We start from the raw sequence: 143056 nt of genomic DNA, 5'->3' as shown, positions 1-143056 counted from the left end.
AAGTCTCTCTATTTGCACTATCAAAGATTTTTCCTCGGAAATCTGAAACTTCAGTTGCTTTTTATGTTTTCTGCTGAATGTGAAATCTATGTTCAAGATTGCTTTTAAGATGACCTCCCTGCGAGGTATTGGATAATTTGATTATATAATAAAGCTATCTGTTGTTAGATGCTTTTTGTTGATAAGACACGTGCTGTTGCATTTTTGGCGTTGAATGTGATCTCCTGTTAGCGATCTGCCAATTTTCAAATTCCAGAAGATCATCTTGCAATGAATTTACATAATCTGTGTTTCCTTGATGTAAAAAATACAGTCATATGCAAACAGAACACCTTTTTAAAAAACTTATTTGGACATCTTTTCTGTATCCAGAATAGTAAAGGTCCCAACACGTTTTCTGAGGCTGTCCGGAACAAAAAGTCTCTAAGAGAGAGTGACTCTTACACACCACTCTGTCTTTTTCTGTTTATGAGTTGTTGAAACCAATTTGATATCCCCTATTCCATTGTTAAGTTTGAACAAGAACTTTGTCATAGCCTTTTAAGAAATGCAGTATTATTCTGTGAAAGTTTAATTTTGTTCCAGACTTTAAGCTAGGTCATCAACAATCTGGAAATACTATTTCAATAAAGCCTCTTGAGTGGTGGGCCACTGCATCTGTTATCAATAAGCAGAGTACTGTCAGTATGAAAGCAGCCAATGCTTGAAAAACTCAGAATTTAAGTTCCAATATTATATGTAATTTCATGATTTTCAACTCCTGCTGAACAGTCCTGAACATGCCATGCATGCTAACAAGCAATTTACTGTTATCATTCAGACTCACTGATGCTTACAACAAGCTACATTTTTTCATGTGCTGGTAGTTTATGTCGGGAATTGTGCCTTCGTTCTATTAAGCAAATGCCTGGGAGACAATAATTCTCAATATACTTTCCATAGCAGTGCCTCAATCAATCAGCATCCTTTTCTCATACAGTATAAATTGCTGCTTCCTTTGAAATTTGACATTCTTGTGTCTCTCCTGACGAGTACAACATGAAAAGCTAGGGCTTTTCTTTTTCATAAGTACAGTCCAAACTGTGAGAAGATTTGTAGCTCGGGTGCTCGTTGTTGTGGTTCTGTTAGCCGAGCTGGGAATTTGTGTAGCAGACGTTTCGTCCCCTGTCTAGGTGACATCCTCAGTGCTTGGCAGCCTCCTGTGAAGCGCTTCTGTGATCTTTCCTCCGGCATTTATAGTGATTTGTATCTGCCACCAACTAGCCACGAAACAACACAACCAGCTATCCTTAGTAGCCACACACGCAGATGACAAGCAACATGAATTCGACTGGGACAACACTACTATTATAGGACAAGCCAAACAGAGAACAGCCAGGGAATTCCTAGAGGCATGGCACTCATCCACAGATTCAATCAATGAGCACATCAATCTGGACCCAATATACCGGCCACTGCAACGGACAGCTGGAACTGACAACCGGAAACGACAGATTCAAACCACTACAAATGCCGGAGGAAAGATCACACAAGTGCTTTACAGAAGGCCCATGCACTGAGGATGTCACCTAGACAGGGGATGAAACGTCTGCAGCACAAATTCCCAGCTCAGCGAACAGAACCACAACACGGAATGTTCCTGATTAGTAAAGCTCAGGACTACATCTGAACTATCAAGGAAGCAAGACTTTTGTCAGTGGGCCCTAAAAATTTGACATATTAACACAAGTAATGGAATGAAAAATGGAGAATGAACTCTTATTTGGGAGCTATGTCCCCATGCCACTGTCTCCTGTCACTTTCCTCAGTAGTGAACGTCTGGTACCCTTTTCTGAAATGAGATATCTTCATCAACTGGAGCAAGTGCTCCTCCAGAAACCATGACCTGTCTTCTATTAAATAAAACATTTCGATGAAAAGGTGGATAAAAGTACACTGTAGCATTAGGAGTGCCTTTTCTCTTTGCATTCAAAAGTAGTTGCAATTACTGTGAACATTATGTTGCTTACTGATCCTTCCATCATCACAGGTACTTGTGTGACTTGAGTATGACTTGTTGAGCAGAAGTGTACCATATTTGCAGGGTACCATTTTAGCTAACTGATAATGTTGAGTGATTGCCGCATAGGTCACAGAACATTTTAATATTTGTTTCCCTCCCAGTGAAATCATAAAGCTTATTTTGCCATTATTCCCATGTCCTTGGAAAAGTTGATAACTTTAGCCATCTCATGCCTCATGGAAATATGTCTTGCATGTGTGCAGCAGACTGGAATAGTATTGGAAATTACTTATCTTTGCCCTAATAGGTTTTTACTGAAATGCCAATACATTACATAGCATTTTGGAACTCTTGTCACAAACTCTTGTTTCTTTACATTGTACTTTAGCAGTTATTCTCTGGCAGAAATCACTCTTCTTATGCAGTCAGATATTTGTCTTCAAGTTATAGACTTCCACAGCATTTCCCCAGGTATAGGCTTCCCTGTTTCTTCCTCAGAATTCGTGAGGCATCATTATTGTGTAAATACAAAATCAATGAATTCTTATAACACAAAAGTAGACTATTCATGTCTGTGTGGCTCTCCATAGGACTAATTGACCTACGGTGCTTCTATTCTCCAATTTCTCCTTGAAGTCTTGCGCATTCTTCCTTTTCAGATAACTATCCAGTTCCATCTTGAGTGCATTGATTGAATCTGCCTTCACCACACTCTCAGGCAATATATTCCAGACCTTAACAACTCACTGCATGAAAATGTTTTTCCTCATATCGCTATTGATTCTTTTGTTAATTGTTTTAAATCTGCGTCCTCTGGTTCTCAGTCCTTCCACTTTTTTTTCCTGTTTGCTTTGTTTAGATGCTCCATGATTTGAATACCTCCAGCAAGTCTCCAACATGTCCAATCCATTTATGTAACTCATGTTCCTTGCCTATCTTGTGAATCTTCTCCTCACTCCTTCACAGCTTTCCATAAAGTGTAGCATTTTGAACTGAAACCATTGAAGGCAAACTAGTACATTTACAATTATTCACATATTTTGCTTGTGTACACCATGCCCGTATTGATAAAGCTTAGGATGCTGCATGTTTTATTAACCAATCTCTCAACCTATCCTATCACCTTCAATGATTTCTGCGCAGGCCCCTGTGCTCCTTCAGTGCCTTTAAAATAGTATTCATTACTTTATGGCTGTGTTTATTTTCATTGTGAGGTATAGTATCCGGCATGCTCAGAAATATCCTGAAGTGATGATCATCAGAAAGGTGGGAGAGGGGTTGCAATCAGAGCAATAATGGAAAGGGAGGTGCAGCCAGCAGCAGGGATGAGGATAGTAGCCCCACACCCCAGAAAAGATAGTGGGTAGGGGATGGTGTCAGTTATATGATTGAGACATATAAGATTATGAAAGGATTGGACACTCTGGCAGCAGGAAACATGTTTCCGCTGATGGGTGAGTGCCGAACCAGAGGACACAGCTTAAAAATACGGGGTAGACCATTTAGGACAAAGATGAGGAGAAACTTCTTCACCCAGAGAGTGGTGGCTGTGTGGAATGCTCTGCCCCAGAGGGCAGTGGAGGCCCAGTCTCTGGATTCATTTAAGAAAGAGTTGGATAGAGCTCTCAAAGATAGTGAAATCAAGGGTTATGGAGATAAGGCAGGAGAGGATACTGATTAGGAATGATCAGCCATGATCATATTGAATGGCGGTGCAGGCTCAAAGGGCTAAATGGCCTACTCCTGCACCTATTGTCTATTGTCTATTATCTCCCAGCTAGCAGTCACCAGAAGTGAGGGGTAGGACAGAGGTTTGCAGGACAGTCAGGGGACAGCCAGGAAGCTCTGTTGTAGTGTTGTGACACCATCACCACAGGTGTCTGCTGGACACCTTTGCCAACCATTTTGATGTTCAAACCAAATCTGTTATTTTATATCTTCGCTCTGTACATTTCCTACCAAAATGAGTCATTTTATATTTCTCTGCATTAACTTTTACCTTAACTGTCCTCTGGGCAATTAAGGATGGTCAATAAATGTTGGCCAACGACATCCAGATCCCTTGAACAAATTTTTAAAAATCTTAATTTATTAGGAGGTTGCAAAACAACAGTCTGGCTTGTAAATTATCATTACTGAACTTGCCTTAAAATGGATGCCCACACTGTGTATGCTTCACGGTAGAGGTCACATATTGTAGCCAGCCAGGACACACATTTGTTTACTTATGAATTGAGGTCTATTGTCAGTCATCGTAAATGCCTGAAATGCTGTAACAACCAAAGGGTACTTTTAGGCATTCCATGCTGAAACTAGAAGCTGTGGAAGTCAGCTGGTCTTCCTTTCAGTTGTCAGAGTAGAAGTCTCTGGTGACAAAATAACCAGCTCACATACAAATGAAGTGGTCTACTCCCACTTTCAACCATAGTCTGTCTATGATTTGGAGATGCCGGTGTTGGACTAGGGTGTACAAAGTTAAAAATCACACAACACCAGGTTATAGTCCAACAGGTTTAATTGGAAGCACTAACTTTCAGAGTGCTGCTCCTTCACCAGGTGGTTGCCGTCCTCCACAACCACCTGATGAAGGAGCAGTGTTCTGAAAGCTAGTGCTTCCAATTAAACCTGTTGGACTATAACCTGGTGTTGTATGATTTTTAAAATAGTCTGTCGAGGATGTTATGTGTTGTTGCTGGCTCTCTAACTAGTCTGATTTGGTTGTTATTACACATACTTCACTGGTTAATATAGTCCTTGATTTCATTGTTCATGTTTGGGCAGGAGAGCATTTCTTTTGCCTTCCTCAGATCAAATTAATTCCTTTGTGGCTTGTACGATTGTGCTTTTGTATTTTTCCTCTCAATTCCTGAGGGATAATGGATAATTTCCTTTGCGTAATACACCATATTCAGCAGTCAGCTCAGCTCTGTATACCCACTATGTTCTTGGGACCACAGAAGTATCCTTGATTCTTTCAGGGTTCTCATTTCATCATGACCTCTGATAACTGTGGAGTTGCACTTTGTCAGGTAGTTCATTTGATTTGAGCAAGGCACTTATCCATAAGGTTTAATGTTTCAGATGGATTGATGATTTCTAGAGCATATTTATCTGCAGCTTCATGGATCTAAAAAATGTCACTCTATTGTAACATCCTCTACTTTTTTCAAAGAGACCACTGCTTTAGTCAGCAAGTAAGTGATGTACTTCTATTTTCCTTGCTTACAGGTCACATCCAGATTATATCTCTTCCATCAGAGTAATATTATTTGCAGACATTTTGGAGCAGATAGAAATGGCTGGAGGAAAATACCTTAAATGGTTTGTCGTTGAACTTGACTACGATGGGAAGATCATTAACAAACTCATGCTATCTGTGTGGATACTTTGCTCAATTCATGTAGATGCACAAAAAACTTCCAAACAGCATGCAGAATGTAGTTAGGTCATTGCTGCTTTCATCAGCTTCATTTGCCAGTAACCATCATTCACATCTTGGTTAGTGAAGATTTTTTGCCTTTGTAAGTGTGGCAAACTTCCATGCATACCTGGCTTGGAGTAGTGAAATCACTTCAGATCTTTAGTTAGATTTTCTGCATAGATGCATACTCTCAACTTTCCATATTATTCCAATGTATCCAAGTTGCTTATCCATTCTGTAGGAGTTGTCACTTTTTTGATTACTCCCTTCTTTTCCAACTCTTCTATCTGTCTATCAGGTTAGTCTTGAGGACAGCTAGAACTTTTCAGCAAATGTTTTCATCTACTTTTCAATAGAAAAATATCTTAAACATGTTGTTGTACTCCTCGATAATCTGTTCCATGATTTGGAGGTTTTGGTATTGGACTGGGATGGACAAAGTTAAAAATCACCAGGTTATAGTCCAACAGGTTTATTTGGAAGCACTCACTTCCAAGGTGCTGTTTCTTCATCAGGGGCTTGAAAACCTGTTGGACTATAGCCTGGTGTTGTGTGATTTTTAACTCTGTTCCATGATCATTAATATCATTTGCTGTGACATATTGCAAATTCCTTTTGACATATTAGTGGTACCAATATAGGTTTTAGGCCTGCTGTGGCTGAGATAAGTTACATTTTATTGTCATTTGCGATCTGCAACTCTGGATCTTCATTCTTCTCATTGCATTGGATTTTCAGAGTAATTTATACTTGCAACATGAGTATAGTTCCATCAACGGCTTTATTTTGATTACCATTTTGCACAGATTTGTGCATAGATCTGTTGCACTATACATCAGTGTCCATCTGACACTTTCCATTGACTTGATGTTCTCATCATGGAATAATAATTCCAAAAGTCACAAACCTGTAACATCTATTGACTTGACTGAACCAACCTATTGTATGGTGTTGTGCACACCAGTTCTTTTTTTTTATTGCTTTTGAACTGTGGATGAAAAGAGGAAAATATTGCTTTAAACCAAGGTAACTATGTAAAGAGTTGACTGCAGTTTTAAAAATCATGTTTACTGGAACATATTGTGAGTTGTTTTTTATTCATGCATTCACAGGATGAGGGTATCACTGGTCAGGTCATTATTTACTGCCCATCCCTAAATACCCATAGGTTAAAGTCAACCATTTTGTTGTGGATCTGGAGTGATGTGTAGGCCAGACCAGGTAAGGATGGCAGTTTCCTTCCCTAAAGGATATTATTGAACTGGATGAGTTTTTTTGATAATTGACAATGGATTTGTGGCGATCATTAGACTGCTTAATTCCAGATATTCATTGAATTCAAATCAAATTCCGCCATCTGTCATGGTGGGATTCGAGCCTGGGTCCCCAAAACATTACATGGGTCTCTGGATTAACAGTCCACTGATTATACCTCCAGGCCATCCCCTCTTCCAGTGTTGTGTACGATATTACATTCTACTACAATAGTGAGAGCAAAGTCAAACACCATGGGGAAAATGTGTTCTGAACTAAGGGACAATTGCTTAGCAACAAACTTCTGATTGGTTCCTAATGAGTGACCATGGCTTGTATGGGGCCAGTGCAAAAAAGGATCTCTCAGTCTGTAAGGGAAAACATTAAAAAATCTTCCTTCCTCTCCTGCATGGAGGTATGAAAATCTCCAGTAACAAATATCTGCCTTCATAGAAAATGGGACCAGGAATAGGCCATTCTGTTCTTTGAACCTGCTCCACTATTCAATATGATCGACTGATCATCCCTCAGTGCCTCTTTCCACTTTCTCCCCATATCCTTTGATCTCTTAGTCCTAAGAACTTTATCTATCCCCTTTTTGATAGCATTTAATGAAACAGCCTCAACCACTTGCTGTAGCAGAAAATTTTACAGGCTCACCAGATTCTAGGTGAAGACATTTTTTCTTCATCTCAGTCCTACAAAGCCTATCCCATACCCTTAAACTGTGACCCCAGATTCTGGACTCCATAGTCAGCAGGAACATCCTTCCTGCGTTTACCTGACTACTCCTGTTAGAAGTTTACAGGTTTCTATTAGACCTACCTACCACCGCCGTAGGATAGTGTGGGAAGTGGAATTGAGATGGATGACCAACCATGATCTAACTGAATAACGGAGCAGCTTTGACAGGCTGAATGGCCTATTCCTAATACAGTATTCCTGTAACACTTGCAGTAGAGGCTTGTGTGACGAACTTCTCCAGTATGAATGGCATCATCAGGAAAATTTTTAAAAAACACAAATTGAGTCTTATTGAAGACAAAATCAGTTTCCCTCTCCAGGTTGGGCCTTTGAAGATTTCATTAGCAATATGAGGATTAATATAAGTAAAATGAGTTTGTCTGAAAAACTTTGATCTAATAACATGTTTTGAATTGTTATTTAAGATTAGTTGTATGTCATAACATTAAGCTTTACTCATTTTCTTACCTCCCTGAAATCTTCCCCTAACCAGCACATTGACTGTTCTACTGTATGACAATACAACATTCTGCTGCAGTGATTCATGCACTTCACACAACAGGGTGGTGAGTATAGATTTTTTTTAATTCACTGCACTAACCAGCCTGTTTTTATTTCATGAGTAAATCCTCTCTGAGTCACAGCAACAATCAGCATTTTGGTGCTTCTTTGTGTTTTCTTTCCCACCATGTGAGTTATCATTTGCTAACATATACTCTTTCTGGTCTGGATAAAGAATTCTGAAAGGTGCTTTGTGTTTCTGTTGAAATTTTTCAATTAGTATTGGTGTTATTGTGAGAAATGGACATTTTCACAATAAGCTTTATATTAATAGAAGGAACCTTACAGAGAGCAATGGTAAACAGCTGATATACAGCTATGGACTATGTTATTACAGAGTACAAAGCAATGCACCATTCATTTGTATAAAGCTAGATAACAAAACCTTTAGGTGCCTATTTGATACTGAATTAAAAAAAATACACACTTTTACATTGAAATTATTTTTGTCAAATGTATTTTCGAAGGGATAAACCAACCTGACCTTTTCTTCACTAATCTCCCCATTGCAGATGCATCTATCTATGGCAGTTTTGATATATTGTGCAGATGAAGTGTTGTCTTTACATTGAATATAGTATCCATCGTGTTGTGTGGCACTACAGTTCTGTAAAATAGGATAGATTTGAAACAGAAACAGCAGTTCAAAACTGGGCATCTACAAAGTGCTCTGGGCCTTCAGCAGCATAATTGAATTAAAACAACGTGTAATTTCGTGGCTCATTTATGCCGCATTCTAGCATTATCATCAAACTGGGAGATCAACCCTTGTACAAGGAAGAGTGCAAGAGAGGAACACTATTATGCTACCTAAAATTTAGATGTCAGTCTGGTGAAGCTACAACATAGGATTTGCAGGCCAAGTAGAATTAGTAGGTGACAGGCAAAAATAAGTAATCACACAACCAATAGATCAGATCGGAGGTGTGCTGTCCTTCTACTTCTAGTCATGAATGTTGGTGGACGATTAAATAATTAATATGAGAAGGTTCCACAAGTATTCCCATCCTCAATGATAGGGGACTCAGCATATCAGTTCAAAAAAACAAGGCCGAAGTACTTACAACTATCTTATGCTGGCAGTGCTGAGTTTAAAGAAAATTTCAAGAGAAAGCATATAATTATGCTAAGATGAGTGGTAGGTCAGATCATTGATCAGAATATAACAAACAGCAGATGAGGAGGGAAACAAAATTTAAATATGAGAGGAAGCTAACTAGGTGTGTAGATATGGATAGCAAAGAGCTTTTACAGATTTTTAAAAAGGAAAAATGTAAGTGAAGTGAATGTGGGTTCTCCAGGGAGTTTGAAAAGAAAGTTAACAGGAGATAGTAAGGGAATAGGCAGATAAAATGAACAAATATTTTACTTTTACTTCACTATAAATGATACAACAAACAATTCAGTGACAGTTGTAAATCTGAAAGTGGACGGGCCAGTGGAACTTCATGAGATTACTATCATGAGGGCAGTGATACAAGTCAAATTGATGGAGCTGAAACAAACAAAAACAGAAAGTACTGGAGAAACTAAGCTGATCTGGTAGTATTTGTGGAGAGAAAAAGAAAATTAATGTTTTGAGTCTAGTGACCTTTTGTTAGAGCTGAAAGCAGCTAAGAATGATGATATTTATGCAGATGGTGGCTGGGGTTAGGGAAGGAGTGGAATGGATAGATGAAGATGGTGCCTAGTGAAAGAGAGAAAAAAGGAAAGCAGACAAAGGGATGTTGATATTGATCAGGCTGATGAGGTGATAGTGTTGACTGAATAGTTGAAAGTAGGTTAGCTGAGCTGAAAGCATGTAGAATAGAACCTGATGGTGTGTGTTGATGGATAACAAACATGGAAGGAGGTGTTCATGTTCTGAAGTAGTCAAACTCCGCGTTGAGTCCTGAAAGCTGTACATTGCCTAGTTTGAAGAGGAGGTGTTTTTCCTTCAGCTTGCATTGAGCTTTGCTGGAACACCACAGCGGGCCTGAGACCTAAATGTTGGCATGTGAACACGGTGGTATATTAAAGAGGCAGGTAACTAGAAGCTTGGGACCATTTTTACATGTAGAATGGAGGTGTTCAGCAAAGCACTTAATCAGTTTGTGTTTCATCTCCCCAATATACAGGAGGTAGCATTTTGAGCAGCATATACAGTAGATTAGATTGAATGGAGTACAGGTAAATTGCTCCTTCATGTGGAAGTTGTCTCTGGGGCCTTAGATTATGAGGAGGGAGGTTGTAAATGAGCAAGTGTCATACCTTCTGCAATTGCAAGGGAAGGTGCCATGGGAGTTGAGGAGGAGTGGTCCAGGGTGTCCCAAAAAGTTGTCTTTGTGGAATACTGGCAAGAGAGGGGAAGGGAATATGGTGGTGGCATCCCACTAGAAGTGGCGTAAGTAGTGGCTATGATCCTTGTGGAAGCTGTGGGAGTGGAAGGTGAGGACAAAAAAGGACCCTACCATTGTTGTGGAAGGGAAGGGATGAGGACAAAAGTGTGGGAAATGGGTTGGACATGGCTGCGGACTCTGTCAACCAGTATAGCAATATTCCTTGATTGATTTAAAGGTGGACATCACTGAGGCCCTGCTGTGGCAGGTAACATAATCAGAACAGATGCGATACAGACAGATGTGTAGTCAAAGTAACTGTGGGAGTTGGTGGATATTTAGTGGATGGAACTGTGGCCTGACAAGTCTCCAGTTACAGATAGACTTCATCCTAAAGTCATAAAAAAGTGCTTATTGAGGTAATAGATGTATTGTTATTAACTTTACAAAATTTCTTAGAGTCAGGAATAGTTCCATTGGACTGGAAGATGGCAAATAGAATCTTTCTTTTCAAGAAGGAAGAAAGGCAGAGAATAGTAAATTGTAGGCCAGTTAGCTTGATGACTGATGTTGGGTAAGTATAGGGATTGATTAATAAAGAGCTTAGAGCTTGGCACTGCAAAAAAACCCAAGGAGGGTATGCATTATTGGGGTTTTGTCTTATTTGCAAGTTGTTACAAGTGGAGTCTGGGGATATATGTTGGGACCTTGACTTTTTATAATTTACATCAATAATTTTGATGAGGGGAACACCAACAGGACAGCAGATTGTTAGGAAGGTGTAACGACCCAAAAATGTGAGACAAATTATAACCTAATTTAACACCTGTGAAAGTACAGAACTAATACCCTGAATCATTCGCACTGAAACTCTGATTCCTCTCTCAATCATCAAACTAGGCTCCTCAAACACCAATGCCCCTTCTAACCCTGTGGCTTTGCAAATATCTGGGCTAAGTCCGTTCCTAAGCGCACCTATGGTGTATCTTCATCACGTTAACAGCAGTGGTTCAAGAAATACCTGTGTGCCTGCTGTACCTACAGGAAAGACAATTTAATTGAAGCAGTTGCTCCCACAACCGAGCCTTTGTGAATTCCTTTGATTAGGACATTCCAATGGTATTAAACACCTACATGGATGACACAGGCTACATATGGTGTGAAGAATATTGGATGCTGCCGTCGCTTTATTAACAATCAAATGCTTCCACTTTCCTGGTCTTCCATAACAAGCTGCCTTGCCATTACGTACTCAATCTTTATTGTCATGTCCTAAATTGGTGTCAAAATTGTGATGCAAGATCCTCAATTGCAGGATCTCTGGTTTTCTGATTTTGTTTCTCCAGTGAGCACAGTTGTTTATATTGTCATGCCTGTTGCATGTCCCATTTGTGCTGGTCACTTTGAGGAATTGTAACTATGCTATACCACGGCACTATAAGTGGCCATTCAATAACTCAATGCATCTTTCCCTCATCACTGACAGTGAGATGCAGGTATATATGAATTAAGTACCTCAATATAAATATTTGTATCTGTTTTTGCTTCATGTCCTGGGTCTCCATTCTGGCACAATCAAATTGTGTTGTGTCTTTTAATTCATGCTCAGATTCGAACTGTGACCCACTCCAACCTTGGAAGTAGAGAAAAGCAAGTGAATTGTCTGCCTCATGCCATTAGACAAAAGAGGGGAGAATAAAGGAGGGAAGACATTGACCTTTGAAAATATCATTGTTTTGGTTACAACACAATGATTTAGAACAGGTAACTCCAGTCTAATCTTCTAGTTGAATGCGCTTTGGAGTTATGGAGTTGTTCCCTTACTGACCCAACCAAGTTGACCTGAGATTGCTGGAAAGTTGGTATCTGCCTTTTTCTGATGGGTTCTGTCAGATCCTCTGCTGGATTGGCAGGAGCGTAGTGCAATCCTCAATTAAATTGGTGCTTTTCTGCTTAATCAACGATGGAATGAATGCTACAATATTTTAGCAAAGTACGATTCTTTTGGGTTTTTTGGAAGGTTTCTCTCTGTGAGGCCTCATGAGTTTTCTCTCGCTCTCATCCCAAACTAACCTCGTCAACTATCTATTCAACCCCCAAGATGCCTCTCTTGTCCAATGCTAGCTGGAATCATACAATTCACTATAGCCAGAAGAACTCGAGACTGGCATTTCTGGCATGGTTCTTTAAACATTGTTGTAAAGCAGCCTTGCGCTGCTGCACACACTCCCAGAGGACATAGCAAATAAGGTGAAATAGGTGCCATGATTTTCCGTCAGGGACATCAATGTCTTGGGGGATAGTGCAAAAGAGTACTTTCCCCTTTCGACAGGACCACCAGAGGAAACCATGGCACTAGACTGAGGTTGTGACTTGAATCATTTGTGGTGTCAACCATTCATCAAACCATTCAACCATGCAGAAAGAAGGTTAAAGACCTTCGGCCCTCTACCAATGTTTGTGCCATCATCTTCCCTCTGCTACCTCATAGTCACTATATTTCATGCAACAGCACCCACTTCCCACCAAGGCTCATGCTGCACATCTGTCACTTTCACATGCACTCATTCTTCACATCCACTCATTCTTCACTCACTCTAATGCACCCTAACAAACACGTCTCCAAGCACCCAACAACCAAACCAACTCTGCATGTCCTCTGCACTGCCCTGCATTGCCTACTCACTCAATTAGGTCGCTTCACTATCTTTCTCCCACATGCATCAGCACCAATAGATGTGCCAAACACTTCCATCTCGTTCAATACCTCCCATTCTCAGAAATCACCCTATAACATGGCCAAATGAGCCAAGACAGGTTGTGGGGTACCCAGCATCTGTCTCTTCACTTTTTACAAGGACAGGATTCTGGCACTGGCTGGGGAGGATTGGAACCATTTCTGCGGTGATGCCAAAAGTTCATGTTGTACCAAGCATGTAAGAAGCCAGGTTCCTTGCAGTTCAGACTTCACATTAACCCCGCTGTCAATATAGCTTTCACCTGATACAACTCAACTTCTGGCCGTGACATCTCTGTTTTATGTCTTGCAGGTGCCATTGGCATGTTCAAAGGCTTGGCAAGGAAGAGGATGTTACCTCCGCACATGTCCTACGGTATGCCGAAGGAGGAAGCCACAGAGGATACACTGGCAAGGCTGCCACTTGCACCTTCCACCACCTCAAATACTGACTCAGTAGGTATTCTAGCTAGATTTGATTTGATTTATTATTGCCACATGTACTGAGATACAGTGAAAAGTATTATTTTTCAAACTATCCAGACAAATTATGTTTTACATAAGTACATCAAGGTAATAGTATGGAATGCAGAATATAGTGTTACAGTTATAGAGAAGGTGCAGAGAAAGATTAACTCTAATAATTGAGAGGTCCATTCAAAAGTCTGATAACAGCAAGGAAGAAGCTGTGCTTGAACCTGCTGAGTCGTGTTTTCAAACTTTTGTATTTTCTACCCAATGGAACAAGGTGGAAGAGAGTTTAACTGGGGTGGAGAGGTCTTTGATTATGTTGGCTGCTTTCTCAAGGCAGCGGGAAGTATAGATAGAGTCAATGGGAGGGCAAAAATAGAGATTTTTTGAGGGCATATTAGTGATGCAGATAACACTTGATTGTTTAGTGTGTTCTCATAATTCTAAATAAATGTTCACCTCTGACTATCATCTGTTTGTGTGACTATCTTTATAGCTGAAAATGCAAACTTAATGATACTAAAGTCACTGATCTTTATCCTAGATGATGTTCCACGTACTGAGATATGAAATGAATAGCTTCTGCCCCATGAGTAGGCAATGGATGAAGTGCAGGTACTTGGGACTTTGGCAACTAAGCTCCATCTTTCCAGGTGCATAAACATTGCTATTGCATCACTAGCATTAGTGAAGTTTAGCTATTATCCTGCATGAAATGGTTCAGGAGTGCTTATATCGAACAGTTGGACTGCACACATTAGGTTAATGTCAAAGGGTGACAAGGCGAACCAAGCTTGCAAGAATGTTTAATCTTTACTGTAAAGACGTGTGCCTATTGATGTTCTGTTTTGAAGAGGCCTATACAGCTATAACTCATAGACTCTCTTCTTCACAGATGGCAGCACCTACCGTGTAGACTTTGTATGTGGTCACAGCCACTTTCATTTCCACTGCACGTTAGTGAGTTATGATGGAAGACAACAGAGGCCTTTCCTTGACTTCACCTTGGGATTTGGTTGATAGGTTTAGGATGAGAGGAGAAAGATACAAAAGAGACCTAAGGGGCAACTTTTTAATGCAGAGGGTGGTACGTGTATGGAATAAGTTGCCAGAGGAAGGGATGGAGACTAGTACGATTGCAACATTTAGAAGGCATCTGAATGGGTGTATGACTAAGAAGGGTTTGGAGGGATATGGGCTGAGTGCTGGGAGGTGGGACTAGATTGGGTTGGAAGAGCTGGTCGGCATGGATGAGTTGGAGAAAAGGGTCTGTTTCTGTGATGTACATCTTTACGACTCTATGGTCTAGCTTTGGTTGGTGGAGAAGGTGAGGAAGGGTATGACAGTTTGGACTTCTACAGATCTGATGGTGGCCGACAGGGTGGAGGTGTAAGGCCCAGCTATCTCCAGAGTGAAGCCCCAAACATGAACATCCCCTTCTAGGTAGCCCTCTCTGTCAATCCCAAAAGCATCACACCTCTTCAAGCCCCTACTCAACCCATGTATCTGAGTCTACATCTGCACACCTTTCACCCCCAGGTCTAGGCAAAAGAGGTGAACATGTTAGGTCTTGTAGTTCATTTTCCTCTCAACAGACACCCCAGGGTGCTGATCACCATCAACAAAAACTTATTTCCCTACATGATCCATTACCCTCTCATGCTCTGTCATTTCCCCGTCACCCCTCCCCCCCCCCCCCCACCCCCCCCCATATGTTGAATTGATGCTGTCTGTCTGCACTCACACTATTACATTCTCCAGCCTCTATAATGCAACATCAGACACTTGTTAATTCCCTGGGTTTAGATCAGAGTGGTGCTGGAAAAGCACAGCACGCCAGGCAGCAGGAATGAAGGCAGGGCTTTTGCCCAAAACGTCGATTTTCCTGCTCCTCGGATGCTGCCTGGCCTGCTGTACTTTTCCAGCACCACTCTGATCTAAACTCTGGTTTCCAGCATCTGCAGTCCTCAATTTTGCCTACTTATTAATTCCTTGTTCCCTTGACGATTAGTGAACAGAGCCCCCAAGTTTCTCACCCCCTTGAAAAATGACCAAACGTTGACCTGATAAATATATAGTTCCTTAACTGTGTTAATGTGATTTCTCGAGCTGGCTGCACTGGACCCGCATGACTGATTGTGATCCACTCAGTAGATTGAAGGGTTATGGATCCCCTGACTGTAAAGGTGTGAAACTGATGTAGCAATGTGCACATATTTGCTCCTCTTCTGCTGATTGCTAACAATCATGACAAGCTTCTTGGCTTTATATCAGTACTGAATAGCAAGATATTACAGCAATACCATGAGCCTTTAAGCTCAGACATAAAAAGGCAAGGCAAGGCAGGGAATCTCCGAGTATCCCGATGGATGCTAATTGAGTGAATGCTGGAAAGCAAACAAGCAGCCCTGAGATGCTCCCTAGTCCAATCTGTGACTTGGCTGTTTGTCCTGCACAACACTGTCCTTGGTACACACTATAGTTCAGCCTTGAAATGCAATGGTGTTATGCAAGGGCATTGGGAGATGTGCCATGATAACATGGAAAGGCTGGCATATGTCAGATGCCTGGGTTCATTGGCATGGAGAGTGCATGACTGCTGCCTGGGAGCACGTTCTGAGATGTTGGTGACATTTGTGTGAGATGCTGGCCCAGAAGGGCTAGCCGTCAGCTGGAATTGCCAGTTACCTGCTTAAACTTCCATGTCAGAAATTCTCTGCATGTAGTTTCTATTTATCCCACTCCTTAAGAAAGGAGGTCGACAAAACACGGGTAAGGATAGGCCTGTTAGCTTAACTTCTGTAGAGGGGAAGATTTATAATGTAGGAAGAAATAGCAAAAGATTTCAATAGAAATTGTCCCATCAAGCATACACAGCATGGTTTCATGAAAGGCAGGTCATGTTTAACTAATTTACTGGGGGAACCGGTGGATGTGGCATATCTGGATTTTCAGAAAGCATTTGACACAGTGCTGCACAAAAAGCTGCTACATGAGGTAAAGGTACATGGTGATACAGGTAAAGCATTAGCATGGATAGAAGATTGGTTAACTAACAGAAAGCAAAGAGTGGAGATAAATGGGTGTTTTTCTAGTTGGCGGTCAGTGACAAGTGGTCTGGGATCAACGTTGGGACCACAATTGTTTACAATTTACATCGATGATTTGGAGTTGGGGACCAAGTGTAGTGTGTCAAAGTTTGCAAGTGACACAAAAATTAGTGGGAGAGCAAAGTGTGCAGAGGACACTGAAAGTCTGCAGAACGATATGGATAGGTTAAGTGAGTGGGCACGAGTGTGGCAGATGGAGTACAATGTTGGTAAAGTTGAGGTCATCCATTTTGGTAGGAATAACAGCAAAATATGCTATTATTTAAATAGTGAAAAGTTGCAGCATACTGGTGGAGGGACTTAGGTGTTTTTGTGCATGAATCACAAGAAGTTGGTTTGCTGGTACAGCAGGTTATTAAGAACCTTGTCCTTCATTGTTATTAAAAACAGGGAGGTTATGCTGAAGCTGTATAGGGTGCTGATGAGGCCATACATGGAGTACTTTGTGCAGTTCTGGTCTCCTTACTTTTGGGAAAGGATGCACAGGCACTGAAGGGGGTGCAGAGGAGTTCACTAGGTTGCTTCCAGAATTGAGAGGGTTGCCTAATGAGGAAAGATTTAGGAGACTGGGGTTATACTCATGGGATTTTGAACAATGAGGGGGGATTTTATAGAAACATCTGTTTCTGTCATAATTTTATATAAGATAAAGGCAGGGAGGTTGTTTCCACTGGCAGGTGAAACTAGAACTAGGGGGCATTGCCATAAAATAATGGGGAGCAGATTAAGGACAGATTTAAGGAGGAACTTCTTCACCCAAAGGGTTGTGAATCTGTGGAATCCTCTGCCCATTGAAGCAGTTGAGGCTTCCTCGTTGAATGTTTTTAAGGTGAAGATAGATTTTTGAAAAGTAAAGGAATTAATGGTTATGGTAAGTGGATGGGTGAGTAGAGTTGAGACCACAAGAAGTTCAGCCACGATCTTATTGAATGGCAGAGCAGGCTCAATGCACCAAATAGTCTGCTCCTGCTCCTATTTCTTATGTCCTTATGGTAAGAAGCTGCACATTAATGAGGTGAGATTTTTATTTAATGAGAGCAGGAACAAGTAATACTCCCCATTAATAGACCACTCTGGTCTGACTCTCGTCATGATGTCTGGATCTCTGTTTGGAAATGCGACTTGTTACTCCTGACATTGAGAAAGGCCTCACTCAATTTCTCATGTGGTTCTGCCATATCTCTCACCACAGCCCACATCATTCAGGGTCCAGTAACATTCCACCGTAAGAAATTATTAACTGGCACCTAATATGATGGCACATTAGAAAAGACCTATTAATGCCTTTTGAAGACTGTGGGCCACAACCAAAGAAAGTGATTGTTTAAACCTCAAGCATGCTGCCAAGCAAAAGTTGTTTTCACATGTCATGGCACTAAGCTGAAATATTTCAGCAACACAGCAGGAAGCAAAGCCTGTGGAAAGGGTAAATGGTAGATTAAATGAACAGAGCAATCACAATACAGAAGAAATGAATTAGCCAAAGTACTATTTTAAAAGTCAAGTACCATAATACAAATGACTTGATTTGGAAGAAAAACAATTATGTTCTTTAAACAGCAGCTCCAGCAAGGCTTGTGAATGCATAAGTACTAAAATAATAGGATGTGTGGGAGACAGAGATTTCATTTTTTATGCTGGTCATCCATTATTTTAGTCTCACATTGATTACAATGATTCCGCAGGGAAGGTGCTGCGAAATGACACATTCAAGCAAAGTGCTGAAATGTGGGATTACACGCACATTTCCCATAATATCACTCAATTACTCATCTCTACCACATAACCATGAGGTCACAGTGATCCAGAAATTTGTTCGTGCTGCAGTTGAGCACTATGATTGATCCCGGTGCCTAGATGGTTGGACCTGAAGACTATTCAATATTACTGTTCAGTCCTGAGGACTTGAGACTGTTGAGCTGCAGGGACAACTGAGGGCAGGGAAGTTGGGAGAGAAAGTTCAATTAGGTATGAGCAATCAAAAACAAAGGTGAGGCCACAAGGAACGGGAGAGATATTGGGACAGGGGAAGCAACTGTGTCATTCAGAAGGAGAAAGTGAGACAACTGGGATGAAGGGCTTTTGCCCGAAACATCGATTTGCCTGCTCCTCGGATGCTGCCTGACAAACTGTGCTTTTCCAGCACCACTCTAATCTAGACGACTGGGATAAAAGGCTGTCCTGATGGCTTGAGATTAAAGTTTGGGGGGAAGGGAGTGTGGGGTGGCAGGATGGAGTCATTGAGATGAGAAAGATGCTCAAGTTTGAAGACAGACACTTTATTTCCTTTTCACAGTTTCTGTAAGCGGACACTTTTATTGATAAGTCAAAGTCCCTTGTCAGTGTGAACTAGTTACTCTGTGCCTCATATAAACAAGTGAAAGTATCTGGAGAAAGAAGAAGAAGAAGTTACGTTCTGATCAGCAGAAGGATCATCTCTGTGGGCAGAGACCATTGAATTGCCTTCCCAGACTTTCCCTTCACCCAAGATACCTTGTTTTGCTTCTCTGTGTCCAACTGTGTATGTGTATAGAGGGGGAGTTTATAAAGGGGCTTTAGAGTTTAACTACTAAAGTTATATGTCAAATTTTCATAATTGTTTACCTTAGTTAGAATTTGTTTATTACAATAAATAGTCATTTATGTTAAGGACAGAAATCTCCTCTGTATTTTCTGTCAATCTGGGCCTGAAAGACAGGTAAATTGGGGAATTCTGCATACTTTATAAAATCTTCAACTTTTGCAGTGACTCTAAGAACAGAGGTGCGTGATTTCCAGTGCACTATCCCAGTGAGGCATAACATTCACCAATCTACCTGTTACAGGTATGCCTGCTCATGACAATATCAATAAGAGTGGACATTGCACAGTTTTTCTTGAAATCAGATACCATTTTCACATTGAAAATAGCTTTCATTATGTTAGGCAAAACTATCACTTGCTAAACAGAACAGACTTTGAACTACTAACTCATGACTGGGCATCCATGAGGCACTGTGAGATATCAGACGCGGCCAAATTGCACACCAACACAATCCGTAACCTCATAGCCAACATATTCCCCAATCTGTCATTGCCATTAAGTAAGGGAACAAGTACTGATTGAATGAAGGGTGCAGGAGGGATGTCAGGAGAACATCAGATATAACTAAAAATGAGGTTTACAAAGAAAGGACTGCTTGTGTGCCAAACAACGTATGGAGTAAGTGCTAGACAGAGCAAAACTATTCTACATTGGATCAGATCTACTATCTGCAGTTCTGATACATGCAGTCATGAATTGTGGAGAAGGCAACATTACAAACATCCCAATCCTCAACAATGGGGAAGTCCTGCACATTAGTGCAAAAGATAAGACTGAAGCATCCACAACAGACCTCAGCCAGAAGTGGCGAGCAGATAATCCATCTTGGCCTCTACCAGAGGTCCCCAAAATCAAATATGCCAGTCTTCAGCCAATTTGATCCACTCTATGTGATATCAAAAACCGACTGAAGTCATTGGATACTGCAAAGATTATTGGTTATGGCATCATTCTGGCAATATTAGTGAAGACATCGCTCCAGATATCAGTATGTTGCTAGCTAAGTTGTTCCAGCCAACTTGGGATCCAGCCAACAATTGCCATATATGTCCTGTAAACAAAAAGCAGGATATCCAACCTGGCCAATTACGGCCCTAACAATCTATTTGTAATCAACAGTAAAAGTATGGAGGATGTCATCATTCAGGTTATCAAGCAGCACCTGCTTATCAATAAGCTCAACAACTGCTCATTGATACCCAGTTTGGGTTCTGCCAATGCCACTCAGCTTCTAACCTCATAATAGCCTTAGTTTAAACATGGACTGAATTCTCACAGAATTCAAGGGGTCGTGTCAGACTGACTGCTCTTAACATCAAGACCACATTTGATTGAGTTTGGCATCAAAGAGACCTGGGAGAAAGTGAGGACTGCAAATGCTGGAGATCAGAGCTGAAAATGTGTTGCTGGAAAAGCGCAGCGGATCAGACAGCATCCAAGGAGCAGGAGAAGCAACGTTTCGGGCATGAGCCCTTCTTCAGGAAAGGGCTGAAGAAGGGCTCATGCCCGAAACGTTGATTCTCCTGCTCCTTGGATGCTCCTTGGATGCTGCCTGACCTGCTGCACTTTTCCAGCAACACATTTTCATCAAAGATACCTGGCAAAACTGGAGTCAATTCAAATCAGGAGTACTTGCCCTTGGTTAAAGTTATAGCCAGCACAAAGGAAGAGTACTGTTGATATTAGAGTCAGTCACGTCAGTTCCAATATAACTCTGCTGAAGTTCTTTGAGGTAATATCCTCATTTGAATCATCTTCAGCTGTTTTGTTAATGACTTTCCCTCCGTCGTAAGGTCAAAATTGGAGATGTTCACTAGGGAGTACAGAATCTTCAGCACCAGTTGTGACTCTTGAGATACTGAAGCTGTCCATGTCCAAATGCATCAAATCTCAACAATACACCAACAAACTAGTATCTGACCATCATCCCATGATATACAATGGCCTTGCCATCCAGAAACCCCCACTATTAACATCCCAGAGGTTACCATTGACCAGAAGTTGAACTGGGCTAGCCATACATCCAAAAGCAGGCTATAGACTAGGAATGCTGTAATTAGCTCACGTCCTAACTCCTTAAAGCCTGTCCACCCTCTACAAGTCTAAAAGTGTGGTACTGGAAAAGCACAACCAGTCAGGCAGCATCCAAGGAACAGAAGAGTCAACATTTTGAGCATAAGCTCTTCATCAAGAATGACATTCTGCTCAAAATGTCAACTCTGCTGCCTGATGGCTGTGCTTTTCCAGCACCACACTTTCAGACCCTGATTTCTAGCAGCCCTCACTTTCTCCACCCTCTACAAGTTGCGAGCCAGAAGTGTAATGGAATACTCCCCACTTGACTGGATGAATATAGGCCCCCCAACCCACTCAATCTCATCTCATAAGAAAATCCCTTCATGCCCGGGATCAGCCTAATGCACCTTACCTAGATTGCCTTCAATTCTAGTATATCTTTCCCTAGATAAGGAGACCAAAATCATTTATAATATTCCAGGTGTAGTCTAACTGGGACCTCATACAGTTTTAGGGAGACTTCTCTTTGAAGTAAAGAACTTAGGAAATATGACGAGAGATGTTGGAAATCATGAGGATAACAAAATTAGCATTAAGGCTCTTTACCTGAATGCTCGTAAAAGCAGATGAATTAATGGCACAAATCATCGTGAATGATTATGATGTGGTAGGCATCACAGAGACTTGGTTTCAGGGGGTTCAGGACTGGCAATTAAACATTCAAGGGTTTACAATTTATCGAAAAGACAGGGAGGTTGGCAGAGGGGGCGGGGTTGCCTTGTTAGTTAAGAATGAAATTAAATCTATGGCACTGAATGACACAGGGTCAGATAATGTGGAGTGTGTGTGGGTGGAGTTGAGGAACTACAAAGGCAAAAAAAACCATAATGGAGGTTATGTACAGACCTCCTAACAGTGGTCAGGACCAGGAGCGCAAGATGTACCAGGAAATAGATAGGGCATGTAAGAAAGGCAGGGTCATGGTGATCTTGGGGGACTTCAGTATGCAAATGGACTGGGTGAATAATGTTGCCAGTGGATCCAAAAAAAGGGAATTCATGGAATGCTTACAGGATGGCTTTTTGGAACAGCTTGTGATGGAGCCCACAAGAGAGCAGCCTATCCAGGACTTAGTGCTATGTAATGAGCCAGACTTTATAAAAGATCTTAAAGTAAGTGAACACTTAGAAGGCAGCGATCATAATATGGTAGAGTTCAGTCTGCAGTTTGAAAGAGAGAAGGCAAAATCAGTTGTAGTGGTGTTACAGTTAAATAAAGGTAATCACAGGGGCATGAGAGAGCAACTGATGAAAATCGACTGAAAGCAGAGCCTAGTGGGGAAAACAGTAGAGCAACAATGGCAGGAGTTTTTGTGTGTAATTGAGGACACAGTACAGAGGTTTATCGCAAATAAAAGAAAGATTATCCAGTTGGTGGGGGGGGGGGGGGGGGTGGGCGGTGGTCGGATTAGACAGCTATGGCTGACAAAGGGAGTCAGGAAATGTATCAAAGAAAAAGAAAGAGCCTATAAAGTGGCCAAGAGTACTGGGAAATCAGAAGATTGGGAAGACTACAAAAATAAGCAGGATGGTAAAGAGAGAATTAAGGAAGGAGAGGATCAAATATAAAAGTAAGCTGGCCGGTAATATTAGTAATGATAATCAAATTTCCTTTCAATACGTAAGAAACAAACAAGAGGCGAAAGTAGAAATTGGGCCATTCCAAATTGATGCAGGAAGGCTAGTGCTCTGAGATAAGGAAATAGCTGAAGAACTTAATAAGTACTTTGTGTCAGTCTTCACAGTGGAAGACATGAGTAATATCCCAACAATTAAGGAAAGTTAGGGGGCAGAATTGAGTATGGTAGCCATTACAAAAGAGAAAGTGCTAGAAAAGTTAAAAGGTCTAAATATTGATAAATCTCCTGGCCCCAATGGACTACATCCTAGAGTTCTGAGGGACGTGGCTGAGGAAATAGTGGATGTGTTGGTTGTGATATTTCAAAAGTCACTGGAGTCAGGGAAAGTCCCAGATGATTGGAAGATCACTGTTGTAACCCCCTTGTTCAAGAAAGGATCAAGACAAAAGATGGAAAATTATAGGCCAATTAGCCTAACCTCGGTTGTTGGTAAAATTCTAGAATCCATCGTTAAGGATGAGATTTCTAAATTCGTGGAAGTGCGGGGTCAGATTGGAACAAGTCAACATGGATTTAGTAAGGGGAGGTTGTGCCTGAAAAACCTGTTAGAATCTTTTGAAGAGGTAACATGTAGATTAGACCAGGGAAACCCAGTGGATGTTATCTATCTAGACTTCCAAAAGGCCTTTGATAAGGTGCCTCACAGGAGGCTGCTGAGTAAGGTGAGGGCCCATGGTGTTCGAGGTGAGCTACTGGCATGGATTGAGGATTGGCTGTCTGACAGAAGGCAGAGAGTTGGGATAAAAGATTCTTTTTCGGAAGCTGGTGACAAGTGGTGTCCCACAGTATTGGGGTCGCAGCTGTTCACTTTATATATTAATGATCTGGATGAAGGGACTAAGGGCATTATAGCAAAGTTTCCCAATGATACGAAGTTAGGCAGACAGGCAGGTAGTTCTGAGGAGGTGGGGAAGCTGCAGAAAGATTTAGACAGTTTAGGAGAGTGGTCCAGGAAATGGCTGATGAAATTCAACATGAGCAAATGCAAGGTCTTGCACTTTCGAAAAAGAATACAGGCATGGACTATTTTCTAAACGGTGAGAAAATTCATAAAGCCAAAGCACAAAGGGATCTGGGAGTGCTAGAACAGGATTCTCTAAAGGTTGACTTGCAAGTTGAGTTCGTGATTAAGAAAACAAATTTAATGTTGTCATTTTATCTCAAGAGGGTTGGAATATAAAAGCTGCGATGTGCTACTGAGGCTTTATAAAGCTCTAGTTAGACCCCATTTAGAAAACTGTGTCCAATTTTGGGCCCCACCCCTCAGGAAGGACATATTGGCACTGGAACGTGTCCAGTGGAGATTCACACGGATGATCCCTGGACTGATAGGCCTAACATACGATGAACGGTTGAGGATCTTAGCATTATATTCATTAGAATTTAGAAGGTTATGGGGTGATCTAATAGAAACTTACAAGATAATGCATGGCTTAGAAAGGGAGGATGCTGGGAATTTGTTTCCGTTAGGTGGGGATACTAAGATCCGTGGGCACAGCCTTCGAATTAGAGGGGGTCAATTTAAAACAGAAATGAGGAGACATTTCTTCAGTCAAAGAGTGGTGGGACTTTGGAATTCATTGCCACAGAGCGCAATGGAGGCTGGGACGTTAAATGTCTTCAAGGCAGAGATTGACAAATTCTTGATCTTGCAAGGAATTAAGGGCTACGGGGAGAGTACAGGTAAGTGGAGTTTAAATGCCCATCAGCCATGATTGAATGGCGGAGTGGACTCAATGGGCCGAATGGCCTTACTTCCAGTCCTATGTCTTATGGTCTGAAAGGCCAACAGTTCATTTGTCTTCTGTTATGATCTCAGTTGATGTTATTAATGTATAAGTCTAGATCCCATACTGAAATCTGGCTTGATAAATCATATTTTGTTTTGTTTTGAGTTGATCTTTCATTAAGTCATAAGCATACAATGTTGCAGATTTGAATAGAAGTTTATTTTGCAAAAGTATTGAAAATAAAAAATAAATCAGTCCACCTACTTATGACACAAACTTAAAGCTTTTGAAAATCATGGTGAAATATAATCCTATTGAAACTTAAAACACTCCTTTCAAATCCCAAAATAACCTTTTAAGGTGCCAATAAGTACCCCTTGTTTTGCACTCACCCTGGAAAAATCCTTTTCTCTAACACCTCAATTTGTTTAATTTGACTTCAGCTTCCAGACTGTAGCTATCTTGCAGCTGTGTTTAAATGCTCTCAGCTTCAAATACCCTCTTCAGTGTTTTATCCAAAAAAACTTCCGGTCTGGATAGTCACTCAGTCCTTATTCTAAGATAATCTTGGGTTAATAAATCTAATTATCTTCTAGCTTTCTCAGGAGTAACATAGAACATAGAAAAGTACAGCACAGAACAGGCCCTTTGGCCCATGATGTTGTGCCAAGGTTTAACCCTAATGTAAAATATAATAACTTAACCTACGCACCCCTCAACTCACTGCTATCCATGTGCAACATGAGTAACATGAAAGCTTCTGCAGAACTGCTCAAAATTGAAAGTAACATTGAAAAGGTCTTGCTCTCTAAGCTATGGGTGTTATTTCTATGCTTGAAAAAATATCCAGAAATTTCTGACAGATACCTTAAGGCACCATTGTTTACCTTATGAAGCTGTAAACCCTCCAAAGGTAAATCAAAACCCATTAGTAGTGAAACTATCCCTCACAAACTGTTTTTAAAAATCTCATCATGGCTACAGAAATTCTTAAGTCCATCAGATACGGAGAAAACCCGCTACTTCAAAGTCCAAAATCCAAACCCACACAAATGATATTTCAAATATATAAAAGAATCCCCCTTCCCTACGTATTTGTATGCTAGCTTTACATATTTATGCACAAGGATCCCCAAATCCCTTAGCTTTCTGCCATCTTTCCCTACTTAAATAATTTCAGTTCTTATACCCTTCCCACCAAAATGCACAACTTCACATTTTCCCACATTATATTCTGCCTGTCAAGTTTTTGAACATCAGTTAACCTCTTCATATCTGTTTGCAGACTGTGTGTGCCATCCTCACCATTTGCCTTGCAACCTATTTTTCTGTCATCCACAAACTTGATGATAGTACAATCACTTCCCTCATCCAAACCCATTAATATATATTGTAAATAATTGTTGCCTCAGCACATTAGTTAAAGTTTGCCATCCTGAAAATGCCATTCTTAATGCTCTCTGTCTTCTAAATGTCAGTCAGAACTCCATCAATGCTAATATTCTACCTCAACATCGTGGGCTCTTGTCTTCCTAAGGATGGTTCCTTATCAAATTCTTTTGAAAATCCAAATATATTACATTGCCTAGTTTCCCATTATCTATCTTGCTTGTTGTCCCCCCCAAAGAATTCTGATATATTGTCATGCATGCTTTCCCCTTCATGAAACTATGTTGACTCAGCTTAATTATTTTTGTATAGCTAAATGTTCTGCTATTAAATACTTTACAACATATGTTAACACTTTTCCAATGACAAATAGTGAGTTTACTGGACTATAGTTACCTGGTTTTTCTCTTCTTTTTGGATAAGGCCATTACATTAGATGTTTTCACATTAGTTATGTTTACAATTTTTTAAACATAAATTTGGTGATGTTTAATAAACTCTTCTTCACTCTATGTGAATTGTATGGTTGGTTTAAGAAATTTTTTAACAGGTATTCTTTTAAGAAAGATTCTTCACAACTTTTTCTGACAACTTTAAATGATTATAACAATGCTTGTGTAATGAAACAACAACTTAAGCTTTTTTAGGCTACACGATCTAATTGTTTTTCTAATTCAAAGCCCCTTCTTGTGTAAGTTCAGTGCAAAGAATATAAGTGTAATTGGGGCTCAGAGCAAGAAGTAAGTGTCGCTAGAATGAAATGACTAGAGATGCCAGTGTTATAATAGTTCAATATGTATTACAAAGTTAGTTTGCAGTGTGACACTGGTAGGGTGGGACTTGGAGCACTGTATGCAGCAATGACAGCCAGTTGCATTTAACTTCAGGGCATTAAGTCAAACTGAACAAAGTGAAGCTCAGATATAGAAAAAGATGGGTGTTATCTTTGTTTGTGATAATTTTAGTCTACCTGTTTGAGACAGACAAAGTGACAGTGTAGCAAAATGGTAAATTATGGACTATCAATTTTCAAATTCCATCATCTGATTTTAATGTTTTTCCATAGTTTCCTAGTAATAGAAGGAGGAGTAGGCCATTTGGCCCATTGAGCCTGTGCCGCCATTCGTTAAGATCATGGCTGAACTATCCATCATCTCAGCTCCAGCTACCTGCATTATCCCCAAAACCCTTAATTCCCTTACCATGCAAAAATCAATCCAACTCTGTCTTGAATATATTTAATGAAACAACCTGCATTACTTCCTTGGGGAGAGAATTCCATAGATTCACGACTCTCTCGGAAAAGCAGTTCCTCCTCATCTCTACCCTAAATCTACTTCCCCTAATCTTGAGACCAAGTCTGCTAGTCCTGGTCTCCCCATCAGCAGAAACAACTTGCCTGCCTCTGTCTTATCTATTCCTCTCATATTTTTATATGTTTCTATAAGATCCCCTCTCATACTTCTGAATTCTAATGAGTACAGTTCCAGGTGGCTCAAACTCTCCTCATAGGGTAACCCCTATATGTCTGGAATCAATGTGATGAATCTCCTCTGCATTGTCTCCAAAGCCAGTATATCCTTCCTCAAGTAAGGAGACCAGAACTAGGCACAGTACTCCAGGTGCAGCCTCAGCAACACCTTGTACAATTGCAGCAGGACTTCCCTGCTCCTGAATTCAATTCCTCTAGCAATGAAAGCCAATATTCCGTTTTCCTTCCTGCTTGCCTATTGCATCTGCAAATCAACTTTTAGTGATTCATGTATGAGCACTCCTAAGTCCATCTGCACAACAGCATGCTGCAATCTGTCACAATTTAAATAATACTCTGACCTACTATTCTTACTTCCAAAGTGGATAGCCTCACATTTACCAGCATTGTACCCCATCTGCCAGACCCTTACTCACTCACTTAACCTATCTAAATATCTTTGCAGATCCTCTACATCCTCTGCACAGTTTGCCTTTCCACTCAATTTAGTGTCATCAGCAAACTTGTAATTGTTACCCTCCATCTCCTCTTCCAAATCATTTATATATATTATGAACAATTGCAGCCCCAACACCAACCCCTGTGGCACCCGGCTCACCACTAATCTCCAACCATAGAAACACCCATTTATCTCAACTCTCTGTTTTCTATTGGTTAACCAGTCTACTATCCATGCTAGTAAATTCCCTGCAATTTTGGACTGGTATAATTTTTAAAAAGGAAGAAACATGGATCAAGAATGGCTGCAGCAACTAGCTGACCACAGATTGAGATAAGTTAAAGAAACTAATAAATAAATGAAATCATGTGAACTGAAGCTACCATTTTATCTCAAGACAATGAAACCAGTCAATTAAGTCAGTCATGAAGAAATTTGCACCTCCTGTTTCAATTTCCATTTGTCCGAGAAGTTTCAGAGATTGGATGTGAATGGCTGTTTGCAACTATTCAGCTTGAAAAGACAGTGAAGCCAAAATGAATGATATTTCATAAGCTGCTTGGCAGAGCAGCAAACAGAGAGGAAGAAAGTGATCTGATAAGAGCAAGGACTGGAAGACTGTCTATCTCACTGTTTCTCATTTCAACATCTCAAAGCTAGTATTAGTGATTAAGCAAGTCATGGAAATACCCCTTTGCTGAGATCTCAAGAATTTTACAAATTTTGTTACTGCTGAAGAAACAAGACATCAACTGAATAACTATCATCTTAGCTTTATCTATAAGGACACAGGATTGTAAGAACTTGTACATTGATTATTCTTTATCTTCCTATAATAATAGATACTCTTCCTTTTTAAAACTTTATACCATTGTTCGTGGATGTTTGAAGAATGTGTATTTTTCTTGTGGTTATTGAACAACAAAATTCCTTTTTCTTACACTTAAGTAGTTTTCTAAATTTTGATGGTACTATATTCCAATTGGTGTACTATAACTATGTTAAAAATAATTAAGATTCTTTGTTGCTGCCAACTGAGTGTATTAAAGGAGGGATAGTAATTCATCCCTCCTTATCTGATCATAACACAGTGGAGTCGACTGCAAACCAATTCATATTATCTTCTTCAGACCACTTCTTTCTGCTACCAAATGCCTGCAAATACTATTTTGTTTGCAGCATCATTATCCATAAGCAGATGAGAAAATAGATGCTGAAGCACATCCATTAAGAAATTGAGTCTAGTCTGAAGAAGGCAGACAAAGTGTTTGACTGGTCAAACATGAGCAATGAAATTAAAGAAAAATCAGCCAGTGCAGTACTTAGAATGAATAAGAAGCTAAGCAAACTAAAGAGCTACATATGTCACATGACATCTCAGACCACTGTTTAAGCTTCGAGTACACCTCTTCACTCATGCAGAAACTTATTCTGTTGTCACCATTGATTAACATTCGAATGATTCAGGTTGGTGTCACAGTGGTAATGTTCCTCCCTCTGGGTCATCAAATTCTGGTACAAGTTCCACTCACAGAAGTCAGTCATAACACATCCAAACAGCTGGTTTTAAAAGTCTGACTGCTGAGATATAGACCAGCTAGCATCAACAACTAGTGAGGTTGTAGAGTGCCTGAAAATACTCTTCAGTCAGCGCAGCACTTCAGACATTGTGATGAGTAACAATGACCCTCAATTCATGAGTGAATAACTCAACTAATTCATAAAGGATTGGAAAATTCAACACCCCAAATCATCTGCACACCATCCCCAGTCAAATGAAAGACTAAGACAACAATGAAAATTGTCAAGGATTCAGAAATAAGTTGAGCAAATCCACTACATACTTGTTCAAGGCAATCATGGAATGAAGAAATACACTGACTCAAGGCATAGAAAGTAGTCCAATTAAATGATTAATGTATGTTATGCATGAAATATTCTTCCGAGTATGAGCTGACAACAGGTTATAGTCCAACGGATTTATTTGGAGGCACTAGCTTTCGGAGCACTGCTCCTTCATCAGGTGTTTGTGAAGCAGGATCATAAGACACAGAATTTATAACAAAAGATTACAATGTCATGCAGCTGAAATGATAGATTGAACAAACCAAGATTCAGTCTGTCATCTTTTAGAATGGATTTGCTAGTTTTGGTTCTTTAACATGTAAATCCCAGAACTTGTTTTAAGTCACATTCTCAAGATAACTTCAGGATTTAGAACACAAGGTGCTCAGACAATGCATTAAAGGTGTGAGGTTAAAGTCTGTATCCCAATCTTTAGTCAGACTGGTTCTATTTCTAAAGTGGAATTTACAAGATACTACGTGGATTGACTGGCTGTAGGTTATGCATTTTTTGAGCAAAATAGAATGTATATGCAAATATAATTATGCAATTGTAAATTCACCCCATAAAGTTACATGTGTGTGTGCATGCAGGAGAGAGAGAGACAGAGTGAGTGTGTGTACATGAGTGCATGTGAGAGAGTGTGTGCTTGCATGTGTGCAATCTTGGTAAAGTATGTCTGTGAGTGTGATGGAGTATAAGCCTACGAGAGGGTGCATGCATGGGTGTGTGTGTGTCGGGGGGGGGTAATTTGTCATGAATCCAAGCTACCAAACTTGGCTGATAGTGAATAACATTTGTTTTAGCATAAATAAGAACCAATGCAAATGAAATATTAATTAAAAGGAAAAAATGCAACAGTTAAAAGATAAATTTCATCCAAGCATTCTTCTTTAGCATCTGTTGCATTACATATCTATGCTGTTCCACAGTATGTTGTCCTTTATTCACAGAGAATAAAGTAATAACACCATTCTGCTAGTTTGTTTTTGTCCACACAGACCTCTGAGGTCTAATAGTTAAGTACCACAATATCATGCCCTTCATGCCAAGTGTGAGTGATAAAATAAAGTGACAGAAAGCCAACTTCACTTTCCAAAACTGCCAAGTTATTGCCAGAGCTGGCCATTGAAGAGTCAGTCAGGGTATGGACGTTCAATGTTTTCAACAAAAGTCAGACTAAGTGGTAACATCAACAACTTGGGAGCAATTGTCACCTTAATTATGTGGTGAATGTGAACAATCAGCTCTATCCCTACAATTGAAAGCATCTACATAAAAGTAGAGAAGCTATTCCTTCAGTGTAGACAGCTGATCAAGAAGATATGAACTTACATCAGCATGGTGTACAAAAAGACCAGTCGCAAAGGTCTGTCATTCCTCAGAAAAGGAAATGGATCAGCACCAATAATTGCAATGGTAATAGCACTTGCCATGGGAACAATATTACCCTGAGAAGGAACATTACCCTAAGAATAAACAGATGCCAAATGAACAACCAAAGACAACATTTATGCATACCATTAGATGACTTACAGGATTGATATACCAGAGGCTTAATCTTATGTTTTTCTGATGAAGTGTACATTTTTAGTTTAGATTAGATTCCCTATAGTATGGAAACAGCCTCTTCGGCCCAACAAGTCCACACTGACCCTCCGAAGAGTAAACCATCAGACCTATTGCCCCATCCTATATTTACCCCTGACTAATGCACCTAACACTATGGGCAATTTAGAATGGCCAATTCACCTGACCTGCACATCTGTGGGAGGAAACCAGAGCAACCGGAAGAAACCCAAGCAGACACGGGGAGAATGTGTAAACTCCACACAGACAGTCGCCCATGTGGGAGTCGAACCCAGGTCCCTGGTGCTGTGAGGCAACAGTGCTAGCCACTGAGCCACTGTGTTGCGTTTTATGGAGGACTTTTCTGTTACAAAACCTATCATATCATTCCAAACTCACCTGATTAACTGCCTACCCCATTCCTAAGGCATCCTTCTTGATTCTGGCCCAATCAATCATGTATTAATCCTACAACAACTGGCCACTGCAAGGATATCCCAAAATTGACCAGTGTCTTAGGATTTGGATGTTCTGCCTGACAGGGTGGTGCACAGGCATAAAGTCCTTTTCCTCAATCCTCAAGGACCAGGAGTAGAGGCCATGATGCCAGATCATGTTCTTTCAGGTGGTGAGTGGGGTTTCAGATTGCTGGAGGAGGTTGAATGGAAATTAATGGTGTGTATGTCAGAGCATTATGCAGAGTACTTTCTCCTTGAGCAGACTGGGTTGAGGGGATTGCAGGGGAGGTGCAGAGTGGGAATGGTTAGAGGGGAAGCATACCTATACCTCCTTACTCATAGTTCCAGCAATTAAGTGCCTTTACTGGCTATAGTGACCTTTAGCTGCCAGGTATTCTAAATCTATCCAACAGATAGTAAATCTAAATGCATATCATAATTTTAGGCACACATTCTCACAGGCATTATTTAAATAACTGACACACCTCTCGAGCAGTTCAATAGCCTGCATTCCCAAAGAACATCTCTTAAACTTGGGAATTGACCATGTTCCTGGTGGGTTGGTATTGGCCTTCAGATTTTTGTAATTTCAATTTATATCCAGACTCCTCTGTTGCCTGTTGTGGAGCTGGGGAAGGGGTTAAAACATTCAAAATGCTTCATTTCAACATTACTAAAGCATTTAAGGGAAGTAGTGGGCAGATATGTTGGGTGGTGCCAACAAGCAAACCTCATACCTGCAGAATATGCCAACAAGGAGAAACAGGTAGGTTAAGAAGTTAAGCATGAGATCTTGAGGAATTTCAGAAGAATAAGTTTTTGCTATAGATTTGCTAACCATGTGAGAGATCCCATTGTATCTTAATCTGAAAGAGGTGATGGATAAGATTCGCATGTAGGCAGTCCAGAGAGCTGACACAGGGGACAGATGTTTTGAATACACTGTTTCTCATGTTGTTTAGCTAATACTGAAATAAGTAGTAGCATGTGTAATTATCTCACATAAACCTTAAATCATCCTGACACTCCTAAACAAAAATGAATATCTTTTCAAACACTAAATGAATAGAAAAGTGTCTGGATTTTACACTGTCAACTAGGCAATGAGCTGTTTCCATGGCAACTCTCTTTTTTTGGAACAATTTATATAAAAAAGATCTAATAGCACTTAGAGGTACTTATATGGAATGTCTTCTCTCAGTTTCTTTCTGTGAAGTAGAATTGCAAGATTTATGCATCACATTTATAGACAACACAGCTGGTAAAACTTGATTATTTTTTGCTCTTTTACTCTCTTTCATTTCTCAAGGTGCTACTTCCTGGAGCAAACATGAATGGGTTTGACTTTTTTTTTGTCCAATTTATCATTTTAGAAAGTGAGTATTAATACATGATATAGCACTGGAAGACTCTACATCTGGAAAAAAGAAGGCTTGTATTTATATAGCACTTCCCATGACAAGGGGACATCTTAAAGCACTTCATAGCCAATGATGTAATTTTGAAATGTAGTTACAATTGTAATGTCAGAAACACAAAATCCAATGTGCACATGAACAGCAATGTGATAATGACTAGATAATCGTTCTTATCATTTGGTTGAGGGATAAGAATTAGCCAGGACCTCCACTGCTGTTCTTCGAGATAGTACTCAGGGATCTTTTACATCATCCCAGTCAGCCAATGGGGCCTCACTTTAAATCCAAATGACGGCATCTATGGCAGGGCAACAGTCCTTCAGTACTATCCTGGACTATTAACTTTGATTTTTGTGCTCAAGTCCTGTTGTAGAGTTTAAACCCAGAAACAATTGATTCAGTACCAAGAATGTTACCAACTGGATCATTGCTGGTTTTGATGCTCAGTAGTGTCCATGCATACATATTTCCCAGCTGAGATTACAAATAGCACTCAGAAAGAAGAACAAGATCTACTTGAAGAGAAACATGGACTTTTACAGTTCACATACTGGATTGGAAGCATTTTTATCAGGTCATAGTAAAAGATTGAAGCTTTTTTTGCATCTTTGTTTCTCTTTAAAACCAACATACAATTGTAATAAAGAGAGGTCATTCTCCTTTATCTACATTCCAGGACCAAACAGCTGAGTGTGCAAATTGAAAATGTGTTCTTCGACAAGGGAAAAAAAAATTGACTGCTTGTTGGCAAATAACTTGAATTCTGTGAATGTTCTTAAGAAGGCTGGAAAAATGTGAATTAAGCAACTTCTAACATTGGCCGATTGCTTAAAAATGGATATCTGTGTGATTATAGACCTGTTCAAATGCTGTATTAGGCTTGAAATTTCTTTTCTTAGCTGGCTTGTACATGTTAGGTTGAATATCTTCTTACTGTGCCATAAATCTGTCTGTATTTTTTTCTCTTCAGTAAAAACCACAAAGGCATACTTTACAAATAAACACCTTCAGACAAATGAAATTTGAACAGTATTTTGATCACCTTGGAGAAACCATAAACCAAAGTAGCCAATTTTATCGAATGATTCCCAAATGAAGAAATGACGAACAAGATTTTGTACTTTGTATCTTTTAAAGGTTGTAAGGTTTCTGGCCTCCACTAGCTTCCCAGGCAGTTCATTATCACTCTCTGAGTGAAAAACTTCTTTCTTAAATCACCTCTAAATCTCCTGCCTCTTACCCTCATGATTGACCCCTTATCTAAAATTGAAAAAGTTCAGATTAATTTCAGATTAGGCTTCTTAAGAATTTAGCAACACCGCAGTTGATCAAATACGTTATAACCAAGATGCTTTTATTTAGCAATGAATTCAGAATGTACACTATCAGTTATGAATTGTTGTGGTTCCCTGGTTTGCTTTATTTCCTTTATTTGCACATGCCATTAGCCTTGTCGTGTCAGATTGATGAGCCTTAGTCTGTGAAGAAGTTGCCAGGAACTTCTGGCTCCTCAGTTCAGGAAGATTCAGATTCAATGCTGGACTGCCTGGCATAAATCTTAATTCTCTTGATTTCAAAGCAACTTAACATTGCATGTAAACGACTAAATATCTGAACATCATGAAAATCTTCAACTTCTCACCAAGTCATAGAGATAGACTGCAGAGAAACCTTAGTCCAACTCCTCACACTTTTCACCAGCGATGGACTTCTGAATTGATATACACTGCACTGGCTACAAAGTCAAGTAAGAAAGGACACCAAATGCTACAAAATTAAGTTTAGAACAAGGATTAGGATGAAAGCATCAGGGCCAAAACATCGGTAAAGTGTTAACTTGCTCAGACGTAAAACTGACATGACAGATTAGTCATCTTTCATGAAATGATGCTTAATTTTCATTGCCACTGGTATGAACAGATATAACATTTAGGCAGGTTCAATAAAAGTGACCAATTTATATTTCTGGGTGTACACATACCCTTCCCCATTACTACTGTCGACCAATCGGATCAGCTGTGGCTTAGTTAAAATGAAGTTACTCTCATTCATGCCAAGCTATTCAAATCAATAAAGCCCCAGCACCTAAACAAGTTTGATTCCTGTTTACTTGATTACTTAAGACATATCTGGTAAAATTAACAAGCAGTGAAATTCACAACTGATCTTGGAGGAACTGTTGGGCAAAGTCCACAGCACAGAATCAGATAAGTTAATTATTGTTTTAAGTGTGGCTGATATAGAAAGTCTGCAGGAGTGAGTAGAGTGGATTTTTTCTTGATTATATGTTTTTGGAGATATGTCTCTTGATTAAACTTAAAATGCAAGCCATAACTATTGATTTAACCTGGGCAGTGTTTGTAGAGGAATAAGACAGTGTTAATTTCTGGGTCTGTAGATTGTGAAGGAGCAAAAATGGCCTTTAGTAGAGTGATATGTACTTCTTGTCAGATGTGTGAGTTTAAAGAGAGTTTAAGGGTTACTGCAGATTATGTCTGCCATAAGTGCTATTGGTTGCGAATCTTATCAGATCGAATGAATCGGTTGGAGAGACAGTTAGAAGCAATGAGGAATTTGCAACAGCAACAGTATGTGATATATGGCAGTTATAGAAAGGGGAGAAAGTCTCAGATACAGTCACAGCGATGGGTAAACTCCAGGAAAAGTAAGAGAGGTAGGCAGCTAGTGCAGGAGTCTTTTGTGGATATACCCATTTCAAACAGGTATGCTATTTTGGAAAATGTAGGGGGTGATGGATTCTCAGGGGAATGTTGCTCAAACAGCCAAGTTTCTGGTATTGAGACTGGCTCTAATGCAATGAGGGGTACGTTGGGTTCCAAGAGATCAATTGTGTTAGGGGATTCTCTAGTTCGAGGTACAGACAGATGTTTCTGTGGCCAGCAGCGAAAAACCAGAATGGTGTGTTGCTTCCCTGGTGCTGGGATCAAGGATGTATCATAGAGGGTGCAGAATGTTCTCACAGGGGAGAGGGGCCAGCAAGAGGTCATTGTCCACATTGGAGCCATCAACATAGGAAGGGGAAAGGTTGAGATTCTGAAGGGAGATTACAGAGAGCTAAGCAGGAATTCAAAAAGGAGGTCCTCGAGAGTAGTAATATCTGGATTACTCCCGGTCCTATAAGCTAGTGAGGGCAGGAATAGGAGGATAGAGCAGATGAATGCATGGCTGAGGAGCTGGTGTATGGGAGAAGGATTCACATTTTTGGATCATTGCAATCTCTTTTGGGGTAGAAGTGACCTGTACAAGAAGGACAGATTGCAACGAAAGTGAAAGGGGACTAATATACTGGCAGGGAGATTTGCTAGAGCTGCTCGGGAGAATTTAAACTAGTAAGGTTGGGGGTGGGACCCAGGGAGATAGTGAAGAAAGAGATCAATCTGAGAACAGAAGCGAGTCAAGCAGTCAGGGCAGGCAGGGACAAGGTAGGACTAATAAATTAAACTGCATTTATTTCAATGCAATTGGCCCAACAGGGAAGGCAGATGAACTCAGGGCATGGTTAGAAACATGGGACTGGGATATCATAACAATTACAGAAACTTGGCTCAGGGATGGGCATAACTGGCAAAACTGGCAACTTAATATTCCAGAATACAAATGCTACAGGAAGGATAGAAAGGGAGGCAAGAGAGGAGGGGGAGTGTGTTTTTGATAAGGGATAGTATTACAGCTGTGCTGAGGGAGGATATTCCTGGAAATACATACAGGGAAGTTATTTGGGTGGAACTGAGAAATAGGAAAGGGATGATCACCTTATTGGGTTGTATTATAGACCCCCTAACAGTCAGAGGGAAATTGAGAAATAAACTTGTAAGGAGATCTCAGCTATCTGTAAGAATAATAGGGTGGTTATGGTAGGGGATATTAACTTTCCAAACATAGACTGGGACTGCCATAGTGTTAAGGGTTTAGATGGAGAGGAATTTGTTAAGTGTGTACAAGACAATTTTCTGATTCAGTATGTGGATATACCTATTAGAGAAGATGCAAAACTTGACCTACTCTTGGGAAATAAGGCAGGGCAGGTGATTGAGGTGTCAGTGGGGGAGCACTTTGGGGCCAGCGACCATAATTCTATTAGATTTAAAATAATGATGGAAAAGGATAGATCAGATCTAAAAGTTGAAGTTCTAAATTGGAGAAATTCCATTTTTGACGGTATTAGGCAAGAACTTTCGAAAACTAACTGGGGCAGATGTTTGCAGGTAAAGGGATAGCTGGAAAATGGGAAGCCTTCAGAAACGAGATAACGAGAATCAAGAGAAAGTATATTCCTGTTAGGGTGAAAGGGAAGGCTGGTATAGGGAATGCTGGATGACTAAAGAAATTGCGGGTTTGGTTAAGAAAAAGAAGGAAGCATATGTAAGGTATAGACAGGATAGATCGAGTGAATACTTAGAAGAGTATAAAGGCAGTAGGAGTATACTTAAGAGGGAAATCAGGAGGGCAAAAAGGGGACATGAGATAGCTTTGGCAAATAGAATTAAGGAGAATCCAAAGGGATTTTACAAATACATTAAGGACAAGAGGGTAACTAGGGAGAGAATAGGGCCCCTCAAAGATCAGCAACGCAGCCTTTGTGTGGAGCCGTAGAAAATGGAGGAGATACTAAACGAATATTTTGTATCAGTATTTACTTTCTAAAAGGATATGGAAGATATCAACTGTAGGGAAATAGATGATGACATCTCGCAAAATGTCCATATTACAGAGGAGGAAGTGCTAGATGTCTTAAAATGTATAAAGGTGTATAATTCCCCAGACCTGATCAGGTGTACCCTAGAATTCTGTGGGAAGCTAAGGAAGTGATTGCTTGGCCTTTTGCTGAGATATTTGTATCATCGATAGTCACAGGTGAGGTGCCGGAAGACTGGAGGTTGGCTAACATAGTGCCACTGTTTAAGAAGGGTGGTAAGGACAAGCCAGGGAACTATAGACCAGTGAGCCTGACCTCGGTAGTGGGCAAGTTGTTGGAGGGAATCCTGAGGGACAGGGTGTACATGTATTTAGAAAGACAAGGACTGATTAGGGATAGTCAACATGGCTTTGTGCGTGGGAAATTGTGTCTCACAACTTGATTCAGTTTTTTGAAGAAGTAACAAAGAGGATTGATGAGGGCAGATCTGTAGATGTGATCTATATGGACTTCAGTAAGGCGTTCGACAAGGTTCCCCATGGGAGACTGATTAGCAAGGTTAGATCTCATGGGATACAGGGAGAACTAGCCATTTGGACACAGAACTGGCTCAAAGGTAGAAGACAGAGGGTGGTGGTGGAGGGTTGTTTTTCAGACTGGAGGCCTGTGACCAGTGGAGTGGCACAAGGATCGGTGCTGGGCCCTCTACTTTTTGTCATTTACATAAATGATTTGGATGCGAGCATAAGAGGTGCAGTTAGTAAGTTTGCAGATGACACCAAAATTGGAGGTGTGGTGGACAGCGAAGAGGGTTACCTCAGATTACAACAAGATCTGGACCAGTTGGGCCAATGGGCCGAGAGGTGGCAGATGGAGTTTAATTCAGATAAATGCGAGGTGCTGTATTTTGGGAAAGCAAATCTTAGCAGGACTTATACACTTAATGGTAAGGTATGTTGCTGAACAAAGAGACCTTGGAGTGCAGGTTCATAGCTCCTTGAAAGTGGAGTTGCAGGTAGATAGGATAGTGAAGAAGGCGTTTGGTATGCTTTCCTTTATTGTTCAGCGTATTGAGTACAGGAGTTGGGAGGTCATGTTGTGGCTGTACAGGATATTGGTTAGGCCACTGTTGGAATATTGCATGCTGTTCTGGTCTCCTTCCTATCGTAAAGATGTTGTGAAACTTGAAAGGGTTCAGAAAAGATTTACAAGGATGTTGCCAGGGTTGGAGGATCTGAGCTACAGGGAGAGGCTGAACAGGCTGTAGCTGTTTTCCCTGGAGCATCGGAGGCTGAGGGGTGACCTTATAGAGGTTTACAAAATTATGAGGGACATAGATAGGGTAAATAGACAAAGTCTTTTCCCTGGGGTCAGGGAGTCTAGAGGGCAAAAGTTTAGGGTGAGAGGAGAACGATATAAAAGGGACCTCAGGCGCAACATTTTCACACAGAGGGTGGTACGAGTAAGGAATGAGCTACCAGAGGAAGTGGTGGAGGCTGGTACAATTGCAACATTTAAGAGGCATTTGGATGGGTATATGAATAGGAAGGGTTTGGAGGGATATGGGCCGGGTGCTGGCAGGTAGGACTAGATTGGGTTGGGATATCTGGTCGGCATTGATGGGTTGGACCGAAGGGTCTGTTTCCGTGCTGTACATCTCTATGACTCTATGACTTTACTAAAAATAAGGTCACATGGAAAATTGGATAGAATAGAATACCTCGTATTCTCCTTGATGAACCAACTTTGATCTTGATCATTTGTTTTCTATCAGTTGAAAATCATGTTTTTGTATAAGTATCCATGGTTGAATTAGCATGAACCCTTTCCTAATATTCAGTTGACTATTGGCTTCAATTTGAAGATAAATTTAAGGTAATTTTTAGGGCATTTTCTTACACTGTGATCAGGCTGGTCCTCATCTGTTGTAACAGACATCTGCCAAAGTGTAACATAAAGTTTGAACACACAGACTGCCTAAAAATCTTGAAGCAGGATTCCATACTCCACCGATATTTAGTCATTACAAAATGAAGGGAAATTGAATTTAAACATAAAAGACACAGTATTTACAAAGAATCAAGAAACCATGCCCTTTGTTCACATCTGCTTGAAAATGTCCTTTATCGTTGGGGTTCTGTTCGCTGAGCTGGGAACTTGTGTTGCAGACGTTTCGTCCCCTGTCTAGGTGACATCCTTATTGCTTGGAAGCCTCCTGTGAAGTGCTTCACAGGAGGCTCCCAAGCACTGAGGATGTCACCTAGACAGGGGACGAAACGTCTGCAACACAAATTCCCAGCTCAGCGAACAGAATCACAACAACGAGCACCCAAGCTACAAATCTTCTCACAAACTTTGATGTCCTTTATCTGTCCTATCCTTCTCCATCTGGCTTCCTTCCCCAGATATACTTTTCTCCATGAACAGTCTGTGTACCTGCTACAGCTGGCCTGCACGGTGAGCTCCCTTACCATCACTAACTATTCTTGAAAGTACTAATACAATTGCTGTAGCTGTCCCGCTCAGTGCCCTCCATCACTATTATAGCCTGCTGCTGGAAGTCCTGGCACACTTTGTTATAATATTCTCCAATTTACCATAGTTAGCTCAAACCTCATACCATCATAGTTTCCTCTATTTAGATTCAGGACCCTTGTCTCAGAATCAACTACGTCACTCCCTTGTTCAAGAAAGAGCAAAGAACAAAAAACAAATGTGAAGTGATACATTTCGGCAAGTCTAATTCTCGAGCGAATTATACTGTGGACGGAAGAACCTTGGGAAAAGTTAATGAGCAGAGAGATCTGGGAGTGCAGGTCCATTGTACCCTAAAGGTTGCTGCACAGGTGGATAGAGTGGTCAAGAAGGCATATGGTATGGTTGCCTTCATTGGACAGGGTATTAAGTATAAGAGCTGAGAGGGTGATCAAACAGGTAGATGAGAGTAAACCGGGGGTTGATGTGGTGTATATGGATTTCAGCAAGGCGTTCGATAAGGTTCCTCACAATAGGCTATTGTACAAAATGCGGAAGAATGGGATTGTGGGAGATATAGCAGTTTGGATCAGTAATTGGCTTGCTGAAAGAAGACAGAGGTTGGTGGTTGATGGGAAATGTTCATCCTGGAGTCCAGTTACCAGTGGTGTACCACAAGGATCGGTGTTGGGTCCACTGCTGTTCATCATTTTTATAAATGACCTGGATGAGGGCATAGAAGGGTGAGTTAGTAAATTTGCAGACGACACTAAGGTCCGTGGAGTTGTGGATCGTGATGAAGGATGTTGTAGGTTACAGAGAGACATAGATAAGCTGCAGAGCTGGGCTGAGAGGTGGCAAATGGAGTTTAATGCGGACAAGTGTGAGGTGATTCACTTTGGTCGGAGTAACCAGAATGCAAAGTACTGAGCTAATGGTAAGATTCTTGGTAGAGTAGATGAGCAGAGAGATCTCGGTTGTCAGGTAAACAGATCCTTGAAAGCTGCCACCCAGGTTGACAGGGTTGTTAAGAAGTTGAAAAGTGTTGTGCTGGAAAAGTGCAGCAGGCCAGGCAGCATGCTAGGAGCAGGAAAATCGACATTTCGGGCATAAGCCCTTCTTCAGGAATGAGGCTGGTGTGCCAAGCGGGCTGAGATAAAAGGTGTGGGGGCAGGGGGGGGTGTAATTAGTGGGAGGGGCGCTGGGAATACGATAGGTAGAAGGAGGTGAGGGTGATAGGCCGGAGAGGGGGTGTGGGTGGAAAGGTTGGGAAGAAGATTGCAGGTCAAAAGGGCGGTGCTGAATCTGGGGGTTGGGACTGAGATAAGATGGAGGGAGGGGAAATGAGGAAGCTGGAGAAATCTACATTCATCCCGTGTGGTTGGAGGGTTCCTAGGCGGAAGATGAGGCTCTCTTCCTCCAGGCGTCGTGTGGCCAGGGTCTGGCGATGGAGGAGGTCAAGGACCTGCATGTCCTTGATGGAGTGGGAGGGGGAGTTAAAGTGTTCAGCAACGGGGCGGTTGGGTTGGTTGGTGCGGGTGTCCCAGAGGTGTTCCCTGAAACGCTCCGCAATTAGGCAGCCTGTCTCCCCAATGTAGAGGAGACCACATCGGGTGCAGCGGATACAGTAAATGATGTGTGTGGAGGTGCAGGTGAATTTGTGATGGATATGGAAGGATCCATTGGGGCCTTGGAGGGAGGTGAGGGGGGAGGTGTGGGCGCAAGTTTTGCACTTCTTGCGGTTGCAGGGGAATGTGCCGGGAGTGGAGGTTGGGTTGGTGGGGGGTGTGGACCTGACGAGGGAGTCGCGGAGGGAGTGGTCTCTCCAGATCGCTGATAGGGGTGGAAAGGGAAATATATCCCTGGTGGTGGGGTCTGTTTGGAGGTGGCGGAAATGATAGAGGATGATACGATGTATTCGGGGTGGAAGGTGAGGACCAGTGGGGCTCTGTCCTGGTGGCGATTGGAGGGGCGGGGTTCAAGGGCAGAGGTGCAGGAAGTGGAGGAGAAGTGGTGGAGAGCATCGTCGACCATGTCGGAGAGGAAATTGCGGTCATCAAAGACAGAGGCCATTTAGGCTGCTCGGTAGTGGAATTGGTCCTCCTGGGAGCAGATGCGGCAGAGGCGAAGGAATTGGGAATATGGGATGGCATTTTTACAGGGGGCAGGGTGGGAGGAGGTGTAATCTAGGTAGCTGTGGGAGTCGGTCGGTTTGCAGCAAATTCTGTGTTGAGTCGGTCGCCAAAGATAGAAATGGAGAGGTCTAGGAAGGGGAGGGAGGAGTCTGAGACGGTCCAGGTAAATTTGAGGTCGGGGTGGAAGGTGTTAGTAAAGTGGGTGAACTGTTCAACCTCCTCGTGGGAGCACGAGGTAGCGCCAATACAATCATCGATGTAGCTGAGGAAAAGTTGGGGGGTGGTGTCAGTGTAGCTATGGAAGATGGACTGTTCCACATATCCGACGAAGAGGCAGGTATAGCTGGGGCACATGTGGGTGCCCATGGCTACTCCTTTGGTTTGGAGGAAGTGGGAGGATTGGAAGGAGAAGTTGTTCAGAGTGAGGACCAGTTCAGTCAGTCGAAGGAGGGTGTCAGTGGAAGGGTACTGGTTGGGTCAGCAGGAGAGGAAGAAGCGGAGGGCTTGGAGGCCTTCGTGACGGCGGATGGAAGTGTATAGGGACTGGATGTCCATGTTTCTATATCCCGCCAAAATCCACAAACAGAACTGCTCTGGCCGCCCCATTGTCTCAGCCTGCTCCTGCCCCACCGAACTCATCTCTGCATGTTTCGATACTGTCCTGTCCCCCTTAGTCCAAGAACTCCCCACCTACGTTCGAGACACCACCCACGCCCTCCACCTCCTCCGTGATTTTTGCTTCCCTGGTCCCCAACGCCTTATCTTCACGATGGACATCCAGTCCCTATACACTTCCATCCGTCATCATGAAGGCCTCAAAGCCCTCCGCTTCTTCCTCTCCCACCGACCCAACCAGTACCCTTCCACTGACACCCTCCTTCGACTGACTGAACTGATCCTCACCCTGAACAACTTCTCTTTCCAATCCTCCCACTTCCTCCAAACCAAAGAAGTAGCCATGGGCACCCGCATGGGCCCCAGCTATGCCTGCCTCTTCGTAGGATATGTGGAACAGTCCATCTTCCGCAGCTACACTGGCACTACCCCCCACCTTTTCCTCAGCTACATCGATAATTGAATTGGCGCTACCTCGTGCTCCCACAAGGAGGTTGAACACTTCATCCACTTTATTAACACCTTCCACCCCGACTTCAAATTTACCTGGACCGTCTCAAACACCTCCCTCCTCTTCCTAGACCTCTCCATTTCTATCTCGGGTGACCGACTCAACACAGACATTTACTACAAACTGACCGACTCCCACAGCTACCTCCCACCTCTTCCCACCCTGCCCCCTGTAAAAACGTCATCCCATATTCCCAATTCCTTCGCCTCTGCCGCATCAGCTCCCAGGAGAACCAATTGGGTGGCACGGTGGCACAGTGGTTAGCACTGCTGCCTCACAGCCCCAGAGACCTGGGTTCAATTCCCACCTCAGGCGACTGTGTGGAGTTGCACATTCTCCCTGTGTCTGCGTGGGTTTCCTCCGGGTGCTCCGGTTTCCTCCCACAGTCCAAAGCTGTGCAGGTTAGGTGAATTGGCCATGCTAAATTGCCTGTCATGTTAGGTGAAGGGGTAAATGTAAGGGAATGGGTCTGGGTGGGTTGCGCGTCGGTGTGGACTTGTTGGGCCGAAGGGTCTGTTTCCACACTGTAAGTAATCTAATTCCACGACCGAGCAGCCCAAATGGCTTCCTTCTTCAAAGACCGCAATTTCCCCTCCGACGTGGTCGATGATGCTCTCCACCGCATCTCCTCCACTTCCTGCTCCTCCGCCCTTGAACCCTGCCCTTCTAATCGTCACCAGGACAGAACCCCACTGGTCCTCATCTTCCACCCCATCAACCTCCATATACATCGTATCATCCTCCGTCATTTCTGCCACCTCCAAACAGACCCCACTACCAGGGATATACTTCCCTCCCCACCCCTATCAGCGTTCCGGAGAGACCACTCCCTCCGTGACTCCCTCATCAGTTCCACACCCCCCACCAAACCAACCTCCACTCCCGGCACCTTCCCCTGCAACTGCAAGAAATGCAAAACTTGCGCCCACACCTCCCTCCAAGGCCCCAATGGGTCTTTCCATATCCGTCGCAAATTCACCTGCACCTCCACACACATCATTTACTGTATCCGCTGCACCCGATGTGGCCTGCTCTATATTGGGGAGATAGGCCGCCTACTTGCAGAACGTTTCAGGGAACACCTCTGGGACACCCGCACCAACCAACCCAACCGCCCCGTGGCTGAACACTTTAACTCCCCCTCCTACTCTGACAAAGACATGCAGGTCCTTGGCCTCCTCCATCGCCAGACCCTGGCCACACGATGCCTGGAGGAAGAGCACCTCATCTTCTGCCTAGGAACCCTCCAACCACACGGGATGAATGTAGATTTCTCCAGCTTCCTCATTTCCCCTTCCCCAACCTTATCTCAGTCCCAACCCCCGGATTCAGCACCGGCCTCTTGACCTGAAATCTTCTTTCTGACCTCTCCACCCCACCCCTTCTCCGGCCTATCACCCTCACCCTCACCTCCTTCCACCTACTGTATTCCCAGTGTCTCTCCCCCAAATCCCTCTCTCCTTTTATCTCAGCCCGCTTGGCACACCAGCCTCATTCCTGAAGAAGAGCATATGCCCGAAATGTCGATTCTCCTGCTCCTTGAATGATGCCTGGCCTGCTGTGCTTTCCCTGCACCACACTTTTCAACTCTGGTCTCCAGCATCTGCAGTCCTCACTTCTTCCAGGATTGTTAAGAAAGCATATAGTGTTTTAACTTTTATTAATAGAGAGATCGAGTTCCGGAACCATGAGGTTATGCTACAGCTGTACAAAACTCTCGTGCGGCTGCACTTGGAGTATTGTGTACAGTTCTGGTCACCGCATTATAAGAAGGATGTGGAAGCTTTGGAAAGGGTGCAGAAGGGATTTACGAGGATGTTGCCTGGTATGGAGGGAAGGTCTTATGAAGAAAGGCTGAGGGATTTGAGGCTGTTTTCGTTAGAGAGAAGAAGGTTGAGAGGTGACTTAATAGAGACATATAGAGGGTTAGATAGGGTGGACAGGGAGATCATTTTTCCAAGTATGGTGATGGTGAGCATGAGGGGGCATAACTTTAAATTGAGGGGTGATCAATATAGGACAGATGTCAGAGGTAGTTTCTTTACTCAGAGAGTAGTAAGGGTATGGAATGCCTTGCCTGCAACGGTAGTAGTTTCGCCAACTTTAAGTACAGTTAAGTCGTCATTGGACAAGCAATTGAATGTACATGGAATAGTGTAGGTTAGATGGGCTTCAGATTGGTATGACAGGTCGGCGCAACCTCGAGGGCCGAAGGGCCTGTACTGCGCTGTAATGTTCTATGCTCTATGTCATGTTAAAATTGTGCAATACATCGGTTCGTATGCATTTCGAATACTGTGTACAGTTCTGGTTGCCACATTATCAAAATGATGTGGACACTTTGGAGAGGGTGCAAAGAAGGTTTACGAGGATGTAACCTGGTATGGAAGGTGCTAGCTATGAAGAGAGATTAAGTAGGTTAGGTTTGTTTTCATTAGAAAAAAAGAGATTGAGGGGGACCTGATTGAGGTTTTCAAGATCATGAAGGGCATAGACAGGGTAGATAGAGACAAGCTTTTTCCCAGGTTGAAGGATCCAATAACGAGAGGTCATGCTTTCAAGGTGAGAAGTGGAAAGTTTAAGGGGGATACACACGGCAAGTACTTTATGCAGAGGTGGTGGGTGTCTGGAACGTGTTGCCAGCAGTGGTGGTAGAGGCAGGCACAGTAGATTCATTTAAGATGCCTCTGGACAGTTGCATGAGTCGGTGGGGAGCAGAGGGATACAGATGCTTAGGAATTGGGTGACAGGTTTAGACGGTACATTTGGATCGGCTCAGGCTGAGAGGGTAAAAGGGCTTGTTCCTGGGCTGTAAATTTTCTTTGTTCTTTGTACTTAATCTCTCCCTTTGCCTCATTGCACCACACTGAACCACTTACAATCCCTGGACTGCTTTACTTGACCTGCAGGACTGAGTGTGGCCAGTTTCCTGTTGTGTAATCTGATAAGCCCTACGACGGACTATGGTGGTATCCACTGACTGACTATAGACCCCTTTCACTCCTGTAAGAGACTTGTCCCCTTATATTTTACAAATAACCATTTTCTTGAAGTACAGGAAAAAAACCATAAGCAATAGGAACATGAGTAGGCCATTCAGCCACTTGGCCTATTCAGCCTCATTCCCGATGAAGGGCTAATGTCTGAAACATCGATTCTCCTGCTCCTCGGATGCTACCTGACTGGCTGTGCTTTTCCAGCACCACACTCTGACTCTGATCTCTAGCATCTGCAGTCCTCACTTTCTGCTATTCAGCCCCTTGAGCCTGCTCTGCCAATCAGAAGGGTCATTGCTGATTTGACATTTCTCATATCTACTTTCCTGCCTTTTCCCTGTAAGCCTTGAGTCCCCTACTGATCAAGAATCTATCTATCTCAGCCTCAAATATGCACAAGGACTCTGCTGACACAGCTCTATGTGGCAAGGATTTCTAAAGACTCATAACTCAGAAAAATTCTTCCTCATCCCAGTTCTGAACATTTTGCTATTAGACTCAAGGCCTCAAGAACTTAGGTGACATTTATCTCAATGTGTTTTGTGTCTTTCCTGGTTCCCTGCCACATCTATACTGCCCTCTTTGCTGTTCAGCATTCCACATGAATTGGATGATTTTGAGAAACAAATGCCTATAATTGATCTACATGCTCCAAACATATTGATTCATAATGTTAAGGTTACATGCCGTTATTAGCTGATATACAGCCAGTAGAATAATTTCATTTAAAAATGATCCACTGTATACTTAAGCATCTGAGATTGGAACTGTTATGCCCCAGTGCAGAGGACAATCTCTGATCATTTGTGGAATTATTTGTGCCAAGATTTCTGCTCTTGTGGGGGCAGGAAGATCGGGAGACCTCCATTGGGTTGACTTCTTGATGTATTCCCAATACAAAGGAACTTTACCAAGGATGGACTAGAAAATAATTAGGATTTTGTTTTCACATAAGCAGCAGCCAATTATACTGGTTAAGATCTCCATTCAAGAGTTTTTTATGGCCTTAGTGACATCTTGCTATTCTGGAGCAGGCACCTCACTACTTGCAAAGGTTAGTTGAGGCAGCCTCCATTAGAAGCAGACATAAGAAGACGACAAAGTAGTATGGATAGGTCATGAGAGTGAGTAAAGATCTAGTAAATGGAGAATAATGTGGGAAAGTGTGAAGTTATCCATTTTGCACAAAAATTAAGAAAAAAAATAAACATACTATCTAATTGGTGAGAGATCACAGAGTTCTGAGATGCCAGAAGGATCTGTGTATCTTAGTACATGAATCACTAAATGCTATGAACAAACAGTAAATGATTAGGAAAACTAGTGAGATGTTATAATTTATTATGAGGGGAGTTGAATATAAAAACAGGGAGGTTGTATTTCAGCTGTCCAGGCAGTGGTGAGACCACTGTGTACACTAGTATTGTGTACACTATTGGTCTCCTTATTTAGAGCAGAATGTAAATGCATTGGAAGTATTTCAGAGAAACTAACCTAACACCTGGAATGGGTAGGTTGTCTGATGAGGAATAGTGGACAGCTTAAGCTTGTATCTGCCAGAGTTTAGAAGAGACAACATAATTAATACATATAAGATCCTGAGGGTTATTGATTAGATTAGATTACTTACAGTGTGGAAATAGGCCCTTCGGCCCAACAAGTCCACACCGACCCTCCAAAGAGCAACCCACCCCGACCTATTCCCCTACATTTACCCCTTCACCTAATACTACGGGCAATTTAGCATGGCCAATTCACCTAACCTGCACATTTTTGGACTGTGGGAGGAAATCGGAGCACCCGGAGGAAACACACACAGACACTGGGAGAATGTGCAAACTCCACACAGAGAGTTGCCTGAGACAGGAATTGAACCTGGGTCTCTGGCGCTGTGAGGCAGCAGTGCTAACCACTGTTAGGGTTGATGTGAAGAGGATGTTTAAAAATTAACAGTCGCCCATTTAAGTTAGAGATAATGATTTTATTTTTCTTGAGAACCTGTGAATCCTTGGAACTCTCTTCCCCACAAGATGGTGGAATCACAACCCTTGAGTATTTTTGAGGCAACGATAAATTGAAAAAATGTAGATGAAAGGTTATTGGGGATAGGTGGGAATATGGAGCAACTAGATCATCCATACTCTCATTAAACAGCAGAACACCCTTGAGGGGCCAAGTGGTCTACTCTTGCTCTTAACTTGCATATTCATATTTATGTATGTACATATGCACTGTGCAGCAAGCCTCAGGCCATCAAAGTCAGAGTCTCCTTTCCCAGTGATAGTCCCAGGGGCATGAAAGATCACATTTGCAGCTGATCTTCTCCCGTGAAAGAGTTTTCCCTCCAGTCCAATAGACTTTCAGGCTTTTATCTTTTTACTACAGTGCAGCCAAGTGAGGGCACCTCCATTATTGAAATGCCCCAAACTTCAACCAGCTTCCACAGCATCTATCTCACACTTCTGATTGGGCCTGCAGCACTGAAAACTCATCTACAGAACAGCCAGCAATTATTTCTTATCCCCAATTATATGTGTGAGTGTGGAGATGAGCCTTCTTGAACAACTGCCTCTGCAACTAATATGATGGCAGTATATTCCATATCAAGAGTTGAACTTGCTGAGATTGGAGTGTACTTCAATGCCTGGTAACAGTTGAAAAGTGTTGTGGAATAGATTTGATTTGTTTAGGTTTGATTTTTCTCACGTTCCGAGATACAGTGAAAAGTATTGTTTTGTGCGCTATCCAGACAAATCACACCTGACATAATCATATCAGGGTGATACAACAGAATGCAGAATATAGTGTAACAGCTGCAGAGAAGGTGAAGAGGAAAATTATCTTTAATATATTAGAAGTCTGTTGAAAAGTCTGATAAGAGGAGGGAAGAAACTGTTCTTCAAACTGTTGGTATGTGTTTTCAAACTTTCATATCTTTTGTCCAACGGAAGAGGATGGCCGAGAATATAACCGGGATGGGAAGGGTCTTTGATTATTTTGACTGCTCTCCTGAGGCAGTAGGAAGTATAGACAGAGTCATTAGAAGGAAAAGAGTGTGGTGCTGGAAAAGCACAGCAGGCCAGGCAGCATCCAAGGAGCAGGAGAATTGACATTTTGGGCATAAGCCCTTCATCAAGAATTCTAATGCAGGCTTATGCCCAAAATGTCAATTCTCCTGCTCCTCAGATGCTGCCTGACCTGATGTGCTTTTCCAGCACCTCACTCTTGACTCTGATCTCCAGCATCTGCAGTCCTTACTTTCACCTCCTCAATGGAAGGAAGGCTGACTTTTGTGATGGCCTGGGCTACATTCACAACTATCAGTAATTTCTTGTGGTCTCAGGCAGGGCAGTTTCCATATCAAGCTATGATGCATCTGGATGGGATGCTTCCCATAGTGCATCTATAAAAATTGGTAGGGTCATTGTCAACGTGCTGAATTTCCTTAGCCTCCTGAGGGAGTAGAGGTATTAATTAACTTTCTTCACCGTGGTGTCAACATGGATAGACCAGGAAAGATTGCTGGTGATATTTACTCCTAGGAACTTGAAGCTCTCAACCATCTCAACCTCAGTGTCGTTGATACAGACAGGGGTGTGTCCTCCATTCCACTCCCTGAAGTCGATGACCAACTTCTTCATCATTCTGACATTGAGGGAGTGATTGTTGTCTTTATACTTTGTAACTAAGCTCTCTATCCTTTTTCCTGTATTCTGTCTCGACGTTGTTTAAAATCCAATCCACTAAGATGGTATCATCAGCAAACTTCTAAATGGAGATAAAACAGAATTTGGTCACATAGTAATGAGTGTTTAAGGACTAGAGTAAGGAGCTGAGTACACAGCTTTGCAGGGCACCAGTGTTGAGGATTATGGTGGAGGAGGTGTTGTCACCTATCCATACTGTATGCTTTCTGTGGGTCAGGAAGTCAAGAATCCAATTGCAGAAGGGGGAGCAGAATCCTAAATCTCAGAGTTTGGAGATAAGTTTTTTTGGAATTATGGTGCTGAAAGCAGAGCTAAAGTCAATGAATAGGAATCTGACATAAGTGGTCCTTGTTGTCCAGATGTAGGGCCAGGAAGATAGCGTCAGCCAAGGACCTGATGCAATGCTAGATGAATTGTAGTGGATCAAGGCAATTTAGGAGGCTGCAGTTGATGTGTGCCATTACGAGCCTCTCAAAGCACTTCATAATGATGGATGTCAGAGACAGCAGGTGGTAGTCATTAAGGCATGCTGCCTGATTTTGCTGCGATGCTCAGTGCTCCAATCCCTTAGTTTACGTTTGGTCTCCCTGATGTAGAGAAGACCACATTGGGAGCACCTGATGCAGTAAGCCAGGTTGGAAGAGAGGCAGGTGAACCTCTGTCTCATCTGGAAGGATTGTTTGGGGCACTGAGTGGAGGTGAGGGGGTGGTGTACCGGCAGGTTTTGTACCATTTCCAGTTGCAGGGGGAGGTACCAGAAGTTTTGGGGGGGGGTGGGCACAGGTGGGATGGGTGGGGGTGGAGGGGAGAGTGATTCTCCTGCTCCTCAGATGCTGCCTGGCCTGCTGTGTTTTTCCAGCACCACATGTTTCAACTCTGGTCTCCAGCATCTGCAGTCCTCACTTTCTCCTAACAAACCAAGGACTGTCAAACCTTCCCCTGCAACTGGAAAGGTCGCAAAATGTGCTGGTACACCACCCCCTCACCTCCATCCAGGGCCCCAAACAATCTTTCCAGGTGAGACAGAGGTTCACCTGCCTCTCTTCCAAACTGGTTTACTGCATCAGGTGCTCCCAATGCAGTTTTCTCTGGATTGAGAAGACTGAATATAAACTTAGGGAACATTTTGCCGAGCATCTCAGCCGATCCCACGGGGGCCGACCTGACTTCCCAGTCACCACCCATTTTAATTCCCCTTCCCACTCCCTTTCCGACATGACCATCCTTGGCCTCCTCCATTGCCACAACGAACGACACCGCAAATTGGAGGAACTTACCTCATCTTCCACCTGGGCAGCCTACAGCCCGGAGGACTCAGCATTGCCTTCACGAATTTCAAATAACCTCCCTTCCCTTCCCCCAACTCCCTTCCCAGCCTCTCCCCATCCCTTCCATTGCTCCCAGCCACCAACCGGATTCATTCCTCCCATTGACCAATCAGGTCGTACCCTCTAGCTGTCTTTGCCTATCCCCACTTTACCAGCCTGCTCCTGCCACCCCCTTTATCTGCAGCTTCTCCCACATTCACCTTCAGTCCTGAAGAAGGGTTACACCTGAAATGATTACTTCTCCACCTCCGGATGCTGCCTGGTTTGCTGTGCTCTTCCAGCCTCCTGCCTTTCTATAGTGACCTTCTTGAGGCAGAGTTGTTGTCGTGCATATCCTTAGATGGGACACACTACAGACTTGATGTGCTGGTGTTGTATGAATCACCAATCATGTGGTTGCATTTTTCTACATGGTGTTTGCAACTTGAGTTTACCAAAGAAAGTCCTGAGTATTCCATCCTATTCTGCATTTGTGCAATGTTGAAAGGAATAGGGGAATCAGGAAGTCCCTTGACACAGAATATCCAGCTTCCATTTTGTTTTTATGTGGCTGGTTCAGCTTAGTTTCTGGTGAATTGTGACTCCCTAGATCTTGATGTTTAGGGATTCAATAACAGCAATGTGAGTGTGAGGGGCAGGTGGATCCAACAATCTAATTAGAGATTGTAAATCAATGGGGTAATCATTTGCCAAATTATATTTATTCTTTTTCTTGTGGGCATGGCTTACCTGACTAATTTTCTATATTGTTGGATAAATGCTTCTATCGCAGCTGTAGGAGAACAGCTTGGCTAAGGCAGAGTTAGTTTTAAAGCACGTATTTTCAGCATTAGGACGTTGTTGAGGCCCAGAGACTTTGTTGTATCATATTCCCTTGTTGTCATTTCATCGGGTTGGCATCCTCTCCTGCAATATTAGTCCTCTGGTGTGATGGTAATGGTAGACTGAAGAATATGCAAGACTATGCATTTATAAATTGTGATGGAATGTAATTCCACTGCTTCTGAAGGTGCACAAAACCTCATGAAAGCTTGGTTTTGAGTGGCTATTTCTGTTTTGAATCTATCCCACTTATCTCAGTGACAGAACTGTAGAACACATAAAGTCATTGTAAAGATGGGACTTTGTTTCTGTGAGAACTGATGTGATCACTGGTGCCAAAACTGTTCTGGATAGATCCATCTCCAACAGGTAACTAAACGACGACAAAACCAAGGTAGTTTATGTAATCTCATGTTAAGTTCTGTCACCTCCTCCTACAGACTCAATCTGGTAGCCTTGTCCTTTGTCCCATGTTCAATTGTTCTTATGGTTGGTGTTCAACTTGAGTGAATAGCTGAGGGAAGGCATTTGAAACTAGTCTACAGGATATTTCTGTGCCAATAATTAACCTGATGCTTTGATACATAATAGTGTTTGGAGTCAATATTGAATACTCCTAATCCAAATCTTCCTGATTGTATCCTGCTCTGCACTGTCTTTGAAAGCAAAAAGTCATATTACTGTACTGTAAGCTTGAAGTTCAAACATTCACAATGTTATTCATTGATTTATAAATTTAGGGCCACAACCTATTGCAGTGTTCTACACAGGGGCCACTCTATAGTTGACCAACAGGTTTTACCGTATAATGATGCAATTTAAAACTAATAGACTAATGCCTGGAATCATCACTTAGGTCAATAAGATCCTCTAATAAACACAGAGAATTCTAGAGAAACTCAGCAGGTCTGGCAGCATCTACAGAGAAAGAAACAGGGTGAATATTCCAAGTCCAGTATAACTCTTCTTCATAGCAAACACAGAGTCTTAGAGCTGTACAGCATTGAAACAGACCCTTCAGTCCAACTCATCTGTGCGGATCAGGAAACATAAATTAATCTAGTCCCTTTTGCCAGCATTTGGCCCATATCTCTCCAAACCCTTTCTAATCATATACCCATCCAGATGTCTTAAATGTTATTATTGTACTAGCTGCCATTACTTCCTCTGGCAGCTCATTCCCTCTGAGTGAAAAAGTTGCACCTTAGATCCCTTTTAAATCTTTCCCCTTTCACCTTAAATCTTTGCTGAACTCCCCTACCTTGGCTATTCATTCTATCCATGTCCCTCATTATTTTATAAACCTCTATAAGGTAACCCCTCAGCCTCCAACACTCCAGAGAAAGTAACCCCAGGCTATTCAGCCTCTCTTAATAGTTCAAACCCATGAATATGATTGTTATTATGAAACTGAGATAGAATAATCGCCTTCAGTACTGGTGACTCTCCAGTCACTCAGCCTGTGACAATAGACGGGCCAGTTTTGTAGCAGCCAAATGGACACCAGACTCTTCCAAATATGTAGGGGAGGTAAGACCATAAGACCATAGAAATGGGAAATAGGAACAGGAGGAGGTCCGCCCCCACGCGCCAGTCAGTAAGATTATGGCTGATTTGACAATTTTCAGATCCACTTTCCTGTGTTTTTCCCATAAATCTTGATTCCCTAAATGATCAAGAATTTATCCATCTGGTTGTGCATTGGCATCAATTTTCATTGAAGATTTTTAATGTTTGGTGTATGCTACGATAAACCTTTCTAAACATACAGTTCCTTTTTATTTACTGCACAGAGGACTGAGAGACCAGCACTGATTTCTAGTTCTGGCAAGCTCCCATGGCTACCATTAGATTCCTCCAATTACCAGAATTATTTGTTTTAAAATAAGCCTTGAAGCTCACTGGAAAGAAATAATAAAAAAAAATTGGTTCATTCAGTAGCTAGAAATTTTGCAGTGTAAGCCCATAATTCTGTCCAGAGCCAAGTGTGATATTTTCCCAAAATTAAATTAATTTAGAGCATTTTTCAGCTAATGGAATGTCGATTTAGGTATGGATAATGAATGTTGGCCTTACCATCATTACCCACATCTTGTGAAGTGATAAAATAAATAAATATATGGAAAAAGTTTTGCAATTTGATATTTCAATCCTATTTGCCTGTTTTCAATCAAATAAAGCACTTGTAATTGTTAACTTTTGTTCAGGACATCGAAACATTCCCTCTGTAAGGGACAACAATTTCTGTGTATTTCTTCCAAGCTGAAAGCAGCTGTCAGTCAGAGGTGTTGAGTTTGGTGCCAGTACTCGAGGTAACACACTACCTGATGACACTTCCAGTGTGAAACGATGCTCCCACTTTTGTGCCCACACTTACACCTCCTACACACTTGGAATTGTTCTCCCACTCTCTGTGTGCAAGCTGTAATTCCCAATATGATCCCCTAGGCAATATGATTTATTCAAGCAAAACCTCTCACTAATCCCTGGTTACCATGGAAATTATAGTCTCCAGAGTTTGCAACATCTAAAATAAAGTAATAAAATAAGTCTGTAGTAATTCTCCCAATATATGTTATACATGATAACCTAAAATCTGTTAAAACACGGTAACAGATTGAAGAGTAATGTTACTTCTATGCAGGCGAACACATAGACACTGAAATTTCATGTGTCTTCTGATAGTCAAGGAAAGGTTATCAGGGGTAAATGGGAATATGGAGGAAGTAGATGAGACGTGGTCTTACTGCATGTTATTGCCTGGCTTGCTGTGTTCTTCTAACCTCCTGCTTGTCTACCTTGGATTCCAGCATCTGGAGCTTTTTGTTTCTAACTGAATGGGGGAGCAGGCTTGAGGGGCTGAGTGGCCTATTTCTCCTGATTAATATGTCAGAAATGTGATTGAATTAACACATTCCAGCCCAAATATGCATGCTGTATATTACAGAAAGTTTTAGCCAAAAGAAAGATTAATCAAAATACCTTCTTGATGCTGAGAGATCCAGAGCTGTGGATATATAAAGGGATTTAAGTGCCCAATACCGATGTCACTGAAAGCTATCCACATGGATCAAAACAAAGATTGATGTTTATTTTTGTTGAGTTGGAATAATAAAGTCAGGACATGATGTTTCAGTTTTACAACGCTTTGATTTGATCTCATCTGTAATACTGTGTTCAGTTTTGAAAACTGAACTTCCAGAAGGATATACAGGTCTTGAAAAGATGCAGCACTGATTCTCCATTATGATACCCTATTTGAACAAACTGTATAAATTAGTTTGTATGTTGGTAAGTTAAAGCAGTTCAGAAATTGCTGGAAAAGCTCAGCAAGTCTGGCAGCATCTGAACTGAGGAAGGGTCACTTGACCCAAAAACATCAACTCTGATTTCTCTCTACAGATGCTGCCAGACCTGCTAAGTTTCCAGCAATTTCTGTTTTTGTTTCTGATTTATAGCATCCACAGTTCTTTCAGTTTTTGAAGGAGTTTAGAGTTAATCTAAATTAGATCTTTAAAGTGGTAACATTATTTAATGTGCTAGATACAGAGGCTAAATCTTATGCTTTTTGGCTAAGTATTTGGAGGAATTTCCATTGTGAGGCCTAAAGATTTTCCATGGCCATACCTTACCAAACGCATCACATTAACCACCTATCTCACTCCTATGGTAATTGCCAATTTCAGCCCCTTCTTACCAAATGCCATTCCCAGAACAACTTCACTGAATATTCACTGAAATCTGACATACCTTTCAAATACTGCTGTGCACACATAAGAGCACAGGTGTTCGAAAGCTGCCCTGCTATATCAAGGACAGATTCTAAACATGTCAGGGAAGGGCAAGATGGCATTGCGATTCTCCAACAAGGACCTGGAGGGTATGGTGGTGAAGAGGGCTGTCCTTTTCCCAGAAGACTGACACAGGAGACCATGCCAGCCTAGTCTGAGGTTGCAAGCCAAGTCAGTTAGGTTTCCATGGTGCAGAGAAAAGGAGAGCACTGCAATGACCTTCTCTGCTGCACCAAAACAAATGCCTCATTCCTCTCTCTCCATGACCTCACACTTACTGTCTCTATCCCTGGCACTACACTGATGAAGGCTCACTCTCCACCACGGTGACTATTGCCTGCAACATCTTCCCTCACTCACTCTCAGCTCCCCACAACTTCCCACACCATCAACCCTACATGATCTCTTTCCTGCCTCCTCATTCCCTTGGAACATCTCAACGACTTTTGCCCACCCAGCATGAAATTTATGCCACCTTCTTTAATCTCACTCAATCCGCTTTTCTTATTTCAAATTAAAATAGTTCATAACAGGACAGACAGAGCCCAAGTGGGTGGAGGGGTGCTGGACATTAGACTCTCATTCTCTCACAAGGAGAGAATCCTGGGCCTTTGTGCATGGGAAATCATGTCTCACAAACCTGACTGTAAGTTCATTGAAAAAGTAACAAAGAGGATTGATGAGATCAGAGTGGAGGGCATGATCTATATGGACTTCAGTAAGGCGTTTGACCAGGTTCTCCATGGGAGACTGGTTAGCAAGGTTAGATCTCATGGAATGCAAGGAAAACTAGCCATTTGGATACAGAACTGGCTCGAAGGTAGAGGATGGTGGTGGAGGGTTGTTTTTCAGACAAGAGGTCTATGACCAGTGGAATGCCACAAGGATCGGTGCTAGCTCCACTACTTTTTGTCATTTATATAAATGATTTGGATATGAACATAGGAGGTATTGTTAGTAAGTTTGCAGATAACACCAAAACTGGAGGTGTAATGGACAGCGAAGAAGGTGACCCCAGAGTACAGGTTACCTCAAATTACAATGGGATCTTGATCAAATGGGCCAATGGGCTAAGGAGTGGCAGATGGAATTTAATTCAGAGAAATGTGAGGTGCTGCATTTTGGGAAAGCAAATCTTAGCAGGACTTATACACTTAATGATAAGGTCCTAGGGAGTCTTGCTGAACAAAGAGACCTTGGAGTGCAGGTTCATAGCTCCTTGAAAGTGGGGTCGCAGGTAGATAGGATAGTGAAGAAGGCATTTGGTATGCTTTCCTTTATTGGTCACAGTATTGAGTACAGGAGTTGGGAGGTCATGTTGCAGCTGTACAGGACGTGTGTTAGGCCACTGTTGGAATATTGTGTGCAATTCTGGTCACCTTCCTTTTGGAAAGATGTTGTGAAACTTGAAAGGGTTCAGAAAAGATTTACAAGGATGTTGCCAGGTTTGGAGGATTTGAGCTACAGGGAGAGGCTGAACAGGCTGGGGCTGTTTACCCTGGAACGTAAAGGGCTGACCTTATAAAGGTTTATAAAACCATGAAGGACACGGATAAGATAAATAGACAAAGTCTTTTCACTGGGGTGGGGGAGTCCAGAACTAGAGGGCATAGGTTTAGGGTGAGAGAGGAAAGATATAAAAGGGACCTAAGGGATAACTTCTTCACACAGGGGCTGATGCGTGTATGGAATGAGCTGGCAGAGGAAGTGTGGAGGCTCGTACAATTGTAACATTTAAAAGGCATCTGGATGGGTATATGAATAGGAAGAGTTTAGAGGGACATGGACCAAGTGCTGGCAAATAGGACTAGATTATGTTGGGATATCTGCTCGGCATGGACAAGTTGGACTGAAGGGTCTGTTTTAGCGCTGTACATCTCTATGACTCTATAACTGACTAAGTACAAATTTTACATTAACTCTGCTGACATTGCACATCACCTCCAATTACCAATTGCAACACCATTGTCGCTTTTGTATTGTTAGTAATGCCAGCATTTCCATCACCACCGTGATGAAATGGTGAGCTCACCATCTTGACCTCTGAGGATGGGAGTGCCAAGGCTTTAGAGGAAGCTTTCGCAAGGCTGCCTCCTGCATATCCCACCAGCTTAGATAGTGACACCTTGGTAGGCAAGTTAGCTAGATTAGAGTCTGACATATCTCCACACCTGGCCAAGGAAGAAATGCTCCAGGTTGCTGGGACTCAGGGGACTGCTGGAGCCTAGGTACCTGATCAGCCCCCTGGCAGGTGAGGATCTTTAGGTGTGACTAATCAGGGACTTTTTAGGGAGGAAGAAGTGCAGCATGCAGGCATATGTGACACAACAACCCTCATTGCCCAGAGGCTGCAGCAAAACATCTGAACATCGTTTCTATTGACCAGGTTTGTTGGAAAGGCGCACACATCTGCATTTTGTAGCCCCAGCCATTCGTCCTCAAGACTGAAGGCATGGCAACAAGGTGTCAGGGAACTAGGCATACATTTCAGGTGCCCCTTCCTCGCAACGTGTTGGTGACAGGGCAGTGCCAGGAGATACCCAGCCAGAGGAGGAGCCATCCCAACACTTCAGATATCCCCAGTCTGGACACCCCAGAGGTGGCCAGCCTCTCCACATCCACCATAATTGCTTCCCCCCCACTTCCTCCTGACCCTTGGACATTCTTACTGAGGAGGGTAGGAAGACCTTTGATCTGTCTAGCTTGTCCAGACACAGGTATTCCCAAACTGACCCAACCAAACCTCTGGTGCCATTGAGCTCCACTGTTGAACAGGCTCCATCTACCCAACTGCAGAAACAGGAAGTACATTGATTTAATATTGGGTGGGAGAGAAAAGGAAAAGGTCTTCAGGGCACTTTGGTGGCACAAATGAGAACACACTGTAATGCACTGGAAGTGATTGGTAGTTTTTAATAAATGGCACTGATTTCATCTGACATGTTTATGCTATGTTTGTCTCTCTGAGTGACCTCAAATGTCATTGTTACAGCTTGAGGTATCATTTCAAGGCCACAGACAATGTTCCATGAATGGAGGTCTACGCTGAGTATCATCTGGAAGCAATAGGAACAAGCCATGCAGGGTTAATGCTGCTGCTGACCCTTTTGATCCAATTCATACAACATCCCTATTCTTTCTGGCCTATGTGTCCAAAAGTATAGGTGTGAATGACTTGTTCAGCAATGTGTGTGACAGAGAGGTGCAATCCAAAGAGATGAATAATGTCTCAAAATGGCTATGGATTAAGACACTGCAAGTCTGGGTGCCTGGGTGTCCATGCAAAGTTCTTTTCCTTTAAAAGCTCTAATACCATTGTTCTTGTAGCCCCCTCTCTTACATATTGAGAAACCCTTACCACACCCACTCCAAGCATGATCACAGCCATTTTCTTCCCCATTGCACACTTTATTCAGGAAGATGGAAGACAACAGAAATAATCCCTTTACCACAGGCTTCCAGCCTTCACCCCAATGTGCCCATGAGCCCCCAAGCAACCAAAACCTTTCCTGAGAACCTCATAAGATTTGCATCTCCCCAAGTCCCCACCCAAGTGTCTACATGAGTCCACACTTTCCATCTTTCCTCCCTCAGCCCCTGGCATGAGGGTACTATGCCAAGACTGGTAATTCATTGCCATCCCCCACTCCTTCCCCTGACTGTGAATGAAACCCCTTCCCACATGACCAGTCCCTATCCAGCTGTTACTGTATCTCTCCCTTGAAGATACTTTGGCCATCCTTTACAATTATCATCCCCAGTTCCCTCAGCTTGCTGAGTCTTATATCCATGGCAGCCATTGTTCTTGCTTCCCCTCTGCCATTAACCTTTTTTCCCGTTAGTTTCGTGGATAGAGCTGACAGACTGACTGTAACTCATCCCCTTGATTCAAATGGATAGCTAGACTGGAAGTGCATAATCCCAATTGCATTAGACCTATCTCTGGCCACGACGGAGCTTGGACAAAAGAGTTGTATTCCAGAGGTGAGGTGAGAGTGACTCCCTTTGACATCAAGGCCGCATTTGATCAAGTGTGGTATCAAGGAGCCCTAGCAATGCTATTGGATTAGTGATCCAGAATCCCAGGATAATCTCTGAGGACAAGATTTCGAATCACACCATAGCGAATGGTGAAATTTGTATCAATGAAAATCTGGAATTAAAAGCTAGCCTAAATGTAACAATGCAACTATGATTGCTTGGTTGACTCTTAGCTACTCTCAGGAAATGGCCTAACAAGCTAATCTGTCCAGCCAGCAATTAGGGACAGGGAATAATGGCTGGATCAGCCAGCAACACCCACATACCATGAACAAATAAAAAATAAAGAAACTGAACTGGTCTAACGATATAATTCATGTGGTTCCAATAGTAAGTCAGATGTTAGCAATTTTGCAGCAAGCAACTCACCTCCTGATCCCCAAAGGCTAGTCCATCATCCACAAGGCACAATGTAATGGATTACTCTCCATTTGTGAGTAAGCTCTGACACCTTCAAGAAGCTAGACACCATTACAGATAAAACACCTACTTGATCAGTACCACATCCACAAACATTCATTCCCTCTACAAATGATGCTTAGTAGCCAGCAGTCTATGCTATCTACAAGATGTGGTATGGAAATTCATAAGCTTTTTAGACTGCTCATTTCAAACCCATGACCACTCCCTTCTGGAAGGACAAAGGCAGCTGATTCAAGGGAAATCCACTATCTGATAGTTCCTCTCCAAGCCAAACATTATCATGACTCAGAAATGTAGTGCAGTCCCTTCAGTAGCAAGGGTAGGTGAAAATCTTGGAACTCAATCCCGAATGACATTGTAAGTCTACCTGTAGCGAATGGACTGCAAGTGGTCCAAGAAGGCTGCTCTCCATCTCAAAGGGAACTAGACACGAGCAATAACTACTGGCCGAGCCAGTGATGCCCACACCCCATGAATGAATAAAGCAATTTTTTGGGAAAATAATCCACTAGCTATCAGCTCGTTTCCATATTGAGTTTCCTTGATATTTAGTTTGCTTGGCGAATCTGTTAAGATAGAAAACTGAACATTAATGAGGCAAGTTGGGCCAACAACAAGCATTTAACAAGCAATAATCCAACTTCATTGGCAACTCATCTCTGTCTAGCGAGAAACATGCTGCACTGCATTTGAAAAGTATAAAAGACAGAGTGAGATGCTCCCAAAATGGATATAAGTCTTGCTGGATTTCTCCTTTGATTCACAACAAATCTCATGATCCTGACAGGATTCTGCCCAGCAAACATCCAGATCAAGAAGTTTTAATTTTGAAATTCAAGCTAGGCCAAGGTGGAATGAGTTCAAGGAATATGGTTTACACATGAAGTGTTAAGGAACACTTGGGCTAGGGAAAGAGAGAGAGTATCGGGCTAACATGTTCCAAAAAAGTTAAAGGGTGGGATCAACACATTCAGTGAACCCTGGATATTGAGGGATATACAGGATTGGATAAGGATTACAAGGACTCAAAACAGCAGAAGCCTTAGAAATGGGACTGTGATATATTTCAAGAAATGATCATAGAGAAAGAGAGAAGAGGTTCTGTATGGTCTGGCAGGCTTAAAAGTTGACTAGTCTCCAGGGCTGGATAAAATATATCCCAGTTTGTTGAGTGAGGCAAGGGAGGAAATAACAGAGGCACTGCAATAATTTTAAATTCCTCCACAGGACAGAGAATGTGTTGCTGGAAAAGCGCAGCAGGTCAGGCAGCATCCAAGAAGCATGAGAATCGACATTTCGGGCATGAGCCCTTCTTCAGGAATAAAGAAGGGCTCATGCCCGAAATGTCGATTCTCCTGCTCCTTGGATGCTGCCTGACCTGCTGCGCTTTTCCTGCAACACATTTTTAGCTCTGATCTCCAGCATCTGCAGTTCTCACTTTCACCTCCACAGGACAGCCAATGTACTATTGTTATTCAAGAAGGGGTAAAGGATTAAACCAAGACAATACAAGCCAGTCAGTCTCACCTCAGCAGTGAGGAAACTATTGGAAAAAATTCTGAGGGACAGTATTAAATTGCATTTGGAGAAGCAGGGATTAATCAACAACTTGGATGAGAATTTAGGCAGCATTGTTAGTAAATTTTTAGATTAGATTACTTACAGTGTGGAAACAGGCCCTTCGGCCCAACAAGTCCACACCGCCCCGCTGAAGCGCAACCCACCCATACCCCTACATCTACATCTACCCCTTACCTCACACTACGGGCAATTTAGCATGGCCAATTCACCTGACCTGCACATCTTTGGACTGTGGGAGGAAACCGGAGCACCCGGAGGAAACCCACGCAGACACGGGGAGAATATGCAAACTCCACACAGAGAGTCGCCTGAGGCGGGAATTGAACCCGGGTCTCTGGCGCTGTGAGGCAGCAGTGCTAACCATTTTGCGGATGACTCAAAAATTGATGGTATAATGGACAGTGAAGAAGTTTATCTAAGATTTCAAAGAAATCTCGATCAATTGGGTAATGGGCTGAGGAGTGGCAGATGGAGTTTAATTTGGATAGATGCGAGATGCTGCATTTTGGTAAGATGAACAAGGGCAGTACATACACAAAGACCTAAGGGTTCAGGTACAGAGTTCTTTGAAAGTTGTGTCACAGGTATACAGGGTGGTAAAGAAGGTCTTTGACATACTTGCCTTCATTGCTCAGACCAATGAGTTTGTAGTTGGGCACTATGTTGCAGTTGTACAAGATGTTAGTGAGGTCACTTTTGGAATACTGTGTACAGTTCTGGTCACCCAGCTGTAGGAAGGATAGTATTAAATTGGAGAGGGGGGAGAAAAGATTTCCAGACATGTTACCAGGATTGGAGCATTTGAGTTATAAGGAAAGGCTGGATAGACTGGGACTTTTGTCCCCAAAATGTAGGAGGTTGAGGGGTGACCTCATAGAGGAGCACAGATAAGCAAATGAATAGCAAAGGTCTTTTCTCCAGAATGGGGGCATTCAAAACTAGAGGGCATTATTTTAAGGTGAGAGAAGGAAGATTTAAAAGGGACCTGAGAGAAAAGTATGAGCCTTTTCAAACAGAAGGTGGTTGTTAGTGGAATGAACTGCCAGAGGAAGTGGTAGATGCAGGTACAGTTAGCACATTTGAAAGGTACATGAATAGGAAGGTTTAGAGGGATATAGAGCTGAAAATGTGTTGCTGGAAAAGCGCAGCAGGTCAGGCAGCATCCAAGGAGTAGGAGAATCGACGTTTCGGGCATGAACCCTTCTTCAGGAATGAGGAAAGTGTGCCCAGTAGGCTAAGATAAAAGGTAGGGAGGAGGGACTTGGGGGAGGGGGGTTGGAAGTGCGATAGGTGGAAGGAGGTTAAGATGAGGGTGATAGGCCGGAGTGGGGGTGGGGCGGAGAGGTCAGGAAGAAGATTGCAGGTTAGGAAGGTGGTGCTGAGTTCGAGGGTTGGGACTGAGACAAGGTGGGGGGAGGGGAAATGAGGAAACTGGAGAAATCTGAGTTCATCCCTTGTGGTTGGAGGGTTCCGGGGCAGAAGATGAGGCACTCTTCCTCCAGGCGTCATGTTGCTATGGTCAGGCGATGGAGGAGTCCAAGGACCTGCATGTCCTTGATGGAGTGGGAGGGGGAGTTGAAGTGTTGAGCCATGGGGTGGTTGGGTTGGTTGGTCCGGGTGTCCCAGAGGTGTTCTCTGAAACGTTCCGCAAGTAGGCGGCCTGTCTCCCCAATATAGAGGAGGCCACATCGGGTGCAGCGGATGCAGTAAATGATGTGTGTGGAGGTGCAGGTGAATTTGTGGTGGATATGGAAGGATCCCTTAGGGCCTTGGAGGGAAGTAAGGGGGGAGGTGTGGGCGCAAGTTTTGCATTTCTTGCGGTTGCAGGGGAAGGTGCCGGGAGTGGAGGTTGCGTTGGTGGGGGGTGTGAACCTGACGAGGGAGACACGGAGGGAGTGGTCTTTTCGGAATGCTGATAGGGGAGGGGAGGGAAATATATCCCTGGTGGTGGGGTCCGTTTGGAGGTGGCGGAAATGACGACGGATGATACGATGTACATGGAGGTTGGTGGGATGGTAGGTGAGGACCAGTGGGGTTCTGTCCTGGTGGCGATTGGAGGGGCGGGGCTCAAGGGCGGAGGAGCGGGAAGTGGAGGAGATGCGGTGGAGAGCATCGTCGATCATGTCTGGGGGGAAATTGCGGTCTTTGAAGAAGGAGGCCATCTGGGTTGCTCGGTCTTGGAACTGGTCCTCCTGGGAGCAGGTGCGGCAGAGACGAAGGAATTGGGAATATGGGATGGCGATTTTACAGGGGGCAGGGTGGGAGGAGGTGTAGTCTAGGTAGCTGTGGGAGTCAGTCGGTCGGTTTATAGTCAACGTCCATGTTGATTCTGTCGCCCGAGACAGAAATGGAGAGGTCTAGGAAGGTGAGGGAGGAGTCTGAGACGGTCCAGGTAAATTTGAGGTCGGGGTGGAAGGTGTTGGTAAAGTGGATGAACTGTTCAACCTCCTCGTGGGAGCACAAGGCAGCGCCGATACAGTCATCGATGTAGCGGAGGAAAAGGTGGGGGGTGGGGCCAGTGTAGCAGCGGAAGATGGACTGTTCCACATATCCTACGAAGAGGCAGGCATAGCTGGGGCCCATGCGGGTGCCCATGGCTACTCCTTTGGTTTGGAGGAAGTGGGAGGATTGGAAAGAGAAGTTGTTCAGAGTGAGGACCAGTTCAGTCAGTCGAAGGAGGGTGTCAGTGGAAGGGTACTGGTTGGTACGACGGGAAAGGAAGAAGCAGAGGGCTTTGAGTCCTTAGTGATGGGGGATGGAGGTGTACAGGGACTGGATGTCCATGGTGAAGATAAGGCGTTGGGGACCAGGGAAGCGAAAATCATGGAGGAGGTGGAGGGCGTGGGTGGTGTCCCGAACGTAGGTGGGGAGTTCTTGGACTAAGGGGGACAGGACCATGTCGAGGTATGCAGAGATGACTTTGGTGGGGCAGGAGCAGGTTGAGACACTTGCGGAATGTTTCAGAGAACACCTCTGGGACACCCGGACCAACCAAACCAACCACCCCGTGGCTCAACACTTCAACTCCCCTCCCACTCCATCAAGGACATGCAGGTCCTTGGACTCCTCCATCGCCAAACCGTAGCAACACGACGGATGGAGGAAGAGCGCCTCATCTTCCGCCTAGGAACCCTCCAACCACAAGGGATGAACTCAGATTTCTCCAGTATCCTCATTTCCCCTCCCCCCACCTTGTCTCAGTCCCAACCCTCGAACTCAGCACCACCTTCCTAACCTGCAATCTTCTTCCTGACCTCTCCGCCCCACCCCACTCTGGCCTATCACCCTCACCTTAACCTCCTTCCACCTATTCCATTTCCAATGCCCCTCCCCAAGTCCCTCCTCCCGACCTTTTATCTTAGCCTGCTGGACAAACTTTCCTCATTCCTGAAGAAGGGCTCATGCCCAAAACGTCGATTCTCCTGCTCCTTGGATACTGCCTGACCTGCTGCGCTTTTCTAGCAACACATTTTCAGCTCTGATCTCCAGTATCTGCAGTCCTCACTTTCTCTTAGAGGGATATAGGCCAAATGCAGGCAAATGGGACTAGTTTAGTTTGGGAAACTTGGTTGACATGAATGAGTTGGACTGAAGGGTCTGTTTCCGTGATGTAAGATTCTATGACTCTATGATTCTATAACAGTCAGCATGGTTTTCTTAAGGGGAGGTCATATTTGACAAACTTGATTGAACTTTTTGAAGAAGTGAGCAGGTGTTTAGATGAGGGTAATGCATTTGATGTTGTTTACTTGATTTCAACAAGGCTTTTGATAAAGTCCCACATAGGGTACTGATAACAAAGGTATGAGTCCAAGGGGTCCAAGGAAATTCAGCCAATAGGGTCCAGGATTACCTGAGAGGCAGGAAATAGGGGGTAATGGTCTAATGATGTTTTTGTGACTAGAATGCTATGTTGAGTTGGGTTCAGCAGGGACTTAGTTGGGGTCCTTGCTGATTGTGGTTTATATAAATGATTTTGATTTGTATATAGTAGGGTTGATCATGAATGATACAAAAGTTGATAGTGTGGTAAATACTGAGGAGGATAGCATTAGGTCACAGGAGGATATAGATGGCTTGTCAAGTGGGTTGATCAATACAAAATGGAGTTCAATCCCGATAAATGTGCAAAGATACAATTGGGCAGGACAAACAAAACAAAGAAATACTCAATGAATAATAGGAGCCTGGGAAGCACCAAGAATCAGAGGGACTTTGATGTGCATGTCCACTGGTCTCTTCAGGTAGTGAGACAAGTAAATAAACTGATTAAGAAGGTATATAGGATATATGCCTTTGTTAGCTGAGACATCAAGTTTAAGAGCAAGGAAGTTATGCTGGAACTCTGTAAAACATTGGTTCAGTGACAGCTAGAGTACTGTGTTTAGTTCTGGAAGTTACATTATATGACATGATTGCAATGGAGAGGGTGTAGAGGAAACTTATCAGGATGCTGCCTGGGCTGGAGAGTTTTAGTTGTGAAAAGTGATTAGATAGACTGGGCTTGTTTTCCTTCGAGCAGACTGAGGTGGACATGACTGAGATGTATGAAATTATGAGGGGCACAGATATGGTATACATGAAGAAACCTTTCCCCTTGGTAGAAGTATCAATAACTAGAGGGTACAGAATTAGGGTAATAGGTAGGAAGTTCAAAAAGGATGTGAGGAAAAGAAATTTCACTTGAAAATGGTGGGAATCTGGAATTCACTGCCTGTAAGCAGGATGGAGGCAGAAACCTTATAACATTGAAGAAATGTTTAGATGTGTACCGAGATATCAAGGTATACAAGGCTATGGGCCAAGAGCTGGAAAATACAAATGCAATAGTTAGGTGTTTGGTTTTGATCCACGCTGACTTAATGGGCCAAAAGGCAGTTTTCTGTAGACCTCTGTGACCGTATGATTCTTCCCCCAAAAAGACTGCAGGGTCAATTGAAATTTTAAGGACTAAGCATGATAGATTTTTATAAAGTAAAAGTATCAAGAGTTAGTGAGCAAGACAGATAAATTAAATTTATGAATAGATCAGCCATAATTCAGTTGAATGTAAGAGCATATATACAGATCTGAATGGACAAGTCTTATTCTTATGTTCTATTGCCCACGGAAAAGTGGGAGTACCATTATGATATCTAATGGTTTCATCAGAACATGTCCACAAATATTCTAGCAGTGGGTCTGGTAGTCAAGATCAGAAATCTCAACTATTTCTTCTCCACTCTAGAACATAGATGTTGAGGCTGCTTCAGAGGACCATAGAGCACAAAAAACATAGATAGAGACACAGCTGATAGGAGCAGGAGTAGACCATTTGATCCTCAAGGAAGCCATCATGAATGTGCATGCTCTTGGAAAGAGCTATTCAATTGCCCGACTCCTTTGCTCTTTCCCCCATATACTCACAACTTTTTCCCTACAAGTATTTATCCAAATTCCTTTTGAAAGTTGTTAAAACTGCTTGCAGATTCTTTACCTGCTGTGAATTCCAGTTCATAACAACTTGCTGGCAAAAATGTTCTTCTCATCAATTAGCATAAATTTGACTCTTTTTGCCAGTAGAAACAGTTTATTTCTATTTATTCAAGGAAAACCTCTCATATTTTCTAGAAGAACAATCCTAGTTTCACTGGTTTCACCACACAACTGAGGTCCCAGTCATTCCTAGCACAATTTTAATAAATCTCCACCATTAGATCCAAGTCTTGCAATCCTTACAAAACTGTGGATTGGGACCTGATGTCAGGACCAAGTTTGGATCTTTGCAGTGAAATTGGCTCAGTAATCTTCCAGGAAAAAACGTCACCCTGTTATGGGCAATGAGTATGCTTTTGGTGCTACAAGCCCATTCAGAAATTGCAGACTGCAAAATTGATTCAACATGGAAGAATGCTTGGAGGTGTGCTTTTAAAGTTACATTTTTTAGTGCCTACACTGTTAGGCCCATTGGAGTATAACAGAAACTACTCCTCTTGGGCCTCAAGAATGATATCATCATAGATTAATCATGATAGAATCCCTACATTGTGGAAGTAGGCTATTTGGCATGTAAAGTCCACACCACACAGAACCACTGCCCCCCACCCCCCCCCCCCCCACCCCCCGCGCCCCCCTCCCCCACCACCATATCCCTGTAAGCCTGCATTTTCCCATATCCTATCCACCTGACTTGCACATCTTTGGACTGTGGGAAGAAACCGGAGCACCCAGAGAAAACCCACACAGACACGGGGGAAATGTCCAAACTCCAAACAGACAGGTGCCTAAGGCTAGAATCAAACACAGATCCCTGGTGCTGTGAGGGAGAGGGACTAGCCACTGTGCCATGGGGCCAGAATTGCCATTTTTTAATGAGGCTGCTCCATTAGGAGCAGAATGCTGGCAAGGCTGCAAAACTGGAACCTAATTTGGTCCACAGTTAACACAACTGGCTATCTGTGATGCAGGCATTTAATCAAAGTCCCCACCATTCACATTAATCTTCTGTGGTTGGTGGAGTCTTTCGGAAAAGGCTCTGCCCTATTTTCCTTGTCCCTGCTCCTGAACCTATTGTTACAAGGCCAAGAAAATTCAACCCAGTACTCCAGCTGAAACCTAGCCAGTGATTTCTAAAAGTTTATCATAGCTTCCTTGCTTTATGCCTCTATTTATAAGGCCATGGATTTTTTTGTGTTTTATTTTATCAGCCTTCTCAACTTGCCTTGCACTGGCACCTTCAAAGATTCGTGTATATAAATCCTCAGGCCTTTCTGTTCCTGCACTTGGTTTCAAATTGTACCATTTAGTTTATATTGCATCTCCTCACTTTTCCGACAAAATCACTTCACTCCTCTCTGCGATAAATTTCATCTGTCATGCCTGTGTCTACTTCACCTCAATGGCAACAGCTGAATTAGCACAATTAGCAAAATAAAAGAGATCCGAATCATTCCATATATTGTATTCAATAAGTGACACATTTGGGCAAGTATTGAAATAGCTATAAAAATAAATGTTATGGATCCTCAGATACTCAAGTTTATTTTATGCAAAACTTGCTTTAGCAGCAACATCAGCAGCCAAATCCAAGTCAGCTTGTTGCTGTTGTGTTATGGAGGGGAATGCTGTTTTAGCTCCTCACTGTTAATGAGAAAAGTAACATTGCAATAGTTCTGAAAATATTACTTGTTTAACAAGTGTAAAATTTACTCCTGAATGTGTTCACCATCCTGGAATGAATAAAATAATAGGGAAAGGAATGTAAAATACAGCAATATAGAATGGAGGAAAAGCAAGAACTCCCAAAGGAATGAACAGTGTGTAAAATGCAAAGAACGTGACAGCTTAAAAGATTGACACTTTGAAGTGTCACTTGATGATCACTGTGAACTATTTGGCACTGAGCTTTTGACATTGAGAAAGCTATATAACAAGACCAGATGAACTCCCAATAACGATAAAATGTGTGAAGTGATTTCAGTGACTGATGCTCCACACTGTCTCAATCAGATCACTTTGTACCTTACTGCTGTGTTCTTTTCAGCATTCTGTTCCACAGAACCTGCTTCATTGTCTCTTTACAATTTAAAAAAAAACATTTAATTCCAGGAACATGCTGTGTCTGGTAAAGGTCAGGTTCAGGATATGATTCTGCCAAGCAAAGCCTGACAATAATACTGTGAATTAAGGAAGAACAGCAGAACTTTTGGTGCTTCTGTATTAGCTAATAAGCCTGATATTTTCTTTGTTAAATTTTCTTCCTCGGGTTCTGCCCTAGTTCTGCTGAATAATGCTGTCGGATCACTCTATGGGTGCTACTAATCATCTAATACCTTCCTTCCAATAAGTGTTATTCATCATATGCATAGATTTCAGAGCTAATTCACTAGATATCAGCCAGGAGTAGAATACTGGCAGAGATTGCCGATCAAGAGCTTAAGCACAGATGCCAATCTGACCTACTTGCAAAACTAGAGGATCCAACTTGGAATTTTTCAGAAATAAACATAAAAAGTGCTGGAACTACTCAGTAAAGTCTGGCAGCATCCTGTGGAGAGAGAAACAGAGTTGATGTTTTAATTCAAATATGAGGCTTCTTCTGAATTGTGAATAAGTGCTTAAAAAAGCTCAGAAAGAATGGCTTTCTATCCTTCATCACCAGACCTTTTCAGAACATTTGGGATCAGAGTGTTGTTTGTATTCTCAAAGGATTTCTGGTGATGTCATGAGTAGGATAAAAGGCCAGCATAACCTCGAGGGTTGAAGGGCCTGTACTGTCCTGTTCTATGTTCTATGCTGTAGATTCTGGCCTATTGACTAACCTCAGTTACTTCTTCAAAGCTTAATATCAAAGGCAGCTGAAACATTTGGCTGTCACTCCATTTCACTGATCACATGGGGATACTGCAGTTATGACACTATAGAGCCTTTACGGGCATATTTCTTTACTGAAAACTGTCAGAAATGTTACAATTGCCAATCATGATTATTGCAAAAACTCATCTGGACCATACCAACTGCACCCTTCTTCATAACTTCTCCACATGATAATATGTGGGTAGCTTTACTCCAAATCATACCACGTGAAACTGAAATCAAAAAATTTTCGTTTTGTAAGCTTGTATCAAAAACAGCGTGAAAACTGCTAATAGTTTGTAAGCAAAATCAGAAATTGCTGGAGAAACTCCACTAGTTCTGAAGATGGATCACTGAACCTGAAATGGTACTCTTCCTTCTCTCCACAAATGCTGCTTAACCTGCTGAATTTCTAATTTTGTTTCTGATTTCCAGCATTCACAGTTCTTTGTTTTTTTTGTCTTGGGTTTTAATTGTTTGTAACCAACTGGTTCAACAGTAAGGTAGGTCTACTACATCTTTCTATACTTTACTGTATTCCCACTAAACAATTGATACTTAATACCTCTGTAATGTTCTACCAAACCATTCTGTTTTGAGTAATTGCTGCAGAGTTCAACAGTGATAAAAGATCTGACAGATATTTAGACAATGACACAGATATTACATCAAGAAAATATTTTGGGAATCTCAGATCAGTTGCTGCTGCAAAATAATCATCACTATCAAGTTAGCAGAACTGTCCCAATAGAACAGGTTAATTACCAATTTAATGTCGTTACACTGAGAAAACCAAATGAAGTCAAACAAGGTCAACTCCCTGTGGACCAACAGATGAATCCACACTCCTTATTCTTGGACATCACTTGCAAGAAGCTTTGAACACAAACACCTACAATGAGTTCTGGATGGTGGGTTTTTATATTTAGCAAATGTTAGCTCTATCACAATCAGAGCTGATGAAAGGCCTGAAAAAAAAAGCTGCTTGATTTATTCTGCATCTCATGATTAGGAAACCAACAAAAGTTCCTCACTTGATCTCCTTTCCATCAATGTAACTGTCACATCAATCTATTATTGTAGTAATAGAGTGACAATTGCAAGGTCTTCCAAATTGAATACAACTTCCAGAATTCGGCAATCACAATTGGAAGTGCTCCTCAAGGTCTAACCCTAACCTTTTGTACTTCAACTTGAGATGTTTTTGAGATGAATCTGTCAGTTCCTTGGCAAGTTTAGCTTCAGTTTTTGACTTATTTGGTCTTTCCTTTCTGTGCCTAAAGTGTTGTGAATTTGAGTCTCCACTGTAAACAAATATATGTGGAGACAAAGGTACAGTTCATCTCATTAAAAATGAAATCTCACTGCCACTTCAATCATCTTACAAACCCTACATGTAAGAAGAGTCCATAACTTTGGAGGAAATTTGGTAAAAACCATGGATAGAAGTGTAAGCACATTTACAGAGGCTGATCAGGAGAATCCCCAACTAAATTCATGGCATTTGTTCAAATAGTAACATTGCTGAGGCAATTATTTGGAGTTACTCAGCTGGAAATGAGTAATTTTCTATTTTTACACAGAGTGTACATGGCATCTACAGGAATAGAAACTGATGCAGGCACAAGCCATATGACACCAGGCATGAGAGAACTGTTACTTTTTGTTGGTATTTACAGGAATTGACACAGAAATATATGTGGATCATGCCGTATGCAGGAGAAGGGAATTGTCAGCTGTTATTGTTCAGATATAGATCTAAAAACAGGTTATGAGAACTGATTCATATCATCCAGAGGTTCTCTGTGGATCTTGATATTTAGGGGGCTGAGCTGCAGTGTGCACACAGGCTGGTAGAGGATGTTGTCTTTTAGATGTTTAGCCTAAAGCCCATTCTGGGAAGAGTATGGAGTTGTTCAAGAAGGGGAGAAGGGATAACCCTAGTAACTATAGGCCGGTGAGTCTCACTTCTGTTGTGGGCAAAGTCTTAGAGAGAATTGTAAGGGATAGGATTTATGAATATCTGGATAGGAATAATGTGATCAAGGATAGTCAGCATGGTTTTGTGAAGGGCAGGTCGTGCCTCACAAACCTTATTGAATTCTTTGAGAAGGTGACTAAGGAGGTGGACGAGGGTAAAGCGGTAGATGTGGTATATATGGATTTTAGTAAGGCGTTTGATAAGGTTCCCCATGGTAGGCTACTGCAAAAAATATGGAGGTATGGCATTGAGGGTGAGTTGGAGGTTTGTATTAGGAATTGGCTCGCTGGAAGAAGACAGAGGGTAGTAGTTGACGGTAAAGGTTCATCTTGGAGTGCAGTTACTAGCGGTGTTTCACAAGGATCTGTTTTGGGACCATTGCTGTTTGTCATTTTTATAAATGACCTGGAGGAGGGGCTAGGAGGTTGGGTAAGCAAGTTTGCAGATGATTGAAAGTCGGTGGAGTTGTTGACAGTGAGGAAGGATGTGGCAGGTTACAGCGGGATATAGATAAGCTGCAGAGCTGGGCAGAAAGGTGGCAAATGGAGTTCAATGCAGGTAAGTGTGAAGTGATTCACTTTGGTAAGAATAAAAAGAAGATGGGGTACTGGGCTAATGGTCGGATACTAGGTAGTGTGGATGAGCAGAGGGATCTTGGTGTCCATGTACACAGATCTCTGAAAGTTGCCACCCAGGTAAATAGTGCTGTGAAGAAGGCATATGGCGTATTGGCTTTTATTGGTAGAGGAATTGAGTTCCGGAGTCCTGAGGTCATGTTGCAGTTGTATAAGACTCTGGTGCGGCCGCATCTGGAGTATTGTGTGCAGTTTTGGTCGCCATACTATAGGAAGGATGTGGAGGCACTGGAACGGGTGCAGAGGAGGTTTACCAGGATGTTGCCTGGTATGGTAGGAAGATCATATGAGGAAAGGCTGAGGCACTTGGGGCTGTTTTCATTGGAGAAAAGAAGGTTTAGGGGTGACTTGATAGAGGTGTACAAGATGATTAGGGGTTTAGATAGGGTTGACCATGAGAACCTTTTTCCATGTATGGAGTCAGCTATTATGAGGGGGCATAGCTTTAAATTAAGGGGTGGTAGGTATAGGACAGATGTTAGGGGTAGATTCTTTACTCAGCGAGTCGTGAGTTCATGGATTGCCCTGCCAGTAGCAGTGGTGGAAACTCCCTCTTTATGGGCATTTAAACAGGCATTGGATAGACATATGGAGGATAGTGAGGTAGTGTAGGTTAGGTGGGCTTGGATTGGCTCAACATCGAGGGCCAAAGGGCCTGTACTGCGCTGTATTCTTCTATGTTCTATGTTCTATGTTAATTGTAGATATTAGCCAAATGGAGTTCTTATATTGGGTGAAAAATGTTTGTGTTATTAAAGAGACCTAAAGATGAAGAAAAAAACTTTATCCATAAATATTTGCATTGAATATTGCCCTTATCATGTTAAGGAAAATTATCACTGAATGATTTAAAAATGACGATTTAGCAAACTCTAGTCAGCATCAAGAATTCTTAGGCACAAGTTTAGGTACAAATTAAAGGTTTTTCTACTACGCCCAACCCCACGCCAATAAACAATTCCTCTTGGCAACTGTGTGAATTTCTCACAGCAACTATCCATTGAACACCCCACCCTCAGGATCAGGTTGCATGGTCAGTGCAAATTCACACCGCACTAGGAGACTGTCATCCTGTGGTCTGAATGCACTGGGACCTGGTATTGAAATTGCCCATCACTCATCACAGGGCTCCTTCCAGCCAATGGTTATAATTAACTTTTGACCCCCTCGGTTTATATAACCAGACATTATAAATTGGATGATCAACTTGAATGTTGACATTTAACACGGTGTTTCAAATTAGATTATGAAAGAACAACTTTGTATCCACTTAACAATTAAGTCTGAACTGAATTATGAGTACAGAACGTACAAATTGTACATATTAAAACTTCCCTTTATCTAAAAGGTCTCATAGACCACAAGCCTTCCTGTGTTAGTAGTCAATAGCAGCAGCTTTGTGCTATCATGATATCAAGATACCTTCTTGAAACGTCATTCCATTGAATGGTACTTACGCTACCTCACCCCAATACCACAACTCTGTCTTCAAACAATGCACACCACGTTTTCACTTATTATTTCAATTGGCCCACAATCTATCTTGAAAGTTTCAACTCACAATGATCTCTTCAGTAACATCAAGCCACGAATCCTGGCTTAAAATCTCAGAATTCTTTTTGAAAAAATTCAGGAGCAAACATTAAACTTCCAATAACACACATTTACATGGATACAAGCAATATCAGCAGCATGAACTTACAATGGGACCAATAAGGAAATTTTGACAAGCTGTTTTCAGAAAAGACTGTCTTTCAAAAATGTCCCCAAATTGTGTCACCGTACCTCTTTCAGTAATATCATCTGCATGTTGCCAGGATGACAATAATTAAGGAAATCATCGCAACTGCACCATATTTAGCTGTCTAAGCATTTGACTTCTGCAGCACCTCCTCCAGTCAAACCCTTTTCAGATCCTTGGTGTTGATGAAGCTGCCAACTATAACACTTGAGGTTCACACTTCAACACATTTTGGGTGGAAATGCCAGCAAACTGCGGCAAGATCACAGTCTGATTTGGCAAGCCCTCATGTATTTGACAAGGAAATTAAAGTCTAGAGTAAGTTGAGGTGATGCTTAACTAGTTTATTGACAATAATGGCTACTTCAACACACTGGTGTCACTCTAATGATAACTCCGGTGATTTGTTGATCTGATTCAATCAGATGATTTCATCTAAATATTGGTCCCAGCAACCAACACCAGGCAGCAGCTAGAATTATTTCAGTAATCATTACATAGCAACAATATCAAGAAATGCAGATAAATGATTTTGGATTGAGATTTTTAAGAATTTTCGTCTAAATGGAACAAAAATATAAATACAACAGGAACAATTATGGAAGACTATGTAAATCAAAATCTCAGTTCAGCGGCATTTGGATAAGTACATGGATGGGTGCTTAATCTAGGTTAGAAGTTCGGCACAACATCGTGGGCCGAAGGGCCTGTTCTGTGCTGTATTGTTCTATGTTCTATGTTCTATGTTCTATGTTCTATGTTCTAAATGTAAAGCTAGTCATTGACCATATCTCAAAAAGAATATACAGTTAACCCTTCCATTATCATGCCCGAAAGAAAAGCCGTTGAACACAATTTCCATTTTTTGTTGACTACTTCTGTTGGTCATATGATATATGAGCCAGCATCGTTTTCTGTTTTTAAGGAGATAGGTACCTAATGTAAACTTTATATTTATGGAAATATGCAGAAGTTATTTCTTTGTACTGTTCTTTCACAACGTAATTTTAAAAATCAGAATTGTTAGGGAAATACAGCGTGGTAGTGTACACGCCCTGGGGCATGTCACCAATTTAAATGATAACAGTTTTGAGGAATTGATAATTACAATTCTCCCTCATAAACCTCTGAGCATAAAAGATGGAGGGTCAGGAGAAGGTTACATATCTGCCCCATCACCTGGAGATGTCGTGTAAGTCAGGAAATAAACTACTTTATAAAAGAAGATAAGATACTTTAAAAACAAAAGTAAACAAGGTGCTACATTCATAAAGCTTTAATTAAAGATGCATTTTATCAATAATACTGACAAGATTATGCAAATTCAGTTGAAGCTAACCATTACATAACATTTTGACAAGCATTCTATCCTTGCTTATATTCCTGTGTTGTGTATAAAATTATGATCCCAGCTGATGTTATTACTGAATAAGCCAGATCACAAACTGGTTTTAATGAGGTGGTCTCTCACTGAAACATAAGCATGCAATGTTGCAGGGTTTATTTTAGCAATAAAACAGAACCTTATCACGCAAAAGAAACGAGGGTTAAGATAGACAAAAAGTCTATTTACATATAAACACACTTTTAAAGATTTCAAAACATGCAATAAAAATATAATAGCAGTAATCCCAAATACACATCCTGACAATACTGACACCAGAGAGAATTATATTCTATATCACAACTATGGGTTTAATTTAATTGTGACTTCAACTCCCAGTCTTGAGAATCTGTTCTCATAGCCTTTATACAACCAAGGTTAAACTTTCTCAGCTTCAAATAATGCCATTAAGGGTATTAACACTTCCCACCTGGAACCTTTTCTGAACTCCTCACCTTGAGTTCCATTAAAAATGTAAACTATCTTCTGCTTTTCTTAGGAGCAATTGCTTTATGCATTCAAATTTAGCTACAAACTGCAAAACCACCCAAACTGAAACTAAAACAAATTTTTTTTTCATGCTATTTGTCCTTACTCAGGTCAAAAAAATTCTAGAACCTTATATCTGAAAGCTTAATGCACTACATTATATTTTTTTTCACTTATAAACTCTCTTGTAAATGTAAACAAAAATACCATAACTCTGAAGAAAGCCTTTCTTTCACACTTATTTTAAATTAAATCACCTTGGCTACAGGACTACTTACAAATTAACCAAGAAATCCCTTCAAGCACATAGAAAATCTATTTGCCACTAGTTCAAATTCAAAAATCCAAACTCAAAAATAAATTATATATATATATGTATATATATATATATACACACATAAATAATACATTTTACATCACAATAGATATCTGAATGGCTTAGATATGCTCCTCTGATGCTGCCTGAACTGCTGTGCTCTTCCAGTACCACTAATCCAGAATCTGGTTTCCAGGATCTGCAATCATTGTTTTTACCTAGATAATATATTGTCCCTATTTCACATTGTAATAGGCAAAGAACATTATTATCTAAAATTGATAACATTGTCAATATTTGTTTTTAGTATTATATGTTTATACAACTCAGGAGACTCAATAATCATTGATGAGGAGAAGAAGAATGATTTTCTATTGGTTTTTATTAAATGAGTTCCATAATGTACTTTAGAAATTTTTTTTTGCCTTCCTTCGACTGGAAGAGGCATGTTTGTTGCAAGTCAAAAGCCAGCAAATAAGATTTTGCGGAGTGCTTTAGTTTCAGTGAAATCTCTCAGAAAGCAGTAAATAATAACTCTCTATTGTAGTCCCACTGGTGCTGAAGTAATTGGAGAATTTATTAGAGGAAGTTGTAGTGTTGGCCAATTTTATCATCAGGAAACAGAAAGGAAGCTATTAATTCCTGCTAAAGCTAACTCATTGACCTGCAGACTGGATCAATCTCTATTACAGGGTTAGCAATAAAAATTTAAATGTAATCCTGTGGGAGGCAAAGAATTCCAATGCATTTCCCATTTATTTCCAAAACGTTCCCATTTAGATATTCCAAGACACATCCCCAGATAGTAAGACACTATTACTAAAGACAAATCAGGATCCTGTGGTTAAATGAGAACTCTAAAGTAATTTTAACTGGCTGACTCAGAAGACCTACAATGTTGCCTGCTCAGTAATACATTTCAGGATTGGCTTTCAATATGGATCGACAGCATTGAAAGCTATTTTAAAAGGGGCACTCACATCACAATTCACAAGCATCCATAAGTGTACAGATTAAGTATTTTAACCTTGCTCATTCCAAACCAAATGTCACTGTTTCTCATGGGTGTCACTTTTCTTCGTTTGCTTAGGATGTAGGAACAGCTGAAAGAGGAAGAACACCAGCCAGCTGGTACTGCCCCAGCACCAGAGTGGGTAACAGGGTTTGCTTCTAAAGGTTTTGTATTTCACCCAGAGGATATGTAGATCATCGTTTTTTTGGACAGGATTGAGAGGACGCTGCCATTGGAAGATCTGTACTCGGCCAACAGTTGCTAATCTATGCAACATTTTGCAACAGGATTTGCTACCTGCTGTTTCCTCTGGCATTGCTTCCCCCATGGGTATCAAAGGCACATGGACTGAATCGAGTTGGTTAAAGATGGCATCTGTGATGCTGAAAACCTCAGCAGAAGTTGAAGATGAGTCATCTATCCAGCACTCCAGCTAAATATGGATGCAAATACTTCAGCCTTGTCTTTTGCACTGATGTGCCATCTTTAATCATGGGAATATTTGTGAAACCTCCACTTCATGTTAATTGTTTACCTGTCTGCCATTAATCTGATATGTTGTTGTGGGATTGCTTGGACCTATCCATTACACACCACTCTTTCTGTTTGGTAGGCAAGTCACCCTATGTTGTAGCTTCACCAGGTTAACATTTTATCTTTAGATATGTCTGGTGCTGCTTCTGGCACGGCTTTCTGCACTTTTCATTGATCCAGGGTGGTCTTGCAATGATCGAATGCAGGATCTGCTAAGTTACAAATTGTGATGAATACAATTCTACTGTTGCTCATAGTCCACTGTGCTTTGATGCCTAGTTTTGAGTTGCTACATTTGTTCAAAGTCTGTCCCATTTGGCAAGGTGGTAGTGCTACACAGCATGATGGAGTGTATCTTTTAATCTCAAGAAGAGTTTTCACCTCCACTAGGAATGAACAGTGGTCACTCCTGCTGACCCTGATATGGACAGATGCATCTGCGACAGGGAAATTGATGAAGGTAGGGTCAAGAAGATTTCTCCCTCCTGTTTGTTGCTGCAGGACCAGTCCAGCAGCTATTTCCTTTATGACTCAGCCAGCTTAGCCAGTAGTGGTGCTAACAAACCACTCTTGGTGATAGACATTGAGCTTCCCCCTTCAGAGTACTTTCTGTGTCATTATCATCCCCTATGGTTCATCCAAGTGGCATTCAATAGAAGGACCAACTCATTGCACAAGGGCGGGGCAGTAGTTGGTAATCGGTGTGAGATTTCCTTGCTATTGTTTATTGTGGTGCCATGAGATTCATAGGGTCTGAATTGAATTAGCTTTCTTGTCACGTGCTCAAATGAGTACAGTGAAAAGTTTATGTTGCCACTTATAGCCCCATCTTAGGTACAGAACACTTAGGTACAATCCTTAGGTACAAAATAGAGAAATAAAGAAAAAATTACATTATAATTATATACAGTATAACCATAGGTAACAAACATAAGAATTAAAACAGACAAACATCACAGTCTGTCTCCAAAGGATCTCCTCAGCAGAGCATGCAGGGGGCATCCACATGGTCTGACTGCTGGCTGCTGCCACACTCTGCTCTGAGTTGCTCCAGCCACTGGTCACTGGTGTCCCCGCTTCACATCACTGAATGCCGACTTATCTTTGAAGACGGGACGTCAGAGGCTGAGGGAAGGAAGAGAAGGAAGGAGAAAGGGACGAAACAAAAGAAAAGGAATAGGCAGAGCGGAGGAGGTCTGACTGGAATGTCCTACTCCACCGCCATCTTATCAGAATGTCCAGAGTCAATGTTGAGGACTTGAGGGAAACCCCTTCCCAACTGTACACCAAGTGGGTCTGTCCTGCTAGTTGAACAGGGCATGTCCCAGGGATCACGGCAGTGGTGTCTGGAGCATAATCAGGTTCACAGAGTCATGTTTTACAACGTCAGATTGGGGCTTGACCAGTCTGTGGGACAGTTCTCTCGAATGTTGGATCGACGATGCTGTTTGTCATAGTTGTTTCTGGTCCTTAGGTTGATGCTAGGTGGTGTGTCTAATTTTATTCCTTTCCTTATGATGATTTGATACAATTAAATGACTCACTAGACCATTTCAAAAGGCAGTTAAATGTTAACCATATTGTTGCAGATCTGGAGTCACCTGTAGGCCAGATCACATGACAGTGGCAGATTTCCTTCCTTTAAGGACATTAGTAAACCAGATGGTTCTTTTACTTCAATCAACAATGATTACATGATTGCCTTTAGGCTAGCTTTTCTTTCCAGATTTTGTTTTTCTTTTTATATGTTCCCATATAAAGTCATCATCAATCACTCTGTATTATAGTCAGTGTGATGTCTTTAGTAAATCACCTATGTATATCTAATGCGCAGTAACATTAGTGAGCACAGAGTCCAGATAATGTGTGTAAATCTGTGAGATTGTAGTTGAGTAAATGGTTAGTGTTGTTTATAAACTTAAAGACATAGCATCATAGAGGTGTTCAGCACAGAAACAGGCCATTTAGTTCAACTTGTCCATGCTGACCAGGTATTCTAACCTAATTCAGTCCCATTTGCCAGCAAATGGCCCATATCCCTCCAAATCCTTCCTATTCATATACCCATCCTTTTAAATGTTGTAATTGTACCAGCCTCCACAGTTTCTCTGGTAGCTCATTCCATACACACACCACCCTCTGCGTGAAAAAGTTGCCCCTTAGATCCCTTTTAGATTTTTCCCCTCTAACCCTAAACTTATGCCCTCTAGTTCTGGACTCCCTCACCTCAGGGAAAAGACCTTGTCTATTTATCCTATCCATGCCCCTCGTGATTTTATAAATCTCTATAAGGTCACCCCTCAGCCTGCGATGCTCCCGGGAAAACAGCCCCAGCCTGTTCAGCCTCTCCCTATAGCTCAAATTCTCCAACCCTGGCAACAGCCTTATAAATCTTTTCTGAACCCTTTCAAGTTTCACAACACCGTGGGCGGCACGGTGGCACAGTGGTTAGCACTGCTGCCTCACAGCGCCAGAGACCTGGGTTCAATTCCTGCCTCAGGCGACTGACTGTGTGGAGTTTGCACGTTCTCCCCGTGTCTGCGTGGGTTTCCTCCGGGTGCTCCGGTTTCCTCCCACAGTCCAAAGATATGCAGGTCAGGTGAATTGGCCATCATAAATTGCCCGTAGTGTAGGTAAGGGGTAGATGTAGATGTAGGGGTATGGGTGGGTTGCGCTTCGGCGGGGCGGTGTGGACTTGTTGGGCCAAAGGGCCTGCTTCCACACTGTAAGTAATCTAATCTAATCTAATCATCTGTCACAACAAAAGTCTGATTCTCTGCAGTATAGTTTTTTATGGAAATAGATGGAGCAGCTTAATTCTGTTCTGCAATGTGCCCAGATGTTCTACTTATGAATATGATCTATACAAATTCACCAAAGATTCTAGACTGCAACATTGAATTTATCCATCACCTGACTATCTTTTGCCTCTATCAGTTTGAAGCTATCAGCAACTTCATAGGTAATAAAGTGTTGCATCTAAAAGACAGTGCCTGATGAGTCTCCTTGTAAGTGCAATATTCACAATCAAGAAAATTTAAACTGAAATTGAATTCCATAGTGCAAATATCATCATCAGGAATATCAAGCATTATTCTGATTGGTGCTTGGCTACAATTTCAATGTCCAACACAGGCCAGATTCCCAAATTACCATTTTGAATGCTCTTTAGCAAATTTTCAAGTCCTGCTATGACAGAGATATTCTTTCAGAGTCTAGATTAGAGTGGTGCTGGAAAAGCACAGCAGGTCAGGCAGCATCCAAAGAGCAGGAAAATCAACGTTTCGGGCAAAAGCCCTTCATGAGGAGTAGAGGGTGCCTGCAGGGTGGAGGGATAAATGAGAGGGGGGGTGGGGTGGGGAGAAAGTAGCATAGAGTACAATAGGTGAATGGGGCTGGGGATGGAGGTGATAGGTCAGAGAGGAGGGTGAGGGAAGGTAGCAAAGAGTACAATGGGTGAATGGGGGTGGGGATGAAGATGATAGGTCAGAGAGGAGGGTGGAGTGGATGGGTGTAAAGGAAGATAGGCAGGTAGGACAGGTCATGGGAATGGTGCTGATCTGGAAGGTTGGAACTGGGGTGAGGTGGGGGAAGGGGAAATGAGGAAACTGGTGAAGTCCACATTGATGCCCTGGGATTGAAGTGTTCCGAGGCGGAAGATGAGGCGTTCTTCCTCCAGGCGTCGGGTGGTGAGGGAGCGGCGGTGGAGGATGCCCAGGACCTGCATGTCCTCGACAGAGTGGGAGGGGGAGTTGAAATGTTGGGCCACAGGGCGGTGGGGTTGATTGGTGCGGGTGTCCCGGAGATGTTCCCTAAAGCATTCTGCTAGGAGGCGTCCAGTCTCTCCCATGTAGAGGAGACCGCATCAGGAGCAAGAGTTATTCTTTCAGCTCTATGAGTGGATGCTATTGAATCTGAATTGGAAAATGGTCCCAGCAATCTCATACATCTCGCATAGCTGAGCACAGAAGGATCAGAAAGTTCAGAAGATCATCATTATTGCATAGCCTGAATGCATTCATTACATCCTGAACTGCTTTGTTTGCTTTGGTCATTTAGAATCAAAACAGGACTCTCCAGAATGTAGAGGAAACAAATCTTAATTCTTCAAGTTCTATTTGAAGGCATACTGAACCAAAGGGTGCAGAAAATAAACAATAAATTGGTGTATGATGCTACCAGACCTGCTCAGTTTTTCCAGCAATTTCTGTTTTTGTTTTTGATTTCCAGCATCCACAGTTCTTTCAGTTTTTTTCACAAACAAGTCAAGGCCATGGTGGTGGTTGGGGGTGGGGATATGGGAACAAAGGTGAGAGAATGTAAGAAAAATGGAGAACAGTCGTCATGACGTCAGGCTGTGAAGTTGTAGAATTCATCGTTGAGTCCGAGAGGCTGTAAAGTGCTTATGTGGAACATGAGGTATTGTTCATCACACTTAGGTTGTGCTTTGTTGGAACATTGCAGCAGGCCCAGGAAGCGTGAGTGAAAGCTGATTTATTGAAGTGGCAAGCAACTGGAAGGTCAGGTCTTGCCAAAGGACAGGACGGATATGCTCTGTGAAGTGGTCACCTATGCTGCGTTTGGTCTTGCCAGTATAATGGAGACCCACACTGTGAGCAGCAGTTAGAGTAGACTGGAATGAAAGAAGTCGAGTGACATGCTGCGTCACCTGGAAAGCATATGTGAGGCCTTGGGCAATGAAGATTAGCTTAAAGGTGCAAAATGCAGTCTCCTTTACATTGACCCTTCCCTAGTTTTATTAAATGCATAAAAATATGATCAGAATAATTTTATGATAACGCTATTGTAAAGGTTGTGCATTCTCATTAGGAAGAAGGAGGATGATGAAACCGATAAGCAGAGGAGATGGTCATGTTATTAAACTGGTGATCTAAAGGCTCAGACTATGGCGTTGAGTATATGGATTCAATCATGGCAGCTGGTGAAATTTAAATTTAATTTGAAAATCAGGATTTGAAAGCTGATTTCTGTTTTGATGACCTTGAAACTGTCATCACTTATTGTTGAAAACCCACCTGACTCATTAATGTCCTTCACGGATGAAAATAAACAATGCTCTGACCTACATGTGACTCCAGGCCCAGACCAATGTGATTGACCCTTAATTACCCTCAAGAGCAATTGCGGATGAGTAACAAATTCTGAGCTTGCCATTAATACCCACATCCAATGAACACAAAAAAAATGGGAAGTTGGGAAGTTCTGCTCTGCTAGTGTAACTTTACCTTAAGTTATTGGGAATCCAATTTAAATGGAGAGTAATACTGGTCTTCCTAATCAGTCTTCTCACTTTTCAAATTATTAAAACTGCCATGGTGAATGTCCTGAAATTACTCTGCTGTCTGTATTAGTCTCCACTAAGTAATCACATACCTTTGAATCAATTTATAATCCTCATCCTAGTCCCTCCACAGTTTAACCTTCATCCTAAACTTGCAATCCTTCGAAACATTTACCCAGTCCACACACTCCGCCTCACTGAGACTACTGTCACCTTCTCCCCCATTTCCCATATGCCAGCATGACATTTTCCTGGTACTGTCTTCCTAGAACCCTCCATTTTTGTATAGAATATAATCCCTACAGTGTGGAAACAAGCCCTTCGGCCCAATATGTCCACACTGACCCTCTGAACAGTAACCCACCCAAACCCATTCCCCTACCCTATATTTTACTATGGGCAATTTAACATGGCCAATTCACTTAAGCTGCACACCTTTGGATTGTAAGAGGAAACTGGAACACCCAGAGGAAACCCAAGCAGACCATGTGCAAACTCCACACAGACAGTCACCCGAGCTGGAAACAAACCTGGGTCTCTGATGTTGTGAGGTAGCAGTGCTAACCACTGAGCCATTGTACTTGACTCATCCCCATCCTTGCTTTTAAAGACTTCTCAATCCTGTCTTTAGCTTCCCTGTGCCCCTACAAATTCTCTGTACTCCCTTTTCTCCACTTGTGTTCAATATTTGTTCTCAAGATCCCTGTAAGTCTAGAAGTAGACATACATCCGGCCACAATGCTGTGTCTCTTCTCCTGGCTTACAGGCAAAAGCTCAAGTATGAGACTCCCAAACGGATACAGGTCCAGTGCTGGTCAGAGGAGGCAGATGATCAACTCCGGTGCTGTCTGGAATCAGCTGATTGGGTCATGTTCAAACAGGCCGCAGGTACCTTAGACGATTACGCCACCACCGTCACAGACTTTACCAGCAAGTGTGTGGAGGACTGCATACCGAGGAAGTCAATCCGGGTGTTCCCCAACAGGAAACCCTGAATGAATCAGGACATACAGAATCTGCTAGAAACCAGGCGTGAGGCCTTCAGATCAGGAGACCCACTCAAATATAAGGAATCCAAGTATGACCTTCGCAGAGCCATTTAGACAGCCAAGGACCAATACCAATCCAAACAAGAGACCCAGACAGACACCCGGCGATTATGGCAAGGGCTGAATTACATCACAGGTTCTAAAAAGAGACAGTGCAAGATAGCAGATGATGACATATCGCTCCCAGATCATCTCAGCGCCATCTGTGCTCGCTTTGAGCAGAATTTCGGCGAAGAGGTAACACCTATTCTGACAAGTCCTGACGAATCTATCCCAACAGTCGCTGCATCAGAGGCCAGATCAGTTTTCCTTCATGTGAATCCTAGGAAAGTGATGGGACCAGATGGAGTACCAGACCGTGCACTCAGAGCGTGTACAGATCAACTGGCAGAGGTCTTCTCGGACATCTTCAACCTCTCCCTGCAGCAGGCCACTGTCCCTGCCTGTTTCAAGAGGGCCAACATCATCCCTGTGCCTAAGAAGGCTCATGCAGTATGTCTCAATGACGACCGCCCAGTGGCCCTAACTTCGGTGGTCATGAAGTGCTTTTTGAAAGGTTGGTCATGGCATTAATTAACTCCACCCTCCTCACTACTCTTCACCCACTCCAATTTGCCTATCGGACCAACAGATCCACATCAGATACCATATCACTTGCTCTTTACTCCTCCATAGAACGTCTTGACACCAAGAACAGCTACATAAGAATCCTACTTATTGACTACAATTCAGCCTTCAACACCATTATCCCCTCAAGACTGATTACTAAACTTAGTGATCTCGGACTAAGCCCCACTCTCTGCAACTGGATCCTCAGTTTCCTGACCCACAATCAGTGAAGACTGGGGACAATATTTCATCGTCACTAACACTCAACACTGGAGCCCACAGGGGTGCGTACTCAGCCCCTTACTGTAATCACTGGAGACCCATGACTGCATCAACAAATACCAGACTGATGCCATTTATGCAGATGCTGATGACACCACCATAGTCGGTCGAATCTCAGATGGCGACGAAACAGACTACAGACGGGAGGTGGAAGACCTGGAAAAATGATGCACTGAGAACAACCTAGCTCTCAATGCCAGCAAAACCAAGAAACTCATTATTAACTTTCGGTGGGATGTTACTCATGACCCCCCCTACACATTAACAGCAGAGAGGTGGAGACTGTCAAGCTCCTGGGAGTGGTTATTCACAACAAGCTTTCTTGGACTCTTCATGTAGACGCACTGGTTACAGAGGACTGACAACGTCTCTTCTTCTTCAGGCAGCTGAGGAAATTTAGCATGATGGTGAATACCCTCACCAATTTTTATAGATGCGCCATTGAGAGCATTCTGTCTGGATATGTCACTACCTGGTATGGCAACTGTACCATTCAAGATTGGAGATGATTACAAAGAGTGGTAAACTCGGCCCGGACAATCACAAAGGTCAACCTCCCATCTACCAGGCCCACTGTCAAGGAAAGGCCGTCACCATTTTCAAAGATCCATCCCACCCTGGTAATGCTTTTCTACAACCTCTACCTAAGGTACAGTAGCCTGAACACACACACACACCAGCCAATTTCAAAACAGTTTCTACCTGACTGTTGTTAGAATACTGAAGGGACTCACAAACTCTTAACATTCGCTGTACCTGTGTTTTTGTTTTTGCCGCTGTTTACCTATTATTTACTATCTATGTTACTTAACTCTGTGATCTGCCTGTATTGCTCGCAAGACAAAGCCTTGGTACACGGGACAATAAATTCAATTCAAGTATAAGTTAATGTTGTACAGGAAATTTGTGACTCACTTGTTGGTACCACAATACAATTTGCCAAGTGTTCAAACTTTTCTCTGCTCCAGCAATCAATAGTTTCACCAGATATCTATTCTGTTATGCTGGCTCTGGTTCTGACATCATTTAAGTCCATTTCAATTGGACTTAATTTACACCATCAGTATTGTACTACTGCCATCTAATGGTAACATCTGGAATACATATTCATTGATAAATGTTGATTATTTACAGGCCAGCAGAGGGACGTTTGGATGTAAGCTCAATCCCCCAAAAGCGATATTGGGTTAGCATCCTCCACTTTCCCATCTACCTCCAGGTTTCACAGGCTGGTTTGGATGCTGGCACCAAAACCACACGGAGCTGTTTGGTAGGTCATTTTAAAAAATCTATTAGGCAATCAGGTACTATCTTAACTAAGCAATCTGAATTTAGCAACCAGTTTACCTATTTCCCAAGCTGTAAGCCACTTGCCAGAATCAAACTGGGCACAATGCGAAGTGCTTCTTCAATTAATCTAATTTTAATCAGGGGAACTGAAAATCTCCAACCGAGGTCAATTGAGAGAGGCTGTTGCTCACAGCACTTCCCAGTGTGAGCTTTCACTGCTTGAGTGATTACTCCTAACTATCTGTAAGCCACTCTACCTGTCTTTTACTTCACTCGTGGCAATTCCAACTCCCAGCCTTCTCCCCACATCCACATGCCACTTCACGTTTCAGAGGATATGGATCAACTGGAAGGGAACATGATTTCCAAGCTTTGGAGATGTCGGCGTTGGACAAAGTTAAAAATCACACAAGACCAGGCTATAGTCAACAGATTTATTTGGCAGCACTAGCTTTTGGAGCACTGCTCCTTCGTCAGGTGGTTGCCTGATGAAGGAGCAGTGCTCAAAAAGCCAGTGCTTCCAAACACACCTGTTGGACTATAACCTGGTATTGTGTGATTTTCAACCATGGTTTCCAATACATGGTCACCAGACAGGTAATATCCCTTGACATGTCTGCACACTACTGCCTAAGGAGCTCAAGCTTTCACAGCAGTTTGCTACAGCCTTCTGAAACAAGACATCTTTTCCAGTGAGGTTAGTGGGCAATGGATTGGCAAAGTACCAATACAAGAAACACCCCTTGCCCCTCATCTCGCCCTGAGTCTCAGGAGGTGGTGTGCTCTTTTTAAGGAAAGAATGTTGTGAGTGTTTAAAATGGCTTGTTTGGATAAGGAGGGAAGGACAGTATTTGAGGAGAGTGAATATGAGGCTATGGTTGCAAGAAAGCATTGGCTGAGGGTAAGTGTGAGTGAGTTCTAATTATTCAGATGGGGTTGTAAAGTGCCTGGGAAGATGGAAATAAGTAGAGCTGTCAGCTGTGTTGCCCTGAGCAGTGTGGTGCAAGAGAACCCTGGGAAAATCAAAGTATGAGGCTTGACACTTGCAAATGTTGTGTCCTTCACCTGTTAAGCCCACCTGACGTTCTGGATTCTTCTGGCACATTGTTTTCAGGTCAAAGAGATGACATTTTTGTTGTTAACTTCCTCAGTCACTTCCACCCTTGCCTGCCTAATTGGAGAAGCTAGCCTCTTTCTCACATCCTCAACAAACTGCTGTTTTTCAAATCTCCCTGTAGCTAAAAGTGAGAGACCCGGGGTAGGAGAGCCTTCCCAGGTCCCCTCTTTAGTCCTGCAGCAACCTCAGTTAAAGAGCTGCAGCAAACTCTACTGGAAATCCATTGACTCCTAAGCTGCCAATGGACCTATCAATTGGCTGGGACGACCTTTCTGAAAATTCTGCAATTTATATTAACAATGGTTGGGAAAAATTATGAATATAAATGCAGTTTTCAGTTTTCTGGTGAAGTAAGAGTGACAAAATGGGACTATCTCTGAAGAATTCCCTACCTGGTGTTTTATCTTGTTGCTTAAATTTTTACCTTTCTTCTCCTGAGGAACCAGTTGTTTTTCAATGGGTGCTGGGCTCTCTCTAGGAACTCTTCAGTTGTCATTTAAGTCTAAGCATAAGTAAAGTTGGTGAGTTGCTTTATCATAGTAGGAAAACAACTGAGCTTAACTTGTTCGTCCAGCAAAGGACACTTAAAGATTACCAAATCAGGAATCCTATCTGCATTTTCCCTCTCTAACCTTAGAGTGCTAAGCTCTGTCATCAGAACTAAGATCAGCTCACTAAACAGATGCCTGAATCTGAGGCTGTCATTTGCTTGGCATGTGTGTTGTAGTGCCACACATGCTATTCATTTACCAACCAGGGTATCAGGAGGAGATCTTTAGAGTAGCATTTTTAAAGGTCAGAAAGTCCTAAAAATAACAAGTTGCAAGAGCTGCTCTCAAACTCTGCAACTTCAGCATTTTTACATATTGCAGCATAAATATTACAGATTCATTTTCTGAAACCTTTTGTCCTGTATAGAATACCACAGGATGAAGAGTATCAGAAAACTTTCTAATGCCTTTCCAAATATTTACTTGTTCCTGGACATTAGATAGTGAGTGAGAGCACATTTGGTAATGGCTCTCACCCTGAAAGGAGATGCTGCACTTGGTATCAACCTTGCAGAGAATAGGAACCAGCTGCTGCTCACTCGCACAGACATAATGAACTCAGACACACTGTTCCACTCTGCAGCCTTGTCTTGCCATCACAGTGGTCAGGAAAGACAAACGGATCAAGGTGAAGAACAGATTGAGGGTAGATAGATAAAGGGAATGATGGATCAATCCAGTGGATGTATTGACAGATTGAGTGAATTGGGAGGATAGAGAAATTGAGGGTTGAATTTGTTGACAGGAGAGATGAGCTGTAGAAACAGTATGAATGTTTGTTAGACAGAGTGTGTAAATAGACTGAAGGGGTGGATGGATCAATATAGGAATCGATTAAGATTCAGTGAGTGGAAGTGGGGCAAGAGATAGTCTCTATGGGTGGGTGAAAGTTAGAGTTTGATATAACTATTTGCTATATAACACTGCCATATCAACAAGGGATAAAAAACAATTGTTTGCAAAATGCACTGTACCCCTCAACTTCACTTCTGGTCAGTTGTGGGAATGGTCACATAGTTTTAGCCAAATTAGATGTTGATTCACTTCTGCCTGTTTCAATATAGCACATAAAACATAAACTGACAGAATGCAGCCACACTGTATGCAAGCTCAAAGGATAAAAATAGATTTTTCTATTTATTTCTTTGACAGTAAACCATGTGAGGGCTATGTCAGTATGTGAGTGCGAACATTTGCATCACACTCCTCTGAGTCACAATGCAGCGTAGGACTGTGTCACTTGCAGATCTCATGCACACTGAACATTGTGATAAAATAGATGTTAACGCTTTGATATTCTTCATGATCAAGCAATATAACTATTTTACATCATACTTTAATTTTCTTTAAAGGTTGATAATCTTTGAGTGTGTATTATTGAATGAATAATCATGTTATTCTATTTTGCATTCTAATTTATTAGGGAAAGGACAGATTTATGTGGTTTTAAAATTAGGAATTTCAGTACAAGTAGCTCCCAGGTCAAGTACAACACAGCAGAATGTTCCATGAGAATCCCTTTGATCTTCCATAAACATACATCTTTAATATTGTTCAAAAAAATACAAATTCCATTTGTCAAAATTGTTTTAGATAAAAATAGCAATGTAAGCAGTACAGTGGCTCAGTAGCTACCTCACAGTATCAGGGACCTGGGTTCAATTCCAGTCTTGGGTGACTATGTGGAGTTTGTACATTCTTCCCGTGTCTGCGTGGGTTTCCTCCTAATCCTTCAATTTTCTCCCACAGTCTAAAAATGTGAAGATTAGTTGGATTGGCTGTGGTACATGTGGGGTTATGTGAATGGGGCATAGGCCTGGGTGGGATGCTCTTTAGAGGTTTGTGCAGACTCAATGGTCTAAATGGCCTCTTTCTGCACTCTATGAAAGGATTGAAATATATATCACTATTTTGTTTTGGATTGTGAGAGTCATGATCTCAGCATATTCTATAGTGATAGAAAAGTGACTGGACAGCTTTTATTCAATTGAGGTGAAGACATTAGGAACAAAGACACTCATTGGAAATGTGCATGTTAAAGTTTATGATAACTACATCTAAGTGATACTTTTTGTCTGAAATGATATTCTACTGTGATTAAAGTCAATTGTTATTTTCTAAATGTGAATCCAAATCAAGTCCTTAATAAGAATACCACATTTTTCAATGGCACAGTTTTAGAAATTATATAAATCTGTGCAGAATGTATTCCTTTTGTTTCTCTTTTTTCCTCTTTTCATCTGTTCTCAGGTCTTTGTCCATGCCTCAGAATGTTCAGGATTGTGTATGAGACGCTGGTGCTTTATTTCCCTTCTTATGGATTGGGCCTAAATGTTGCATGGTTGCATCTTATTTCATGTTGTCCAACTGATATGAAGTGGCTAGCATGTTGATGAATGGAATGGAATTGTAGATGAATACATCGGTTTTGCCTCTGGCATTGCATAATTGAACATCAGCATACTGCACTGTTAAAGTGCATAATAGTTTGATAACTTGTATGCATTATTTACCTTTTCCATCAGTACTGTAGTCTATCCTTGGCATTCAATGCACCCCAGTAAGACTGATTTTTGAAGAAGCAGCACTTCCTGACTATATATTGATAGTTTATATATGGTTCTACCATGAGTCATCTACCATGTTAAAGAATGTATGTGAACTGAAAGCAGAATGTTCCTGCTCCCCAGAAGAGAGGAGTGGACATCACATAAAACAATGCAAGGGGAAGAGGAAGATGTTGAAGAGTGACATCACAGAAAAGTTGTGAGTTGATTGTTGGTTGAGCAACTGCTTTTGATGATTATATTTCAATTAACTTTTAACCTGTCTACTTTTAGTCTAGTAAAACTAGGATTCATAGGTGAGAGTTAGTTGGTGAGTAAAGTGAAGAACTTTTCCTTTTTAATATTCCCCAGTTTTAGTTACTTGTGCAAGAATAAGGTTAAAGTAAGTTAAAGTAATTAAAGGTTACAATGTGAAAAGTTAAAGCTCTAGTATTTCAGGGCAGCTCAGCCAAGAAGAATGCCTGTCTTGCAGCATGCAAGGAATCCTGGCGACCTCTCGTGACCTAGCCATGTGCAAAACGTATCACAGGCTGCACAAACTTGAGCTCCAGAAGGGCAGTTTACAGGAAGCAGTAAGATTGAGGATGAGCAACTGCCAGTCAGTCCAAGAGAAGCAGACGGGTAGTTCAGAGTCCCTAGAAGTCCTGTTCACTGACCAGTTTCCCATTCTGTACATTTGTGAGGGTGATGGATCTCTGAAGGACTGCAGCAAGTGCCCAGGCCCATGGCCCCACTGTAACCAAGCCTGATTGGAAGGGGGAAACAACAATGGAAGAACAGTACTGGAAGGGAATTATTTAATATGGGCAACAAACAGGCATTCCTGTAGCCATCAGTGTGACTCCAGGATAGCTTTTTGCCTCCTTGGAGCTAGGGTCAAGGATGCTATAGATCAGTTCAGGAAATCCAACTGAAGTAGGGTGCACAACTCGAGGTTGTGGTCCATACAGGTACTAATGACATCCTGCAATCACAATTTAGAATGATAGTTAATTAGTAACTAACATCTCTAAAATTGTACTCTTCAGATGTGTGGCTGGAAAGACATTACTGAAGGGTGGGCTTTAGGTTCTTGGTCCCTGGGGTTGCATTTGGGGAAGATGGTACCTGTACAAGCTGACAGATTGCATCTGAACAGAGCCAGAATTGATTTCCTTTTGGATTGTTTTGGTATTGCTACTGGGGAGGGTTTAAACTAACTTAGGCAGATGTGGCTGTAAACTTTTCCTAATTGCAATGTGTTCAGAACAGTTAAGGAAGAATTAAAGGTGAAGGTGTGGCATTTTTATTTACAGAGAGCATTGCAGTGCTATGAAAAAGGATGTTTCAGTGTGTTCAAAGACAGATCAATTTGGCTAAAGTTAAAGACCATGACCACTTCGATTACATTGTTCAGTAGAATATATATTCTGGATTAGTGGTGCTGGAAGAGCACAACAGTTCAGGCAGCATCCAAGGAGCTTCGAAATCGACGTTTGCCTGAAACATCAATTTCGAAGCTCCTTGGATGCTGCCTGAACTGCTGTGCTCTTCCAGCACCACTAATCCAGAATCTGGTTTCCAGCATCTGCAGTCATTGTTTTTACCTCAGTAGAATATATAGACCACCAGCTGGTGGGAAGAATGTCAATAATCAAATCTGCAAACAAATTACAGGAAGATTTAAATATCATAGAGTATTTATGATGGACTTTAATTATCTATATATCAGACTTAGATATTGGTAGCATAAGGGGCAGTGAGGGACAAGTATTCCTAAATTGTCTTCAAGAAAGTTTTGTATATAGGAGCATGTGTCCAGACCAACAAGAAAGAAGGCACAACTAAACTTGGTAATTAGGAATGAGGTGGTAAATCAAATGAGAGTAGAGGAGCATTTAGGGTCCAAGAGCATTGTAGCATAAGGTTTCGGATGATAGTAGAAACTGACATCCATCAATCTGGAGTCAGAAAAATCATCTGATGGAGAGCAGACCTCAGTGGAGCAAGAACAGAACTGGGCTGAATAGATTGGAACCAGTAAAAACAGTACTTGACCAATGGACTACCTTCAAAGAGGAGATGGTTTGGGGACAGTCAAGGTATAATCCTTCAAAAGCAAAAGGTAAGATAAAGACTTCTAGAACTCCCTGGATTATAAAAGGACATAGACATTAAAGAAGGAAGAGCATGGTCATGTCAGGTATCGTGTAGTAATACTTTTGAGAACTAAGCTGAATACAGAAGGTTTAGAAGGGAGGTGAGAAAGGAAACACGAGGAACTAATTATGAAAAAAGACTGTCAGCCAATGTAAAAAAAAACCTCAAAATCTTCTGCAAGCACATCATTCGTAAAATGGTGGTACAAGGAGAAGTTGGGCCATTTAGGGGCCAAAACTCATGGCTGAAATGTTAAATTAATACTTTGCATCTATCTTTATTTATGAGGAAGATGCTGACCAGGCCATCATGACAGAGAGCGAACTCAGTCAGCAGAAGCATTTATAATTTATAAGGAGGAGATGTTGGGTGAGCTTTCAGTACCAGGATCAGAGATATGAATTAAAGAGTGTTGAAGAAAGTGAGCAGGGACACTTGCAATTATTTTTCAATCTTATCTGAATTTGTGGTTGGTCCCAATGGATTGAGAATTTGTAAACATTAGGCTCTTGTTCAAAAAAGTTGTAAAGGTCACCCTGACAATTACAGAATAGTCAGTTTAAATTTAATAGTGGGGAAGCTTCTAGAAAAAAAAATGGGATTCAGTTAATGGAAAAATGTGGACTGATTTGGAAGAGTCAGCGTAGATTTGAAAAGGGAAAATCATGTCTAACTTGCTGAGGTTTATTGAAGAGGTGATGTATTGGAATGATGAGGAAAAGGTTGTTGATGTGATGTACATGGACTTCCAGAGGCTGTTCCATACTGTGTCACATAACAGATTTATGGGGAAAGTTATAGATCACGGCATAAAAGGGGAGTAGCAATGTAGATATGAAATTAGCTGAGGTATGTAACAGAAAGTAATGGTTAATGGGTAGTTTTCATGTTGGAAGAAGGTTTGTAGTGGAATTCCTCAGAGGTTGTTATTGGGACCACTGCGTTTCCTGCTATATATCAAGACCTTGACATGCAACGGATAATTTCAAAGTTTGCAGATGACACAAAACTTGGGAGAATTGTAATCTGTGAGGAGGACAGTATAGAATTTTGGAAGAGCATTGATAAGTCAGTGATGTGATTGGGTAGGTGACAGATAACGTTCAATATGGATGTGATGCACTTTGGTACAAAGAACATAGAGAGAAAGCCAAAATAAAACAAAATATAAAATAAATATTCTAAAGGTGTGCAGGAGCAGAGAGACCCGTTTGTATGTATGTAGGTTATTAAAACTAATTAATAAAGCATACAGTGTTATTAATACGGCATAAAGTACAAGAGCAACGGTGATTTTGAATGTTTATAAGGCACTTGTTAGACCTCAGCTGGGTAATTGTGTACAGTTTTGGGTACCACACTATAGGAAAAATGCAAATACATTGGATAGAATGCAGGGAGAGCTGTATGAGAATGGTTTGTTCCAGGGATGAGACTCTTCAGTTATGAGGCAAGTGTGGAGATGTTGAGACTGGTTTCCTTTAAGAGGTGAAGGCTAAAAGGAGATTTGATAAAAGTTTTCAAAATCATAATGGGTTTGGACAGAATGTGTTGGAAGAACTGTTCCCACTCATATATGGGAAACAGAAAGCACAGTGTTGGTGTTTTGCAGAAGAAGCAGAATCATAGTGAGAAAAGACCTTTCTCACTCAGTGAGAAGTTAGGGTCTGAATAAGGGGTGTAGAGGCAGGTTCAGTTGAGGTATTCAAGAGGACGTTGAATGATTATGATTAGATTAGATTCCCTAGTGTGGAAGCAGACCCTTCAGCCCAACAAGTCCACACTAACCCTGCGAAGAGTAATCCACCCAAACCCATTTCCCGCTGACTAATGCACCTAATACTATGGACGAATTACCATGGCCAGTTCACCTGACCTGCACATCTTTGGACTGTGGGAGGAAACCGGAGCACCCGGAGGAAACCCACGCAGACACGGGGAGAACGTGCAAACTCCACACAGTCACCCAAGGCTGGACTTCAACCAGGGTCCCTGCCGCTGTGAGGCAGCAGTGCTAACCACTGAGCCACCATGCCGCCCTACTATTTAAGTAGGAACAATATGCAGGGTTAAAGGGAACAGGTAAAAGATTGTCACAAAATTAAAATGCTCAAAGAGACACTGCAGCTATGATGAACCAAATGGCTTCCATCTGCACCAGCACAATTCTGTGACTCTGTGGTTTAATACACTTTCTATTATTGACCAAACTATACTGACAATCATGTTTCATGTTTCTTTGCAAAACAATAGTCCCTTTGACCTGAAGATGTATAGAGTAGCAATATAGATTCACTGTATCTGATTACAAAATGACACAGAGGGTAAAGAATTGGCTATATTGAAAATATTTTGCAATGTCATGAATTTATATCCATTGTATAATAAAGATACAAAACTCATGTTGAAAAGGTTTCATAAAAAAGCAGAAAAATAATTTATTTACCAGCTACAAGAATGACTAATGTTTGCATTTATTTAACACCTGTAATGTGGTAAAATGCACAATCTTCACAGAAGTATCACAAAATGAGGTTTGATACTGAGCCACATAGGAGCAATTAGGACAGTTGCTTAAAAGCTTTGTTAAAGCAGCAGGTGTAATTGAAGAATGGTTCCAACACAGAAGAAAGCCATTCACCCTGTCAAGTGTGTGCAGTTCACCTCGAGTCATTCCCCTGCCTTTTCCCTGTAGCCAAATTTTGTTTTTCCGTTTGGATAATTTTCCAAATTCCTTTTCCATGCAGCTAATGGTTAGGATCTTAAATTCCTTTGGAAAATAAGATCCTAACCATTAGCTGCATGGAAAATATTTCCTCATATCACCAATGCTTCTTTGGTAATTACCTTACATCTCTGCCCTGTGGTTTTCAATTCTTCGGTCAGTGGGAACAATTTCTCTCTACTGATTTTATCCAGACCCTACATGATTTTGAATACCTCTGTCGAATCTCCTCTTAACTGCTCTTTTCCAAGATAAGCAATCTCTACTTTGCCATCTTTTCTATGTAACATCATCTCTACAACCATCCTCATGTTCATTCCTGCATTCTCTCTAATGCCTTCACATCCTTTCAGAAGCATGGTACCTGGACTAGAGTCAACATTCCAGCTGATGTCAACCCACTGCTTAACATAACTACCTTGGATTTGTACTCTATAGCCCTATTGATAAAGCCCAGGTTCCCAAGTGCTTCGTCAACTACTCTTTCAACTTGCTTTACTATCTTCAATGATCTATGTGCACATACATTAAGGTACCCCTGATCCTGTACCCCCTTTTATGCTGTTTGTTTGCTATCTTCTTACAAAAATGAATTACTTCACGTTTCTCTGCATTGAATTTTATCTGCAACTTGTCTGCCTATTCCACCAACCTGTCCACATCCCTTTGAAATCCTATGCTATATTCCCAGTTCATAATGCTTACAGATTGTTGTCATCTGCACATTTTATCATAGTGCTAGTACACTAAGGTCTGAGTCATAAGTATACATCAGGAAGAGCCAAGATCTAACACTGATACCTATAGAACTCCACAATAAATCTTCCTCCACTCCAAAAAATCTATTCTCACTGCTGTTTGTTTACTAACATTTTGTATCCTATGTTGCTGCTGTCCCTTTTATTGCATGACTCCTCCCCTTGCTTACAATTCTGAAGATTATGATTAAAGTTAGAGTTAGGTTTAGGGTTAACTTTCACTTTAACTTCCTGCAGTTTCCTTGGATACAATGTTACCGCTCTTTAAACCTTATCAACTTCAGGTACAAACAGCCTATCCAGTATCACTTCTTTATCAAATTTAAAACCTTCATGATCTGAGCTACCTCCTCATTCACTATCAGCTGGGTGAATCTTCATCTTTGCTAAAAATAGGTATCAAATATTCACTTAATACTTCAGTGTTACCTCCCACCTCCATCCATAAATCCCATGGTTAGTCCCTAATTGGTTCCACTCCTCCTCTTACTGCCCTTTTACTATTTATATGCATATAGTAGACCATCTTAAAGAGGAGAGAGAGAGATAGAACAATACCTAGTGTAAATTTGCAGATCGTAGAGGATTAATAAGTGAGGGCATGATCAACAACGATGGACTGACTACAATTATGAGCGCATTGGTGGCACAATTGGAAGAACGTAGATATTGTGGAGACTGGTAGGGTTTGGAGGAGATTAAATACATAGGAAGGAACATGAAGGAATTTCAAAACAAGGTGGAAAGTTTAAATTTGAGACATTAACTAGGAGTCAATATCGGTTTTCAAGCAGAGATGTGATGAATTGAACATGGTGTAAGGACATGAACAACAGACTTTTGGATGAGATCAATGTTAATTAAAGGTGCGAAATGAGAGGTCAGCCATAAAATTATTGGTATAAATAGAATGAAGAGTAACAGTGTCGTAGATGAAGGTTTCAGTAGTAGATAAGATGAGGCAATAGCAGATTTTTGAAATGTTATGAAGATGGAAGTGGGTTGTCTGGGGTCTGAAGAAGAAACATTGAACTCAAAACATTAACTCTATTTTTCCTTCCAAAGATGCTGCCAGATCTGATGAATTTCTCCAGAATGTTCAGGTTTTATTTCAGATCTCTGGCAGTAGCAGTATTTGATTTTATATTAGCCTTGGTGATGGTTCAGAAATTTGATGTGAAGTTCATACTCAGATTCAATGTGACAAATCTGGTACAGACAACTGGACAGGCAAAAAGTCAGTGGCCCGAAAAAAGAGTTTAGCAATGACTTTTGTCTACCCTATCCTTAGTTGGTAATTCTGTTCATCCTGTACTGGATATTGGATGCACAGCTGAGTGATGTTATTGATGTAAATTGTATCAAAATGTATTGTCATATTGTGTATGACAGTTTTGTGATTCACATAATGCACATTTTTCTGGATCCTCACTCTTGCCATGCCTAAAATATTTGCAAATTTTCCCATTTTACCAAAGCACCATTTTACCCAAGCAAAATGTACACTACGTTTTCTCAGAGCACTGTAAAAGAGAGCCACTGAAATGTTTAACCTAAGGAACACTCTGTATCTCCTCAAAGATCCCATTAACTCTCTCAGGGCTCACAGCCATTTGACAAATTGGAGAAATCCCAGGATGATCATCTGCTTTGTTCATGATGTACTTGACTTGTCGTTCATTAGAGCAATTTTGCCTTGACTTTACAAAGGCCCCACAAGAAATCACATGCAAAAAAAAATGGTGGCATTGGGAAGATTATGAAAGCATGTAACTATGTATTTTTCAGACAGTGAAAATAGAAGATTGTTGCATATAAAACAAGAGGGCCTGAATTGCATTAGATTCCGTCCAAAGCATATGCAATTAAAATGATTGTGAAATGACTTACATTGTGAAGGACAATGGCAGATCCTAGTACCACAAATATATTACAACCTGTGATGATAGCAGATAAATCCAACTGCTTGATTAATGAGGCTAATGTCTTTTGATTATAGGGTTAATCTTGAGATCAGTGGAAACATACAAGCAAATTATCCCACATTTGGACAGTCATTGCACTCTCAAATATTGCTTCATAATAATTGAATGACACCAAAAAATGTTGAATCTTTCTCCATGGAGATGTTGGCATTGGGTCGGGATGGTAACAGGAGTTCTAGCTCATCCCCTTGGTCAAGATTCACAATTCCTAAACCAGAAAGACATAGTTAGCAACAGAACAAAACTGAATCCAGTTAGTTCATAGCAAGATAATTGAAAATGGTGAAAACGATCATTGGTGTAAATGTTGAAAACTGTGCGTGAAAAGATTTATTGCATTCGCTGCATTCAATGTGGCCTACTCTACATTGCAGAAACCATACACAGACTGGATGACTGTTTTGTAGAAGATCTCTGGTCCGTATGCAAGCATGATCCCAACCTTCAGTTGCCGGTCATTTTATGCTGTAGTTATCCAGTGAATCACAGCGCAAACTGAAGGAACAACATCTCATTTTCAGATAAGGAACTTTACAACTTTCTGGATGTAATATGAAGTCACCTTCAGATTGTGAACTTCCTCCTATTTCTTCCCTTTCTTTTCGCTTTATTTGTTGTATTCTCTGTCACCATATCCTTTCTCCCTTCCCTGCACTCCAGTGGGACTGTCTGTTATTTCCAGTTCAGCAGTTGGACACACCATTGTTCTACCATTCTCATATTCTGATCACTTAATCTGCACTATCAGCAGCCTTCTCCCCTATCACTCCACCCCCATACTGTTGCATAAATGCTGCCCCCTCCACACTTCACATCAGCTCTAATGAAGAGTCATGTCGACTTGAAATGTTAGTGTGCTGTCTGTCCATGGTTGCTGTCTGACCCACTGTGATCTCCAGCATTTTTTGTTTTCTGTGCAGATTCCTGCATCTCCAGGTTTAACATGGTCTTTAGGATGGACTATTCTCGTAGTTTAATCTTAGCTAAGTTGTCATAAATACATTGGCAAAGTGCATTCATCAAGTACATAAAATAAATCGCATGTAATGTGAACAAGGTACTGGATTTTCATGATCTCAATTGAGACCCAATGAGGCGGGATTGGAAAAAACGTGGCTGCAGAGCAAGGCAACTGGATGTCCCACCCCCATTCCTGCCCTTGGTTACTTTCAGATCCTAGAAGATACACCTTGCTGTTAAGAAGACAATTGGCAGCATTATGAGCTCATTGAGAGCCTGATTCCTTTAAGATGTTTCATTTTGATGGAGATCACCAAACTTTATCAGCTGTCGGATTTATGCCAACTACATGGAGGAATGAGAAAAGGCACGGCAGGTCAAGCAGGACCTGATGAAGGTTTCTGCCTGAAATATTGACTGCCCTGCTCCTCTGAAGCTACCAACAGCTCCACACTTTATCAACTCTGATTTTCCAGCATCTGCAATCCTCACTATTTCCAAGATGGAGGAAAGAACCAGAGACTGAAGGCAGGAGAGTTTAAAAGGTAAGTAAAATGGTTTTGCTTCCTTTCCAGTCCATTGTGAAATGCTGTAGCATGAATTGTTACAGGTATATATCATGTGCTTAATAAAGTAAGTTATGACAATGTCATGATTGGAAAATGTAAGTACTTATTAAACAATTGGTTTGCTGGATTTGTCCCTTCTATCAACTGTCAAGCTGTCAAGTAAAAGATCAATATTGAAAATGTGGGAACACCTTCAGAATTTCCATCCACAGTGTGCAGAAGCCAGTACCACTTATGACTAGCACAAGGGGACACAGCTTTAAATTGAGGGACGATAGATATAGGACAGATGTCAGAAGTAACTTCTTTACTCAGAGAGTAGCAGGGGCATGGAATGCCCTGCCTGCAACAGTAACAGAACATAGAACATTACAGCGCAGTACAGGCCCTTCAGCCCTCGATGTTGCGCCGACCTGTCATACCAATCTGAAGCCCATCTAACCTACACTATTCCATGTGCTTCCATATGCTTATCCAATGATGACTTAAATGTACTTAAAGTTGGTGAATCTACTACCATTGCAGGCAAAGCATTCCATACCCTTACTACTCTCTGAGTAAAGAAACTACCTCTGACATCTGTCCTATATCTATCACCCCTCAATTTAAAGCTATGCCCCCTTGTGCTCACCGTCACCATTCTTGGAAAAAGGCTCTCCCTGTCCACCCTATCTAACCCTCTGGTTATCTTACATGTCACTATTAAGTCACCTCTCAACCTTCTTCTCTCTAACAAAAACAGCCTCAAGTCCCTCAGTCTTTCCTTGTAAGACCTTCCCTCTGTACCAGGCAACATCCTAGTAAATCCCTTCTGCACCCTTTCCAAAGCTTCCACATCCTTCTTATAATGTGGTGACCAGAACTGTACACAATACTCCAAGTGCAGCCGCACCAGAGTTTTGTACAGCTGTAGCATAACCTCATGGTTCCGGAACTCGATCCCTCTATTAATAAAAGCTAAAACACTGTATGCCTTCTTAACAACCCTGTCAACCTGGGTGGCAACTTTCAAGGATCTGTGTATCTGGACACCGAGATCTCTCTGCTCGTCTACACTACCAAGAATCTTACCATTAGCCCAGTACTTTGCATTCCGGTTACTACGACCAAAGTGAATCACCTCACACTTGTCCACATTAAACTCCATTTGCCACCTATCAGCCCAGCTCTGCAGTTTATCTATGTCTCTCTGTAACCTACAACATCCTTCGTCACTATCCACAACTCCACCGACCTTAGTATCGTCTGCAAATTTAGTAACCCATCCTTCTACGGCCTCATCCAGGTAATGGACTCGCCAACTTTAAGGGCATTTAAATGGTCATTGGATAAACATATCAATGGGATTGGAATACTGTAGAATAGACGGGCTTCAGATTGGTTTCACAGGTTGGTGCAACCTGTACTGACAGGCCTGTACTGCACTATAATGTTCTGTGTTCTATATTCTCATTACCAGCTTATGGATGGCAATGTCAACAGAGGGGCCTGGGCCTCAATAATTATCAGAAAACACTGACATGCAAACTGAAGCCATGATTTGGAGATGTCGGTGTTGGACTGGGGTGTACAAAGTTACAAATCACACAACACCTGGTTATAGTACAATAGGTTTAATTGGAAACACTAGCTTTCGGAGCACTGCTCCTTCAACCACCTGATGAAGAAGCTGCGCTCCGAAAGCTAGTGCTTCCAATTAAACGTGCTGGACTATAACCTGGTGTTGTGTGATTTGAAACTGGAGCCAGAATTTCTCAACAGTCATTAAATTCTGAAGTTTGGCAGCTAAACAATAATCCTGATGATATGTCCTAAACCTGAAATGTTAACTCTTGTCTCTTTCTCCAGATGTTGCCAGACCTGCTGAGTATTTCCAGAAATTTCTGTTTTTTTTTATTTTGCAGCTTAATTGATAAAGTTGGTCAGGACTAAAGCTAAAATAGCAAGAAGAAAAGATTGGATCAACTGGGCTTGTACTCACTGGGATTTAGAAGAATGGTGGGGGGGGGGGGAGCAAAAAATCCTGATGGGACTGGATAAGTTAGATGCAGGAAGCATGTTCCTGATGTTGGGGTCTTCCAGAGCTAGGGTCACACTCTAAAAATAACGGCCATTCAGGAAGGATTTTTTCACTCAGAGAGTTGTGAACTAGTGGAATTCTCTATTACAGAAAGCTGTTGGGGCCAGGTTAATAGATATATAAAAGAGGGAGTTGGATATGGTCCTTGCAGCTGAAGGGCTCAAGAAGGATGGAGAGGAAGTGGGAGTGGGATACTGAGATTGCATGTTCAACCATGATTATATTGAATGGTGGTGCAGGCTCGAAGGGCCGAATGGCCTACTCCTGTGACTATTTTCGATGTTTCCAATCTCATTGTAGGATTCAATGGCATCATTTGCAAGAACGAAGTTGAAAAAGCTCAGAAACACTGACTGAATTTCTTTTTATGAGATATAAAGCAAAGAAACATGCCTCTCAGATAATAAGTTCAGGATAGCTTTTAAGCTCCACTGAAACCAATTATTTTTATTTTTAATTTTCTTCATTTTGGATAGTGGACTAAAATGGGAAAAGGACTTATTTAAATCAAGGACTGTGAAAGGAATTGCTGCATTTTAAAAAAGGATTACTGGAAATCATTGTGAGTTGTGTTTACCCTGTTTCTTTTTTCAAGCAATGGGGATGATATTTGACATCAAAAACACTGTGGTTGAGCGTTCAAGATAAGCTTCACCCAGAGACAGACTGCTGATTGGGTTTCAGTTGTGATGGTTAGAAGTCATCAGGACGACAACAACTCTCTGAGCTGGTGGGCAGATTGTGCTTGAACAACACAGAGGCAGAAAGTCTCCAGAATAGCAGAGACAGCATCTCTTCTTTTCTTTCTGTGCAGTGAAGTAAACAAGAACTGAAAAGTTGATCATTCCTCCCATTATTTTCAATAAGCTGTTGCCTCTGACCAGTGACTCATCTGTGTCTTTGACAAAGAATGAAAGCATCAGAAGAAAGATTGGAGGATTAAAAGAAGCAAAATGTTTCCCTAATACTTATCTCCCCATCCAGAATATCTATGTTGATTTATTTGTTTGTGTATTTCAACATTAGGGTTTGTGATGGGGATAGCACTTAAGAGGCAATTATCAGTTAATAAGTCATACTTACATTTTCTGTGTTTAAAATTGATTTCTTTGTAATAAATAATAGTTTCTTGCTTATTCCACAAACCTGGACATAATTTTATATTATGCTGAGTCCACCATAAATATAATCTTGGGGCTTTGAGTAAGTTAATTAAACCTTTAACTCTTCTGGTCCTCTGTACAATGGCAATGGAGTACTCCTTTTCTTCTTCTAACCCTATCAGCGTAACCCTCTATTCCCCTTTCCCTGATATAATTACCTAACTACCCTGTAAACACATCCCGATTAAATCACTGACTCGGGATGGAATCCACCGGCACAGGCCAATGCTCTGGGCTTGTATACAATTCCCACCACAACAGAATGTGGAATTTACGTTCAATTAGTAAGTCTGGAATGTAAAGCTCCTTTTAATAATCGTGACCATGGAGGTATCATTGATTATTATAAAACCCCACTTGGTTAACAAATATCCTTTAAGAAGTAAAGTCTGTCATCCTTACCTGTGCTCAAATCCAATCTACACTAATGTGACTGACTGTTAACTTCCCTTTGAGATTGTCTAATAGGCAGCTCACTTTAAGGAAAATAAGAATGGACAACAAATGATGACCTCACCAGTAACACCCAGGTCCTATAAAAGCATAAAAAAGCTCCCTGTGTTGGCAAGTTCCACATTCTCTCTGAAACTCAAAAAACATAAGTTTGAAGCAGAGTCTTTGAGACTTGATTTTTATATTATTTTTCAATTATTTAAATGGTCCTTCCACCTCATATCAGTATAATCAGATCAAAAACACTGAATGCGGTGGGCTCATTAGGAACATTTCAAATGGCAAACAATAACAAAGAAATGTGTTTATCCCAATTAGAACATTTCTGACCTAATCATGATCTTCAAAATTTGATGCCATCTTTTCATTGCTTCTTGAGATTGTGGGCAAGTAACCAAAAGATGTGAATTGTTTTATTCCTAAACCAGTCATTGATTCTCTGAATTCTTTTGCTGCTGTCTGGGCTAGCATTTATTGCCCATTCCTAGTTGCCTTTGAGAAGGTGGTGGTATGCTGTCTTCTTGAACCACTGCAGTCTATTTTCTGTTGACCCAGAACAGGAGTTTGATCTAGCAGTACTGAAGGAACAGTGATATAGTGACAAGTCAGAATGGTAAGTAACTTCATGGGAAACCTGCAGGTGCTGGGTATTCCCACGTGTCTACAGCTTTTGTCCTTCTTGATGAGAGTGGCCATTGGTTTGGATGATGCTGTCTATGAAGCCTTGGTGAATTTCCGCACTGCATCTTATAGATGGTACACACTGCTACTGAGTATTGATGGTGGCGGGAGAGAATGGTTAAAGATGTGCTGCTAATTAAGTGGGCTACCATGTCCTGGATAGAGTCAAGATTCTGGAGTGCTTTTGGAGTTGCACTTATCTAGACAAGTGTGAAGTATTTCATCATACTTCTGACTTGTTTCTTGTAGATAGTGGACAGGCTTTTTGAGTTAGGAGGTGAGTTACTTGTTACAGGTTTTCTTGCCTCTGATCTGCTGTTCCAGCAAGAATATTTATATGGCAAGTTTAGTTCAGCATCTAGTCAATGGTAACAATTATTGACATAACATGTGAACCTTGATCTGATTGTATTTCTTTTGGTAATCTGTTACTTGTAAGTAGTTGAACTAACATCTCTACTACAATTTTTGCAGTAATGTTTTCCAAAGCCACTATTTTAAGGAATCTTGTTGGCACATCGATAATTGTTAAAAGATACTGTTTCTCTAAGGTATGGTGGCCCTCAGGTTAAATCACCACCAGTTGTCTCTCTCTCGTGAGAGAGGAGCTCTATGGTCTTGTAAGACTGTGGCAACTTGATTTGTACCACAATCTGTAACACTATGGCATACCAATTCCCTTGCACCTTCACAGCAATTAAGTTTGGAGATGGAAGTATTGTTGAATATGGAAAAGTGGAAAGTAGAATGATATTCCAGCAGCAATACCAGCTCTTTAACAACACAATTTGTGAAATTCAGTGCAACACTATCAATCTGCAAACAGTAAAAAGCAGCAGACTACTAATAGTGGTCTCACAACTAATGGAACAGTCCAAAGTTCTGCAACCTACTCCACATTTACTTCAGAATGAAGGTGTGTATTTAGACAAGAGTTTCTATGAACATTCCATCTTCAACATTAATTGCAATACATGAATGCCTAAGATAAGCTAAGGTGTGTGCAAACGTCTTCAGCTGAAAATGTGAGATTAGTAACCCACTTGCCTCCTCCCAAAGCCTCCACTCTCCTAAAGTCTAGTCAAAGCTCTTTACTTTTCATGCACTGTACAGTGGACCTTGACATCGTTTAGGCTGTTGTATTGAATACCTGTTTCTCAGATCTAAGCTCCTCTCCTAGTAAAGCTAAAAAATTTTTCAAATGCGTAGGCATGTCCTACCCTCAAAAAAGTGGAAATCTTAACAATTCAATTCCTTGCCTATCAGCAAAAGCAACATATTGCAGAATCTAAAAATGCTGGAAATCTCAGCAGGTCAGGCAGCATCTGTAGAGAGAGGAACAGTTAACATTTCAAACCAAACAATTTTTCTTGCAATTGGTAATGTTAGAGATGTACCAGGAGTCAAGAAAGTAAAGAGGCTGGGAAAGAAAGGCAGGAGATAAGTACAAAAGGGAAAGTCTGTGATAATGTAGAAGGATAAAAAATGAAATGACAAAGGGATAAGAGTGGAAGGCAAAATGAAATAACAAGAGAGACAGACAAGCGGAAATGTAAACTGGAAAAGCTGAATCACTATCAACAAAATTTAGTCAAATGAATTTGAGTGGAAGTTACAATCTGAAGTTGTTGAATTCAGTGACGAGCTGTGAACTGCCTGTAAACTGTTCTTTAAGCTTACGTTGAGCTTCACTGGACCTTTTGTATGAAGCTGTGGACAGAGTGTTCAGAACACAGTTGAGGCACAGAATTAAAATGACAGACATTCAGAAGTTTGGGATCATACTTATGAGCTAAACAGACATTTCTGCAAAGTGCTTATTCACAATATGCACTCTAACCACCACAGCAATCATGCACTTTCTCCTATCCTCCTGTAAAGACTTTATTCCATTCACCCAGTTTCTCTTCTTCTGTCATATCTATTCTGACTATGCTACCTTCTTCACCAGTGCTTCCAAATGTCTTTCTTTTTCACTAACTGAGGTTTCTCCAACACGGTTGATAGCTAGGATCTTTGACTGTATCTGTTCTATTTTCCACACTTTCATCCTATACCTCCTCGTGCAATAGCCTCTACATTCATTGGCATGAAACATTCATTCTATTTCTCTCACCACAGATAATGCATGATCTCCTGAGTATTTCTAGCATTTTGTTTTCATTTGCCTATTCACCTCCTTGACTATCACGCAAACTAGGAGGCAAGGATGCTCATGTAAAATTGATCAAATGGATTTCATCTCCCAGAGTGTAATATAAGTCTGAATTCCCTACCTCAGAAAATTGTGGAGGCTAGGTCACTGAAAGACATTGTAGATAGAATTGTGAAATATTGAGGATTTGAGGGTTATGATGATCTGGCAAGAAAGAGGATCAAAGTCTGGGCAGATCAGCCATGATATTGTTGAACAGTGGAGCAGGCTTGAGGTTCCACATGCTCTACTTTTGCTCTGACTTAGAGTCACAGAGTCATAGAGATGTACAGCATGAAAACAGACCTTTCGGTCCAACTGGTCCATGCCAACCAGATATCCTAAATTAATCTAGTCCCATTTGCCAACACTTGGCCCATATCCCTCTAAACCCTGCCTATTAATATATCCAACTTAAATGTTGTAATTGTACCGGCCTCCACCATTTCCTCTGGCAGTTCATTCCATACATGTACCACCCTGCATGAAAAAGTTGCCCCTTAGGTTCCTTTTTAATCTTTCCCCTTGCTTATATTCTTATGTACTCAGCATTCCAAAAAATAATATTTAGCTTTTATGGATACATTTTATGATATACTGTGTATGGTTCTAGTCTTACCAGCGGTGAAACAGGTATTACTGGGTGAGCTGTTTGGCATGTTTTGAATGCAGCGAAATAGCGTCAATACAGGTCGTTCATTCCCAACCACATTAGCCTTCCTTCTCTGGACTATATGACCCATGGCCATGTAGTTATCATAGTACAGAACCTGTGAAATGAACAGCCATTACAGAATCAGAATACAGATACTAAATACGCATTGTTAGGTGAAGTAACAAACTTGGGGATGCTCACATTTGGCTGACATTAGAACATGATAAATATAGTCACTGTTGTTTCTTTACAGAAATGTGCTAACATCCTGTTGTCAGGCATGATCACATTGATGTAATTTGTAACATATGGAATTTAAATAACTTGATTAAAAATTCTCCTACGGAATTGAATGTTAGGAGAATTAGCATTCATGTTTTTTTCTTGTTGGTAACTCTGGAAATACTGATGCTGTATGCTTCAAGGCACTGTTTGCTAATTAGATCTGTTGGGGTTGCTAATTACAATGGGTGTAATTATATTTTGTTAATTACAGTAGGCAGGGTTAGGAATTACTAATTGCAATAAGTAGAGCTGTTGATTGCTAATTACAATTGGGGTGGTTGAAAGGTTGCTATAATGTTATTGATTGAATTATTAATTTGAATACACATGGTTACAGTTGGTTAATTAGAGTAAGGAAGGTAAGGGTTTTGTTAATGATTGGAATGTGGATGTGTAGGAGGAGTTGCTGAAGATCAGAGTTAATTAAAGTAGTTGGGGAATTGGTTGGAGTAGTGGGTTGGGAGTTGTTAATTAAAGTAAGTGCTGCTGAATTTGTTATTTGAACACATTATTAATTGAAGGTATTATTCAGAGCCAGTCAAATGATATAAACCAGTATCATTACGGCAACTGTGAAGTCATAGGCGATGTGTCATTATTATTGAACTAAACAATTAACATGATTGAATGTGTACGCTTTTTGTTTGCTTTGTGCATTAGAGTAATTACAGTTCCCTAAATAGATGCTGTAAGTTCTTGTTAAGAGAACATTAGAATTCACTATATCAAGTTACTGACATTGCAGAGTACATCCATATTAATGTAAAAACAAGAGTTGTTTTGCTGAGTGGATGGGAGCTATGTTCAGGTATGCCTTTTCTCTTCGCAGTGTCTCTCACAGGAGGAACCATTGTGAAGAAACTCAACACGTGCTCATGATATGATGTAAACTACCTACTGATAATTATACTTTCTCAAACTGTCTGATCTTTACATTTTACATTCTTTGTTAGTTACTGCATCGTTATTGTTGTTAGCCAGTTAACGTTGTACAGATGGCCTCAGTCAATCCTTAAGCCATTCAGCTGATACCATCTCTATTCACAGAAAGGAAAAAGCAAGCCAAATTGCATTGAATTAGCAGTAATCCTTTTCTGTTCTGATTCTGACAGCTTAACTACATTTTAGAATAGGAACAGTGAGTCCTTTTTGAAAATGACAACCTGAAAACAAAGTTTAATTCACATTTTTTGTTTAAAACACTGCTGAATGGGAGCTCCAGATGCCAGTCTATTTCCATTTGGAAACCTCTTATGTTTCTTTTGGCGATTTAAATTGTAATAAAGATGATTATATTGTCATTGTAAACTAACTTATAATATACCCTGTAGATGTTCAGCCATTCTTCTACCTAACAGGTTCATCTGTCATCTCAGTTTATTTTCTTTTTGGTTATAATTTATTTTATTAGCTAATTACACTATTTAAATCTTTCACCTAATTTCAATTCCCCTATCACTTTTCACCCCAAACCACAATCCCATTTGATTAAAATACACAGTCTATCTGAAAAGAAAATCCTCTGCTATAGGGGGCTATGGTAACAGACCAGCAATTCCAATGGCAGACTTGGAGAAGTGCAGACTGGAGTTGTATGCCAGGACAATGAAGACCCCTAACCATGATACACTCCATTGGACTTGTCTGGGATATTGAATTTCTAATGGACAATTTCCCATGTCTGGAATTCTCCAAAACAGTTCATTGTAGTCAAAATCTTTGAACAGTTCTGACTCAGTAAAGCTAGTAACTATACAGGAAAAAATTGAGGATTAGAAACTTCCAGGTAACTATTAAACATCTGGCTCGATATTGAAACGTCCCCAACTTCTTACACCTCTCCCTCTCCCTCCAAACACTGCTCAGCCCAGACCCCCATCCAACATGATTCCCAATCCTCCCCCAGATCCAATACCCCACTAATAGCCTGATTCTCTGGCTGCTGGCCCAATCCCTCACCTCCTACCTTCTGCTAACTGACATACCCTTGCTTCCAGAATGTTCACGCATCCTCCACTCTTCCCCCAGACCCATAGAAACATAGAAAACAGGAGCAGGCCATTTAGTCCTTGGAGCCTTTTTCCCCATTCAATATGATTGTGGCTGGGCATTTAACTCAGTACTCTCTTCCCACTTTCTCCCCATGTCCTTTGACCCCTTCAGCCTTAAGAGCTAGATCTAACTCATTCTTGAAAACATGCAATGTTTTGGCTTCAACCAGTTCCTGTAGCAGAGACTTCCACAAGCTCACCTCTGTCAGCATGAAAAAATTTCTCCTCATCTTAGTTCTAGATTGCCTATCCCCGAACCTTAGACTGTGACCCCTGGTTCTGAACTCATTGGTCATCAGGAACATGCTTGCTGCATTTACTCTGTCTAATCCTGCTAGGATTTTATAGGTTTCTATAAGATCCCCTCTTTTGGATCTCCAGTGAATAAGACTATAAGAATAAAGTCCTAATTGATCCAGTCTCCCTACATACATCAGTTCTGCCAGCCCAGGTTTCAGTCTGGTAAACCTTTATTGCACTCTCTCTAGAGCCAGAACATCCTTCCTCAGACAAACAGACCAAAACATACTCCAGGAGTAATCTTATCAAAGTCCTGTATATATGCAGCAAAACATCTCTCCTCCCATTCTCAAATCCTCTTACTATGAAGGCTAACATATCATTCACTTTTTTTTACTGCTTGTTGCATCTGCAAGCTTACTTTCAGTGGCTGCTGTACAGGGACATCCTGGTCTCAGTGCACCTCCCTTTTTCCCAATTTATTACCATTCAGTTTCCTGTTTTTGCTACCAAATAGGTAACCTCACATACATTCCATCTATGTATTGTTGGTAGATAGAAGATGGAAGATAGCGGTCAGAGATTAGTGTCTTAATTTAACAGATTAAAGCCTGACATACTTCATATTATAATGCATGCGCAATAAACAGAATTCTAATAAACCCTAAATCTGAATCTGAGGACATAGAACATAGAACGTTACAGTGCAATACAGGCCCTTTGGCCCTCAATGTTGTGCCGACCTGTGAAATTAATCTGATCCCCACCTAACCTATACCATTCCGTTATTATCCATATGTCTGTCCAATGCCCATTTAAATGCCCGTAACGTCAGCGAGTCCATTACTGTTGCAGGCAGGCCATTCCACACCCCTACTACTCTCTGAGTAAAGAAACTACCCCTGATATCTGTCCTAAATCTATCGCCCCTCAATTTGAAGCTATGTCCCCTCATGTTAGCCTTCATCATCCAAGGAAAAAGGCTCTCGCTGTCCACTCCTATCTAAGCCTCTGATTATCTTATATGTCTCGATTAAGTCACCTCTCAGCCTTCTTCTCTCCAACAAAAACAGCCTGATCCTTCTGCCTTTTCTTCTGTACCAGGCAACATCCTAGTAAATCTCCTCTGAACACTTTCCAAAACTTCCACATCCTTCCTATAATGCGGCGACCAGAACTGCATGCAATACTCGATGTGCAGCCTTACCAGTGTCTTGAACAGTTGAAGCATGATCTCATGGCTCTGAAACTCAATCGCCCTACCAATAAACACCAACACACCATATACCTTCTTAACAACCTTATCAACCTGGGTGGCAACTTTCAGGGATTTATGCAGCTGGACATCGAGATCTCTCTGTTCATCTACACTGCCAAGAATTTTACCATTAGCCCAGCAGTCTGCATTCCTGTTACTTCTTCTGAAGTGAACTACCTCACACTTTTCCGCATTAAACTCCATTTGCCACTTCTTAGCCCAGTTCTGCATCTTACTTATGCCCCTCTGTAACCCACAACATGCTTCGGCACTATCCACAACTCTGCCTACTTTAATGTCATCCGCAAATTTACAAACCCATCCTTCTAAGCCCATATCCAGATCATTTATAAAAATGACAAACAGGAGTGGCCCCAAAACAGATCTTTGCAGTACACCACTGGTAACTGAGCTCCAGGATGAACATTGCCCATCAACCACCACCTCTGTCCTCTTTCAGCTGGCCAATTTCTAATCCAAATCACTAAATCACCTTCAATCCCGAAACTCTGTGTTTTGTGCAATAGCCTTGCGGAACCTTTACAAATGCCTTACTGAACTCCATATACACCATATCAACTACTTTACCTTCATCCACCTGTTTTGTCACCTTCTCGAAGAACTCAATGAGGTTAGTGAAGCACGACCTACCCTTCACGTAACTGTGTTGACTATCCCTAATCAAATTATTCCTTTCCAGATGATTATAAATCCTATTTCTTATAACCTTTCCCAATACCTCACCCACAACCGGAGTTAAGCTCACAGGCCTATAATTACCAGGGTTGTCCCGACTCCCATTCTTAAACAAGGGAACAACATTTGCTATCCTCCAGTCTTCTGGCACTACTCCTGACGACAATGATGACATAAGGATCAAAGCCAAAGGCTCTGAAATCTCCTCCCTGGCTCCCCAGAGAATCCAAGGATAAATTCCATCTGACCCAGGGATCTTATCTATTTTCAGATCTTCCAAAATTGCTAAAACCTCCTCTTTGTCAATCACAATCCCATCTAATCTAGTAGCCTGTATCTCTGTATTCTCACTAACACTGCCCTTTTCTATTGTGAATACTGATGAAAAATATTCATTAAGCGCTTCCCCATTGCCTCAGATTCCACACATAACTTTCCGCTGCTATCTTTGATTTTCCTTAATCTTACTCTAGTCATTCTTTTATTCCTGATATGCCTATAGAAGGCCTTACGGTTTTCCTTGATCCTATCTGCCAACAACTTAATAGAACATGGAACATAGAACATTACAGCACAGTACAGGCCCTTCGGCCCTCGATGTTGCGCCGACCTGTCATACCAGTCTGAAGTCCATCTAACCTACACTATTCCCTGTACGTCCATATGCTTGTCCAATGTCGACTTAAATGTACTGAAAGTTGGCGGATCTACTACCGTTGCATGTCCTCTCCTGGCTCTTCTTAGCCCTTTCTTTAGATAGAGTCATAGAGATGTACAGCATGGAAACAGACCCTTCAGTCCAACCCATCCATGCCGGCAAGATATCCCAACCCAATCTAGTCCTACCTGCCAGTGCCTGGCCCATATCCCTCCAAACCCTTCCTATTCATATACCCATCCAAATGCCTCTTAAATGTTGCAATTGTACCAGCCTCCACCACTTCCTCTGGCAGCTCATTCCATACACGTACCACTCTCTGTGTGAAAAGGTTGCCCCGCATGTCCCTTTCATATCATTCCCCTCTCACCCTAAACCTATGCCCTCTAGACTCCCCGACCCCAGGGAAAAGACTTTGTCTATTTACCCATCCATGTCCCTCATAATTTTGTAAACCTCTATAAGGTCACCCCTCAGCCTCCAACGCTCCAGGGAAAACAGCCCCAGCCTGTTCAGCCTCTCCCTATACCTCAAACCCTCCAGCCCTGGCAACATCCTTGTAAATCCTTTCTGAACCCTTTCAAGTTTCACAACATCTTTCCGATAGGAAGGAGACTAGAATTGCACATCATATTCCAACGGTGGCCTAATCAATGTCCTGTACAGCCACAACATGACCTCCCAACTCCTGTACTCAATACTCTGACCAATAAAGGAAAGCATACCAAACGCCTTCTTCACTATCCTATCTACCTGCAACTCCACTTTCAAGGACCTGCAACTCCACTTTCACATGCACTCCAAGGTCTCTTTGTTCAGCAACACTCCCTAGGACCTTACCATTAAGTTATAAGTCCTGCTAAGATTTGCTTTCCCAAAATGCAACACCTCGCATTTATGTGAATTAAACTCCATTTGCCACTTCTCAGCCCATTGGCCCATCTGATCAAGATCCTGTTGTAATCTGAGGTAACCCTCTTCGCTGTCCACTACACCTCCAATTTTGGTGTCAGCTGCAAACTTACTAACTGTACCTCTTTGCTCACATCCAAATCATTTATGTAAATGATAAAAAGTAGAGGGCCCAGCACCGATCCTTGTGGCACTCCAGTGGTCACAGGCCTCCAATCTGAAAAACAACCCTCCACCATTACCTACCTTTGAGCCAGTTCTGTATCCAACTGGTTAGTTCTCTCTGTATTCCATGAGATCTAACCTTGCTAATCAGACTCCCAGGGGAACCTTGTCAAGCACCTTACTGAAGTCCATATAGATTATATCTACCACTCTGCTCTCACCAATCCTCTTTGCTACTTCCTAAAAATACTCAATCAAGTTTGTGAGACATGATTTCCTACACAATGTCATGTTTGACTATCTCTAATCAGTCCTTGTCTTTCCAGATACATGTACATCCTGTCCCTCAGGATTTCCTCCAACAACTTGCCCACCACCAACGTCAGGTTCACTGGTCTATAGTTCCCTGGCTTGTCCTTACCACCCTTCTTAAACAGTGGCACCACGTTAGCCAATCTCCAGTCTTCCGGCACCTCACCTGTAACTATCGATGATACAAATATCTCAGCAAGAGGCCCAGCAATCACTTCTCTAGCTTCCCAGAGAGTTCTATGGTACACCTGATCAGGTCCTGGGGATTTATCCACCTTTATGCATTTCAAGACATCCAGCACATCTGTAATTTGGACATTTTCCAAGATGTCACCATCTATTTCCCTACAGTCTATATCTTCCATACCTTCTTCCACAGTAAATACTGATGCAAAATACTTGTTTACTGGTCACCTACCTTTGAGCCAGTTCTGTATCCAACTGGCTAGTTCTCTCTGCAGCTTCACACGAAGGCCGTCTTGCTGATCTTTGAGGGGCCCTATTTTCTCTCTAGTTATCCTTTTGTCCTTAATGTATTTGTAAAATCCCTTTGGATTCTCCTTAATTCTATATGCCAAAGCTATCTCATGTCCCCTTTTTGCTCTCCTGATTTCCCTCTTAAGTATACTCTTACTTCCTTTATACTCTTCTAAGGATTTACTCGATCTATCCTGTCTATACCTGACATATGCTTCCTTCTTTTTCTTAACCAAACCCTCAATTTCTTTAGTCATCCAGCATTCCCTATACCTACCAGCCTTTCCTTTCACCCTGACAGGAATATACTTTCTCTGGATTCTTGTTATCTCATTTCTGAAGGCTTCCCATTTTCCAGCCGTCCCTTTACCAGTGAACATCTGCCTCCAATCAGCTTTCAAAAGTTCTTGCCTAATACCGTCAAAATTGGCCTTTCTCCAATTTAGAACTTCAATTTTTAGATCTGGTCTATCCTTTTCCATCACTATTTTAAAACAAATAGAATTATGGTCACTGGCCCCAAAGTGCTCCCCCACTGACACCTCAGTCACCTGCCCTGCCTTATTTCCCAAGAGTAGGTCAAGTTTTGTACCTTCTCTAGTAGGTACATCCACATACTGAATCAGAACATTTTTTGTACGCACTTAACTAATTCCTCTCCATCTAAACCCTTAACACTATAGCAGTCCCAGTCTATGTTTGGAAAGTTAATATTCCCTACCATAACCACCCTATTATTCTTAGAAATAGCTGAGATCTCCTTACAAATTTGTTTTTCAATTTCCCTCTGACTATTAGGAGGTCTATAATACAATCCCAATAAGGTGATCATCCCTTTCTTATTTCTCAGTTCCACCCAAATAACTTCCCTGGATGTATTTCTAGGAATATCCTCCTTCAGCACAGCTGTAATGCGGTCTCTCATCAAAAACACCACTCCCCCTCCTCTCTTGCCTCCCTTTCTATCCTTCCTGCAGCATTTGTATCCTGTAACATTAAGCCGCCAGTCCTGCCAAGCCCTGAGCCTTGATTCTGTTATTGCCATGATATCCCAGTCCCATGTTCCTGATCTTTTCTGGCTAACTTATAATTCTCAAGCCCCCTTACTGAGCCATCACACATCATCCTCACATAAGCCTTCTTCTTTTTCTTGACAAGAGCTTCAATTTCTTTAGTAAACCATGGCTCTCTCTCTCAACAACTACCTCCCTGCCTGATAGGTATATACTTATCAAGGACCTGCAGTAGCTGTTCTTGAATAAGCTCCACTTTTCAAGTGTGTCCATCCCTTGCAGTTTCCTTTCCCATCCTATGCACCCTAAATCTTGCCTGATTGCATCATAATTGCCTTTCCCCCAGTTATACTTCTTTCCCTGTGTATATACCTATCCTTGCCCATTGCTATTGTAAACATAATCAAATTGTGGTCACTATCGCCAAAGTGCTCACCTACATAATTCTAACACCTGGTCAGGTTCATTCCCCAGTACCAAATCCAATATGGCATCGTTCCTTGTTGGACTGTCTACATACTTTGTCAGAAAACCCTCCTGCACATATTGAACAAAAACTGACCCACCTAAACTACTTGAACTATAGTATTCCCAGTCAATATTGGGGAAGTTAAAATCCTCTATAACGACTACACTGTTACTCTTACTCCTATCGAGAATCATCTTTGTTATCCTTTTCTCTACATCCCTGGAACAATTTGGAGGCCTATAGAAAACTCCCAACAAGGTGACCTGTCCATTCCTGTTTCTAACCTCAGCCCAAACTACATCAGTAGATGAGCCCTCAAACATTATCTCAGCTGCTGTAATACTACCCTTGATTAACAATGCCACACTCCCCTCCCCCTCCCCCCACCCCTTTTACCATCTTCTCTGTTCTTACTGAAACATCTAGATCCAGGAATCTGCAACAACCATTCCTGTCCTTCCTCTAGCCATGTCTCTGAAATGACCACAACATCGAAATCCCAGGTACCAACCCATGCTGCAATTCTGGATGCTCCTGGCATTGAAGTACACCCATTTCAAACCAACATCCTAATTGCAGGTGCCATCTCATGACCTTGTAAACCTATCTCTGACCTCACGACCCTCAACCTCCTGGACACTGGAACTACAATTCAGGTTCCCAACCCCCTGCTGCATTAGTTTAATCCCCCCAAAGAACATTAGCAAACTTCACCTCCCAGGATATTGGTACGCCCCTGGTTCAGCTGTTTGTAGAGGTTCCATCTTCACCAGAAACAACTCCAATTATTCAAGAATCCAAAACCTCCCTCCTGCACCATCCCTGCAGCCCCATGTTCAGCTCCGCTCTCTCCCTGTACCTTGCTTCACTAGCATAGGCACAGGCAACAAACCAGAGATTATTACTATATTTGTTCTAGCTCTAAGCTTCCACCCTAGGTCTCTGAATATCTGCCTTAGATCCCCACATTTCTTCCTATCTATGTCGTTGGTGCCAATGTGGATCATGACTTGGGGCTGCTCCCCCTTCCCCTCAAAGATCCCAAAAACACCATCAGAGACATCATGAACTCTGGCACCTTGGAGGCAGCACACCAATCGTGTGTCTCTCTTGTTCCCATAAAACCTCCTATCTGTCCCCCTAACTATGGAGTCCCCAATGACTAAAGCTCTGCTCCTCTTCCCCCTTCCCCTTGGAACAACAGGGACAGACACTGCGCCAGAGACCTGTGCCCCATTGCTTACCCCTGGTAAGTCATCTCCCCAAACAGTATCCAAAACGGTATACTTGCTGTTGAGGGGAACAGCTTCAGGAGATCCCTGCACTGCCTGCTGGTTCCCTTTCCTACCCCTGACGGTAACCCATTCACTTTCTTCATGTGGCTGTGGAATAACTACCTCCCTGTAACTTCTCTCAGTAACCCCCTCCGCCTCCCAAATGATTCGAAGTTCATCCAGCTCCAGCTCCAGTTCCCTAACACGGTTCTCGAGGAGCTGGAGTTGGGTGCAGTTCCCACAGATGAAGTCAGCAGAGATTCTTGATCTTGCCTTCTCATTGACCAGTCTGTCAAAAACCTATTTTCATGGTTATGAGCATAAAATCAAGTGGCACATCACGTAATACTAGCAGTGATGGGATCCACTGCCTAGAAAATTGTGGCAGCATTGATGTTTAAAAAACAAAGAACAAAACAGCACAGTAAAAGGCCCTTCAGCCTTCCAAGCCTGTGCCGATGCATTTTGACCTTCCATTCTAAAACTGTCTTCACTTACAGGATCTGTACCTTTCTATTCCCTTCCTATTCATGCATTTATCCAGATGCTTCTTGAATGCTGCTGTTGTGTCTGCTCCCACCACTTCCTCTGGTAGCGCATTCCAGGCACTCACCATCCTTTGTGTGAAAACTGTGCCTCATACATCTCTTTTGAACATCCCCCCACCGCCGCGGCAACTTTAACCTGTGTCCCCTAGTAACTGACCCCTCCACCCTGAGAAAAAGCTTCATACTTTCCACTCTATCCATGCTACTCACAGTCTTATAAACTTTTATCAGGTCGCCCCCCAACCTGCTGTGTTCCAGTGAAAACAAACACAGTCTGTCAAATCCCTCCATACCAGGTAATATCCTGGTAAACCTTTTCTGGACCCTCTCCAAAGCATCCACATCCTTCAGGTAGTGTGGTGACCAGAACACATTTTAAAAATCTGAAATTGCTTGGAGAAGAGAATAACTAAAAAGACAATTACTTTTTCAAGAAATTGTTGAAGTAGTTTTAAGACTCGCTTGCAACTGAAGGGCCACAGAGCTGAAAACCACACTGAAGGAATAATCACTGAACAGAAATCTCCAGGAGAGAAATCATCAAAGAAAACAGTAAGTGAATAAAGTTATTTTGCAGCAAGTAATAGGGAAAACAAGCTTTTCAGGCATTGGTGGGAAGTGATTTGGTGGAGGGGGGGGCAGGGGGGGGGGGGGGGGGTGGGGGTGGGGAGTGGATTTAATTAGCCCGGGTGAGGAAAGGTGTGTCAGCAATAAAAGCCATCTTGCAGTGAAGGGGCTAATTCCTGATTGAGCACCCATGAAAAAAAGCCAGACTTACACTGAAAACAACATTTAAAATGCAGAAACACCGATAGCTTTCAATTTTAGAACATCAATCTTTACAACAACAAAGCAACAATAGCTTTAACCAACACAGATTACAAGACATCAAAATGAGTATAATACAAGGACATTGGAATCCCAACAGATACCATCCAAATCAAGAATATACTCAACATTTCAAGAGGCTTTTGAAAATTAGCCAAAGCAGCAAAATTGACAAAAAGAATCAAGCTATTAGATTAATTTGTTGGTCAGCAACTTGACAAATGTTGAAAGCACAATCCCTAACATTTCAAACATTTCAAATGATTGGACACAAGATCAACTGCAGAACAGGTTATCAGACTTCTGCACTGTATGAGAAGAACATAAGAGCATGTATTATACAGAAAACAGATCAATGACAAACAAATTACATTGACACCCTCATAAGAGCCTTTTGATCAATACTTCACTTCAAGAACAAATAAAACACTGGTGAACTTGTGCTTCAATAGCATATATCAATTCCCAGGAAAGTCTGTAGACCTGTTCATTTATAACTGTGTGTACTGTCAGAAAAAAGCAACTGTGTAAATTTACAACAGGAGCTCCTCTGTGACAGTATCATAGCATACTAGGGTGAGCTGGGTGGAGCATATAGAGATGCTACTGCATGATTTGGCTGAAAAAGTGGGCAAATGCATGGCAGATACAGGATAAATGTGAGATTATCCATGTTGATAGCAAAAATAGGAAGGAAGATTAATGTTTGAATGACTGTAATTTGAGAGAGGTGAATGTTCAATGAGACCTGGCTGTCCTCCTGCACCATTCACTGAATGTAACCATGTAGGTACAACAGGCAGTGAAGAAGGCAAATATATGTTGGCCTTCATAGTGAGAGGATTCGAGTCCAGGAAGAAGGACATCCTACTGCAATTATACAGGGCCACATCTGGAATATTGTGTGCCATTTTGGTCTCTTAATCTGAGAAAGTGTATTCTTGTTATGGAGGAAGTACAGCAAAGGTTTACCAAATTGATTCCTGGGATGGTAGAATTGAGGAGAGATTGAATTGGTTAGGGATTTAATTCACTGGAATTTAGAAGAAAGAGGGGATTTCATAGAAATCTCTAAAATTGTAAAAGGACTAGATAGGTTTGAAGCAGGAAGGATATTCCTGGTGGTGGGAAAGTCCTGATCGAGGAGTCATAGGTTAAGGATAAGGAATGAACCTTTTGGGATTGAGATGAAAAGAAATGTCTTCACTCAGAAAGTGGTAAGCCTGGGAATTCACAACCACAGAAAGCAGTTGAAGCCAAAACATGATGTGTTTCCAAGAAAAGGGTAGATATAACTCTTGTGGCGAAAGGGATCAAGGGATATGGCGAGAGGGCCAAAAAAATGTGCAGGTTAGGGTGAATTGGCCATGCTAAATTGCCCTTAGTGTTAGGTGAAAGGGTAAATATTGAGGAATGGGTCTGGGTGGGTTGCTCTTCAGAGGGTCGGTGTGGACTTGTTGGGCCAAAGGGCTTGTTTCCACACTGTAAGTAGCCAAAACAAAAGCTGGAGAATTGAGCTTGCTGTTCAGCCATGACCACAATGAATGGCAGAGCAGGATTGAGAGGTCAAATAGTCTGCTCCTACTCCTATCTTCTATGTTTCTATGTTATTATTGTCAAATCAATATTGAATATCTTCAAACAAAAGAGGACCCAGCTCGAGAACAAGCACTCCAAATAGCAGTAGATACAGAGTTCAGATAATTGTTTAAAAAGCATTATACAGTAAATGTAGAACACAATACAGAAAGTAGTACTCTTCCTACGAAATAGCACTACTTAAAGCACAATAAAGCATTGAACCACGGAAGACAGACCTACAATTAACAAATACACCACATGTGACAACTTCAGTGGGAACTCTAAAACAATCTAATGCTAGAGTATCCTATAACAGGTATGGTTTCAAATCTTCACATCAAAGAAAATATTGGCTAGTCTTATTCCATTAATGTATTCAACGTAGGAAAAGAGATCATTGCTTGAAGAGGCACCACACTCTAAAGAACAAAGCAAGCAACAAACCAAATTGTTACCAAGGCGACATGTACACTCATGACTTGGACTAGAGCCTGGAAAAACATCTCAATTACACAATGGAATAAACTTCTCTATATGAGTGACAACTGTCTCTGGAAAACTAACATTACCCTTCCCTAGGAGAAACTAAACTGTCACTGGGTGTCAACCTGACAAATTCATCTACATAAAAGGTGATCCAAGTTTTAGCTGGATATTGATGCCAGCATCATAGTGATCTCAGATAACGCACTGTGATCACTCAGATAATGACTTGAAAGCTGTGTGCAGATGGAGGCACCACACCTACAGTTAAACTGTTATTGCACAATGTACTGACACTCAGAGATCACACATATCTGAAGGAAGTGTACATCATCAGTGACCTGCAAACATTTCCACTGAGTAAGAAGAGAGCTTTTGCCCTCAACCTCCTATGTACGGTATAGGAACTCTCAAACACTGCAAAAACATCTTAGAGTGTCAGTATACAGGACTGGGAAAGTTTGAAAGGCCTTATAAATTAACTTTTAAATGTATTACCATACCAGTCTGTGTCTTTATACCCACAAAGATCCCTCATCGGCTACCAGCACACATAAATAAACCATAGGGGATTTATCCTCCTGATGACTGACCTTATAGAATTGTGCTAAGGATAGAACTGCTCCATAATGGGCATAAATTACACAATGTGGGATAAATCAGAGATAGTGCTCAGAGAGTAGTTTCTTCATAATGTAATAGTAACATAAAAGCCTGATATATCTCAGATTACCATGTATGAGAGTATTTGATATTAATAAGCAATAGTAGAATTCTAAAGACGTTTAAGTCTGAAGGTGCGAGACCACTCCCTCCGCAACTCCCTCGTCAGGTCCACACCTCCCATCAACCCAACCTCCACTCCCGGCACCTTCCCCTGCAACCACAAGAAATGCAAAACTTGTGCCCACACCTCCCCCCTCACTTCCCTCCAAGGCCCCAAGGGATCCTTCCATATCCACCACAAATTCACCTGCACCTCCACACACATCATTTACTGCATCCGCTGCACCTGATGTGGCCTCCTCTACATTGGGGAGACAGGCCGCCTACTTGCGGAACGTTTCAGAGAACACCTCAGGGACACCCGCACCAACCAACCCAACTGCCCCGTGCCTGAACACTTTAACTCCCCTTCCCACTCCGCCAAGGACATGCAGGTCCTTGGCCTCCTCCATCGCCAGACCATGGCAACACGACGCCTGGAGGAAGAGTGCCTCATCTTCTGCCTAGGAACCCTCCAACCACAAGGGATGAACTCAGATTTCTCCAGTATCCTCATTTCCCCTCCCCCCACCTTGTCTCAGTCCCAACCCTTGAACTCAGCACCACCTTCCTAACCTGCAATCTTCTTCCTGACCTCTCCGCCCCCACCCCCACTCTGGCCTATCACCTTCACCTTAACCTCCTTCCATCTATCGCATTCCCAATGCCCCTCCCCCAAGTCCCTCCTCCCTACCTTTTATCTTAGCCTGCTTGGCACACCCTCCTCATTCCTAAAGAAGGGCTTATGCCCAAAATGTCGATTCTCCTGCTCCTTGGATGCTGCCTGACCTGCTGCGCTTTTCCAGCAACACATTTTTCTGCTCTGATCTCCAGCATCTGCAGTCCTCAATTTCTCCTAGTCTATCCTGAACCCAAATCATGGCAGTGTGCAGAAAACTGGATGTGTTCTGATGAAGGGTCATTGGACTTGAAATGTTAACTCTGTTTTTCTCTCCACAGAGGCTGCCAGACCTGAGTTTTTCCAGCACTTTCTATTTTAATTTCAGGTCTCCAGCATCAACAGTTCTTTGTTTTATGTTGTGACAGAAGAGAATACTGTGTAGACTGTCCACTAAAATTCATTATGGTGCATTCCTATCCAGCTGGGAATGCTCAATAGAGCTGTTTGACTGTGCTACACTTTTCAGTTAAAACAAACACATTGTAAAACTGACATTCTAACATTATGTATTATTTAACCTCTAATAACGTCAATTAGGTTTATTTTGTAAATAAAATTATTAAACATTCATTGTCATTTAATAGAAAAGGAACAATACTGTGGCTATCTCACATGGTCTCCAGTGATTGCTGTTGCAATTAAGAGGTACTTATTAATCCTGGCCAAACTATCCCAGAGATATAAAAACAGAAGTCGCTGGAAAAGCTCAGCAGATCTGGCAGCATCTGTGCAGAGAAATCAAAGTTAGTGTTTCGATAGTTCTGAGGAAGGTTCACCAGAGCTGAAACATTAACTTTCACTTCTGTCACAGATGCTGCCAGATCTGCTGAGCTTTTCCAGCAACTTCTGTTTTTGGTTCTGATTTACAGCATCCACAGGGCTTTCGGTTTTTATCCCAAAGAGATCCTAGCTAGTGGTTGCCAACTTCTTTTGGACATATTCCCAGAGGTTTTATCATATGATCGCCTGCCTACAACCATCTTGCACAACCAAACAGACATTTTTATCTGCACAATGTTTATAACTTGTTTTTAAAAGTATGCTCAAAAGAAGAGAAAAAAAAGTTTTTTATGACCCTACAATTTTTCTCTTAGATTGCTCATCAGGACGAAAGTTCATGTTTATTCCCTGGAATTTTCACAGCAGTCCTGTGAGATGGCATTCCTATCTATGTTGTGTTAATGGAAACAAGTTTTCACTATGACCTGAGCAGAAAATTACTGGGAGAATGCCCAAACTGTAACATTCCACGAAGGTAAACACAGTTTATGGTTGGCAACCACATTTATGCTTCCAGGACATATGGCAAGTTAAGAGAAACCTCACATTCCCAATTTATACTGTGACACCAGCTCTACAGCTCGTTAGTTACTATAAGGTTATGCTTACCTGACTGTACACAGTGTAATAGCCATTTTCTCTCACAGCTATTCTATTGGAAATTTTCTTCAGTGCGTCACCCCTCCTGGAAGCCACAGTCCAAGGAATAAAGGTTGAATCTTCTGTTAGGATAAAATTAATGTGGCAATGAAGAATACTTCAACAAAGCAAGGATATTATTGCAGTTGCATATATATTACAAACTATTATAATTTGATTTCCAAAGGCAATACATACTGTCTGAGTTAATTCAATACTAATGTGAAAAGGAAGTACACCATGAATACAAATCTATTTTCTAAGAATTTACATTTATGCTTTATTAATTGCTTACTTAAACAGTTTGAAATATCTGATTATTGTAACTGACCATCTATAATTTGTACTTCACTCCATTTTAATGTTTTCATCTTATTTTTAAGTAATGAATAGAGCTGTTATTTATGAAACAAGAAAACATGGACTTCCAGAGGACGTGATGGGTGTGGGTCCAGTTCCAACTGTTTAAAAGACATTTAGATAAGTAGATGAATAAGAAATGTTTGGAGGGAAATAAGCCATACACAGACAAGTGGGACCAGTTTAGTTTGGGATTATGGTCAGCATGGACTGGTTGGACCAAAGTGTCTGTTTCTGTGCTGTATGACACTATGACTGTAAGCATATTAGCTCTGGCAAACATTGTTAATGCAAACAAGAGATGAGGAAGATTTGTTGGGCATGTGAGACTTGTTGGGCACGTGAGATATGTGAGAATGGCAACTTTAAATTTCCTTTTGTCCTGTCCCACCCTATTTCCTACCGCTTTCTGGAACATTTTGGGAAATATAATTAGATCTCACAATCTACCCTCTGATCGGGAGAGTGCTAGGATATTAATGCATTAAGCTGAATTTTGCCAGCCATTGAACAACATGATTGTTGAAGAGAAAGTTGGCAAAATAACGTGGGTATGACACTGAAGAAATTCCATGTCACTGAGAGAAAAATGTGCCATTTCCAACCAAATGTTGAATGGGAAGATGGGATTCTCACTGGTGAGCAACAAGAAGCAACATCATCAAAACACACTTCATGGGCAGTGATTGCATGCATTCCCTTCCTCCAGGACCTCCAGAGACCTGCCAGCAAAGTTGGGCTCTAATTTCTCTTTGATCGACATGTCTGGGATGATTGACAGGAGCTGTGCAAGGCAGTTTCAGATTGACAGATCTTAAGCTGGTGCAGAGCTGGACTTTAAAGAAGGCACCAGCATTGGTGAATACTTCCAACCTCTGTCAAGAGAGCAGAGTGAGCACCATAGAGGTGTGGTGCATTGGTAAGACATTAAGTTTCTTATAATAGTATGAGAAATCTTACTAGCATTCACGGATAGAAATTCTCCATGAAACTCACCAAAATTGAAACAGCTGATTTCCAGTAAAATTCAGGCCATCATATCATTGTGTGCCAATACTGGCAGTAAAATGCAAAATAAGTCACTAAGCTTTAATATGATTGCAATGTTAACTGAAAGTAAAAAATGTGGATAAAAGATAACTATTTGTACAGACAAGGTGGTTAGAAAATAGCTTTGTCTGATTGTTATTGGCAATCAAAGAATTTTAATTGAAGAGTATTCTTGGGGAATAATTTGACAGGTAAAATCCAAATAACAAATGTGTTCAGCTGACAAACAAATTTTGCAACGAGAGGAAGTCACAGAAGATAGTTTTATAATTTTAAGCCACTGCATCATTGGTGGCGTGATAGATTGTCAATGAATAGTCAGCAAGGGCAGGAATGTATGTTCACACTTTTATCTTTGACACCTTGTGTTGCTGATCTTGAACACATCGGTGTGGAAAAAAACATGTATTTATTTAAAAAATGAAACTGGCTGAAGGTGAGTGAATGTAGGCGGAGAAATGTGAAACAAATAAATAAAATATGACATGATTCAGAGAAATCTTACTCATGTTTAGACTGAATAGTTCTTTACGAGCTGCAAGTGTAGAGAATGCTCAGCCTGCATCTTCCACTCTAATAACACTCGAAAATCTTGGAAAACTATGTCAAAGAGTCCATGCTCTGTAATCTCTCCCTAAACCCTTTGTCAGGAGTGGAGCGCCTTAAAACTCTGTCATCAGGTTTGTCAACTTTCTTAGTTTTTGCTTTGTCTTAGAATCTGTTGTTTTTCCTTATGCATCGGTGAAGTATGGTGAGAAATTTTCCATTTTAAATGTGTCTGAGAAATGCAAGTTATGCTGATTGTACTTTGCCACAATAACAAAAATCATACCCAAGATTTTATCTTACGTATCTATGTATATTGTTTCATATAAATCTTGCTTAGTATTCCTAATTGCTAGGTGTGAAATGGCAGCTATGAGAAGGGAGGAGAGTAAGTTGATTGAAAACAAACAGAAACTGACAAAATCGTAAGAATTCCTATGCGTCACTGTTTGTAGAAGAAAATGACACAAGGGAAGAATTAACACCTGAAATGCTGAAAACAATATGAGTTAAAGGAAAAGTATTAGAGAATGTAATTAAGATAAAGATTAAAGCACAATATTAGGGTTTCACATATTATATCCAATGATCCAAGAGGAAATGGAGTTAAAAAAAAGTAGAGACCAAAGAAAATGTATTTCAGGGCATTATACAGTAGTTACAGCACAGAAAAGGCCCCGCTGAATTACCTTGCAGAATTATGCTTTCCCTAGCATTAGGAATCAGCTGGAGGAATGATAGTTGTTCTGCAAAGAAAATATTGGTTAATATTTCATTAATTGCAATTTATTATCACATTCATCACTGATAAATAATGACTCTGAATGCTTTGAGTTAAACTGGGTGTTGTAGTTTCCCTTTTTGTTAACCACTATAATGTAATGTAGCCTTGATCCAAGCATTACAACCTTGCAATATGCCCTCCAACAATAGAACGTGAGTCTTTCTCTGCATACCTTTCCCTAAAATGCTTTCTTCTTTAATCAGGTCTCTCTCAACCTTCACAGTAGATCATCTGCCCTCCCCAGAAGACCCAAATCTCATTCTCAACCTCCATTGTGTATGCCATGCATAGATAGAATGTTGTGCCATATTGGTGTGCTGGAGACCAAGCATGTGCGTTAATGAAAAAAACATATCTGGAAAATTTTATAGTAACTCCTGGCATCTGCATTATTTATTGGCAAAATGATGTTCAGGATGGATTTTACAAAGGAATAAAATGTTTTAAATTCTTCGTTATGTTTATTCCTTTCTGGTTTGTGTCATCTCACAATGATAAAATTGGCCACTGCCAGTACTATAACATATGAATTGAGAGTGAATTGACAATCTACTTTTCAACTAAACCATTGGAAATAAATAATGACATGGTACAAAATGGGTCACTTATTTGCTATTAGCCTGATTTGCAGTATTGAGCAGAGAATAAAATTAAATATTAACTTCTGAGGGAGTAACAGAGAGGGAAGGTGTGTGCATGAGAGGCTGTTGGACAATGGACAAGTAAGTGTCTGGCATTAGACAGTAGTTGTGGAGATGAGAGAAAAGAAATAAGGATGGAAAGGCCAGGATTGTGTTAGTGGCACTCTGGAGAATTGGGAAGACTTTCAATGTCAGCAAAGAATTATGAAAAACGAAATCAAAAGAGTTAACATGAACTACAATACGAAACTAGCAGAAAACATAAGCAATGATACCAAAAATTTTCTATAAGTATATAAAAAGGAAGAGAAGAGTGAAAGTAAATGTTGGCCCTTTAGTGGATAAAAATGGTGTATTAATAATGGAAAAATCAAAAATGGCAGAGGTACTAAACCAATATTTTGCCTCTGTTTTCACAGTGGATGATAATAATTTCTTCCTGAAAACTGCATTACTAGAAAGGAACTTGATGAAATTACTATAATTAGGGTGAAGTTATTAAGCAAACTGATAGGATTAAAAGCAGAGAAGTCCCCAGGTTGTGATGGCCTGCACGCAAGGGTATTAAACGATGTGGCAGCAGAGATAGTAGATATATTAGTTACGATTTTCCAAAATTCCCTGGATTCTGGAAAGGTACCAGTGGAATGTATATGCTAATTCGAGAGGTTACACCCTTATTCAAGAAATGCAAAAAAGTGGGAAACTGTAGACCAGTTGGTTTGCCTTCTGTAGTGAGGAAGTTGCTGAAGTCGATCATAAAGGAGGAGACAACTGAACAATTAGAAAAACAAATCTCAATTCACCAGTGTCAGCATAGTTTCATGAAAGGTCAGTTGTGCTTGAGAATCTTGCTGGGGTTCTTTGAGGATGCTTTTCGCTTCAGAGAGCGGTGGAAGCTGGGCGGAAGTGAAGGCAGAGCGCAAAGCTGGTCGGGAAGGTAAGTAATTGCTATTTGAGGGGTGTGTTCTAGACCCCAGGTCTTGCAAAGTAAGGCCTCCCTCCCTCCCTCCTCTAACCTAAATTAAAAGTCCACAGACTTGCCCCAAAAAGAGGGTCCAAGGAAGTTCCTGTGGATTGAAGAGTGAGGCTTTAGCTCAGGAGTCTTTGACAAGGAGGTTGGGTGAAGTGATTACACCACAGTTGAAGAGAGTGAAGACATGACTGCCAAGCTGGTTCAGTGTGCTACGTGCTAGATGTGGGAGGTCAAAGACTCTGGTGTGTCTGGCGCGTATAAGTGTGGAAAGTGTGTGCACGTTCAGCTACTGACCGAGCATATTGCAGCCCTGATGAAGGAACTCAAGGACCTTAGGCTCATCCGAGAGAGTGAGATCTTTCTGGGCAAGACCTTCAGTGAGGTTATTACACCAATCGTACCAGAAGAGAGTAGAAGAGAGCAGACGATGAGCAAGGCAGAGAGGAGACAGGTGCAAGAGACCCCGGGGGAAGTACCTGTCAGGAACAAGTTGAATCTTTTGGAAACAGTAGAGACAGATGACACTGCCAGTCCGAGAGGCGGCCAGGTCTTTCAATCAAAAGTTGACGTGGAGACAGAGCGGAAGAGTTGGACATCGCACAGAGCTGTGGTAATAGTGGACTCCATAGCGAGAGGAGCTGACTGGGGTTTTTGTGGCAGCAGATGGGATTTAAGGATGGTGTGTTGCCTTCCTGGTGCCAGGGTTAAAGACATCACAGACAGAGTGCAGGAAATCCTCAAGGACGAAGGTGAAGAGGCAGAGGTGGTGGTACATGTCGGCACAAATGACGTCGGGAAGAGGAGGAGGAACATACTACAGCGGGACTTCAGAGAACTAGGAAGAAGGCTGAAAAGCAGGACATCCAGGGTGGTTATCTCCGGTTTGCTTCCAGTTCCTCGGGCAGGTGAGGCCAGAAACAGGGAGATAATGGACTTGAACGTGTGGCTGGGGAACTGGTGCAGGAAGCAAGGATTTAAATTCTTGGATCACTAGGGTATGTTTTGTGGTAAGCATAAATTCTACAAGAGATACGGTTCGCACCTTAATAGGTTAGGGACCATCATTCTGGCAGGCAGGTTTGCTACTGCAACACAGCTATGTTTAAACTAAGTAGCGGGGGGGAGGGGACAAACTGGATGTTTAAGAAAGAAATTGGAGGGAAAGTTAGAACAAGGGAAGTCAAGAAAGACAACTGTATCAATGAGGCAGAAAACTCAGAAAGGGATCATGCTGTAAGGTTGAGTGAAATAGGAGTTGATGGGAAGGGTGAGGGCAATAACAAATTAAAAATGCTATACATGAATGCACAAAATAAGATGGATGAGCTTGAGGCTCTTTTGGAAATTGGCAGCTATGATATTGTGGGGATAACTAAGACGTGGCTTCAAGTGGACAGGGCCTGGGAAATGAATATTCAAGGCTACACGTGCTATCGCAAGGACAGACTGACGGGCAGAGGGGGTGGGGTGGCCATGTTGGTAAGGGATGATATTCAGTCCCTTGCGCGGGGGGTCTAGAATCAGGGGATGTAGAGTCAGTGTGGATAGAGCTGAGAAATACTAAGGGTTAAAAGACCCTCTTGGGAGTTATCTACAGGCCCCCAAACAGTAGTCTGGATGTCAGGTGTAAGTTAAATCAGAAGCTGAAATTGGCCTGTCGCAAAGATGTTACTACAGTTGTTATGGGGGATTTCAACATGCAGGTAGACTGGGAGAATCAGGATGGTATTGGACCTCAAAAATGAGATTTTGTGGAGTGCCTCAGAGATGGATTCTTAGAACAGCTGGTGCTGGAGCCGACCAGGGAGAAGGCAATTCTGGATCTGGTATTGTGCAACGAACCAGAATTGGTCAGGGACCTCGAAGTGAAGGAGCCATTGGGAAGTAGTGACCATAATACAATAAGCTTCAATCTGCAATTTGAGGGGGAGAGGGTACAATCGGAAGTGACAATATTTCTGTTGAATAAAGGGAACTATGGAGCTATGAGGGAGGACCTGGCCAAAGTTCAATGGTGCAATATCTTAGCAGGGATGACAGTGGAGGAACAATGGCAGATATTTCTGTGTGTAATGCAGAAGTTGCAGGATCAGTTCATTCCAAAGAGGAAGAAAGATCCTAGGAGGAGGCATGGGTGGCTGTGGCTGACGAGGGAAGTTAAGAAACATATAAAGTTAAAAGAGAAAAAGTATAACATAGCAAAGGTAAGTGGGAAAACGGAGGACTGGGAGGCTTTTAAAGAACAACAGAGGATTACTAAGAAGGAAATACGCAGAGAAAAAATGAGGTACGAAGATAAACTGGCCAATAATATAAAGGAGGATAGTAAAAGTTTTTTTAGGTACATGGAAGGCAAAAAAATGGTTTAGACTAAAATTGGGCCCTTGAAGACAGAAACAGGGGAATATATTACAGGGAACAAAGAAATGGCAGAAGAATTGAATTGGTACTTCGAATCTGTGTTCACTGGGGAAGACACAAGCAATCTCCCTGAGGTAACAGTGGCTGAAGGACCTGAACTTAAGGGAATTTATATTTGCCAGGAATTGGTGTTGGAGAGACTGTTAGGTCTGAAGTTTGATAAGTCCCCAGGGCCTTATGGTCTACATCCCAGGGTACTCAAGGAGATGGCTCGAGAAATCGTGGATGCGTTGGTGATTATTTTCCAGAGTTCGATAGATTCGAGATCAGTTCCTGCGGATTGGAGGGTGGCTAATGTTGTGCCACTTTTTAAGAAAGGTGGGAGAGAGAAAGCAGGAAATTACAGACCAGTTAGTCTGACCTCAGTGGTGGGAAAGATGCTGGAGTCTATTATAAAGGATGAAATTATGACACATCTGGATTGTAGTAACAGGATTGGTCAGAGTCAGCATGGATTTATGAAGGGGAAATCATGCTTGACTAATCTTCTGGATCTTTTTGAGGATGTAACTCTGAAGATGGATGAGGGAGATCCAGTAGATGTAGTGTACCTGGACTTTCAGAAAGCTTTTGATAAAGTCCCACACAGGAGGTTAGTGAGCAAAATTAGGGCGCATGGTATCGGGGGCAAAGTACTAACTTGGATTGAAAGTTGGTTGGCTGATAGGAAACAGAGTAGTGATAAACGGCTCCATTTCGGAATGGCAGGCAGTGACCAGTGGGGTACCGCAGGGATCAGTACTGGGACCGCAGCTTTTTACAATATATGTTAATGATATAAAAGATGGTATTAGTAATAACATTAGCAAATTTGCTGATGATATTAAGCTGGATGGCAGGGTGAAATGTGATGAGGATGTTAGGAGATTATAGGGTGACCTGGACAAGTTAGGTGAATGGTCAGATGCATGGCAGATGCAGTTTAATGTGGATAAATGTATGGTTATCCACTTTGGTGGCACGAACAGGAAGGCAGATTACTACCTAAATGGAATCAATTTAGGTAAAGGGGCAGTACAAAGAGTTCTGGGTGTTCTTGTACACCAGTCAAAGAAGGTAAGCATGCAGGTACAGCAGGTAGTGAAGAAAGCTAATAGCATGCTGGCCTTCATAACAAGAGGGATTGAGTATAGAAGCAAAGAGGTTCTTCTGCAGCTGTACAGGACCCTGGTGAGACCACACCTGGAGTACTGTGTGCAGTTCTGGTCTCCAAATTTGAGGAAAGACATTCTGGCTATTGAGGGAGTGCAGCGTAGGTTCATGAGGTCAATTCTTGGAATGGCGGGACTACCTTACGCTGAAAGACTGGAGCGACTGGGCTTGTATACCCTTGAGTTTAGAAGACCGAGAGGGGATCTGATTGAGACATATAAGATTATTAAAGGATTGGACACTGTGGAGGCAGGAAACATGTTTCCGCTGATGGGTGAGTGCCGAACCAGAGGATACAGCTTAAAAATACAGGATAGACCATTTAGGACAGAGATGAGGAGAAACTTCTTCACCCAGAGAGTGTTGGCTGTGTGGAATGCTCTGCCCCAGAGGGCAGTAGAGGCCCAGTCTCTGGATTTATTTAAGAAAGAATTGGATAGTGCTCTCAAAGATAGTGGAATCAAGGGTTATGGAGGTAAGGCAGGAACAGGATACTGATTAAGGATGATCAGCCATGATCATATTGAATGGTGGTGCAAGCTCGAAGGGCAGAATGGCCTACTCCTGCACCTATTGTCTATTGTCTAATGAAACCAGCAAGATGGATAATGGGGATCTGGTGGATATAGTGTATCTAGACATTCAAAAGACATTTGACAAGATGCCACATAAAAGACTGATCCATAAGGTTAGATCCCAGGAGATTTAAAGGCATAGTATTGGATAGAAGATTGGCTGACTAACAGAAAGCAGAGGGTCAGGATAAATGGATCCTTCTTCGGATGGTGAACTGTGGAGTGCCTCAGGGTTCAGTTCTCGGATTTCAACTATTTGCAATCTGTATAAATGATCTGCAAGCAGGGATAGAGAGTAACATAGCAACGTTTGTGGATGATACTAAAATAGGTGGGAATGGAGGCAGTGATGTGGAGATAAGGAGTTTACAGATGGATATTGATAGGCTAAGAGAATGGGTCAGAATCCGGCAGATTAGATTCCCTACAGTATGGAAACAGGCCCTTCAGCCCAACAAGTCCACACGAGCCTCCAAAGAGTAACCCACCCAGACCCATTCCCCTCCTTTATACTTACCCCTGACTAATGCACCTAACACAACGGGCAATTTAGCCAATCCATGCTAACCTGCGCACTTTTTGAATTGTGGGAGGAAACGGAGCACCTGGAGGAAACCCACGCAGACACGGGGAGAATGTGCAAACTCCACACAGGCAGTCACTCGAGGAGGGAATTGAACCCGGGTTCCTGGCACAGTGAGGCAGCAGTGCTAAACATTGAGTCACCTTGCCACCCAACAGAGATGGAGTTTAATTGGAGAAGTGTGAGGTTGTCCATTTTGCCCAGAAATATAAAAAGGCAAATTATTATTTAAATGGGAAGCAGATTCAAGGTACATTAGTGCAGAGGGATCTGGGTGTCTTTGTGCATGAATCACAGAAAGTGGCTATGCAGGTGCAGCATCTAAGATAGGCAAATGGAATCCTGACATCTACTGCAAAAGGACTGGATTATAAAAGTAAAAAAGTGTTGTTATAATTAGATAAGGTGTTTGGGAGACCATGCCTGGATTATTGTGTCCAGTTTTGGTCTCCTTATTTGAAGAAGGTTATGGTGGCACTGATGGTGTGCAGAGGAGGCTCATTAGATTGATTCCAGGGATGAAAGGACTGTTGTCTGAGGGGAATTTGAATACCTTGGGCTTGTACTCACAGGAATTCAGAAGAATGAAGGAGATCTGATTGAGGTATATAAAATGCTAAAGGGGATTAATAAGGTGGACATTGTGCCTTATGGGACAGTCCTAAACAAGAGAGCATTGATATAGAGCAAGCTGAGGGAGGTTCAAAACTAAGATGAGGAGAAACTTCTTCTCTCGGAGGCAGAATCAATGAATAGGTTCAAGAAAGTAATAGATAAGTTTCTGATGAAATTTGGAATAAATGGCTATGGAGAGCAGGCAGGAAAGTGGAGTGGAGACCAGGATAAGATCAGGCATGATCATATTAAATGGACAAGTGGATTCAAAGGGCTGAATTGCCTACTCCCATTCCTCTTCTTGTGTTCCTATGGCTGTCTGGGATGGGGGTGTAAGATTAGAAGAATTATTTTGGTATGGGTCAGGTGTGACATTGGAGACCAGGATGGTGATGGAGATCTGAGGATAGAATAGGGGATAGAGTTTCGGGTGGTCAGACATTTTATGAGGAGATCAGAAAGGCCAGAGTAAGGGGGTTGATAGCAGATTAGAAAAAGGCTTGGGAATTGGCTTATCATAGTGGGGAGCTGGAGCAGTAAGCTGTATACAGCAGTTATGTAGATATCACCTTGACCCTTGCCCCTTCTGGCTGCTAGTTTTCCTGCAGACTGGAAAACTCAACAGCTAGAATAAAATTTAAAATGGTGGTTAAATACGAGGTGTACCAGCTTATTTAACTTCCAATCCTATCTCCTGGAAATGGATTGGCTGCTTATTTTTGTCCTGTCTCTGTTAAAACTGGAAGAGGGCAGGTTGAAGTTGCTTTTCAGGTTTTTAACATTTTATCATCTTACCCAACCCAAACCTACATGGGACTTTGTGGCGTTAAGACTTAAACTTTTTCTTATTATGTGGAGATAGCTGAAGAGCTAAGACGGAGATCTGGGTATTGGTGTACCTCAGCTTGTTTGGACTCGGATAAGCTTCCATCATCAGAATAGCTTTTGCTGTAATTTTGCTTTTTGAGCTTGCGTTTCTGGATGCCAGTATAACTATTCCAGTTTCATGAAAAGGTGACTTGCTGTATTATTGGCAGGTAAGTGAAACTTGAAGGAGTTAAGAAAGAACATGCTTGGACAACGTTAGGATATCCTAATCCTCATATATTGGCATAGTGACTGCTATTGTATTCCCTGTGGGACATACAACTGAACATATGAGAATATAAGGAACAGGTGCAGGCATGGACCATGTGCCCAATCCCTCTGAACCTCCTCAGCCATCCAGCTTGATCATAGCTGATCTCAGCTTTCTTGCCCACTTCCCAAATTCCTGCAATAGCTATCACATTCTTGAATATGTTCAATGATGGAGCATCTACAACTTTTTGAGATAGAGAATTTGAAGATTCACAAATCTGAGTGAAGAATTTTTCCTCATTTCAGTCCCAAGGATCAACTCCTAAACTGAAGCCGTGTTCCAGATTTCTGAACCTAGGGGAAGCAACCTCTCAGTGTTTACAGCATCAAGTCTCTTCAGAATCATATATGCTTCCATGAGGTTGTCTTTCATTCTTCTAAACTCCAGAATACAGGCCAAATTTAAGGCAGGAACAGGATACTGATTAAGGATGATCAGCCATGATCATATTGAATGGTGGTGCAGGCTCAAAGGGCAGAATGGCCTTTCCTGCACCTATTGTCTATTTACCCAGTCTCAGTCTCAGGGCAACCCTATTATCCTATTAGGCTAATCTAAGGAACACCATCTGATAGCTGTGTGAATACACATCCCAACAAGTTTCCTTCAACAGAGAGCAGGAAATTTAGTTTCCTTTTTCCAGTCTGGGAACATTCAAGCTAATTGTTAATCATCTTAAAATCACCACATAATCAAAACTTTGATTTTTTTTAGTTTGATTAATAGCACATTACGCAAAGAATTTACACAAACAACAATTTGCATGCATATGACACTTGTAATGCAATAAAACCTCCTAAGATGTTTCAGAGGAGCATTATCAAACAAAATTTTACAGCAAGTTTAATAAGTAGATATCAAGACAAATAGTTTATTCAAGAAGACAGGGTTTAAGCTGAGTCTTAAATGAGGAAATGGAGCTAACAAGTCCTAGATGATTAGGAATGGGATTCGATAGTTTAAGCCTCAGCTACTGATGACAGGGCTTCCAGTGGTGAAGAAGTTAAGTAAAAGCAAAGCACTGGGGATGCTGGAGATCTCAAATAAAGCAGAAAGTGCTGGAGAATCTCAGGAGGACTAGCAGTATCTATGCTCAAGTCCTGAATAATGAAGTTCTGAAGAAGTATCATATCAGTCTCCACTAAATTTCTCCAGCACTTTCTGTTAGTATTAATGGACAAATTGAGATCAGGGATGGTAAAAGGTCCAGAATTCAAATAGTGTGGATTATCTTCAGTTGTAGGACCGGAGGAGGTTACAGCATGCTGTGCAGGTTGGGGAGTGCAGGTGTAAGAGAGAGGCAGAACAGTTTCTGAGGGTGGAAATTAGGCCAGAAAAGATTTAGCATTTTTATATTTTGCTTCTGCATTGTTTTAATGATTTTTAAATACATAGGACAAATAGTTTTAACTTTTGTCACAGAAAATTCATAGTTAATAGGAAGATGCTGCTTCACAGCAGCCTTGTCTGTTTTCCTTTTTGTGGCTAAGTGCCCAGCCTTTCCTAGCCATCTCTCACCGGAAGTGTCTGAAAGTACCAACTGAATCAGGAACTTTTGCCTGTGGTAGAATTTATGCAAATATTCAATCATTTCATCATAGCAAAGTGCTGAAGCATCATTCCCCATTGGAGCAGTCGTCAGAGGCAGGAGATTATTATATCTGCACAGCCAGAATGACAGCGCTACTCATTCTCCCTCCTCAGCTGTTCTTGGAGAGACACAGTGGGTGGCTGTGGGGTTAGATTTCCAGTTGACCTCCGAATCCCCACCATGGCTAGTGCCAGTTTAAGTGCCTGGAGCCTGTCTCTCAGTCAAAGACTGAGCAAGGGGTTGAAGAAGTGGGGGCATGATTCATAGTAGTGCAGAGACCCTCACTGCTCAACTTGGTGCATGAACAGCCACAGGCCACCCTCTACAGAGTCTCCCCCACACAGTGATGGTGTTGCTGCAAGATCCATATTTTTAGTTTCTTAGAAAGGTTAGTGAGAGGATACCTGCATTTCAAATCAACCATTCCCTTTATTTCATCCTGTTGCAGCCTGTTGTTTCTTCCAAGCCAGCTTTCCCTTCCAGCTTTGAATGTTTAACTGCCATTCTTAAATGAAGGGACAAGCCACTCACCAAAGCAATTAAAATAGTTTTGTTTTTTGTGAAAATCAGCAACGATGAGTGCTTTCACTAGGGGACATAAAAACAATCCAGACCTTTGTTTTCTGCACCCAAAGAGAAAATCCTACCCCTTGTATTAGAATTCCAGTGTGTTGAAACCCACAATATTTTTGAGTTCATTTTGAACATAATTTATAATCAGTCACTTACTTCCACAGGGTCTTACATCCCTCCTTTTCCTTGAAATGCTCCTGAGATCATAGATCTTCTCATTCAGTCCAGTTAACTGCTGTTTTATTTGGGATTTGGCATTATAGCTATTTTTCAAATTTTCGGACAGATCTTCCTATGGACAATTATAAACAAAATGTGTCTTGAAACATTTTTCCCATTGTTTTCTCATCTCCCCAGAAGCTCTGATTCTTAATGTGTTGTTGAACAGATCATGGCATTTCTCTAAAGCCTTATCCCATCAGCCATTCTACATGTGGTAAATTGATACTAACTGAATGCCAACACACTAATCTACAATGGGAGTCCTGGAGCTGCTCCTAATCTGGTCAATGCCTAGCATTTGCATTTAACAAAGAGTTACAATGAAAAACAGATCGAGGAAACGTGCATGCATTTTCCATTTCAGTTTTGGGTTGCAGAGGCCAATTGTAGCCCAAATTATTAATTCTGCACATCAAATGTGATTCAGTTTCACAATGGCATTACATTGAATTCATAGAATGCATACAGTGGGGAAGCAGACCATTTGGTCCATCGAGTTCACACCAACCCTCTAAAGAGAATCCCACCCAGACCCAGCGTGCTTACCTTATTCCTTGAATCCTGTATTTCCTATGGCTAATCCACCTAACTTGCACATCACTGGACACTATTAACAATTTGGTATGGCTAATCTATCGAACCTGCTCATCTTTGGACTGTGAGAGGAAACTAGAACGCCTGGACATGGGGAGAATATACAAACACCACACGGACAGTCACCTAAGGATGGAATCAAACCTGGGTCCTTGGCGCTGTGAGGCAGCAGTGCTAACCACTGAACCACCATGCCACCCTAAATCTTAGCTACTTAAAAACAAGACTTGGGAGGGGAGGGATGTTCTGAAGAATGCATTTAACGTTCTCTTTTTCATCTTTTCCCACACCTCACGATGTTCTTTCTCAGTAGGAATGATGATGTGCTGATTATAATATCATCGGATGCTCTCCAGAACAGGCTTCCGGCCAATGCTCCTTTTCAGTTCTATGCTGAAGGTTGCACAAAAATGATAGGCTAACTGTTTCCTCTCGTCATCTGGAGAGATTCCTCAATTAGTACAAAGAGAAATCTTTACTCAGCATGGTGCAAACCTTTCTTGGGCTACCTTACTACTCCTTAAATATATTAATGCTGCCATGTTTTTAGGTGGCAGGGTATTTGGAGCATTGATATTGATCTCTTGAATTTAGATTCCAATCTTGTCTACAATAATGGAACAAAATAGTCTTTTTTTATTGATTCATGGGATTCAGGTGCTGACTGGGCCAATACTTATCACCATCCCTAATTGCTCTGGAGAAGTTGGTGTTCACTGCCTTCTTGAACTGTTTGAGTCCACCTCCTCAGGGCTGTTAGGGAGACAGTTCCAGGATTTTGATTCAGCGACACTGAAGGAACAGTGACATTTTTAAAGTCAGGATGGAAAGTAGCTTGGAGGAGAGCTTGCAGGTGACTGTCCTTTTCTTTCTAGGTGGGAGTACCATAGTTTGGAAGCTGCTGCCTGAGGAGTCTGGGTGAATTTTTGCTGTGCATCTTGTAGGTAGTACATATCCCTACTACTGAGCATCAATGGTAGAAGGAAAAAATGTTTGTGGATGTGATACCAGTCAAACGAGCTTCTTTGTCTTGTATTCTGTCAGCATCTTGAGTGTTGTTGATGCTGCATTCATCCAGGCAACGGGGAGTATTCCATCACACTCCTGGCTCATACCTTGTAGATAATGTACAGGCTTTGCAGAGTCAGGAGGTGACTTATTTATGGGTCTTCATCTCTGACCTGCTGTTGTAGCCAATGTATTGAAATAGCTCATCCAATTGTGTTTCTGGCCACTGGTAACTCCTAGGATGTTGATAGTGGGATGTTAAGTGATGGTCATACTATTGAAAGCCAATGGGTAGATCATCTGTTGTTGGAGATGGTTATTCCCTGGCACTTGGTTGGTGTGACTGTTATTTGCTAATTGTCAGCCTAAACCTGGATATTATTCAAGTGTTGCCATATTCAGATGTAGATTGCTTCAGTATCTGAGGAATCATGAATAGTAAAGTATAATATTGCCATCAGCGAATGTCCTTACTTCTGACATTATGATGTAGGGAAGGTCATTGCTCAGGCAGCTGAGAATCACTGGACCTAGGATCCTATCTATACTCAAAAGTTTCAATTCACTTCCTTATGCTTTGCGTCCATGATATATACACACTAAATATTTGGACTAAATTGGCAGATGCTGTCATAAATTGATGCAATCTTGAAAGGTGTTCTTCTGACACTGATGAGCCTTTAAGCGATTTTGCACAAAATTAGATTAGATTAGATTAGATTAGATTTGATTACTTACAGTGTGGAAACAGGCCCTTCGGCCCAACAAGTCCACACCGCCCCGCCGAAGCGTAACCCACCCATACCCCTACATCTATATCTACCCCTTACCTAACATTACGGGCAATTTAGAATGGCCAATTCACCTGACCTGCACATCTTTTGGAGTGTGGGAGGAAACCGGAGCACCCGGAGGAAACCCACGCAGACACGGGGAGAACGTGCAAACTCCACACAGTCAGTCGCCTGAGGCAGGAATTGAACCCGGGTGTCTGGCGCTGTGAGGCAGCAGTGCTAACCACTGTGCCACCGTGCCGCCCACCAGGTCTCGCATCCACTTAACTATACTCCACATGCCCTGCTTTCTGTAATGGTTTAATTGCATTCCGTTACCTCCTCCGTCACATCTGTATGGATGATGCCACCTTTCATTAATGACATTTGCAACATGTCTTGCTTTTTCCAGAACTGATGTCACCCCTATCTGTGGCAGACAGTGCTCTCCACGGTGTCCAACTAATTTCCTGTACCTTTGCTGTTAGCCCTTCCTCTCCCTCCCAGAACCATGATAAGCTTCCTCTTGTCCTCATGTTTTACCCCACCAGTCTTCACTTTTCAAACGATCAGCCTTTGACTTTTCAGCCACCTACAGCAATGACATCATCACCAAAAACGTCTTACCCTCCTCTGTCTGCTTTCTGAAGGAACGATCCCCTCTGCAACACCTTCTCTATTACTGCAAATGAAAACAATCTGACAAATGCGGGCGGAATGTTTCCTTACCATTTCTTGTTCATGTTCCACTGAATCATCCTCAAGATTTACCCTTGTCCTCTTGCTAAAAACATGAAGTTGTTCATGGACTTTTGCCAGTTCACTCCGTAGCTCTCTTATTTGCTGCAGTAAAATAACCAGCAGTGACAAACAGCATAACACAGCGAAGAAGAGAACGATAACAGTTCCAATCAGACCTCTCGAGGTAGATTTAGTCTTTGTGTCTGGTAATTTAATCCAACATTTGGCTTGCATAGCTACTTAAATAAATAAAGTTTTTTAGTCCAAGTCACTCAGATACAATTCTTTTACTCAACAGAGGAAGTTCACATGCCAGAGACGCTATTTTGAAATGGCAACAGGAAATTGCATGGCTGTATAAATATTTGCATATTTACATTTCTTTGTTAAAAGGGCATTGTCGCCTATAATTTCTAGTTCTAAATCAAACATAGGCAATCAATCAATAATGAATCTGTTACTTAACAATAAGCTTGCACCACAAAATTTTCTTTCGTTTGTTTTAAATAGAAGTAAATTTTCAAATTTCTAAACCTCCCTTTCAATGCCATTCCTTCAGAGTTAATGTACAGTAGATAGCAAAGAAGCTTTGATTCCTTGTCGACTACTTCATAGATTGCAACGTGCTTTTTGAAAAAAATGACATTACACTTTCAGAAGTGGTGATCATAAAGTTTTGAAAGTTTATTCTCAGGTTTTGGATGTTGTTGACAATTATTGTCCATTCATAGGAAGATGGTTGTGGTTGTTAGAGTTCAGTCATCTCAGTTCCAGGGACATAGCAGCAGGAGATCCTCAGAATAGTGCCCTAGGCCCAATCATCTTTCGACCGCTTCAGCAATTACATTCCATCCATCATATGGTCAAAAGTCATGACGTTTGTTGATGTTTGCACAATGTTCAGTACTATCCGCGACTCCTCAGATACCGACGCAGTCTGTGTCCAAAAGCAACAAGACCTGGGCAATATTCAGGCTCAAACTGACAAGTAGCAAGTAACAGTCACACCATACAATTGCCAGGCAATGACCATCTCCAATAAGAGATAGTCTAGTCTCCATCCCTTGGAATTCAATGATGTTATCATCGGTGAATCCCCCACCACCAGCATCCTGGAGGTTACCATTGATCAGGAACTCAGTTGGACTTGCCACAGACACACAATGGCTACAGGAGCAAGTCCGAAGCTAGGAATACTATGGTGAGTAACTCACATCATGCCTTCCCAAAGCCTGTCCACCATCTATAAGGAACAAATTAGGAATGAGATGGAATACTCTTTACTTGCCTGGATGGGTGCAACTCCAACAACACTCAAAGAAATTGACACCATCCAGGACAAAGCAGCTTGACTGGCATCACATCCACAAGCATCCACTCTCTCCACTACTAACACTCCAGCAGCAGTGTGTACTATCTGCAAGATGCACTGTCGAAATCCAGTAAAGAATTTGAGACAGCACCTTCCAAACCCATGACAACTTCCATCTGGAAGGACAAGGGCAGCAGCTATGTGTGAACACCACCACCTGCAAGGTCATCTCCAAGCCACCCAGCATTCTGACTTGGAAATATATCACCATTCCTTCACTGTCACTGGGTCAAAAACCTGGAATTCCCTCCTTGAAGGCATTGTGGGTCTACCTACAGCATATGGATTGCAGCAGTTCAAGGAAAGCAGTTCTCTACCACCTTCTCAAGGGCAACTATGGCCAGGTAAAGAATGCTGACCAGCCAGTGATGCCCATGTCCCAAGAGTGAATTAAAAAAAGAGTTCAATACATCCTTGGCAAGGATTAATCTTCTTCAACCCTGGGATCCCTTTGGTGACTGTTCTCACATCAGTTGATGGGTGATTACAGTGGCCTTAGAAAAGGCCTACATTTATTTTAAAGTAATGCAGACTTATTGAGCAACAAATTAGAGATATATAAAACAGTTAAAAGGCTGAGTAGCATCTCTTCTGACATATTATTCCCTTGAATATATTGGGGAAGTCTGGGGCACATATGGGTAAAATATGTAAGAGTCTGGATGTTATTTCCTTTTCTAGAGAACAGTGAGCCTCTAAAAATGTTGCCAGCTAGGATAGTGGGTGCTGTCTGTCTGTCTGTATGCCTGCAAAAGGGAGCTAATGTGCTTGAATTTGGGGAAGATAGCATTGTATGGAAGACAAGTAACAATTGGCCCAAGGCTTGTTTTGATCACCTTAGTGGTTTGGAGAGGAATTTTAAAGGTTATTTTTAGTCCTATTGTTGTATTTTTGCCTCTGTTCTTTTGTCTCTCTTAGGTGAAAATGCTGTGTGTGAAGTGAGGATAGGGTAGGGGAGTGATGGTATAAGGAATGTAAGGGAGGAAGAATTGTTTAATTCTGATGATCAAGTCATAGGTAATGTGGCCAGTCATTTTTGTACACTGTTAAGAAGCATATTCCAGGATTCTGACCACAACAGAACAATAACGCATGGTCAGATCTAATGGTATGCAACTTAAAGATATATTGAATGCAAATTTGGTCCATTTATGGACTGCTTATGAGACACTAACAGGCCTACCAACTGTTCAATATTAGGAGTGTTTGCACATTTCAGACCAGGATAAATGTACTGCCAGCCATGTTTAGGAAGGTAGAAAATTATTGCACTTCATCCATTCAGGGGATATGGGTATCACTGGCTGGGCCAGCATTTACTGCCCCTC

The 143056-nt window shown here is 41.8% G+C and overlaps 1 protein-coding gene across 1 annotated transcript; it reads right to left on the bottom strand.

Annotated features, from left to right (window-relative positions):
* Positions 1 to 96419: 96419 nt before the first annotated feature.
* On the bottom strand, positions 96420 to 140660 carry LOC140496020 (tumor necrosis factor ligand superfamily member 13B-like). Its single transcript, XM_072595453.1, has 6 exons — positions 140345 to 140660; positions 137175 to 137310; positions 126656 to 126712; positions 123981 to 124093; positions 107859 to 108009; positions 96420 to 99347 (listed from the first exon to the last, which is right to left on the bottom strand). Exons 1-6 carry the CDS (start codon positions 140588 to 140590, stop codon positions 99232 to 99234), a joined length of 819 nt encoding a protein of 272 aa, XP_072451554.1. The 5' UTR covers positions 140591 to 140660; the 3' UTR covers positions 96420 to 99231.
* Between the last annotated feature and the right edge of the window lie 2396 nt (positions 140661 to 143056).

This window comes from Chiloscyllium punctatum, chromosome 25 (genome assembly GCF_047496795.1).
Source record: "Chiloscyllium punctatum isolate Juve2018m chromosome 25, sChiPun1.3, whole genome shotgun sequence".
NCBI classification, from domain to species: domain Eukaryota; kingdom Metazoa; phylum Chordata; class Chondrichthyes; order Orectolobiformes; family Hemiscylliidae; genus Chiloscyllium; species Chiloscyllium punctatum.
Note: the sequence above shows the minus strand (reverse complement) of the source record. Positions and strands in the feature narration are given on the sequence as shown.

What these genes read in the sequence shown, in the direction of transcription:
- LOC140496020 (XM_072595453.1), bottom strand. Translation starts at nt 140,590, where the DNA reads ATGCAAGCCAAATGTTGGATTAAATTACCAGACACAAAGACTAAATCT. An exon ending in TGGAACATGAACAAGAAATG is followed by an intron (nt 137,311 to 140,344) that starts GTAAGGAAACAT and finishes AATTGTCCATAG; the next exon opens with GAAGATCTGTCCGAAAATTT. An exon ending in TAATACCTGTTTCACCGCTG is followed by an intron (nt 99,348 to 107,858) that starts GTAAGACTAGAA and finishes TTTCTGGTTTAG; the next exon opens with GAATTGTGAATCTTGACCAA.